The sequence below is a fragment of the Ursus arctos genome, unplaced genomic scaffold (assembly GCF_023065955.2).
Source record: "Ursus arctos isolate Adak ecotype North America unplaced genomic scaffold, UrsArc2.0 scaffold_8, whole genome shotgun sequence".
NCBI lineage: Eukaryota > Metazoa > Chordata > Mammalia > Carnivora > Ursidae > Ursus > Ursus arctos.
The window spans coordinates 972,488-1,094,383 of NW_026623100.1; the positions used below are offsets into that span (position 1 = coordinate 972,488).

Consider the following 121,896-nt stretch of genomic DNA (forward strand, 5'->3'; position numbering starts at 1 on the left):
GTACAATTTGTTCCTCGTGAGGGGAAGGGTTAGCAGTTCTGAAACTATTTTAGATGTATAGTAGGGTTGAACAAATAAGGAAATATTTTGTAGATAATGACAGCCAGGTTTCTCGCTGTTGAAGAAAGACGTTACAAATGAGGCTACAATGAACTTAACATGTGTGATTAACATCAGAGGTGTTAATGTGAACTCATGGTGTTTTAAATATACGTATATATATACACACACACAAATAGTTACAGAAGTAAATATAGATGTGTGTATGTGCAAGGGTCATTGTACATACATATATTTCCTAGTTCTGTCGACTGAGAAGGTCTAGAAGCAGTAACACCCTAGCAATACTGAGCACACCCAGCTCCCAGATACTATTCTCCAAGAAAAGGAATGAGAGTTCCTTGGAGATGAGATTGGTTGCAGGACTTTTTGCTGCCAAAAAGTAAGGATGTGCTCCAAAAATCGAATGGGGACATATTAAAGGACACAGAGGTCAACTGGAAGGAATTCCTGATTGCTAATGCTGGGACAATGTGAACAGCAAAATAAATAATGATAATACTGGATTATAATCCCCAAGATAAAACAAAGATTCTTGAGTCCATACTGATACATAAATAAATAGCTGAAAAAGTAACATAATTTAATGCACTGAGCCTAGTTAGTGCCTGGCAAGGCACTCAGTCTATACGTGCAAACCAATACGTGTGAGTGCATGATAGCTGTACAAATAAAACACTTCTGAGTGAAAAGAAATCACATGTTCCCTACATAGGAAAAGGGACTGCATTTAAGGGATAAATGTATTTTGTAAAACATTTATAAGATTATGAGTAATTTTTTATTTACAAAAGCATATTTAAGATATAAACCCTTTCCTATTGAAAGCAGCAAGTTTGGGATTAGAAATCTAAACAACTTGGAGCACCTGGGTGGCTCAGTGGGTTAAGCATCTGACTTCAGCTTTGGTCATGATCCCTGGGATCGAGCCCTGCATTGCACTCCCCACTCAGTGGGGAGCCTGCTTCTCCCTCTCCCTCTCCCTGTCAACCTGCTTATATTCTCCCTCTCTCTCTCTCTCTCTCTCTCTCTCCCCCAAATAAATAAAATCTTTAAAAGAAAAAAAAAGAAATGTAAACAACTTTATGTGTACATATCATGTCTATAGTGGCTTCAAAGTCAAGTAATGAAACCAGTTTGCTTAAGTAATAGTTGAGCTCGATGCCTCAGATTCACCCAAAAAAACAATCAGCCTCCTCTCAAGATTTCAGAGGTCACTAGTTCAGGGCTTTGACTTGCATTAACAAAAATACCTGAAGCCGTCTCAAACCCTTCTTGCACTCAAACCACCCAGCACTGCAAGTGGTCCCCAAGACACCGATACCAGTTACCACTTGCTGAGCAAAAATGGTAAAACCATAAATAGTAATAATAATAATAAATAATAAAGACATTAAGGTGTGAAGGCCAAAGGCTGGGAGAAGAAGAAATGCCAAAGTTTATAAAACGAACAACAAACCTCCTCTAAAAAATTACTTTCTTGTGAAATTTTTTAGGAACTTTTAAGCCCCAAATTTCCCTTCATTATTTTTCTTTTTCCTTTTTGAAGATTTTATTTATTTATTTGACAGAGAGACTGTGAGAGAGGGAACATAAGTAGGCAGAGTGGTAGAGGGAGAAGCAGGCTTCCCGCTGAGCAGGGAGTCCAATGAGGGGCTCGATGCCTCGATGTGGGGCTCGATCCCAGGACCCTGGGATCATGACCTGAGCGGGAGGCAGACGCTTAATGACCAAGCCACCCAGGCGCCCCTACCTTTGTTTTTCTTTTCCCTAAACTTGGTCTGTTCTCTGTTCATTCCTTGCTCCTCCTCAACCCTCAGTACCTGGTGACTCCAAAGTTCTCCACCATTCTCCCATTCTCCCACTGTTCTCATTCTATCACTGTCTCTTCCTCACCCTGGGAACCCTCTCCTCCTCTGCTTTGTCTCTGTGATATAAGCCTTCCCACAAACTGTTGGCCATTAAAAAAAATAAAACAAAACAAAACCAAAAACAAGGATTAACCAATCTTAGATGTTAAATTGCACAGAAAATTAAAATTATTTAAAACTAAAAAAAGGGAACACCTGGGTGGCTCAGATGGTTAACCGTCTGCCTTCAGCTCAGGCCGTGATCTCAGGGTTCTGGGATCAAGTCCCACATCTGGCTCCTTGCTCAGTGGGGAGCCTGCTTCTCCCTCTGCCTACAGCTCCCCCTGCTTGTGCTCTTTCTCTCTCTCTCTCAGTCAAATAAATAAATACAATCTTTTAAAATAAACAAATAGAAAGTAAATAAAAAATTTAGTTTAATTTAAAACAAAAAACAAAAAAAACCCAGAACCGCAGCCATGCAACAACCCCAGATCAACAAGCCCTCTACAAGCCTGGGTTATGTATGTTGTTGCTGCTCTCATGGGGCTGTTCTGTCCAGGCGGCAAGGTCCATGGCAGCTACCCACTGAAGCAGGGCTGCTCCTTATCTCCCAGCTTCGTACACATTCACAGCACCAAGTAGGGCACCACACACAGAATAAGGGCTCAGTAAGTATTTTTTGCCTCAACATTTAAAATCATGGTAGGTTTCTGAGGATGCAGGAAACATATCTCATATATTGGTTGAGGGTGTGGAACTGGGAGGACTCTATAAAGGCACTTTGGCAGTAACTGTCAAAATTTGAAAGACGTACACCCTAAGATCCAGAAATTCTACTCTTTGGTAATTATCCTACAGTTATACTGGTACAAGCACAAGATGATGTGTTCATAAGCATATTCATTGTTGTTTGTCCTACATGGTCATCAGTGGTGGTTAAATAAATCATGTGTACATTCACACAATGGAATAGTATGCAGCTATTGAAAAAGAAAGAGGCCGAACTATTTATACAATATAGGAAATGCTCTAGATATAATAGTAAGTGATGAAACCAACACGCAGAGCAGTGAGTGTAGTTTATCGCCATTTCTGTGAAAAAGTATGAGATATATATTCATAGCCATATGAATATTTCTCAAAACATTCTTAAGAAGTCTATGAGTGTCTGCCTTGGAGGCAATTCAATGGAATGAAGGGCAGAGGGGAGAGGAAATTTGGTTTTCCCTCTTGCACATTTATAATTTTGTTCAAGTGTACATTTACCTACCCTAAAATATGAAATATTAAAAATAGATGTAGTTTTGTCTTTAATAACCTTGGCGGAAGTGAAAGTGTTATTGAATTTTAACCCACTGTCAGTCTGGCGATATGCTTATTACCTAAGAGGCACAAAAGAACATGAAACAGTGTCTACTCAGAGTGAGAACGAATGAATGAGTGTTGGCAAACAATAGAAGATACAGTGAAATGTCCAAATGTGATCACTCAGCCACAGTGCCCCAAGGGATCAGGAAGGAGGCCTTGGAGGACAAGCTGAATGTGCTGGTCATGGAGCAGGAGGGCCTTAGGAGTGCTCTGGGCAAATGCCAGCAGAATGCCAGCCCGCCAGGGAATTCTGTCTAAGAAACTACGCATTTATTTGCTCAATATAACCAGCATTTTTTGTGAGGTTGGTCATTGACTGAAGGCTTCAAGGCCAACACAAGAACTGACTTGGTCTGTATTCTGGAAGTAATATTATTCTGTGTAGGTTGTACTGTGCCTCTGTTAGTTTGGGACACAGTGGCTGTAGCTGGGTGGAGGGAGGGAGTTCCCATAGCAACAGCATGAGTTATGGAAGCCTGCTGTGTGACTCAGAGTGCATGAGTCAAGGTTTGAATGACCCTATTGCTCCCTAGACCTTCAAGGTTTTACAGGTCCTAGCCACAAAGCCCCTCCCACCTAGCCAAATCCTGTACTCCACTGGGCCCCACCTTCTTCACAAAGTGTCTTTCTCCAGCTCTTCCAGCTCCACTTTGGGGGTTTTATCAGTAGTATTACACAAGTCAACTTTAATTATTTCTAATATCATTATGTCGTATAGTTTCCTTTTCCTTAACAAGTTGTAAAGTCTTTAAGGGCTGGGATGAAGTGTTTTTCTGCTTTGCATCCTCTCCAGCACTTATGTGATCCTCGCTCAATGCTTTCTGAATGATTGAATGATTTAATCTCCCCTTCCTAATCATCAACATCCAAAAGACAGGGCCAGCTATCCCACTGAGGCCATTTGGTGAGGATTTTTAGACATGTGAGTCCTGGGTAACCCTTGAAGGGGTATTTAAAGGAGTTGTTTGCTTCTTACTGAAGCAGGGAAAATAAAGGTGCAGTTCCATTTCTAGTCACAATCCTTAAAGGCAAGTCTGCGAAGGAAAATGGGTTATCACTGGTTCTCCTGATGAGGAGTGGTACCCAGGACCTCACAGAGCAGCTCCACAGGGTAACATCCCACCAACAAGAATTGCTCATATTTAAGCTGACAGTGAAAGTTCTACTCCCACAGCACAGGGACCAGGGTCCGCCACCAAGAGCTGTGTTTCCGTGACCTTGGTTTTACCTGTCCTTGTGATGCCATCATGTGTCCCTGTCCCCGCCCCATATCTTCCATCCAGCCTTCAAGAGTGTAAGAGTCAGGGAGCAGAGCCCATCTCACCGCTGTGTAGGGAAACCTCAGGACACACCACACACAATCACAAACCAAGCTAACTGGGGATTAGGATGGTACAGGCTCACACCATGGTCAGGGCCTCAATCCCTTCTGGTTCTTCCTTCTGGAAAGCCTGTGCTTCCACCCATTTCCAAATCACAGTGCAAACCCTTCCATTTCCCCATCACCACACACACACACACACACACACACACACACGTGTAGCATACAGCAGCTTTTCTGATTGATGAGGAACTGAGATCACTTTTGCATAAGGAAATGATGTCTTTGTCATCCAGATGCGAGGTCCACCTCTAGCCCTAGAAAAGGAGCCGCTTGTGACTCTTACAGCTCCCTGTGAGATGCCCGCTGTATTCGCATGAGCTGGTCTTGCCCTGACAACAGCCCCGGCAAGAGGCACTGTGCTCACCTGCTGTTTTATGTCTACTACTTCCACTCAGCTTTTGGCTTGCAAGGGCTCTGAAGCAGCTCCTATATAATCTTTTCATAGTAATTTCCTTAACATTAGAGCCATGGCGCTCAACCCCAGCCCAGTTTTAAAGTTTCCCAGTGTCTTCCCTTCACCCTAGACCAATTATATCAAGATCTTTGGATGCGGAACCCAGAAATCAGTGGGATTGCTTTGTTGTGTTGTGTTTTTTTAAGCTACCCAAGTAGGTGTAATTTAGAGCCACTGTAATTGAAAACCACTGCCTTAGAGTAACAAGGTATATCAGTTTAGGATGATTTCACTGCAAGAAACAGAAAATCATAGGTCAACAGTTTAAACAGGAAGAAATTTTCTTATCTCCTCTAACAAAAAGTCCTCTAACAAAAGTCCTCCTCTAACAAAAAGATGGAGTAGTTTGAGGAGTTGGTTTGACTCCGAGATGTGATGGCATCAGCAAGAACCCAGGCTCTTCCCATCTATGTCCTGTCAGTGGGCTAGGCCGCCTGGCTCCTGGCATCCCATTCTTACACAGACAGGTCCGCAGGCAGAAGGGGCATCTGCTGATGAACAAATCAGGGCTCTGACCCTGTAGGACAAGGACAGGGGCACTCTGGCTGGGGTGTGGCCAGTGGTGCCTGCCATACCACCAGAGGCTCACTCACTCTCTTCACATTACCCAGTGTCTCTCAATGATATCATTAGCTTATCTGAAACACCTGAAGATTCTGAGCACTCTGGCCTTAGGGCACTTGATCTGGTTATTCTAAGATTAAGACCAAGGGGCACCTGGGTGGCACAGTCGTTAAGTGTCTGCCTTCGGCTCAGGGCGTGATCCCAGTGTTCTGGGACCGAGCTCCACATCAGGCTCCTCCACAGGAAGTCTGCTTCTTCCTCTCCCACTCCCCCTGCTTGTGTTCCCTCTCTTGCTGGCTGTCTCTCTCTCTCTCTGTCAAGTAAATAAATAAAATCTTTAATAAAAAAAAAAAAAGACCAAGACTCACTGAGCTCCTCAGAGACCAAATCCCAAACTGGGAGAAGAGGGAAACATGGAATCAAAGAGCTGCACATCAGGATCCTCCATGTTGAAAAAATACTTACATCCAAACCCCACCTTCAGAGGTTCTGATTTCATTGGCTTAAAATGGAGCTTGAACGTTGTTTGGGGCTGAATTAGGAAATATGTCAAAATCCATATGTTGCAGTCCTATCCCTCAGTACCTCAGAATGTGACTGTGTTTAAGATGGGGTCTTTAATGAGGTAATTCGGTTAAAGAGAGGTCATTAGGGTGGACTCTAATGCGGAGTAACTGGTGTCTTTACGAGGAGGTTAGGACACAGACACGTACAAAGGGAAGATCATTCAAAGACCCAGGGAGAAGACAGCCATCTCCAAGCCAAAGAGAGAGGCCCCAGGAGAAACAAAATCTGCTGACACCCTGACCTTGGACTTCCTGCCTCCAGAATTATGAGGAAATAAATTTGTCTTATGCTACCCAGTTTGTGGTATGTCGTATGGCATCCTCCACAGACTAACGCAGATGTCAATATTTTTTTACTCCCCAAGTGTTACCAATGTGTAGCCAGGTTGAGAATCCACTGCTCTAGACTCTTGGTTGAGAGTCAAGTGTTCAAAAATAATGATACCCGGGCCCCACCCCAGTGGTTTGGATTTACCTGATCAGGTGCGGTATTAAGTCTTCAGTATCTCTCCCCAGGTAATTGCACCACACAGCCAGGGCTGAGAACCACTCGTCGGGACCTTGCTCAGCTCCTGGCACAGCCACAGTGATACAAGCACTCAGAAAGGGGAAATATGGCCTCACATTCCTGAAATTCTTCCCTGGTCTTTGTGATTCAACACAGTTTATCCTGGCGAAGATGAATGTTGTTTTACAATGCAAACCCCCTGTGTGGGTGGGTACAGAGGAGCCAGAAGCAGGGGTTATTTACAATGCACTTTTTAGCTTGAATTCTTTGGATTCCTTTAATTAGAATTGCTTTCCTCTGAGTACTTAGCTGAGATCAATTACCCTGAAAATTAGGAATTTTGGTTGAGGGAGGAAGAAGAGAGTTCTGAAGTATAAAATAAGAAGTAAAATTCCTGCCTCTGTCTCATCCCATTAGCTCTCCCCAAAGATAATAATGGTTACTGCCATTAATAATTACTGATGGCTGCCAATTTTAGCAATTTCTTGTGTCCTTACAGAAGTTTTATGTACATACCAGCATATGAATAGACTTAAATTTTTACAAAATTGGGATTATACTGTATATATACACTCTATTATACTGTATATACCATATTATACTCTATATATTTGTGGCTATCGCTTTTAACTTAATAGCATAATGCACTTGAATTCTTCCCATTGGCTTTTACATATTCAAGTCTCTCCCACTTAAAAAGTGGATCTCACTTTCCTCTCACCCAATTCCATCCATCGCCTTATTTCTCTCTGTTTTCATGTGCACAGTTTTCAAGAGTTCTCTATACCATGGTCTACTTCCCTGCCTCTTGTTTCTTCTCTAACCCTCCAATCTGGTGTCTGTTCCCTTTGGCACAGCTGTTGCCAGAGTTCCGTATGCCTTCTAGGCACTAAATCCAAAGGGCAATGTTGTTCTAATGTGAAGCTGGCATCCTTTGATTATGGGGGCCACCCCCGTCCTCCTAAACTCAGTATTCCTTCTCTCTGGTTTCCCCACCTAACTCCCTGCCCCTCTGTCTCCCTAAGGCCACCCTACCCAATCATGGCCATCCTCTCTCCTCTGGCATTGTGACTGGCATGCAGAAATTATGGTGACTGTTGTGGATGAAAGCAGTAGATGAAGAAAAGGTGAAATGTATCCTGAGTAGCATATGAGTATATACAGACCTAGTTCATTCTTTCTCATGGTTGCACAGAATTCAATTTTACAAAGAAACTGCAATCTATGTAACCATTCACCCACTGATGGACATTTAGGTCTATCATTTCTGGTTTTTTAAGCTGTTACATCCTATGCAGTGAAATATCCTTCTATGAATATTTTGAGTTATGCTGTATGGTGAATTCTACAGGAATTTTGCTAGGTCAAAGGGGGTGTGTATTTTTAATTTCTGTAGATACTATCAAAATGCCCTCCAAAAAATTTGTTCCAATGTGCTCCCTCCCAACAGTGTATGAGAGCACCTGTCTTCCCATACCCCCCAACACCGCAGGCCATCATCTTTTAAGTTATTTGTCAGTCTGATAGATGAAAAATGACCTCACAGTTTTGCTTTGCATTTCCTTCATTGCGATTCTGGCAAAAATAATGTTTTAAGTGGTGAGCTAAAAACAAGAACAAGCAGCCTTAAATTGCTGCCTGGGGGACGTGGGGGCAAAGTGGGGTGGGGGATGAACCGTTTCCTGTAAAGACAGAGAGGAGCCCCAGGCTTCAAAGATGCTCTGCCATTACATTCTAATGGAACTGAGGAAAGATCATCACCAATGGCAAGACGTCTCGGGTTACCAGAAAAGGGGGGCAGTCTTCTAACTGGGTACCAGGTTCTCCCAGACATGCCCCAGTTTCCCCTCTGGCCTCTATCCTGGGCTGACGCCCACTTGGAGGTCCTCTGCAATGTTCCCAAACATGGCTCTGAAGACTCTGCTCAGGGAGCCATTGAGCTGTTGCCTTCTGTTCCTGGACAAAGTGCTGCCTGAGTTCTCAGGGCAGTGATAGGAACACAAGTGGGTAAAGCATATCGATAACAGACAGTAGCAGCCGCAGGCAGGAGGTAGCCAGCACTGGACAGGGCAGCGATAGATCTGAGAAAGATCCGGTGGGGGAGAAGAGCCAGACAGGTAGGTGGCTCCTGATTGTCCCTGAGGTTCAATTTCTGATATAAATTCTAGAGACAATCCCCCTCTCCTCCCACCATTATGAGTTCTAACAAAGCAAGGACTGGGTCTGTTCCATTCACCATCACATCCTTCAAGTCCTAGGCTAGTCTCCAGCAACAGTAGGCACACAGTAAACATTTGTTGAATACATTAATGGGTTGTGGAAGGGGGACCAGGGACCATCCACAGTGTTTAAGAACCCCTGTATTAGAGAAACCCTTGCCTCTTTTCTCTGGGGCAGCCAGGTTGGTGGCTTGCACAAAAGCACAGGACCACACTACCTGGGAGGAATCTGCTGTTCTGGTTCCTCCCTACTGTGGCTTTGGGCAAGTTATCCCTATCTGCCTCAGTTTCCAAGTCTGTAAAATAAGGATAAGGATAATGCCTACATCATATGTTAGTATAAGTAGTGAATATATTAATATAAAGAGCTTAAAATAGTGTCTGGCCCCTAGGAAAGTCAACAAATGTTCCTATCATCATCCTAACCTCCTGACTGCCACCTTTGATCCCAGCCAGCCTATTTCTGCTTTCAATCAGCCCAGCAAATGCCTTCTGTCTTCTCAACCCCCTGCTGGATGGCTGGTCAAATTTGGAAATTAAAATACAGAGCACCCAGCTAAATCTGAATTTCAGATAAGTGACAACAAAAAGTTTAGCCTAAGTATATTTCATGCATACTTATACTAAATATTATTCATTATTTATCTGAAATTCAATTTTAACTGGGTGTCCCGTATATTTATCTAGCAACTTTACTGCTAGGCTCAATGTCAAGATCCCATTCTTTTCTCTTCATGAAATTATAATATTAATATAAATTTTGAATTATTTTCAAAGCATCATCTCACTATTTACAGTAACGTGTGTATTCTTCTCAGAAGAATGTCCCCTAGCACTAGATCACTGTTTCCTAAAGTTGTCTGATCGAAAGAAGAGCCTGGACTCCCAGATCCTGCCCCAGCCAATCAAACCAGAATCTCCAGCAGGTGGGCTTGGGAACCTATATTTTTGGCAAGCACTTCAGGTGATTCTGATGGACAGGCAGGTCTGGGAAACGTGGGAAAGAGGCCACCTCTGCTCCAGAGAACAGAGTAGATCAGTACCTCCAGGGGATGTTTTGTCTCCACTGGCCTTGAGGTAGATAGAAAAAGTGTAGGAGAGTTGCTTTGCACATAGTAAGTATTCAGTAAATCTCTGCTGCTAATGAACGTGGTGGTCTTGGGACAAGACACATTCCCACTAGCCAGCTGTGCCACAAACACACACACGGAGCCTCTGATGTTGTAACACAGTGGGGCCAGTCACCCTCTAAGGAAGACTGCTGGGGTCACTGCAAATGAGCTCCAGAGGTGACCCAGGGCTCTGCCTCCTGGTTATGATTCTCCAAGTTGGTGTTCTATGAATTTTCTTTGAATACTTGGGTTTCTGTACGTAGTCTTTCAAAATCATTACAAGTAAAAAGTTCTTGTAACTCCCTTTGACATATTCCTCCTCTTCTTTTTAATGCGACTCAACTGTTCTCGATCTTTGATCGATCCCTGACTCCAACCACAGACTTCTTCAAACTCCTGTCTTTCTTTTTTAATGTTAACTTTTACTAAAATCTAATATAAATTTAGTAAAGTGTATAAATAAGCACACAACTAAAGAAATTTTTCATAAGGTACAGACACATGTATTAGCAGCCCAGAATCAAACCTAAGTAGAAACCTGAAAATACTCATGTCTCTCCTCTCCAGTCATGAGTGCCCCCTCCAGAAAGCCCCCATCCTGATTTCTTTTTTTTTTTTTTTAAGATTTTATTTATTTATTAGACAGAGAGAGAGAGACAGCCAGCGAGAGAGGGAACACAAGCAGGGGGAGTGGGAGAGGAAGAAGCAGGCTCCCAGAGGAAGAGCCTGACGTGGGGCTCGATCCCACAACGCCGGGATCACGCCCTGAGCCGAAGGCAGACGCTTAACCGCTGTGCCACCCAGGCGCCCCCACCCTGACTTCTAACATCATACATTAGTTTTGCCTTCCTTATACTTTATATGAATGGAGATATACAATGTGCTTGCCTGACTTTCTGTTTGTGGGAATCACCCACATTGAGGATTCATTCTATTTGCTATATAGAATCCCATTGTATGACTATTCCAGTTTACTCACCCATTCTACTGTCTTTGGACATTTAGGTTTCTTCCGGTTTTTGATTATTACTAATTATATTCCTGCACTTGTCTTTTGGTGAATGTACTGAAGGGAATCAGAACATGCCACCCTGAAGTATGCTGCTTTGGCATTTTGAGTATTTTGAGTTGAAGGCACTTGAGAAATAGCAGATGCAGGAAAGCTCTCTGAATTCCCTCCTCTACCTAAAAACAAGTCATAAAATTTCCCATGAGAAAGATGACCTTCCTTTACCAGAAAGAGAAGAACATTCTCGCCAGAGATTGGAAGTACATGTCAAAGTGGGCCTGTGCAAACAGACCTACTGACATGATCCTTATCTTCCACTCATTCTGACACATATTTTCATCTTCCAGTACCTAAAAAAGAAGGGAAAAGAAGGGAGGGAAAGGACAAGTCACACCCCACAATTTACCATCACTAGAAGCTTAACTCTTTCCCTTTGTTGCTTTTCCAGAAATTTATTTTTCATCATTAAAAATGGTATACAATCTGTCAGGCCCATCAGTTGTTTGGGGTCTCATTTTTCCTATGAAGACTCCCATGTGAACATAACAATACTCAACAAAATTTGAATTCTTTTCTTCTGTTAATCTGTCTTATGTCAGTTTAATTCTTGGGCCCACACAGACCCTAAGAAGGTAGAAAAAAAGGGTTTTCCTCCCTTGCAGTACCTCCGCCTTTAGAAGTGGAATGGCTGGGTCATATTATATGAGCACGTTCAGCCTTACTAGGTAATGCCAACAAGTTTCTCTGCGTGATTTTACCAAGCTATACTCCCAAGAGCAAGTTTTGAAAATTTCACTTTGAAAGAAATGAAGAAAGCTAGAAAGCAAGGAAGCAAGAAAGCAAGTTTCACTTTCTCCATATCCTTACCAACACCAGGTGTTGTCGATCTTTTTCATTTTTAGACACCCAGATGGGTGTGTTGTCCTACTTTTCTTTCCAATACAATTTTTTTTTAAAAAAGTAACCATTTTAAACAGAAAAATCCAGAGAGGAACAAGGAAGGTTTGAAAAGGAGGTAAGATTCACGTGGCTAAAAAAGTGAGTATGAGGAAAGGGTGATGCCTGGCTTCGGGGAGCTGACTGAAGTCCAAGTGACAGGAGGTAATAATAATGATGATGATAAATGGTTGGTGAGTATTTCCACACACTGCTCTACATATTCTATGTGTAGGAATATATGTGATTCTAAGACGACCATAAGATACAACTACTATTATTACCCTTACTCTATAGACAAGGCACAGAGAAGTCAAGCAGCCTTCCCTTAGATCACCCGAACTTAAGTGGACCTGTCCACTGGCCTTCCGCAAGTTATTCCCGGAGGTGCAGTTTAGTCTGCTTTCATCCACGCACACATAGTGGGTGGGTGGAAGAAGAAGGCTCTGTGATTTGCCTCTTGCCCTGGGCTCAGACAAAATGCTTCCAGGGCTGATCTTTCTAACTAGCTGGGAACCTCTTCACTGTGATTCTCGAAGATGAGTTGTGAGCTTTGTAAAGCTATATAAAATACACACTCACATTGCTAAGCTCCTGCCCTCTCTTACCCAGATTTTGTTTCAGTCGGTCAGGAATGGGAGTAGGGACCATGAACACACAATTTTAACAAGGTCCCCTAAAATTTTTTTATATAAGCAAGGTTAGTCTGATTGAAAAAGTGTGGGATTGTTAGATTTAGAAATTTCTACTTAGAGTAGAAAGAGTAGAGTTTTGAAACCAAGGAACCAGAAGATTGTTCCAATCAGCTGAAGGAGGTAATATTTATGATGGGTGCCGTTAAGGTCATACCTTCTGTGCAGTGGGTGGATATAAGGAGTAAGTTTTGCTTTTCAAATGCATACATACATACGCATATGGGTGTCATGCGTATGCGTATGCGTACATTTGTGTACATGTGTATATATGTTCAACTTCAAGAGACATAAATAACGCCATATACATATGCACATAAATAGTTGTTCGTCATTATTCACAGATTCTGTATTTGTGAATTCACCCACTCTCTAATACCGTTTGTAACCCAAACTAACACTTGCAATGCTTTTGTGGTCATTGTGGATATGTGCAGAGTGGAGAAAAATTTCAAAATCTGAAAAACCAGAAAAATCTGGCAGGTTCCCAGCTGAGGCCAAACAAGTGAGGTTTTACTGCTTGTTTCCACTTGCCCTGCTGGAACAAGTATCTTTTTTGTGGTCTTTTTAGTGCCACAATTTTTACATTCTGTGCTTTTTGCAGGTGATTTCACTGTTGAAATGGTCCCCAGGCATCCCACTGAAGTGCTGTCTGGTATTCCTGAGCAAGGGAAGGCTGTGATGTGTGTTAGACGGAGAAAATACATGTTTGATGGGCTTCATTCAGGCCTGAGTTAGAGTGCGGTTGGCAAGAGTTCAATATTAATATTTATATTAAATATATTATTAAATAAGGTATCTTTAAGCAGAAATGTGCATAAAACAGAGTTATGCATTGATCAGTTGATAAAAGTACTGTGCTCATGGGACCTACTCCTGTATGATCCTTAAGGGCAATGACTGTGACTTTACAGAATATAAATACTGGGGAGCCCTGTGTGGCCAGGCCCAAGGCAGCTCACCTGCCTGTTCCCAGCCAGAGCTCTGAGGGTAGGGAGTACCTCCCTGTCTTTAGAGCTTTTGTATCAGCACAGGACAGGCTCTTAACAAGAATTTGTTGAATGCTGAGTGACGGAATGATTCTGGGTTGATTCATTGATTGTGCTCCTACAGTGCCTAGTCCTACCTGGAGATCACCATTCCCGGCCAGTTGCTGGCTTCACAGCTACAAGGTGGTGGGGCCTTCCCTGAACCCACAGAGACTTAACGATAGCCCTCTTCTGGCCCCAGTCTACAGTCTGGATTCAGATTCCTGCACCCCACCAGCTTCCCTTCATGGAAGCTACCTTAACACATAGGAAAGCAAGAGAAGGAAAAACAGTCACAAAGTATATGCTGTGTATTATTTGTCACAGAAGGAACTTTGGTCCATTGTTCATGATTATTTGACTCACGTGCAATCTTTTCAATGCAAGTATTTCAAGGAACTTAAGTTCATACAAAGGTTTTCTACATTTCAGATGGGCAATAAATCTGAATGTTCTTTATCCTGAGCTAAGCGAGTCAGCGAAGTATCAACTATATCCAGAAGGCATTTCTGTCCTTGGAGACCAGCTGACTCTGGTCCAGGCCAGGCCAAGTGAGTGAGTTCTAAGTCTGAGCCTGCAGGAGAGTCCTGGTTGCACTCCAGGCCAGCAACATTACTGGCCACAGCTAACTGAATTTTTCTTTTCAGGGAACAGAAGACAGGCTGTGGGTTCTTGGAAACCCTCCCAATATCCCTCTGAACCAGTTAACCTTCTGATGAGGTAGACGCTTGAGTGTGAATATCTCAGATTTTTTTGTCCTTGTGATCCTTGAAAAAATTATGTATTTTGTGCTTAGACAAAAGAAAAAAATCTTACCTATTTTTTAAGTGAGATAAGCCAAAAGACCTAGTCTTTCTATAAGAATCATTTGGCTCTGGACATTGTGAGTGACAGGAGAGTGAGGAAATGTTGCTAGGCAACACCGTACACCCCTCCACAGAGCCCCATCATCACCTAGCAACAGGCTGCAAGCCTTGACCCTCACGCTCCTGCTAGGTAGAACCACCACAAGCATGGTGCCTGCCAGGTCCTTGGGTCAGGTCAGTGGCTCACTCTTGCAACAGCTGGGTGTACTGAGTGCTTACGAGTCCCTTGCTAGGGAATGGGGATATATAGATCAAAAGAAGAGGCGCCTTCAGTGAGTTGTTCAGACTGGTTTCAGTGGGAGGCACAGAAATAGATGATTATACTACAGTGTGGTGGTTGCTATTTTAGGAAATAAAAACACTGCTTTATCTAAACAGTTGACACCAGAGTTCTTCACTAGGAAAGAACTGGCTTTATTGGAAGGATATCACCTGATAAACTTCTGGGTCAGGATTTGGCACATGAGGGAATGGGTGTTGTCCTAGGATTTAGGGGAGAGTTCCTGAAAAAAGGGGACAAGAAGTTACCCCAGCTAGAGAAATCATAGCTGGAGGTTTAAAAGGTGATTTCCATTTTAAGTGTTTTGCTCTTAAAAGCACTTCCCGTGACCCATAAACCTTCAATAAACATTTTGCTGCTCATAACAGAATCCAGTTTACTGTTACCGCGAAGGGAATGATCAAAGAGAAAAGGTCTCAACCCATATTGAGTTGATCTCAGGGCAGAAGTACCAAAGTAGCTGCAACATATAGAGAAAAGAACAGTTTGGGCAAGGCTGGAAATTGACACAGTTGTGACTTTGAGAACACCAATTCAGAGAAATCTTGGGCAGGGCACACACTTCCAGTCTGACGACCTGGGCAAGAGGACCTGAGTCAGTCCTATCCAGATCCTAAGGGGGCGGGGGTAGCCTGGCCCAGACAGGGCTGTCCTGTATCGCAGGTGAGGCAAGGAGCTTCTGATTGGCTTGGAGAGTCAGAAGAAAGTGTCCAGAGGAGGGGACTCCTGAGAGAACTGAAGGAGAAGAAGGTGAGGAGGTGCTGAGAAGAAGCAGCAGGAGCAAAGACAGAGGGAGCAAAGGGCCACCTGCAAATTGGGGTATCAAACCTCAGGAAATGGAGAACTTGTCATAAAGTAATGACACCTCACGTAGGAAGGAGTGGAGCAGAGATGGAAAACCTGAGATGATACCCCAGCTTCTGAAACTTTTTTTTTACTCAAATTTAAATCTCACAGCACGTATGGTACTGTTCACTTTCAAGAGTGTCATGGTGTCTAAGGATAGGTAGATAGGTGATGATAGATAGACCAAAGAATAACCTGTTGCTGTCTCTCTCCACATGTATCTGTAGGTCCCGAACCCCAAAACTGAAATCAGCCTCTGACTGTGGATGTGCCCATTGCTCAGGGAAGAATTCAGCTACTGTGTGAAATGAACACACTGTGCTATCTTGCTTTCCAAACTCAAAGTTTGCAAGTACTTGTGTTGTTGATGTCTTGCTTGGCTTCTTATGCTGGGGACAAAAAAAAAAAAAAAAAAAAAAAAAAAGCTTTCTTTTCTTTTCATCGATAGGCTTACAACCCCTCCTTTAGCTGGAATTTCCTGAGCCTGTCATGTCCTGTCAGCTCTATGGCTTCTGCTCTGACAAAGGTAATCCCAGTGCTTAGGGCAAAACCAGTGCTTTCTACCTGACGATGCTGAATAGATAGAAAATTTATTTGACATTATTGCATGGCCTAGACTCTGGGCAAAGGGTGTGTTTGATGTGTCTGCACATGTCTGTGGTGGGATTCCCTGCTTCTCTTTAAGAGCAACAATTAAATTGCATTCAGCAAAGTTACTTATTTAGTCAGTGGAAAGGACGGGCAGGAGGGAGCACGTATGGTGGTGGAGGATGATGCTGGCAAAGGCTATCCTATAAAGGGGCTACGAGGATCCTGAGGAAGAGTCTGGCCCTATTTTTACTCATACCTTCCGGGGCCATGGGGGTGGAAGTAGGAAAGCATAGAGTTCAAGGCTCAGGGTAATGAGGGCCTGGCTGAGTGACATCATGTTAGTTGGCACTGGTCCCTCCAGCTTGTTGGAAAAGACTTCTCTTGAGGACCTCACACACAAAGCAAGACTGTAGTGGATGTTACACTGGAGGGTCCTCCTTGTATGTAAATGTTTGTAGGAGAAATAAATGCATGAATAACTTGGATAAACAGATTCAGTCTTCCTCAATGGCCATTGTAATCTCACTGATCCACACATGTGCTGTGTTCCCATAGGAACCAAACAGTTCCCTTCACAGTGGAACATTTAACAAACTGCTCTGTAGAGTCCTCACAGATCATAGGGTTTGAAAGCTGTAGGACCAGCAGAGGTTGTCCCTTTGCACACTTTCAAGCAGATCCCACCCTAGGGAAAGAGAGACAGCTAGAGCAAGGGGGCAGGGGTTAATATGGCCACTTAGGTTGTCGGGGTTCCTTTCTCCATTCAGGTTCTGGCTTCTGCTGATAGATTCAGGAATTTGGGAACTTGTTCTCAGTGCACCAAGGAAGGTAGTGTCAGTGGGAAATTAGTTCACATTCCCTGGACTTATAAAGCAGAGTGCTGTGGGAGGTTTACAGATGATCTTATCCAAGGGCCCGCCTGACCACTTTCCACTTTGGCAAGTTTTCCTTCGAGTTTGAAGGTGACAGAAGCTCTCCAGTATCAGAGGAAATCAGCACTTGAGGGCTTTTATGAATGTAGTTGAAAATGAAGTGCAGCCAACCAAGAGATGAATCAAAATCAAAAATTAAGGGAGAGAGAAGGCATGATAAAAAGACTGGTAAAGAGGGATGACCCCACGTAAACAGAGTTAAGATTCTGCTATGGTAGAAATGGTGGTTTCAGAATAAAATGTTAAATCTCAACAGAATACAGCCGGCAAACTCAGGAGGGTGGGAGAGAGAAGAGGAAATCTACGAATGTTAATTTCCTCATTCATGACAAAGAGCAGATACTGCATAAAGCCAAACCACATTTAAAATAACAGTTTTTAAATAAAATACTTTCTATAAACTCTTTCCTTAATTTTAACAGGTCTATTTTAGAAACTAGTATTTTTTATGGTAAGAAAATATTTATTTGAAATTTAGCAATTCCTTCAATTTTTCCTCAGCTTTCTTTCTGCTAAATTCAAGTAGACTTACACTCGATGGTTATTGTTTAGAATAGGATGTGTTCACTAACTGTAAAAACTAACATGATGCAAAGCTGCCATCAATATAGTCATAAGAGTGAAAGGTATTCCGCTATTTCGCTCTTCACACAGGGCATGAGAAGGTATTTATAACATAATCCCAACAAATTAGTGAGAAAAAGGCAGACAGCCCAGTAAAAAAAAAAAAAAAAAAAAAAAAAAAAAAAAAAAAAGCAAAAGCAAAAGACTGGAACAGGCACTTTACTTTACAAAACAGATGTGTCAAATGGACAATAAATTCAGAGAATTTATTATTCAGAGAAATGCAAATTAAAACCAATTGAGCAATGTAGTGACATTACTCCCAGAATAGCTAAAATGAAGAAAAAAAGAAAAAAAACCTTGTAATTTCAATTGTAGACAAGGTTGGAGATCACCAGTATTCTCACACATTGTTTGTTAATGGCAGTTTCCCTGAGTAAGAAATACATTTCTATTGTGTTTCAGCCATTACCAATCATATATTTATTATCATATATTTATTACAGCAGATAAGCCAGCCCTAACTAACCTAATGAATCCTTACTAGTACACTGAGGTCCAAGAAAGAGGCCAAGGCTAAAGATGTAGTTGTAGGTGTAGACAAGGGAATCCAGGGAGAGAGTAGAAAATGAGAGAAGAGAGCTGAAGACAGACACTCGGCTAACATCTTCTCTAAACCCAAGGGCCCAGCTGAGTGACAAGGAGCCAGGGAAAGAGAACAAGATGTCAACCCAGACTGTTAGGAGAACCAGTGTCATTATCATTGTTTTTCAAAAGAGGAAAACGAGGTTCTGAGAGATTTGTCTAACATCATTGGATGGGAGAACCAGAACCAACACGCTGCTGGTCAGGCCCTCGACAGCCTGCCCGGGACAACACTGGGCAGCCTGGCCAGCTGACACCCTCTGGTTCCCCCCACTGCCTCCTGGCTATGGCGATTGGTTGATCTTTCCCTGTAGGCTCTGCTCTTCTGGTCTTAAATTTCCCTGGACTAATCCTGACTGAGACAAGAGCTAAGCTCCTGCTGTTGATTCTGTGCCTTCATCTTGTGCCCCAGGTTAGCCATCTGGGCATCCACTTGGGCCTGAGACTTAGCCCCACCTTGTGCCCCAATTCTCATAAAAGGGGCTGTGGTTTGGCCCTTGGCCCCAAGAGCCCTGTCCTCCTAACCCACTGAGAATGTCAGTACCCACCCACACTTTTCTTTTTGTTCTCCTCCTAGGTACCAAAGATCAGGCCCCTGCAGATAGGCCCTATATTCAGGTTTCCTGGTCCCTCTGTTTCCGCTTCCATTAGGGGACCTCCACCTCATCTGTAGCCTAACCCTCGGGCCTGGGCTTTCTTACTCTATCTGCCAGACAAAATCTTTGTACTCAGTCCCTGCTGAAGGAGCTGTGTCCCACCCATTACTGCCACCATCCACCCAGCAGCAAGCCACAGACTGCATTCACAGCCATCTAAGAATAAATCAGAAAGTTATTAGAAGACAGGGCTCTGATAGTCACCAACATTCACTTTTGAAATGGAGCCTAGCCCAATGAGGTGCTGTTAATTGAGCTTATTTGATTTTGTTATCTAGTTTCCTTCCTGGGATATCACTGATCTCATCTGTCAGTCTTTGAATAGCTTTAATAAGATCCTTTCACTACAACTCAATAGTGTTCTAAAAGGATCTTATCACTAGATATCGTGGTGGTCTGTTTAAATGAGAAGAGAATGTTGTAATTGTGATTTACATTTGTTAGAAATGAAGTTATTCTATTCGGCTGGGGATGGTGAGTGAGAATCGGCTTATCAATTCTAATTTGTCCTAATTTCAAAGTTATGAAGTTGGGGTAAGTCTTCGACATTAAGTAACTAATGACAAACTCAGCTAATTCATGCCTTTGGAGATTTCAGTCAATTTACATTCCTTTCTAAGAACATATTCTTCCTCTCCCTTCATAACGATACCAGTCTTAATTAGTAATAGTTACACATACTGACCAAGAATTTATAACCAATTTAAATATTTATTTTAAGTTGAACTTCACTCAGCACACTTTTATGATTTTCTTTCTATGGGAACATAGAGAAAGAACATGGTTGGGAGTGTCTGCTTAAGTAACAGCTATTTGGCACGTTAAAATGCAGGGCTGTCTGCATGTCCCCACAGAGCACGATCATTAACCATTTAGCAGTTAGGTAATGTCTAGGTTTAGACTATTCATGAAAGCAGAGTATCCAGGGGTTGTTTCTAAATTACCTGAAATGACCTCATCTTTCAAATCATATCACAGATTTTCTTGGACCCAATGTTGAAATAATTGGTTGAAAGATCATCTCCATCCTATAATTAATTTTTACCATTTGCCTTTTCTGTTCTTCACAGGAGATCTTGATTTTTCCTATGAATTTTTCTACATTTCTAAATTCTTTCCATTTTCCTAACAGAATCATAGTAGATCATTTTTTGTGTTTTTCCATTCCCTTGAGATCTTACTCTGCATTCACTAAATTTTAAGCTGAAGAAAACCCAGAATACTCACATGATGTTAATTAGTGCCAGTGGACCAATTAATTTATAATTTCTCTCTAATTATTGTATGAGATATATTTCAGAAATGACTGTACATGATAAGCACCTGAGCAAATGAAGTTGGGCCTGCTTTGGAATTTCATTTTTAAGAACAGGAGTTGAAAATTAAAAGAAAGAAAGAAAGTGGTTCTAATGGGCAGTAGATGCTTCTCTTACTCCAGAAACATTAATTACCTCCTCTCTGCTATGCCCCGTTGGGGATAGAAGGTGAATGGATATGGCCCCTAATTGCAGGATGCTCATAGCATGGTAGCAGAGATGAAGCAGGTATATAAAAAGGTAGTATGTGAGGCAGAGTAGGATCTATCTTCTGAGGCACAGAAGGAAGGTGACTCCCCTTAGGGACTTAGGAAGGACTTGTGGAGATATCGCTTGAGTTTGACTTTGAAGAATGGGTTCGCAAATGGAAATTGGTAGGTCTAAAAGGGCATTCCAAATGGAACTATTATCTTCATTTTACAATTGAGAAAATTGAGGTGCAGGGAGGGTAAGCCACCCAAGGTCATGCAAATAATAAGTGGTAGGCCCAGAATTGGAACTCTGAGCTATCTGATTCTGAAAACAAGTTTTTTTTTCCCCAGTACATCCAGGCGTTCACTCAAATTACCTCATTTAATACAATGATGCATTAGAGATGTTCTTTCTTCCTCAGACGAGGATATTTTGGTTTTAAGAAAGACAGACCATGCAAACAGTTCAAGTGAAAGGGAGGGTTTTGTTTTGTTGGATTTGCTTTTGCTCATTTATTTTAAGATAAAGATAAAGATATAGGGGCTTCTTGAGGAACCCACATGAGGAAATAAGCAGAACCTTGTGCACGCTGGCACTCAATGAAGGCCCGTCTCACTCTCTCTTTACAGTCTCCCTGTGTCTGCTTCTTCCCATTTGCTCTGTTTTTCCTCCATTCTTCTTTTCCTATGAAGGAGTCATCTTTGCTTCTTCATCAATTTATCCGTGGCCTTCAAACTTTCCCAAACCTGAGGAGCTTCTGCATCTTATTATCCATTTTACTTTTCAAATGAGAGACTTGATTGGAGCATTTCTTCTTTCTGGGCAGAGCCCTTCATTGCCAGTCATTTATAAGCTGCTGATTGGATGTCCTCCTAGTTCCAGACAACTGTGTCTGGAAGCAGTGGGAGTAGAGATATATGGTTCATGACCATTTGGCAGTGTGTGGTAGGACAAAGATGCATTCCCTGCCCTGACTGGTTCCTGACTGTTCCCAGAAGTAGTCCCAGAAATTTGGAGATTCAGGAATTCTGAGAATGCTTACCTATTTGATCCTGAAAGCGGTTATGGGCTCTGTCAGGTCTATGATATCACAGTGACTTATATTATCCTCTGTGCTGACTTGTGGTGAAGGACCATTGGAAAACAAGACTTTGAGACATAAAAGAGCTACTGTACTTGATAGCTATGGTAGTAATGATGGTTATGATAGTAATGAAGAAGGACCGGCTTCTTCATGTGGCACTGGAGAGCTTATGTAGAAGAAAGCTTTAAGCTCAGGGCTTTAAACTCTTGGCTCAAGTCAGGGCAGGGTCAAAGAAATGCAGAACTTCCATGATGGTGTTAATAGAACTTCCTATTTTTATATCACATACTGAAGACTAGACCAAAATCTAGTTGTACAGGCTTCCAAATTACAAGACAAGTGCAACTTTTGCAATGTCAAGACTCTTATGTTAAAATTAGGTTATGTTAGTATGGCATGTGGGACCTTGAAACTGAAGTGAAGACATTTGGATAGGTTTCAAAATCTAAGAACCTTGCACCCCAAATCCACTAAGCCTTTCTTACCAGTACAAACACCTCCTTCTATACCATCTGAAGCCACTCACCTGACATAATAGGCTTGCAAGGAAAAGCCTATTCTGAAGATTTGCTATCACTCTGCTCATTACCTCCAAACCCATACTTAGAGTAAGATCCATGAATCCTCAGTCTGTTCCTAGAGACAGATTATACACTAAAACAACAGTAAGATTTTGCTAAGTTTATATCCATAAGAACCTGAGATTGAAAAAAATATTTGAGTGGACTACACTTATTAATATGGGTACTATGATCCAAGATTCTGGACTCCCTGTGCTACTTTGAAGAGCTGGAATTAGCTCTACCAATTTGGTTGGTTGGTTAACTGTTGGTTGACGATTGGCCCAATCGCAGTCTATGTTTAACAAAGCAGAGAGGTTCAAACTTCCCTGGAATAATGTCAAAGACTTAGGAATATGAGAAAGCTGAAAGGAAATTATTTTGTGCAACCCACTTACCCACCACCTGACTGTCTCCCAGGAAGACCCAGAGACTGACCTTTATTAAGGCTTTGAGACATGCTCTGGTAAGGGGAAGACCAGAAGCCTTGAACAGCTTTGTGAAAATGACAATGGGAGAATTTCTGATGAAATGGGCTTTCTGGTTCAGTGGGAATGCTGGGGCCCTGGGACAATGAGTCCAACTGACAGTGCTCAACCAGCAGACAAGATGGGTACAGTTACTATAATGTGCAAAAGGGGTAAAGACAGCTTCAAGTTTGAACTGCTGGGATTACCTTTCAAAAGAAGCATGGGCACCCTACTAAAACATTCCTTTCATAAGCAGAAAAATTCTAGGTCAGCAGAAACATGATTTGAGTAACCGCAAAAGGAAGTTATTTCTCTTTCAATTTCCAGACCTTTGCCAGCTCACAGGAACCCCAATTCCTTTATGAAGAGAAGACTAGGTCTCCTTAGGAAGGGACCTTCAGCACTGTCAGAAATACAATAATATAGAAGTCTTTCTCCAAGCCATCCCCAAAGGGACCCAAGGTCATTTAACAGGGTGACTAAGCATTGAGGAAAAAGAAAAAATAAGAGTTTTGAGGGTTTACTAAGTACTAAATATATATTGATATTAATCGCTGGAAAGCCAAAATATCCCTGTGTTCTACCATTCAGAGCAAATCTGTAGCATATTCTACTGACAACTGTAGTTTATGCTTTTGAGAAACAGCTGCTGGTTTCCTACTGAGCTCTGTTAGAGACTGAAAGGTTGACCACAGTACCCCAGATTAGTAGGCAGCACAACTTGACATCATGAACTGCGTGTAATCTGACCCACCAAACGAGGAATTCATTATCAAGTGATAAATGCCTTCTTTTGATATGTAAGAGTCCCTTGGTCAGAGTAAGTTTTTACAAAATAGCATGATGGTAAATAGAGCATTCTTTGAGCCCATCAATAGTGGGAATAACAAAAGCATTGCAGGCAGAGAAAGCAAGTCCACAGTCAGAATAGTTGTCTGTTGTCTTGAGAACAAATTGCTTTCCCCTCCATGATGGAAAGGGGTTTAATGTAATCAACATACCTCCATGTTGTCCTGTCACCAGCCCCCTCTTGGAAATGGTGCCCTACAAAAAGAAGTGTTGACTTCTGCCATCAGCAGATTGGGAACACAGCAGTAGCAGTAGCTAGATCAACCTTGGTAAGGGATAGTCCATATTGTTGAACCATCATCCCTGTTACTATGGCCACTTTGTACATGGGCCACTGAGCAAGCTGAGGAGAAAGCTAATATTCACATATTAATATCATCAAATCCACCTGACTCTTGAAAGTCTCCTCTGCATTTGATGCCATAGGGAGGTTATCAGATGAGACACAAATATCATCATGTTCCATCCATTTTGAGAAATCAGACCTCTTCGCTAGATCTCCTTGTCATAAATCTTCCAATTTTGTTCTAAGTCCCCAATCAACCAGCCAAACCATTAGCCACTGTCTAATGATCCTTATCTCTGGCTATCTCTCCTGTTCAGCAAAGAGTTCGAAGTTCTGTCCATTGGGAAGATTTCTCTTTACCACTGTCCTTCAGGCCCACCTTGAAAGGGTCTGAATGCAACAGCAGTCTGTTTCTTGTTGGTGCCACATGTTGTGAGGATACATCTGTAAACCAGATCTAAGTTTTTATGTCCCTCTCATATGGTCATAAGGAGTTTCTATAAGGCTTAAGTTTGGAGGGAGAGAGGGGCAGCAATGCAGCAAGAGTGGGCATCATAAGACTCTGTGCTTTCTGGATCTGCATAAGCCCAATCTTATATATATTTAGTTATAGGACCAGCTGGGAAACAAGGTTGGCAGGGGGGAGCTAACCTATAGAATGCTTTCAGCTGGGGAGCAATATATGACGCCGTTTTTTCTACAGCAGGAATTTACAAGTCCAGGGATCAATGGGGTGGAGATGTTAAAGAACCCTCTCACCATTACCTGATAATCTATCACCATTCTTGAAGACTTGGTCTAGAGATTTAGAGTTTTTTGTTGTCAGGGGCTGGGGTGGAATGCTTTACCAAGGGATACACAACGTTCCCACTGACTCACATGCTGAAATGTGGCAATTTGGGCCCTCCTTATACCACTGCCTCATAGCAATAGGCAGATAGAGAAGGGGACTTAATGAGCAGTCTGGGTAATACTTCCTGAATTCCAAGGGGATATTAGGTTGGTTCTGTATAGTAGGGAATAAGAGAGGACCGGGTTTGGCACCCAGGGGATTTAGTGGGTTCTTCTTAGTACTTTCATGTTCAAAGTAAAAGCCAGTAGAAAACTACAGCTATCCATTAAAGCTAGGACCACTGAAGACTCATATGACTCAGAAATAAAGGTTTGTGTCATTCTACCAGGTAAAGAATGCCAACTACATTAGATGGCAAAGGGAATTTGGAAAGGGTGGTTTAAAAAAAAAAGGGATAATGTCAACCTAATGACAGTTACAGAAATGAGAACTATAGTAGTTTTAAATAATAAAATATAATGAAAATATAGTAAATAAATAAAAATAAAAACACAACATACATAAATAAGTTTTTAAATTATATATACACACACATCTACTTTATCTGTTGCCTATTATTTTAGACAAGGAGAATTGGTGCTACTTAACATGTATAGCTCACTGACCACATGTGAAGTCACATCTGAATCTGACACGTGAACTATGTATGCACTTTGAGGTGGATCCGAAGATTGCTGGGGCTTTGTGTCTCTCTCTGTGAGGAGAGAGGGTATCTTAAGGGGAGCTTATCCTGGTAGTTGGATTTAATGACATTATTGTATGGAAGTTAAATATGTCTAGATATATGAGAATAGATAGAGCCACAGAAGGAGTGATTGTGCCAGTTATTTTTCATCTGCTCTCATACCTTCTCAGCCCTCAGCCTGCTCTGTTCTATCAGACTTCATTTCCCAGACTACCTTGCCAGGCTCCAGTTAGAATTGGCCAATGGGAGGAACTGGCAAGAGATTGGCAGGAAGGAAAAGGAGACAAGCAGGGTACTCCCTCCCCATTCTCCCTGCTCTTGCAGTATCTCTGGCTGTGTCTCTTGTCCTTCAGTTCTGACTAGGTGGCTTCTCCCCCATTGCCCCAATTCCAGCACACATAGGTGGTCCTGCCTTTTGGATAACAGGCTTCACGTCCTTTCTTTGTCCCTTCTGCCCTAGGGAGGTAGTGCTTCCTGAAATTACTAATGTCTGGGATACCGTGCCCTCCACTGTGCTCTATCAGCTTCCTGACCCATTGCTCCTAATTCCCCAGATTAAATTCCCTTTCTTCATCTCTGTGATTTAGGCTGTGTTTCCCAAGCCTAACTACTGCTATGTGTGCTGTCACATCACTAGAATGTACTGTGTTAAGCCTTATGAATGTCTATCATCCGCTTGACTTGTTTCCCACAAAATCCACATGAGCACCTACATTTGTGAACCAGTTAAAAAATCAAATCCGCATGCGTCAGTGCCCTGCAAAGAACATCCAGACTGAGATGGCTCTGGGAAGCTTTAGGACTGCTGCAGCCTTGCCCAAAGAAAAGGTCACAACCATTTTGTAACAAATAGCTGCACCCTAGAATTGTCCTTTAATCATGTCTAGTATGACATGCTAATGAGGGAGGGGTCATGGCATCCGAGGAGCTAATTATCATTGTGATGGCTTTTCCAAGTTCATCTCTGCCTAACTAGCCACTTTTTGCCCTTAAACACGCAGGAAGGGGAATCTTTCTTAAAGGAAAATTGTGTTCTAGAAATCAACTCTTAAGAACACCCAGACTGAGTCAGGAATTCAAATTTCAGCATGGTTCCCAGTTGGTTCACATTCACCTTCAGGTTTGGAGAAGCATGGTTCTGTGGTGTAGAGGTTTTTACTAAAGTAATTTTAAAAAGTTAAAGTAGTCTTAGGTAAGCATGCACACACCTGCTACTAAAAGTAACGCACTCAGATGTCAGAGTGCCCAGGGGTCTACCAGGCCAGCTGAAAGGGACAGGTATGGGAAGCAGGGGAGCATGAGGGGAGGTCAGGGCCCCACCTTCCCCCAGCTGTGCACCCGTAGGGCCCACAGCCTCCCTGTCTGCTGCTTACTGGGGAGATGGGAGCCAGCACTTGGGGAGGCCGCCACCTCAGAGGTGGAACATTTCCTGCTAGACCTGAGTCCAGAGGAAGTGTTTGCATCATTCTGGTTGAATGAATGATAGTCCCCAAATCCACAGGACCAGAAACCAGCTACTCATCTTTCCTGGAGGCTTCAATGGGTGAGGATGGGGAGGGATATCAGAAATGTTTCTATTTCCTCTTTTCCAGTTTTGCCCTCCACCCCAAGGGCTATGAGCCAGCAGTTTGTTGGAGGCATTCCCAGGCACAGGTGCAGGAAGGCCAGGCTATGGAATCCCGTTTGCTTCCTCAAGCATACTGGAGAAGCACTTTTCCTTCTGTGCAATTATCTCTCATGGCCCCGGTAGGAAGAACAATGGGCAAAAAAACAGACCCAAACTTATGGGGCTCCCTGGGATGGCTGAAGAGCAGGCCCTCTGATTTGAGTAGCCAGCCTAAACAGAGAGGGGCCCAAGGGCACAACAGGCCTGCTTTACTCAGTGGTTGAGATCAGAAGCTATCCTTGCGTGCTTTCTCTTACCAGGGACTCAAGGTGACAATTAAATACATTATGTGTCAGCCCCCATAAAGGTCCCTTCCCAAACCAGGACTCACTGACCCACTTCTGGCTGAGACATGTGGGGGGCCAGAGGTGTGGGGGGACAGAGGTCTTTGAGAAAAATCCTCTCACTCTTGGAAGGAAGCTCCGGGGAGAAACTGGCTCTCCTACCACAGACAGTGTTAGTATCTGGCTGTGATGGGAGCCCACATGGGCAGCCCTGGAGGGGATTCACCTGAACATAGCAGTCTAAGGATGGCAGAGCATAACAATGGAATGAACCTGGGTCCCCGATGACATCACTGAATGACCATCACACCTCTGGAATGTCATGTGATAAGAGATAATAAATACTTGGGGTGCCTGGGTGGCACAGCGGTTAAGCGTCTGCCTACAGCTCAGGGCGTGATCCCGGCGTTAATGGGATCGAGCCCCACATCAGGCTCCTCCGCTATGAGCCTGCTTCTTCCTCTCCCACTCCCCCTGCTTGTGTTCCCTCTCTCGCTGGCTGTCTCTATCTCTATCGAATAAATAAATAAAATCTTAAAAAAAAAAGAGTTAAAAAAAAAAAGAGAGATAATAAATACTCTTCCTAAGACAACTTGGTTGGAATTTTTTTTGGAACTTAAAGATAATAAGAGTCTGAAGTCCTCCTAATAACAAACAGAGTAGCCTTACTACTCACACTGAAAAAGCAAAGGCTCTGCCCTGTTTATCAATATTACTTTGCATTTCTATGTTCCTTCATTATTTGTCAACACACATGGTCACAACCACTACTTACCTCTTAATGTGTTTGGGGGTTAGCTAGAGGGAGGGGAGCACTCATCCTTCCATCTTCTGATATTGGCTCAGAGATGAAGAGGGTGTTCTGGTTAACAGCAGCCACTCTACAGGAGTGGGACCACATACATCTCTGAGTTTTTGAGAGGCTTGCCTTTGTAATACATTCATCCTGACCCCAGGAAATGGTGACCCATGAGAACCTGACTGATCTAAGCATTTGTAGGTGACATGCAGTTACTGCCAGGGAGAACAAAGTTCATGCTTTCCTACCTGCACCACTACCCGCCTCCCCAGGTTACACCTGCCAGAGGGCTGGAGGGTGTGGTCTGACCTAATGACTGCACTCCAGACCAGGTGATCTCAGCCTGGCTTTCCACATCAACTATGAGCTCTCAGGCCTGACCCAGACCCTGCTCTAGGCTCCAATTTCCAACTGGCTGCCTTACCTTTCTACTTGGATAAGCATCTCAAACTTAACCCACCCTAAAATATAAACCCTGGTTTCCCCCTAAAACTTGTTCCTCCTACCAGTTCGCCATCTCAATAAAGCCACCAAGTGTTCAAGTAAGAAATTGGGGATCATTTGTTTTTTTAACATACTCCATGACACAAACCAGGCAAAATAAATTGGCAATGTTGGAAAGCAAGCCATTGGCTCCCTCTGAGGAGGTGGGTGGAGCAGGGACTGGGAAGGGCACGTAGGGGCTCTGGGAGCTGATGAGGTTTTCTTCCTTGGTCTGGGCAGTGGTCACCCAGTGTGTTTACATTGTGATGATTCATTGACTGAGCAGCAGTAGCTCACCCCCTACTCTCCTGTCAGAAGAGCAGACAGGCCCAAGGATATTATTGCTTTGCCTTATTTGAAATATATTGGTATTAATATTACCTTACACTTATATGTTACTTTTGGATTTTTGTATGTTGAACCTACTTGTATGTATGCTATTTTTATTTATTTTTTTAAGATTTCATTTATTTATTTTTGTGAGAGAAAAAGAGAGGGAGGGAGTGAGCATGGGCTGGGGGGAGGGGCAGAGGGAGACGCAGACTCCTAGCTGAGCAGGGAGCCCGATGTAGGATTCTATCCCAGGACCCTGAGATCATGACCTGAGCCGAAGGCAGACAATTGACTGAGCCACCCAGGCGCCCCTGTATGCTTTTAAAGTTTATTTTAATATTCTTTGGGGTTAATTAATATTAATTAGGTTAATTAATATTAATATTTCTGTGACTATCTCAAAAATATTAGAATGTCATGTGAAATGACTTGGAACCTAATTCTTTAGACTGGATAGAAACTGATGAAATGTGGTGGGTCTTTTGCCAGGTGGCCTGAGTTTGAACCCTAGTTCTGCCACTTAAGCTTTAAATTGTGTCTCAGCTTTCCCATCTGTAAAATGGTCATGGTGATGATAAATATGGCATTCAAATGCAGTAATGTACATTCAGAATGGTGTCTGGCAGGATCGAGCGTCATATAACATTAGCTCTTTCTTTTTCTAAAAAAAATGTTCAATGGAAAATTTCATTCATATACAAAAGAAGAAGGAATGGCATATTGAACCCCACACATCCAAAACCAGGCTTCAGTGATTATCAACACATGGCTGGCCGTTTTTCATTAAGACTTCTATCCACTTCCCCTTTCCAGCCAGACATAATACCATTTCACCCAAATATATTTTAGTATATATGTCTAAAAGATAGGAACTCTTTTTGAAAACATAACTGGGCTTCTTCCTTGAGTGTTCCCAAGCCTTCTCCATTCACTCCACCCATAAGTCCTGAGGATGCTAACTCCAAAACAGATCTCCAACCTGGACCTTGCTCTTGGCCTCTATCCCTTCTCCTGGTCGAGGACTCCATTGTTGCTGGGACCGTTACCTGGTGTCCCATCTCTACCTCTCATCCTCCAACCCACCGGTCCATTCTCCACAAAGCAGTCACCTTTATGCTTTTAAAAGATATAAATCATATGATGTCATTCTGCTACTTAAAATCTCCCAGAGGCTTCCCACTATATGGAGAATATGGTCACAGATTCCTGCCAGCCTTCCCTCAGAAGCCAACCCTGTCGGTCCCTGTATTATCTCATCCTTTCTGCTTCCTTCCTAAGATTTCTCTGGTGTGTGATTCCTGCTTATGTGCCCATTTACTTGCTTATTGTTTGCCTTCCCCAACAGACTGTAAGCAACTCCAGGGCAGGGATGGGGGTCACTTGTCACTGGCCACAGAGCTTTTCACGGGGGGGGGGGGGGGTGGAATGCAGTGAGGTGACCAAGGAAGGCTTGTGGAATGGTATGTATTCTCAAAGTCTGAGTCACACCTGTGCTCCAAAGGCTTTCGAGAAAGGGCATAAAAGCAAGTCTAGTTTTGTTCTTAGGCTTTAACATTGCAAATCTGGTGAGTTGTGCAAATGACTTCGATATTTCTATGCCTCCCTCCTCTAGGTGCTAAGGCCTATTAATCCTCTTCTGATCTCCCTGTTATATTTTCTCAGGTGTTCTATTCATAAGGTATGAGTTACTAATGACACTGAAATGGAATAATTTCTGTTTCAGCATTCATTCAATTCATTTATTCCATCAAAAAGGGTAGTCCAGGGGTGCCTGGGTAGCACAGTCGTTAAGCGTCTGCCTTCGCTCAGGGCGTGATCCCGGCGTTCTGGGATCGAGCCCCACATCAGGCTCCTCTGCTATGAGCCTGCTTCTTCCTCTCCCACTCCCCCTGCTTGTGTTCCCTCTCTCTCTGGCTGTCTCTGTCAAATAAATAAATAAAAATCTTAAAAAAAACAAACAGAAAAGGTAGTCCTGAGGCTGGGGGCTGATTCGAAGCCCAGCGCTCACCTGAACTGCCACTTAAAACTGCTGTCAGGATCAAAATGTTAACTCAGGTAAGTGCTAACAGCACTGGTATGGAACAAGTGCTACTTAAGCATTGGTTGCGAGTATCCATTCTAAGAACAAATATTTACTTGTGAGGAATGGGAGTCTCTTGTAACCAGGCATTTGCAAGTTTTAGGGTTGCTTTGGGGTCATGATATCACAGTGAGATACTATTTTACCCAATGCATGTGTTTGTTTACATTAACAAACTAGTACTAAGCGCCTGGCATTGTCACCCACTGTACTAGGTACTGGGGACCAAATGGCAACCAAACAGGTGTAAACCTCTGCCCCCAGGGAGTTTACATTCCAGCAGAGAAGACAGACAATAAAATATTCTTACAAATATTTGATTACATAATTTTGGAGGGACTCATCTTAGGCTAGAAGTCAGGGAAATATTCTCCGAAGAGGTGGTGGTTAGCCAGGGAGGCTTCCTGCAGGGGCTTGAAATAGCCAGTCCTGGAACTTCCCCGTATTACTTTCCACCTGCGAATTGATTTGTTAATATTATCTTCCCTCTCTGACCTTTCTCATATATTGTATTCAGGAATCTGTGGTCATCGCCCACGATAGCCGTACAAAGTGAAGCCATGTTCCTAGGGCTCCACTATCCTATTTGACTCACTAAATTTGCCTCAAGGAGTTTTTTTTTTTTTCTTTTTAATTCTAAGTAATGGAAATTCACCTACACTAGCTAAAGGGTTAAAAAAAGGACTGGATGATAAATATATGAATGCAGCTCATGAAACCCACTGCAGCTTCATGAGGAAATACCCAGGACCTAGAAAGTTGTTTCCAGGTCCTGCTCCCAGCCACATGGTCACTTGTCTCCATTTCCATCTGCACATGGCCCAATATTCTGTCTTTGCAGACTGTTGACATGTAACCCAACAACATGAGTTCACACATTGGTAAGTTACAGGTAGAGACTACACCAGATGGAGTTGTCACACAAAGGGAACTTTATTTGCAGCAAATAAGGAGATCACAGGAAATAACTTCCAAAGCTGTGACTTACCCTGTAGGCAGATTCTTTTTATTTAGGATTTAGGATGAATATTCAGAGGGGGAGCTTTGTCATCCCATGTAAAGGCAGGCATAAAGTTGCACAGGCATACTTAGAATACATGCCTACAGATGCCTGCATAGATATGCTGACGAAGCTTGTGCTCCTCAGAGGCTTTAACACTATATGAAGCAGAGGTAATGGGTTGGCAAGGGAAAGGGCTATGGGCGTGCTCACAGAGCTGGTATAAATTGGATGGGGTCTTGGGCTCCTTATCTCTGTAAGGAATGCAGGGCTTTGCTTACTTTTGAAACAGCACTGGGAGTTTCACTACTGATTTACCATCTCTGATATTCTTAAGCTATTTCCTGGCCTGGTCAAAACTGTTAGTTTTTGCACTCCCTTTGTTCCCTTAAAATCCTTAATTAACTACTGAATTTTTTGCATTTCTTTGTAATTCAGACACCTCCTAGGAAGTCCCCCAAGAAGTGTGCTAGGGCAAGTAGAGCAGGTAGGTAGGGCGGATGGATCATGGAAAATAGCCAGGGGCCTAAAAGGACTTCTCTACTGTCATGGAACCTAAGTCTCATCTCTCTTTTTCTGAGGACCCCTAACTCTTTCTGTATACACAGCCATAACTATCCCCTTGTCTCCAGGCTAGCATGTCCCCATGCACTGGCCAGCACAGACTGGCTTCTCTAGTCCCCAATTCCCAATTCTCAATCAAGATCTACTGTGTTTGGTGCAGTTCAGGTCATGCGTTCAGATGTGTGCTTGTGAGGGTCACCTGGGACAGATGTGACCTTCAGGGACCGCTGCTGGGGGTGGAGGAACAATGTTTAAGTAAGGAGAGCCATTGGTTGGGCTGATGCCTCTCCAGGCTCATACACATGTTCGAAGATCACTAGGCATGGAAGGCAAGCCTGGGGCCCTGCTGAGCAGCCATATTGGAGCTTGAGGCAACAGGTCAAAAAGGTCGGTGCCCCCTTCAGATTTTTATGTATTTTGTAAGGATTTTTTCCCCAGAACATTAAAGTAGTTCGAAAATTTTGAAATACAGGTTTATTAAAACTCCCAGCATTATTTTAAGTTTAAAATATTTTACTTACACTTAAAACAGAATTAATTATCATTTTATTTTCCAGGCTTTGATGGAAATGACCTTTTTAATAATATTTTATCAAAATCATTAGCCATTTAAAAATACATAAAAACATGAATATAGGGAAGTACATTATTCCCTTTACCTCAGACTCCAATAAGGCTTGGATCCTGTCTTCATTTAATTTTTAATATGTTATTCATCATGAATTTTTTGCATTCATGTGATTTTTTAAAAAATATTAAATCACACTATTACTTATCTGGATGACTGAGTTTTCTGGCACTGTACCCCTTGAAGTTTGTGCCCAAGGTAAATTCCTCACCCTGGTCCCTAACTGAAATATGAGGGTCAGTCACCTGAAAGGAGACCAGAAATATAACCAACTGACAGAAAGTAACCTACAGAGCATGCCCAGTGAGGTCTCCTTCAGGAGACCAAGGTGCCTGAGGAGGGAAGGTCAGAGGTCAAGAAGTAGGAAGTAGCCTGGATGGGGTGCCGATACCATCCCACCCTATCTCCTAGTGCCTTACGCAGCTGGTGTCAGGCTTCAGATTTCTTTTGACTTTAGATACTTTTGGTTCTAAAGGGATCTTTAGATCAATTAGTGTCTTAGTATCTTAGTGACTTTAGATCCCTTAGTGTCTTAGTGAAGTTTTTTCAAATGCTGCAGCCTTTCTGCAAGAAATAAGAGTTTTATCCACGCTGGGAGTAGAGAGTTTAAAATGGGAACAGTGAACCTCTGGGAACTAGCATGGGGTGACAGCCATAATTAAATAGTCATAACACTTACACTGGGCTTCCTATGTGTACACACAGGCTCCCAGCAAAGAACCACGACTCTCCCACCTGTCAGCGCACCAACCCCTGGAGCGTTAGCGTTCCATCCTCACCTGGAAAGTCTCCTTTCAGATGTAAACTTGGGAGGACCTGGATTTGTTTTAATAAAGTGTGGTCTCATTTACTAATGGCAGCAGCACTTGGGTTTACACAGAGAACAAAATCTTAGGGCAAAAGGGCAGCATTTTAGGCGTCTCCCATCAGGGATGGGCCAGAAGAGGCTGGGTGCCCACTCTTTTTGCTGCTGTAGGACAGGTAGTTGAAATTACTGACTGGACTGGTGAGGATCTGCAATGCCAGTCCCACCCCCAATGCCTTCTTCCTCCCTGTCTCTACACCTTGTGAGATTACCCCGGCACTCTCTTGGCAATGGAGGCTCAAAGACAGTCTGCAAGGAATTAAATTTGCTGGGCCCATGAAGGCGTGCATTACAAATAAAGTGCCAGTGGAAGAATTTTGCCAGTGGATTGAAGAGTAAGCTCACCACTAGCATTCACTCTGACATTTAAGATCCCACTGGCTCGTGAATCAAGACATTGTCCATTGGGGCCTCATAGTCCGGGAAGCAAACAAAAGCTGCTCAGAGTTAGCATTGCATTGCTATTCCTGGAAGTGGGGAAGAGCGGGAACAAACCAACCCGGGAAAAGTCCCTAAAAGTAGACAGTGTGAGCAGAGCGGTTTCTGCTGACTTCCTCTTCTGTTTGTTCTAAGTGACAGGCTCTGGACCTTGGCAGTGATTGGCGTCCTGTGATCTGGAAATCAAATATTGACAAGCCGCTGAGGAAACAGGGCAGGAAACAGAGTCCAGGTTTGGATAACAGTTCCATTTCTTTGGAAAGTGGAGTGCTAGCCTCAGCTTTAAATTCCAGTCCAAGGTTGCAACAAGGCAGCATTGCTGCAGCTTCCCCAGCAACCGTGTTCTAGATGCTCCGGGGATAAAGAGACACTGGAGCCAATTCATAACTCCTATGGTTCGAATATGGTCACTGCAAAAACCTGATTTTCTTTTTTTGCCTTAGAGAAACTTTGCACATGGTTTCTAAGTACTCATCTTAGATTCTGGAACATTCTAACTTAACACGGACTACTTTCCTTCAACCATGCTATCTCCCCTAGTGACCTTATTTGATCCTGTGGCCTTAAATGCCTTCAGTTGGCCCATGACTCCTAATGTGCACCCCCAGCTTCATCACCTCCTCTGAGCTGCACAGCTGGATGTCCAACCATGGACTGACACTTCTAATAGCCACCTCAAACTCAGTATGGCCAAATCTGAACGTCTTTTTTTTTTTTTTAAAGATTTTATTTATTTATTTGACAGAGAGAGAGACAGCCAGCGAGAGAGGGAACACAAGCAGGGGGAGTGGGAGAGGAAGAAGCAGGCTCATAGCGGAGGAGCCTGATGTGGGGCTCGATCCCACAACGCCGGGATCACGCCCTGAGCCGAAGGCAGACGCTTAACCGCTGTGCCACCCAGGCGCCCCCAAATCTGAACTTCTGAGTGCTGCCTCTCCCAGTTCTCCTCTCAACAAATTCATAGCCATCCTCCCAATTGTTCAAAGCCAAAAACCTAGGTATTATCTACTTCCCCAAAATATATCCTGAATCATTCAGTTCTCACCATCTCACTGACAGAACCAGAGTGCAAGGCACCTTCACCGCTCACCTAGGTTATTATATTGTGAAAGCTTCCCTCCCTCCTTCTCTCTCACTTATTTTTACTTTTTTATGTTTTAAAAACTCTTTATTATGGAAAATTTTGAACATATAAGAAGTAGAGAGAATAATACAATAAACCGCCATAAACCTATCACCCAGCTTCAAAATATCAGCATTTTGCTCATATTATTATTATTATTTTTAAAGATTTTATTTATTTATTCGACAGAGATAGAGACAGCCAGCGAGAGAGGGAACACAAGCAGGGGGAGTGGGAGAGGAAGAAACAGGCTCCTAGCGGAGGAGCCTGATGTGGGGCTCGATCCCAGAACGCTGGGATCACGCCCTGAGCCGAAGGCAAACGCTTAACGACTGCGCCACCCAGGCGCCCCTGCTCATATTATTTTTATCTTTTTTCACACAAATACTGGTATTTTGTTTTATTTCAGAACATTTAAAGCAAATCTCTCCTATCATGCCACTTTTTTTTCTGTAAATACTTCACTATGCATCTGTAAAACTTTTAAGAAACATATCACCATAGTATTATCGTATCTAACAACATTTGCAATACTTTCATACTGTACATATTGTCTTAAAAATCTATTTTTACAAGTGTTTTGGTGGAGTCAGGATCCAAACAAATTCCACATATTGTGTTTGGCCAATTTGTTCCTTAAATCTCTTTTATAATCATCCTTCCCCTCCTTTTTATGCCATTAATTTGGGGGAACCTCGTCATTTGTCCTGTGGATTTTTCCACATTCCGGATTGATTCATTGATGACATCCCCATGGTGTCATTTAATTGTCTCATTGTTCCCTGCTATTTCCTGTAAGAAAGTTGGTAGCTAGTTCTACAGGTTTGACTAAGTTTAGGTTACATTTTTTTACAGCAAGAATACTACGTAAGTGATGCTAAAAACTTCTTTCTGCATATACCAAGAGGCACAATGTATATAGTTCTGGTTTTAGTGTATTTATGATTGATTTGTGGGTTCAAGTGTCTAGCTTATTTTTATGTAGGCTACAATTCAGAATCCCTTCAAGTCAAAATTAATGGAATGGTGCTATAATTTTTAAAATTCTGTGAGAATTCTATTTGCTGATCCAAACCCAGAGTCTATACAGTAAGTGGGGAAAGTGAGACAACATGATTAGTTGTGACTGCTTGAAGATAAGGGATAGGGATAAGGACATGGCAATGAGGCATCCAAAAATCAAAGGCCACCTCTCTCATCACTGGGATCAGACACTGAATGGATGTCATCCTGAGATCGGCTCTGGACCTTGACTTGCATCCTTTTCTTCCTCCCAGGTGTGACCCTCACCTCCAGCCTACCAGCCCTCTGTCTTGTCTGGACTTCTGGAGCAGGGTGCTCTGCCAGAAAGGAGCCGTTGCTGGTGTTACATTGAATTTTACATTCTCTTTTAAAGAGGAAGTGCCAGCTACTTCACAGCATAGTCAGTGCTAAAAAAATCTTGGTCTCACCAAGAATGGGCCAGTCATCTCTTTAATGTTTTAGAAGAATGATGAAACAAGATATTTTGAGTTCCGAAAGTTTGAGAAAAATTGGTCAAGAGAACTTTAGTCAACAAGAAGTTGAGGATGGGGGGAGCTGACAGTTCTAGGCTTAAGACTTACTAGAGTAAGTCTTTTCAGCCTTAGTATCTTCTTAACTATCCAACCCATCCATCCACTGTGGGCTGTACCCCAAAAGAAGATAGGTCAAAAATATGTCCCCTAATGACCCCCATTATTATGAAGGATAGTCTGTGTGTATCAAGAGGAAGGGATAGTGTTTTGGAAGGGAATAGACTAGACCTTGAGGCTGCTACTTCTGAATAGTGTATAATGGTTTTAAGATTAAGCAGGTCTATGAATTGTATTTCAAGCTGTGTAGAAGGACATTGAGTTAAACTTAGCATATACCAGCTTGTTGAATTCCCATAACAAGCCTATGAGATAGTAGGTATTATTCATCTTTATTTTGCTGATGAGAAAGCTGAGGCTCAGAGAAGTGAATCAAACTGATTTAAGTCTCACAGCTAGTAATGTTTTATTTATTTTTTAACAGATTTTGTAACACTGTCCTCTGAAAGGCCTAGAAACAATGATAGACTCAAAAGCAATGTGCACCCTAGATGTCTCTATGGCATTTCTCACAAAAACTAAACAAAACAAAACAAAAACTAGCCTTCTTTAAAGAAGTCTCCAATTCCAGGTATGGGTGAGGAAATGTACAAAATGAACTTGGAACATATTGTTATATTAGAAAGAAAAGAACTAACAGCAACTACTAGAGTTGTGTCAAAATGAGTTATTAACCAACTTGAGAGCCAACCAAAGATCAGAAAGACCCTCTCAAGTTAGCTATGAAAATTAGAGCACCAAAAAATAATTATGGAGGGTTGAAAACATTAAATATGCTAAAGATCACAGTTCATAAAGGTATCTTTAAAATTCCATTCCTTGGGCACCTTTGGAAGTTTCTAGGAAACCATTTTATTATTTGGAAAACTGGCAAATAAAAGGGTAAAACCCATGCATTTATCCTTCTTTTCCCATATGAACTGAATAGTGTAACTGAATAGTTGATGAGAAGAAGTTTCTCTTTACAGAAGTATTCCAGTTAATAATTGAAGAGGGAATGATAGAATTAGGAGACAACCATTTGGCAACACTTAATTAAATAGTGGATCAGAGCACCCATCTTCAGTAACTGTAAACTTCACACTTACATGTACAAAAAACAGATGTTATGGGTTTCCTGATAAAAGTACAGAATGCTACTTACGAAGTGTTCCTGACAAAATGGAACCTGAATACAATTAAGTCTGTAGATATGAATACCAATTTCTAGGAAATGAGGAGATAGAAGAACATGCTAAATGACACCATCGGGATACAGTTGGCAAGATCTAGACTGTGGGAATTCTCCAGGAAAAAGGAACCAATTTTTTCAACAAATAAATGGAAGCTATAGGGTACCTGGGTGGCTCAGTCTGTCAAGTGTCTGCCTTCAACTCAGATCATGATCTCAGGGTCCTGGGATCAAGCCTGGCATCAGGTTCCCTGCTCAGCAGGGAATCCGCTTCTCCCTCTCCTTCTGCCCCTCCCCATCCCCCTCCCCTTCTGCTCATGCTCTGTCTCTAGCTTTCCCTCTCTCAAATAAATAAATAAAATCTTTTAAAAATGATAAATAAATAGAAGCTAATTTTTTTTTTTGATGGAGTAACTGGGGGAGAAACCTATCAGTTAAGAGACTTAACACATAACCAATTGAAATGCATGAACCTAACTTGGACTCTGTTTTGAAAAAACAAACTATTTAGAAATCTGAGAAAATGGGGGAAATTTGAACACTCCGAATATTTGATGATATTAAGTAATCATTGCTGATATTTTACGTGTGATAATGATATTGTGATTATATGATTGTGTGTATGTGTACACACTTTTTCCTTTTTAGGGACACCAACAAACTTTTCTTCAATTTTAATTTTTATTAAGAATTTAAAAATCTAAATATTTCAGGGTACCTGGGTGGCTCAGTTGGTTAAGTGGCCAACTCTTGGTTTTGGCTCAGGTCATGATTGCAGGGTCCTAGAACTGAGCCCCACATCCAGCTCTGCTCTCAGCAGGGAGTCAGCTCAAGGATTCTCTCTCTCCCTCTCCTTCTGCCCCTCCCCCTGTTCAAACTCTCTCTCTCTCTCTCTCAAATAAATAAATCTTTTTAAAAAATCTAAATATTTCATAGAGGACTGGGAAGCCTTGCTGGACACTACACCCTCCTGCATTAAGCGTCCACATACCTTACTGTGCACACACCCTGATGATGTGCAATTTGGCATCACAGGGAGTGTCTATATTTTTATGATTTGTAGAAAATAGGCATTTAGATTTCAAATATTATATTCCTAAATTACCAGCAGCAGTTTTAAGCATTTCGACAATGCTTATGAACTCCACTTTTTCTGATGTCTGGGATTTGCTTCAAAATAACATGAGACAAGGGGAGTGGGTAGGAGAATATATGAAAGAGGATTTGACAAAATGGCTAACTGTGGAGGCTGGTTTGTGGGTTCATTGGGGCTTACATATACTTTTCCGTATTTTTGACACGTTCCAAAATGAAAAGTTAGCAACAACGGCTAACCATTTCCCTCGAGATAATATCCCTGATTCTTAGGACCCACAATCTTTTGACAGCAATTTCTGTTTCCTATCTTAGCTTCTACTTCTCAGACGTACACTTTGTTCTAACCAAAGTGTGTTATTCATTGTCTCCCAATGTCAGGTGGAGAACGCAGACTTTGAGGACATGCATTATATTGTCTTATTTCCGGAATTAACCCATCCATCATTACTCCAGGTACATGGTTCCTTTGTCTGTCTCCTTTAATGCTTCCCATTTGACAATACACTTTTTCCTCTGGGAGCATCAGTAACACATTAGTATGTGCATCTCACCTTCAACACTGACATTGTTAGTTACTTTTCTGTATACATGTGACTTTCCTCCCTAAGATATAACACCCAAAACCTTGTCTTGTACTTATTGGTACACACAGAAGACTTAGCACTATAGTCTGTAGTAAGTGATTAAATAAATATGACTTAAATGGCTGTAATGACTCAGATGCTAGAGGTAGAGCCTTTGAAAAGAAAAAGGTGGTGATATCTGAAAGCCAAATTAGGAAAAAGAAAAGCTAGAAGTGAGGCAATCTGCCCAGAAGAGAAAAAAAAAATTACCTGGTGACAGCCTTCTGAATACTTTGGGTTTAGCGTGGGAAGATTTTGTCTTATGCCCTAAGCAGATAATATTAGCAGATTTCCCCCACGCTCTAAGTCAAGTGTCATTTTGTGCACACACAAGGGACTTTCATTTTCTACTTACAGCATAACACTTCTGTCTGTCCCAAATGTTCAGTTGCCAAAGTACCCAATCTGGCTGAAACACCCTGAACCACTCATTAAGTGGACACTACTCAGTTTCTTTTATTAATCCTAATTTCTTTCTAAAATATGTCTCAAATAGCCAAAGGAAAATAAAGAAAGATTATTTGAGAAACAGAAAATATGCCTCTGCTATTTACATGACTGGCTAGCATTCTATCCCTTTGTTCCCTAATCCTTTTTTTTTAAGGTGGCAAATACACATAACATAAAATTTACCATTTTAGCCATTTTTAGATCAGTTCAGTGGCATTAAGTACATTCCATTGTTGTGCAGCTATCAGCACCATTCATCTCCAGAACTTTTTCATCTTGCAAAACTGAAACTCTATACCCATTAAACATTAAGCCCCCTCTCTCTCTCCCCCAATCCCTTGGCAACCCCCATTCTACTTTCTGACTCTATGAATTTGACTACTCTAGGTACCTCATATAAATGGAATTATACAGTATTTCTCTGTTTGTGCCTGGCTTATTTCACTTATCAGTGTCTTCAAGATTAATCTAGGTTATAGCGTGTGTCAGAATTTTACTCCTTTTTAGGTTGAATAATAGTCCTTTCTATGAATATACCACATCTTGTTTATCTATTCATCTACCAATGTCATTTGAGGTGTTTCTACCTTTTAACTATTGTGAATAATGCCACTATAAACATTGGTGTAGAAATATCTGTTCAAGTCCCTATTTTTCAATTCTTTTGGATATATATCCAGCCCAACCCATGTTTGGAAGCCAATTATTTGCAGTTATACTTCTGAGGCATCCTGAATATTTCCCTTCTCCCTTCTCTTATTTTTTAAGTAATTCTAGAAGATTTATCTTCAATTTCTAACCTTTGGTAAGTCCCATATAAAAAGCGACAGCGTCTAAGTGTCAGGAGATTGTCAGTCAGAGTTGATTTGGAAACAGGAGCCAGGCGGGTATGGATGAGCGCCGAGCCATCTGATTCAGTCCTTCCTGCTACACCTGGGCCTGATTTAGAATAACAGATGCTTCAGTCTCCAGGCTTGAGGATTTGGAATGACTGTTCAGTAGACAGCAGTAGGACAGGGTAAAAACAGAGCCCAGGAATTTGAGCCTCCCATCGAAAAATGGCTGAGTGTGGCCGTGATTCATGGGAGCGGGAAGCTGGCAGCCTTCAGTTAAGGACTGCAGTGACATACTGTGCTAATGAAGCATTGCTGGGGCCCCCAGTGACTAATCAGCCCTGCCCTTCCCTGGCTTGAGTTTACCAGTTTTTAGAAAAGGGATCCTGTAAAACATGCTTACTGTTCAGAGCCATTGTGAGGAAAGATGAAATATTAAAAGAGATTTGGGCTTTGAAAAAAAAAAGAAATCATATAATTCCTGAGTGTTCCTGTGAATCCCCCACTATAATGCACTCTTCCAGAAAAAAGTAGAAGACCGAAGAAAGAGAGAAAATCCCCAGCCCTTTCTGAGCAGGAAGTTCTGTGGGTTCTTTTCTAATCTACTACTGTTAGAAAACAGGAGTGGCCTGTAGTAACCTTTTGTAAAAGGCGTGTCTAAGCCTCTAGATTACAACCAATTTCCTCACATGATTTCCAGAGTCAAGTAACTATTTAATTAAAACCTGCAGAAGATTCTGGAGAGATTCTCTTTACCACAACAATCCAGTGAGATGGAGAAACATCTGTTTTATTTTCTTAGCATAAATTTGGCCTAATGCTTAAATCCATCACTACTATTAACTCTTCAATTCAGAAAGTAGAGAATGAAAGCACTCAAAAAAAATCTCAGTGAATCTCTGCAAATGAGGAGGTGCCGCAGATCAAACTACTTTAACATGTGAAAGGTCTGACAACAAAATCCTTTCTAAGCATTAGGTAAACTAGCTCCTTCTTTCCAAGATGATTGGCTAACAGAGCCATGTGACACCTCTTTTAAATTGCTCCCATGTTTGCCATAAAGGGGTTTGGCCACTAGCAACATCTGCTGGATCCAGGCTCTGTTCTGGAGCATGGCCAGAACTCTACTGGAGGTAGAAAAAAGTCTCCAACTTCTATTTCAAGAAACATCAACTCAGGGTGTTGGCAGAAGAACTAGGGAGTCCTACAAAAGCATCATCTCAATAATGCAATTTCCTTGGCATTTGAAACTGCTTTTTAACAGTTTTAGTAGTTTCTAATGGTTTTTAGCAGTTTAGTGGTTTTTTTGGAGAGCCATTTCTAGTAGCTGAGATCAGGCCCTCATGAATGAGCTATTAAAAGCACTTAAAATACAACAATATTGTATTATAATCATTAATCTTGCTAAGAGACTAGAACTTAATGATTCCAATCACTAAAAAAGAGAAGATAATTATGCAATGTGATAGAGGTGCTAATTATTGCTACAATGGCAATCATATTACAATATATAAATGTATCAAATTATCATGTTGTACACCTTAACTTTATACAATGTATTTATCAAACATATTTTAATTAAAAATAATTAAAAGTTATTTTTAAAGAATTTCTAAAGAATTGAATAATGGGAGCACTGTGGCTGAGGCTCCATTTAAAAAACTTTTTTTTTTATTACTGTGCAAACCTACTCTTTGTATTACTGTGTATTACTACTATATTAGATGGGGTATCAGAAATTGATTTTCTTAACATATGTGTGAAAGCTAAGTCAAACTGGATTGATTTTTAAGCTGGTCGATGGAAAGAAGTCACACAGAAGACCTGCAATTAGATCACCATTATCTTTTTGTAGATGGCTCGGTCCCACTCTTCAAGGTCGTTTTCAAAACCAGGTTCGGGACAAACAAGAACAACACACATCAGTCCAAACATGTAACATGCATACCTGGTGGGGAATTTGGAACTTGGGTTTGCTTTTATGGAACATAAAAATGAAAGTTTCAGAAAAAAAGTTAAATCTGATATGGAAACTACTTTCGGAGAGCTAACCTAGTGTTTGCCCCATCTTTAAATGAACTTAATTTGGTTTCAGTGATTGCTACATCTTACCATTTAACTCTTGGCATGATAGTTTTGTTCTTTTACCTAATTCTTAATGTAAGTTGCATTAAGAGCACAAAGAATTCCCATGTCTTTTGTCTCGATTCCCCAAATGTTAACATTTTGCCACATTTGCTTTAACTTTCTCTCCCTCTTGCTATTTTGTTTTCTTGAAACATTTGAGAGTAACTTGCAGACACAATACTCCTTAGCCCAGATACTTAATGTGTATTTCCTGGGAGGAAAGACATTCTTTACACAACCACAATGACAAAATCAGAAAATTAGCATCAAAACAATGCCATTATAATCTACAGACCTTATTCAGATTTTGTCAATTATCTTAATAATGTCCTTTACAGCAAAAGAAAGTCTGGATCATGTGTTGCATGAGGTTGTCATATTTCTCTAGTCTTTTTTAGTCTGGAACAGTTCCTCTGACTCTTTTTGTCTTTTATGATATTGATGTTTTTGAAGACAACATGTCAATATATTATAGAAAGTCCCTCCATATGGGTTTGTCAGATGTTTCCTAATTATTCCATTCAGGTTACATACTTTTGGTAGAGATTTCATAGAAGTAATGTATTCTTTTCAGTGCCTCATATCAAGGGACATGTTAGGGTGGTGCATAATATTTTCTCATAGAAAAACTATTTCTTGGTATGCTCTTCTCAGCGGGAAACACATAAGAATTGTAAACCATCACCAGATTCTTAATAACTGTAGTACAATTCTGTATTTATTTATCACTTTCCAAGAGTAAGAAAAGTATAGAACTTATCTTATTCCTGTTTACAAATTAGCACCCAGAAAAGTGCATGACATCTAATTGCACTCAATAATACCTACTGAGTGAATTATTTTTCAAGAGGAGAGCACTCACTTCATCTTCACGAACCATCTTTACTTTTGGTTTCCACTCTGGATCTCCTCAATCTTGGCTTCTTTCTCAACTTAGGGTCACACAGTAGTCCAGTTTGGACACAGCTCCCTCTTAGGACATGACATGTGGCTCCCCTCTGAAGCTCAGAGTGGTAAAATGCCACTCACTTCAGTGCTTGAGAATGTTGGCTCACTAAATAAATACATGTTTAGAATATAATATGCCAAGTAATTCTCTCACTTCTGCTAAACACTGGAGTTTCATAAAGCAGATTGAAGAACTAACTCATTAATATGCAAAAACTTAATAAATTGCAAAAATTTATGGAAACATTAGGATCATCAATTTCAGGTTTCCCTATAAATTGGTGTTAACAGTCAGGATGTAGGGGCGCCTGGGTGGCACAGCAGTTGGGCGTCTGCCTTCGGCTCAGGGCGTGATCCCGGCGTTGTGGGATCGAGCCCCACATCAGGCTCCTCCGCTATGAGCCTGCGTCTTCCTCTCCCACTCCCCCTGCTTGTGTTCCCTCTCTCGCTGGCTGTCTCTATCTCTGTCGAATAAATAAATAAAATCTTAAAAAAAAAAACAGTCAGGATGTAGGTTTTGTCATAGCCTATGTGTTTGGGGTTGCTGGCAGATGACAAAACAATAAACATGACAGCAATGGAATATTTAATTAGAAGAAGATGGTCATAATTGTTTACCAGATTTTAATTTCTTTGTAGATACTCAGTTGTGGTTTGACTTTATATTATATGCAAATTAGTGTTATAGTGAACATTGATCTTTTTTTTGTATGCAGATCTAAATTCCTTCCTATGTTAGTTCTCTCAATTTTTAAATTACAAGTGATTGTTATTATTGTATTATGCAGTCAGTAGTCTTTTTTTGATTTGCCCACATATGCACATTAATGTACACATAACCACATATGTCTCAGAACTTCCATCTGGGATTACTTTGCCTTTTTCTCAATATAGTTCTTTAATGAACAACTTTATTAGCAGGAAATTCTTTCATTTTTTACTTATCTGAAAGCACCTTTATTGTGCCCTCAGTCTTGAAAGACCTCTTAGCTTCAACTTCAATTACAGCTGACTGTTATTTTTGTCAGTGTGTTGAAGCCCTCATCCCCTTGGCCTCGTGGCTCTTACTGCTCTTATTGCTATTAAGAGATTAGCACCCAGCCTACCTGTCCATTTTGGGGAGATGATGTACCTTTCTCTCTGGCTTATTTTAGTGTTCTGTCTTTGTACTTGGTGTTCTTCGGTTTAAGTATAATATACCAACTGTCAGTTTCTAGTCACTTATTCTGCTTGTGATTTGTTGGACTACCTGATCAATGACTGGTATTTTTCATCAGTTGGGGAAAATTTCATCGTTTCTTCATCTCCTACTGGAATCGTAAGTGCATGTATGTTAGGTCTCATAAAGACTCCTTTATGTGTATTACCTTCTTTTTTTACATTAAAAAAAATCTGTCTTTCTGAGCTGCATCTAGATAATTTCTTCAAATGTATCTTCCAGGTGATTTTTTTTTCTTCTTCTGAAATGTCCGATCTAGTATAAGGCAGGCTGTCCATTAAGTTTGTTCATTTTAAGTTTCATTTACTATATATCCTATTTATGAAAGTTTTGTTTAGGGGCACCTGGGTGGCTCAGTTGGTTAAGCATCTGCCTTTGGCTCAGGTAATGATCCTGGATGGGGTCCCTGCTCAGCGGGCGGGGAGACTGCTTCTCCCTCTGCCTGCTGCTTCCCCACCCCTGCTTGTGCTCTTTCTGGTTTGTCAAATGGGTAAATAAAATCTTTTATTTTTTTTTTAAAGATTTTATTTATTTGACAGAGAGAGAGCGAGAGAGAGCACAAGCAGGGGGAGTGGCAGGCAGAGGGAGAGGGAGAAGCAGGGAGCCCGATGAGGGGCTCGATCCCAGGACCCCAGGACCCCAGGACCATGACCCCAGCCAAAGGCAGTCGCTTAACCAACTAAACCTTCCAGGTGCCCTGGATAAATAAAATAGTTTTTAAAAAAGTTTTAATTCTTTTTAAAATAAGTTTATTCAACTTAGAGTCTCTCATTAGTTGCTCACATTTTTGTGCTGAGTGTTCAGAAAGGAGTATGAAAAAATCTGTGCCCAGAAAAAGCTCACCATGTAGTATGGAAAATAGTCAGAAAAACTAAATTACAACATCATAGGGGAAAATGCAACAGGGAACATATAACATATAAATGTAGCCAAATCTTCAAAGGCTTCCTGAAGAAAATGCCTAACTACAAACTGCATGTGAAGTTACCAGTTAATCCATATTTCTTTTGAGCAATAGCATTCATATGATACCAGCTGTTGAACAAACTAGATTTTTAACAGAATTAAATAGTATCAACTCCATGCTACAGGAGAAAACAAATACCCATTGACTTTTTGAAAATCAACCAATCTGTGATAGTCCTGGAATCTCCCATCTCTTATTTTGCGTAGGCGCACATTCTCTGTGCTAGACAGCATCCATTCATCCCCAGATTCATTCTCTACCTCGGGGACAGATCATCTGGGTTTAACTTTGCTTCAGTTCCATTCAACTGCTGAGAAGCACAGGGGAAGGGAGGCTGGCTTGCTCCTTGCCATTGGCTGTGGTCCTGCAGTGGCTGCATCCTTCTGGGATGACAGGACTTGCTAGACAGCCCCTTTCTCCAGCTCTCAACAGGTGCTGGTAACATCTCAGGCTTGAGGGTGGTAACAGCTTCTCTGGGTACCTCAGCCTTCCCTGATGGTTTCTTTCTTTCTTTTTTTTTTTTTTTTAAAGATTTTATTTATTTATTTGACAGAGATAGAGACAGCCAGTGAGAGAGGGAACACAAGCAGGGGGAGTGGGAGAGGAAGAAGTAGGCTCAGAGCGGAGGAGCCTGATGTGGGGCTCGATCCCATAACGCCAGGATCACGCCCTGAGCCGAAGGCAGACGCTTAACCGCTGTGCCACCCAGGCGCCCCTCCCTGCTGGTTTCTTAATCCTATCTGTTCTTTTTAAAATTGTTCTGAGAACCAGACACCCCAATAATTAGACAGCAACAATTAACAGACAAGGTGAGTCCCTTCGTGTCAAGGGAAAAAAAACGAAAATTATAATCAGGCTGAATGACCATGAGGAAAAAAACCAGTCAACACCAAGATGATAAGCTTGCACAAAATTCGTTAAAATTTGCAGGAAGATCCCTGCAACATATCTTATCATGCTCGTTAGAGGCTGCTGCCACATCCTGAAACTGCTACCAGAAATGGTGAGCTATGTCCTGCTAGTCACTCTGCTCCTGAAGTTTGCAGTGTGGCAAATTTTGACCAATTTTGGAGCATACTTTGGGTTTGCAGCAGAGGCTATGTCTCCCCAGTTTGTAAACTGCATGGCGATAAAGCTTTTTCTTCCCTCTCACCAAATCTTTGCATTCTGAGAATTTTTGTTGAGAGTTCCTTCATTCAAAAGTCTTTTCAAAAATTCCAGCTGAACATGCCTTCTATTTCCCATCAGGACCCTGCTTAACACAATTCCCCAAAATCCTTTTCCATAGAGCACGAGCACAGATTTTAGAGCCAAAAAGGAATTCAAAGGGAAAGAAATCTAACATGATAATTGTGTATTTCATCTTGGACATCAAGTATTGAACAGATAATATGATATTGTTTCCACCAAAACTAGTCTGACACCAATTTGGTACACTGTAATTCAGTTCCAACACTAGCCGCCTGAAGTTAGTTGCAGGCCCCACAGGTTGAGGGCAGGGTCCTCCACAGGCTGCCCTCACTTTAGACGACAGCCACAAGTCTCGGAGGGTCCTCTCTGGTTTGGTACTTCTCTAGAACAACTAACAGAACTCAGGAAAGAGCTATACTTATGAGTATAGGTTTATTGTAAAGGATACGCATGGGGCAAGATCTGGGAGGGTCCCAAATGCATAGTTTCTGTGCCCTCTCCCTGTGGAATCAGGGCGTGTCACTACTGGGGTTTCATTACATGGTCATGGTTGATTAAATCATCGACCACACAACTGAATTCAATTTCCAGGCCCATTTCCCCTCCCCAAAGGTGTGGCTCAAAGTCCCAACCCCCTAATTATATGGTTGGCTTTTTGTTGGTGACCAGCCCCCCCATCCTAAAGCTATCTAGGGACCTATCATGGATCACCTCATTAGCGTAACAAAACATTCCTATCATTTAGGAAATTCCAAGACATTTAAGAGACTCCATGACAGGAAGCCAAGACAAAGACGAGAAACATTCTTTATTACACAACAATGATCATGAGCTGTCTTGATGAACTGGTAGCTTCTCCCAGAGCACAGGATTTTCAAACTTCATATTAGTAGTGGGAAGGGACTTAGGATACAAATCAACATACAATTTAAATTTGAATGCTATTTGCAACTAGGGTTTCCCAAATTAAGGTTTTGGCAAGTTTTGACAGATTTGTCATTAAACTTATGAATTGATATCTATATACTTACCTCACTTTGCAAAAAGATTTGGGACTATGAACAAGACTTCTTTTCAAAATATCCTATTATAAGAAAGTATAATTCACCCAAACCACAGAAAATAGTCTAAGTGGAGGCAATAGTAGTGAGCTGAGACTCTGTGGGCTTAGACCCACACCTTAGCTCAGCCACAATGGTACCCTTGCCTGATCTCTGCTGCTCTGTGTGTAACACCAAGAGCTGGACAAGATGATAATCTGCCATCCTACGCCTGCCACAAGTCAACTGCCAGTTCATACAACGATGGCATCATGTGTATTTAAACTTCAAATAACTAGCACTCTTAGAATATTTATAATATATAATTTTCAAGCTTTTAATCTTAGAAACTTCCTATCATATGTGGTATTGAGATTTAAAAATCAATTCTCAATTTAGTAAATATATATATTATATAAATATAAATATATATATATTTAGTAAATATATATATATTTATATTTATATAATGGTATAGATTTATCATTTTTCAAATTTGTGGAAAAATCAGTACAATTAATTTTAAAAAACTACTTTAGGCCACGTAACACTTGTACTTCCTGGTGGCTATTCAATAGCATTTATCCATTCGGAAGTATTTTATGTTTAGTCAGACACTTACAATTAAATGATTGCCAGCTGGCTTGCCAAAAACATGAGATCCTTCAAGAAGAAAAGGGATAACAACCAGAACTACTTAAGTACTTTTGTAAGATTAACAAAATCTGCCATTTATAAGTAAACTAAATGTACTACCTGAGATGTGTTGCTTTGAAAAGGTAGCGTGTCATCCTATTGGTGAAATGCCTTGAAATAAAATGCAGATAGATTTTTAAAAATATAAACTAAGCAGACACCTTTGGAGGCAGAAAAATACACCCATGTAGAAAACATGAGAATATAAGTAAGCATATAAGGGAGAGGGGCTTACCCTGGTAAACTAAATGTGGTTATAATGGGAATAACAGTAAATACATTCTTTAAAGGCTCATGATCAGTTGTTTGTAACAGAAATCAGGAAAGGGGTATTTATTGCAGTCTCTCAGGTGTCTTGGAATTCTTTGTGTTAGAGAGAAGGCTGTAGGCTGAGCTTCTAAGACCCTCCCAGAATACCACCACAGAAGAGGACCACTGGAACTGCCACCTCTGTTTCTATCTGGAAGATGGAGAATCAAGAGGTCACTGTCCCAGATGGACCAGAGTTAAAAAGAAATGCATGCCCTGCCACCCAGCATCTGAGTTTCGTTAGGATATTCATAGCACACTCATTATAGCCCAAAATAGAAACTACTCAATTGACATAAAAAACATAAATTGTGTTACAGTCACACAACTATATAGCAAGGAGAATAAACAACCAATCTGCAAATGATAATACAGAAGAATCTTACAAACATCATTCAGGAAAAAAGTCAGACACAAGGAGTATATACTATACAATTCCATTTATATAACATACAAAGACAGTCAAAATTAATCTATGGAGTATTTTATAGACTCCCATAAAAAAATTTTAAGTCACTGCCTCAATTATGGATCTAGGCCCTCACTGTCCTAGCCCCAGTCCACACCAGCAAGTTGGATGTCTGTACACTGCTCAGACTTCGATGAATCTAAGGACCAAGCTAGGGCTCTACTCTCGGGAAAGATCTCCATCCCCAGCTTGCCTGTGGAATGACAGAGATAGAAGAGGCTGCATCTCACCTTGACCTTCCTAATCTGCAAAGCAGTAATTTGAAGGAAGCCAGCCTAAATAAATTTTTCAAATTTGAGGGTCTAAGAGGTATAGCTGCAAGTCTGAAATATGCCAGTTTCCAGAGCGAGGCACAGGACAGGGGGCTGGGATGGAGTTGTGGAATCAGTGTGCAAATCAGCCTCCCTTTATCATCCACTAGCTGATGTCCTTGGTGTTTGCCTCTTTAGTTTAATCCTGCCTCATCTGTTAACAGCTTGATGCTGTAGCCTCCCCAGGGACTATATTTTATCATTTAGATTTTATTGTGAATGAGTTCAAATAAACAGCAAGGCGAGGAAGAATGGAAAAGTCATGACAAGAGACCAAAGTATGCCTGTCTCTCTCTCTCTCTGTACTTTTTTTCCCCCTTGTGCAATATTTCAAACATATAAAAAAATGGTAAACAGATATATACCCGTCACCCAACTGTACCATATTTAAACATCTTGCTATGTTTGATTCTGATCTGTTTTTTAAAGAAACAGAACACCATGGATATAGTTATTTCTCCACTTCATTCTTCTTCCCCTGCAAAGGTAACAACCATATTACATTTGTTATATATCACCCCATGCCTTTTTTATGCTGCATATGTTTGTAACCCCAAATGAAACAGAATATTATTTTCAAATAATATAAACTGTATCATACTCTACATTTCAGTCTGCAATTTGCTTTCTTTTTTCACTTAACACTACAATTTTGAATTTAATCCATGTTGGTATGTATGGTTTTATTTCATTTATTTTTAACTGCTATATAGTATGTCACTGTATGGTAGTACTACAATGTATCTTCTCCTTGTGTTGGAAATTTGGGTTGTTCCCTTTTTGGTTGTTATTAGAAACAATGCTGCAACAAACATGCACTTGCCTTGCTTGAATTCCCTAGAGCCAAAGCTAGCCAATTCCTGGGATCTTGTTGAAATGCAAATTCTGATTCAGGAAGTCTGGGTGGGGCCTGAGATTCTGGACTTCTAATAAGCTCCCAAGTGATGCTGATGCTTTAGGTATAAAGACTATCCACTGGGATGCCTGGTGGTGCAGTTGGTTAAACTTCCAACTCTTAGTTTTGGCTCAGGTCCTGATCTTGGGATCATGGGATCAAGCCCCGCTCCATGCTTAAGACTCTCTCTCCTTGGGGCGCCTGGGTGGCACAGCAGTTAAGCTTCTGCCTTCGACTCAGGGCGTGATCCCAGCGCTCTGGGATCGAGCCCCACATCAGGCTCCTCCGCTATGAGCCTGCTTCTTTCTCTCCCACTCCCCCTGCTTGTGTTCCCTCTCTCGCTGGCTGTCTCTATCTCTGTCGAATAAATAAATAAAATCTTTAAAAATAAAAAGACTCTCTCCTTCTCCCCTCCCTGTGCTTGCGCTCTCCCCCTACTCTCTCAAATAAATAAATAAATCTAAAAAAAAAAAATAGAGGGTACCTTCTGAGTAGGGTATGTATTGAGAAGTGGAATGGTTGGCTTAAAGGTAGAGGTATCTTCAAATTCATTCCATTTTTCCAAATTCCTCTCCATAGTGGTTCTACCTTCACACCCCTTCTGCGTATGACAGTTCCCTTTGCTCTACATTTTCCCTAACACTTGGTATTGTAAGAATATAAGTTGTTTAGATGATTAAATAGTTTTTCTACATACTGGATTGTAGTATATTATAGCAAACAGATTTTCTGATTTTGAAACAGCCTTTCACTGCTGAGGGGAGTACCTTACTTGAATTTGCTGAATTTGATAAGTTATTATTAAGGATTTTTAACTCTAGGTTAACAAGTGAAATCAGCCTATAATTTTGTTTTCTTGTACTCTACCAGTCTGATTTTGGTATCAAGATTACATTAAGCTCATAAAGTGAGTGTTTCCTTTTACATTCTCTCAAACAGTGTATGTTAGAAAGTATCTGTGTTACTTTGTTTGTTTTGAGAGATTACAGTGTTTTGGGGGAAAGAATGACTTTTAATTAGCAACTCAATTTCTTAAAAAGCTTTTTTTTAAAGATTTTATTTATTTATTTGACAGAGAGAGCGAGAGAGCACAAGCAGAGGGAGCAGCAGAGGGAGAGGGAGAAGCAGGCTCCCTGCTAAGCAGGGAGCCCAACATGGGGCTTGATCCCAGGACCCCGGGATCATGACCTGAGCTGAAGGCAGATGCTTAACTAACCGATCCACCCAGGTGCCCCAACAACTCAATTTCTTGAATGGTTATTTGATTTTAAAAGATTTTCTATTTTGGGGGGCACAATAAGTACAATTCATTTCTATTTATAAACTCAAACCAGGCTGACAAATTTCTGCTTCAACATAGGTCCCAGTGTTAGTGAATGGCTGCAGCTAGGCTGGGGCATGAGAATAAGCATCTGTATCACAGAATTTTCTGGTTAAAATGACCTCAAAGTTCATCCTGTCCAACTTTCCACTCAGTTCAGGAATACTCTCATCAATATCCTACACTAATGGTAGTATTAGCCTTGAATGAAAGGCACATGGTGGTGGTTACAGTCTTCACCTACAAATGTTTCCCTTAAATACTCCTTTATTCTGTTCATTTGCTTACCAAAATATCACTTCATAATTAGTTGAGAGCTTAATTACAGTGCAGTGCAAATCGGAATAGATTTTCTGTAGAGAAAGAGATAGAGATGTATGCAAGGACACAAGGAGAGAGTGAATCTGACCAGTCAGCATAAGAATTACACATGTCTAGACTATACTCATTAACTACCCCCCCTCAAACACACACACAGGGAAGGAAAAGAAGAGCAGACCTCAAGTAACATTCCCCAGGCAGCTTGCAGATGGCTTCAGGAAACCTAAAGGAAACCCTAGGAGAGTGAAAAAATGTTTATGAAATGTGCAAGGTGGGTTGAAAGCATATATCATGGTGTGGTGGGAGGCAGGGAGGGGAGTGGCAGGAGATGAGGCCAGAAAGAAGAAAGTGGACCTCGGGAGATTGTAAAAACTGTGTCAGTCTAAAGCCGGGGAGTGGCATGGTCAGATGTTCATTTGCAAATCTCCCTCCGGAAAGGGTGCCACAGACTGGCAGTGGGCACATGGAGATTGAACAAGCATCTTAGTGAAGCTTCCTGCAGTGCCCAAACTGTCCTACTCTCATCACCGAAGCCTTAGACTTAAGGTGTCTTTAGGCGAGAATCTAAATACTAGCTTTTTTCATTTTTTCAATATCTGTATTAGGTTTAACCCCGTAAAAACTGAATGAATTATTTTAGACCAAGGAGAGAGGATAGCCTAAATTAAAGAAAAGTCAGATGCCCAAAAATATAGAAGGACCTATTAAGTTGGAGTTACGCTGGGGAATGTAAATGGGGCGAAATGAGTAGTTTTTACTTTTCCCCCTATCTGGTTCTATCCCGTCATTTGTTTAAATCCATGAGCATATATTACATTTTTTATATAAAAATAGTTAATAAATTAAAGCAAGGCATTTTTATTCATTTGAAGTACATATATAATTAACTGGGTGTCCAAGTTGTGGAAGGTGACTCATTTTTAAGAGCAGTTTGCAAACAAGGGGCAAATATCCTTAAAGATTCTGTTCTTTAAAACATACAAATATCACCCTTTGTAATACAGCAAAGGCAAGTTTATGACTATTCCAAAATGAGTTATCAAAATTCAGATTCATTGGGTTAAAAATTGGTAAATTTATGGCAAGAAAAATGGATGATGTATTGCTGGTTTTCTTCTAGGTTGTTCTTTAATCTTATGATTGTGTGGAAGTGGTGAGGCTTCCATTAAAGGTTAGTGCTCAAAGTGCGAGGAGAGGCTGGGGAGAGGGGAGGTGAGCCTGAAAAAAGAAACATTACCATACCCTATACATTTTAGCGACTCTATCATTCTGAGCAAAGAAAATGATCTTTCTCAACCCAAATGAATTTTATCCTAGGCAAGATAGAAAAAAACTAAACACCTAAAAATCTAGTTTTAATCTTATTCCTGTGCAGCAATATCAGGTATTAAAAGCAGTATTTGCCTCAATCATCAGTGCTTGCTTGTGGTTTTTGTTTGATTTCTTATCCAGGGACTGTGAATTTTCTACATCATTTCTACATCACTAGGTGGTAGCCTTGTAAGCTTAGGGCCAGTTGACTAGAATTTATGTTCCCAGAGAAGTGGCACAGTCTAGTGCTTACCACAAACCCAAGAACCAAGCTGCCTGAGGTTAAGGCCAGGCTTTACTACTAACTAGCTTTGTGAACTTGGACAAATAGCCACTTTCTGCATCTCAATTTCCCATCAATGAAATGGAGACACTAGAATCTAATGGGGAGGGAGCTGGGAGAATTAAACAGCTTACTTTTTATAAAGTGCTTAAAACCTTGCCTGGCATGCACAGTAAACTTCCTGGAAGCATTAACTGTTTTCATACAGCCAAAGAAAACCCTTCGCCAGATTTAGAATCTCCTTAGTGCAGAGTCAGCATGCAGCCACAGAACTGAACTGATGGCTACAACCAAACCATTGTCTCTTGAATACATACTTGTTATGGACTGAATGTTTGTGTCTTCTCAAAATTCATACGTTGAAATGTAATCCGCAGTGTGAGGCTTTTCGGAGGTAAGGCCTTTGGGAAGTGGTTAAGTCATGAAGATAGAGCTCTCATGAATGGGATTAGTGCCCTTGTGAAAGAGACCGCAGATAGCTCCTGTGCTCTTCTGTCCTGTGAGGACACAGGGAATAGACTACTGTCTATGAAGCAGGAAGCAGATTCCTAACCAAAAAAGGATTCTGCCAGAATCTTGGTCTTGAACTTTCCAGCCTCCATAACTATGAAACATAAATTTCTGTTGTTTATAAGCCACCCAGTCTATGGTATTCTCTTATAGCAGCCCGGATGGCCTGAGACAAAACTCAAGGATCACATTTACCAATATTGGAAACCTCTAGACAAATCTCAGGAATTCAAAACTTCTGAGAGATCCATGAGTATTCTAACACATGCTTCCATGTTCTTTCATCAGAACAGCCTAAATTTGGGTTAAAAAATATATAATGCTACTTCACTGGATAACTTATTTCATTCAGTCAGGCCACCCTTAGCTAAACCTCTGGTCAGAATGGCTATGGCCTAGAGCAGTGACAGAATCAGTCACAAAGGTGCCTTTGATCTATTTTAACTTCTCGGGGGCTCCTGAAACCTCAGATCAATTGTTTCCAAGGACTGTGTTGTGCTTCCTGAGATACTCCACAGCATGTTTAAAATGATTATTAGTAAGTTCCCTAAGCTAAACTAAACTTCACCGCTCTATTCTTTTGCTTTTTGGGATTACACAAAGTAGTCATTTGTATACATGATAATACTTAGAATATTTAAAGTCAGTTAAAGCAGATTCTCCTAGGGATTACGTACTTGAATCAACTTATAAGGAGAAACTTTCTTATAATCAAATTTACTCATGAAAATCTTTTAAGTTGCTCACAAAGTAAAATCCTCTTAAAGCTGATTTACCTCCTGTGTAAAAATCATTCTTTTGGCTGGTCTGTAAATGAAATGGTTGGCTAGCAGTTAGGAGCCAGATCCTATGAAAAATACTTACCCTTATTCATTTGGCATAAATGCATATCATTGAAATTATCCATGTGATGTAACACTATGAAATATTTTAGTGTTTTCCACTAAAAAAAAAAACAACCCAAAACACCCACTTATCTTTATCACACCAGGCATTGTGCGAGGGTGGGGACTTGTCCCATATTCCTCACCAATAAATACGGAAAAAGACAATTTTTTAACTGAATGGGGAAGCCAGTCCTAAGACAAAACTGAGTTTTAAGCAGAAGATTAAGGAGAATAAAGTATAACATGAAATGATATTCTTCAGAGGAAAATAATCAGATAATGGCACAAACAACTCTACTGCTGAATCTTGAAAAATGAGTTCACAAAGTGTCATTTTCCAACTAACTTCTAATGTTATTCATGAAAATTTGACTCATCACTGAAGGAACAATGGTTTGCAGTAAATTCCCAGAGCGTTTATTTTTTAGGATTAATTTCCAGGAAACTCCAAATAATTGCCATTTGTTTAGCAAAATACAGTTTTTCACTAGGACTAATTACAAAGCTCTTCAAATGGACTGTTCAATGAACCCTTCTAAGATACGTACTTCTAAGGAAATAAGTCATTCTAGAAACAGAAACTAGACTTATTTAATCCTTCAGTTGTATATAAAAATATTTTATAATTGTCATAAAGCAAGAGTGACAACAAATATCTCCAGCAGCAATGATAATTGGATCTTTCCAGGAGAGCAATGGCAGGCAAGTATATCAAGGCTTCCCACATATCCCTTTGCCATCTGAATAGAGGTGAATTTTGTTAAAGTAAAGATCAAAGTATTTATTTGGTGAGGAAATGAGCTCATTAAAGATCAAAGCTTAACGGATATTGAAGAAAATAGAAAAAGGCATTCCCATACCTTCCAGATCTGGTCTGGGTAGGAAGGGTTCAAGTTTGCTGGTGTGTGCATGAACTATATTTTTTTTGTTTTTGTTTTTTTAAAGGTAGTCGTGAAGGTACTACCTTCTGTCCAAGTTGATTCCTCCAACACTGAAGCCAAACTACAGTAGTTTTGCCCAAATTTGGCAATTTGAAGTGCAGAAAATATTGTAGGAAAGCACTGAATCTTCAAATCTTAACTAGCTGCCATTTACTTCCTGACCCTGAACAACCATCAAACTTCATTCCCTTATCAATTTTAAGGGACAGGAGAGGGATCAAATCACTGGAAACTTCGAAAAGCACTGTGTGAACTATAAAACACTACATAGGTAAGAAGTATAAAGGACTACAATGATTTAGACAATTCAGAGAAAAAATGTAGTGAGAATCTTTTATTTTGACAAAACAAACTTTTACAAATTATACACTCTATAAACTCCCAAGATTTCACTCATTTAAAAAATAAGAGACAAGGCATCCTGGACTCCCAAGATTTCAGTCATGAATAAAATAGTACCAGATTTTCAAGTTATATAAACTAGCTGCATTTTACATACCATAAAAGTGAAGCGAATTGTGACCAAACATTCACTAGTTTCAAGTGTACCTATAAGAAACGCATGGACATACTTGGGTTGTCTACCCCACACAGTTTCATATCAACAAACATCTAAGTAATTGACATATATATTTCCATTAATGGCAGACACAACTCCACAAAATCGAATTACGCATATCATTTGCTTTTAATAATCTCAATTTGGAAACTCTACATCCCTCTTTATTTTTTAGTTTAAGTAGCTGAAAATGCTATACTTATTGCACACAAGCACATCATGACAAGGAATGCTAGAAGTAGTTTCCCTCAGGAATGATTTGATTTTGAAAATTTAAAGTTAGATTTTATTGGAAAAGTTAAAATCTTTAGTGTGAAAAGCAGGTTAAATGAAGTATTGACTCAATCTTGAAGATACAGTAAATTATAGATTTTGTGCAATTAGTTACTAATATGTGTATTAGTGCACTGTGTATTAGTTACTAATATACACGTTTTGAGATTAATATTGACTTCAGTAGAACATTTAGATGGTTCTGAAGTATCTACTTTTTATAGTTCACTTTAGCTTTATATGTCAATGAGATATAAGATTCCTCGGCGGGAAGTTATATAGCTTGTTCTGCACTAGATATAGGCAATGTGCACATGATTCCAAACAAATGACTGCTTTTCACCTTCAAGGAACCTCTATTTATACAAAATGAGACTATTTTTACCCATATGTATGGATAAAAGTGCTTCTCATATATACATAATCCTAAAACAAAAAGGCACACAACAGATAATAGTTTATATATTTTATGTGAATATTTCTGATATGTCTTTAAACAAATTCAATTGCTATCTAGAAAGGTGTGACAAACGTGGTACAAATTTCTCCGACTTGGGAAAGTAAAGATCTAAGAACTCTCTAAAACTCTGCAGTTCTGTGCCATTTATATACTGGTTCATTCACTCTGTAACCTGTTAACTCACTCCTTAGCCTCTGTGGGCTGCAGGAACTTATGTTTCAGCAGTTAGGAGACCAAAAAGACTAAGGGAGAGGGACTTGTTAGAATTAATCTCCCACAAAGTTGTTCTGAATCTTGTTACAAATTGATTTAATATGCTTGTGAGTTAAATTCTATAATAATTATATAGATGTTTACCCTAACATATTTGAATGAAATGTAATTAAGAACTACACTTAACTCTGTAATCTTAATGAAAGGTATTTTTCACTTATATACAAAAGAATTCAATAGCCAGCAGCATTTAAATAAAGAAATAGTCCATCTCTTCTCTTTTCCCTTTTATAAAGTGCTATTTTTTACTGGGTAGATTTACTCTCCAGCTTTTCAATAACTTCACTGTACGTCTCTAACAAATTCAAGGAAACTGGAAAATTGAAAGTCTTTAGTATTATAAACATTTGCAAACATTGCTACAAAGCACAGACTATGAGTGTACATTATTACTAAAATAAAAAGTGTACCTTATGTGAGAATCATTGATTTAATAATTACTTCACAGAAGCATAGGCTCACTAACATTTATGCCAATTTTTGCTAGTCTTCTAAATCAGAAACAGCTTCTGTAGGCAATTCACATCTAAGTACCACTAAATAGGGTCATGTCAAATAGAACCAATGGTTATATGATCCCTGGAATTAAAATTCTGGCAAATTTAGACGTTTAGAATAGCAAAACAAATGAGTGAGAATTGGAACCAAAGGTAACGTTTTACTTAAAAGTACCATAGGTTAAGTGTTCTCTTTAAATAAAAATTTGTGTAGTTATTAATAATGTACCTTAACACTGAGTGCAGTGATACTAGAGATAGTTAAGAGGAAACCACACTATAGATTACCTCAAAAATGAATGTTGCCTACTTCTTTAGTTCAGTGATTAAAGTTGAAATTGCTTTTTAAAAAAATAGTTGAGCACTACTTACAATACAAACAGGATACCATTTTTATTCACATTATTCTCTAAATAGTATTTTCACTTTTCAACTTTGAACTGACCTTCAGTAGTATTTTAAAAGGTAAATGCAGTTAGTAAAAAACAAAAAACCAGGGCAGTGTGTAGTTTTGTTCACACTTAACAATTTCATTACAACTTGCATTTCTTGTTGCTCTTGGAAGAGTAAACACTTTTAAAAACAAACATAAAAGTGCAATATTCCTTATTTTGCATGGCATCCAGTAATGGTAAAATCAAAGGAACCCTCAATCATCAATTCTGTACACCCAATTTAAACACATTTCCAGTCCTCAGAAACAGGGACTCCAGGGCAGAGGGGTGGCATAGGGAAAAGAGGCCTAGGGGGAAGGTTTGATGAAATCAATTGGAAACCTACTTCACCCAGAATGCAGGAGGAATTCCTCCCACCCATTCCAACTTCCCAAGCAAGAATGCAGAATTTAGCCTCTTTTCTGGTCTCGCTTGCTTGCCTGCACTGTGTATTCTATTCCTGAAGACCAATAAACTTAGAATTTTCTAAAAGAAATTATTTTTACCCAAATACATTGGACTTCGGCCTCAATTTGAATGAGGATGAGTGGCCTTTAAGAGCCCGATCCTCCTCTTCCTCCTCCCCTTCCTCCAGTGGCTGCTCCGGGTCTCTGAAAGAGGGTGTAGTGTGGATGATCTGGGTCCGGAAGCGGATTTTGTTGAGTCTGGGTTTTATTCGTCCACTAGAGCTGCCAGGGGCCTTGCGACCTGGATCCTTTGCTTTGCCTCCAGCCCACCCCTCAGTCAAGTGGTGGTGGTGGTGGTGATGGTGATGGTGATGATCCCCTCCATCCTCCAGGACATGCGAGAGTTTGTAGGTGATGAGGTGTGAAGGGAGCACCTTTGAAAGCCTCCAGCGCCCACCCCCGCTGCCAGTGGCACTCTCTCCATCATCCTCATCCAGAGCTCCCACCAGGTTCTTGATTTCCTCCGCGATGCTCTGACTCAGGTACTGAGAGGCCTTTTTCCCACTGTAGTCCCTGATATCCACGTCTGCGTCGTAAGCCCCCACTAGCAACTTCACCACCTCCACGTGCCCGTGCATGGCAGCTAAGTGCAGGGCAGTGTAGCCTCCGCTTGTCCTGGCGTTGATGTTCACTGGCAGCTGGTGTTTGTTAGCGAAGTTGACCAGCATGGCCAGGAGCTCCTGCCTGCCGTGCTTGGCGGCCCAGTGCAGGCAGGTGAAGCCGGTGATGAAGTCTCGCTTGGCGACCAGGCCCGGCTCGCAGGTGAGCAACCCTTCCAGGCTGTCCCACTTGCCGTCAGAGGCTGAGAGCATCCAGGCGTGTTCCAGAGGGTCCAGCGTCACCGAACCCCCACCGCTGCTCTCCTCCTCCGCCGACGACGAAGCCACTGATGCACTGTCTGAGTCGCCCCCGCCTTTGCCGCGTACTCCCCCACAGGAGCTTCCCGGGCTGCTCCCCACGGGACAGACGCTTCTCTTCAGCTGCGGGGAGCTGCCCATCACAAGGTCCCGGAGGTTCTGGCGGGTAGACCTTGGGGTGGTCACTGCCCCGGGGTAGCTGCCCGAGTCCACCTCCCCGCAGCCGTGGGTTGGGGGCGCTAGGTCCTCGCTGGGCCCGGGGACCTGTCCCCGGGGGGGAGGCTGCACGTCTCGCCGCGAGTTTTTCCTCCGGGCCCCGCCGTTCAGGGGCGGCCCGTTCCGGCTTTCGCCGGCCGGGCTTAGCTGCCCAAGCGCTGCGGCCGGGCGCTCCCCATCGCTAGGCTCGCAACCCGGACTCGGGGACGCCTCGGGCGACGCCGCCTCTGGGCACAGGCCGCTGTCCCAGGTCTCCAGCAGGCCGTCGGGCGCCCCCGGGGCGCAGCTGCTGGACTCGGGCTCTGCAGTCACCGAGATGCTGGGCGGGTCCCGCGGGGGCACGGCTTCGGTCGGCGGGGCCCCCTCCAAGAACCTCTTCCTAAGGTGCACATACTTAGAACCGTCGGCAGGGTCGGTGCGCACCGTGGCCACGGCATTGACCAGCTCCTTGAAAAGGGCGCGGGCGCGGGTGCGCTGCTCGGGCTCGCCGCCCAGGGCACCCCTGAAGTGCTGCACCAGCTCGGCGTGCCGGGCCCGACCCCCGCGCTCCGAGAGGAAGCGCAGCACGGCTTCGGGGCTGAGCTCCGCCGGCCCCTCCATCCTTAGCCACGCTGCTGGCCTGGCGGCGGGCGGCTCAACCGGGCCCCATCTCGGCCGGCTTCAAAACGCTGGCTTCTGACCGACGTAGAGTTGAATCGGATGGCTCCTCAGGACCCGCGCCTGGGCGTCCACAGCAGAAGACGCCGCCACCGCCTTACTGGGGCCGCGCCCCGGGCGAACACGCCCCCGCCGGCCCCGCCCCCGCCGGCTGCATCCCGCCCTCGAGCCCGCCCACTTCCGGTCCCCGCGCTGGCCGCCAGCTCGGCTCCCGCCGGCCGCCGGCGGGCACGCCCCCTCCCCGCCCCATGGCCCGCCCACTTCCGGCCTTCGCGCGGGTCCACAATCACTGCACCCGCCCGCTGCTGTTCGCTGGCCGACATGTTTCCTCGCATCTTCTTCCTCAGGTCCCGAATCTCCTCCAGTCACCCTCCCCCTGCATGGATTTGTCGTTCTCTGAGACGTCGAGGGGCAGTCCTGTGAGAGGCTCGCTTCGCGCGCGCACTCAACGATTTGGCGCGGTTAATGGCGCGCGCCCCGCCTGGTGGGGCCTCCGCCCTCCGGCTCTGCGCCCTCGCGTCACTGAGGCTACTAGGCTTGGCTCCTCCCCTTTCCCCGGACAACCCCCCCAACGCTACCACCCTCCCCCACGCCCCGGCGGAGGCCGGCCCCGCCCGTTACACCCGCCTCCGGCCCTCGCCCAGCGCGTTCCACCCCTCCCGGCCCCCCTTCGCTCCGTTAGTGGTCGGGACGCTCGGCTCGGGGGCCGGGGCTGAGATCCCCGCTTCACTGGGACCGCCGCCTTCGCTCAGCACTGCTCGGAACCATGACCTCTGAGGTGGCGCGGCACCTGGTGAGTCCCGGTCCGCCCCTCACGCCCCCTCCGCTGCCCAGCGCTTCCCCCTCCCCCGGGACCCGACTCCCAGGACCCCCGCCCCGCCTTTCCCGGGGTCCCAGCGTAATTTCCTCCGCCTGGGGCTCGGGGCCCGCAGCCCAGTCCCGGCCGCGTCCAGTCCAGGCGGGGATTGTGAGCCGCGCCCCTCTTCGGCCCCTACTGCCCACTTGCCTGGTGCTCCCGGGCTCCCGCGGCCGGCTGGTCCCACCCGGGTGGGGAGGAGGGGTGCTCTTTCTCCTGCTGCAGCGCGGGAGACGCCTGGCGGGGCCGTCGCTCGCCCCCAGAAGCGGGGCCCAGGGCGGACCCCCACAGCTCGCTGAGAGTGCGGTGCTGGAGTGGCTGGAAGTTTTTGCCGTGCTTCCTTGTCTCGCCAGAAGTTAAATCTGAAACAGCGATTGTGGGTCCATCATTTTTATAACGGTTTTGGACGCACAGAGCAGATTAATAAAATAGTGGTGTAGTATTTTACGGTTGTACTCGCTTCTCTTACTGTACTCACTGGAGCCCAGCTTCCTTGGACTTTAAGAAGCTCCCTCTTTTTACCAATTGTGCGCTTGTCCAAGTTGTCCTCCATGAGGATTTGAGTTTTTTGTTTTTTTTTTGCCTTGGCACCCTTGAACGTTAAAAGAATGTATGTTTTGTTCAATGATTTGTTCAATGTTTTATACTTTTAAAATCACTTAAATATTTACCTCATTTGATAGTAAGCCAGTGTTTCTTAAAGTGTGGTCACAATTATTTTCATAACAATACCAAGCAATTATTTGCCCTTTTCACCCTCTTTCTGAGTATACATTGAGTTTTCCAGAGACTACATGAGGTGGAATGACCTCATCATTCTGAGGGCTAATATGTGTACTTGTCTTTTTTAAAAAAATTCTCTTTTAATTACTGATACTGTAAATATTAATGGTTTTAATCGAGGTAGGTGAAAGCTCTTTGGGGGCCTGAGACCAAAACGTTTTGGAACTACTGGTCTAAGCAATCTCCTAAATTAGTTTAGATAGTAGGAACAGAGTTTGAATTGTAGCCATAGAGGTAAGGAGATGTGTGGAAGTTATACAGCCAATTTCTTTGATAGAGCCTGGATAAGGATTTTTCGACATACCTGATACAGCCCAGGTCTCTTTCGACTTTCATCACGTGTTTAGAGAAATCTCAGTTTTTGTCTGAATTGTGTTACAGTTGCTTGGTGTGCATGTGTAGGTGAGGATAATGTGTTTTATAAACTGTGATTCAGAGTAATCTTCAGAATCAAACGGGCTAAAGAGAGCACTTCCTTTAACTGGTGTTGGATTTCTTGTCAATTGCTGTACTTTTTTCAATAATACTACCTTTCTAATTAAACTTTTTATTTTGAGGTAATTGAGGATTCAGATGTAGTCGTGCAGTTGGTAAATAACAGAGATCCCCTGTACCCTTTATCCAGTTTTCTTCAATAATTACATCTTATAAAACCATAGTACAAGACTACAACCAGGACATTGCCATTGATACTGTGAAGATAGAGAACTTTCCATTATCCCAGGACCCTCAGGTTGTCCATTTATATTCATTTTTCCCACTTCCTCCTTAGCCCCTGACAACCACTAATCTGTTTTTCAGTTCTATAATTTTCTCATTTCAAGACTGTTATATAACAGAATCACATAGTATGGAACTTTTTGGGATTCAGAGCATAATTCTCTGGAAATTTCATCCAGCTGGTTGCATGTATCATTAGTTTGCTCCTTTTAATTGCTGAGTAGTATCCATGGTATGGATGTACTACACTTTGTTTGAAGACCTAGTTGTTTCCAATGTGGGCTACTAGGAATAATGTTGCTATAAACATTCCAGTACAGTAACATGTCATGTAACAGAAATCTTCATTTCTCTGGAATAAATGCCCAGGAGTATAGTTGCTGGTTCACATGGCAGTTGCATGTTTAGGTTTATTGTTTTTGTTTTGTTTTTAAAGATTTTATTTATTTATTTGTCAGAGAGACAGAGAGAGAGAGCAGGGGGAGCAGCAGACAGAGGGGGAAGCAGGCTCCCCACTGAGCAAGGAGCCCAGTGCGGGACTCCCATCAGATCATGACCTGAGCTGAAGGCAGACGCCTAACCGATTGAGCCACCCAGGTGTCCCGCATGTTTAGTTTTGATGAGAAACTGTTAAAATTGTTTTCCAGAGTTTCTGCACTATTTTACATTCCCACTAGCAATGTATGTGGGGTCAGTCTCCCCATATCCTCATCAGCACTTAGTGTTTCTATTTTTTATTTAGACATTTTGATAGATATATGTGTATATATGAGAGGTATGTGATTTTAATCTGCATTTCCCTAATGGTTAATGTTGTTTACCATCTTTTCATGGGCTTATTTGTCATCTGCATATTCTCTTCAGTGAAATGTCTCTTCATTTCTTTTTTTTTTCTTATGTTCAGTTGGCCAACATATCATTAGTTTTTGATGTAGAGTCCAACAGTTCATTAGTTGTATATAACACCTAGTGCTCCTCACAACACGTGTCTCTTCATTTCTTTAGCATTTGCTAATTGGATTTTTTTACTGTTGATTTTAGAGGGTTTTTTTTCTTCTTTAAAAATACGTCTGATACTGGTCCTTTCTTGATATGTAGTTTGCAGCTGTTTTTCTCTCAGTCTGTTGTTTTTTTTTCTTGTCCTCTTAAAAGGCTCTTTGCAGAACAAAAGTTTTGAATTTTGATAAAATCTGTTTTAACAATTTTTCCTCCAATGGATTATACTTCTGGTGTGAAGCCTTAGAACTCTTTGCCTAACCCTAGATCCCAAACATTTTCTCATTTTTTTTCCTAGAAGTTTTATAGTTTACTATTTTACATTTAAGCCCATGACCCATTTTTCAAAAAAGATTTTATTTAATTATTTTAGAGAGAGTGTGAACAGAGGGAGGGGCAGAGGGAAAGGAAAGAGAGAATCTCAAGCAGACTTGAGGGTGGAGCCCCCTCTAGGGCTCCATCTCCTAACCCTAAGATCATGATGTGAGCTGAAATCAAGAGTTGGACTCTTAACTGACTGAGCCACCCAGGAGCCCCAAGCCCATGGCATGTTTTGAGTTAATTTGTGTATAAGGTGTAAGACTTAGATCAAGTGTCATTTTTTGGCTTATGGATGCTCCAACACCATTTGTTAAAAATGTTATCTGTCCTCTATTGAATTGCTTTTGCACTTTGTCAAAAAACAAGTTGAGTATACTTGTGTGGATCTATTTCTGGGTCCCAATTAGCACATAGTCTTGATTCTTGTAGCTGTATAAGTCTTGAAATAGAGTGGACTGATACCTCTCACTTTATTCTTATTTTTTCTTTTCTTTCTTTCTTTTTTTTTTTTTTTTAAGATTATTTATTTATTTATTTGAAAGAGAGAGACACAGAGATAGCGAGAGAGAGCACAGGCAGGGAAAAGAAGGAGAAGCAGGCTCCCTGCTGAGCAGGGAGCCCAACACGGGGCTTGATCCCAGGACCCTGGGATCATGACCTGAGCTGAAGGCAGATGCTTAACCGACTGAGCCACCCAGGCATCCCTATTCTTCTTTTTTCAAAAATTATTTTGGTTATTATAGTACCTTTGCCTTTCATTATAAATTTTGGAGTAGTCTTGTCTATATCTACAAAGAATTTTGCTAGGATTTTGATAGGGATTACATTAAATCTGTATATCAATTTAGGGAGAATTAAAATCTCTAGTATGTTGAGTCTTCCAATTTACAGACATGATATCTCTCCCCATTTCTTTACATTTTCTTTCATGTCTTTCATCAGCATTATGTAGTTTTCAGCATACAAGTCTTGCATGTTGGATTTACACCCATTTCATTTTTTTAAGCAATTGTAAATTGTATTTTTAATTTTATCATGCACATATTCATTGTTAACATATAGAAATACAGTTGATTTTTGTGTTTATCTTGTGTCCTTTGACCTTGCTGAATTAATTTATTCTTGGAGTTGGGATTCCTAGTAGATTCCTTGGGATGGTCTTCATAGAATATCGTGTCACTTACGCATAAAGACCGTTTTATTTCTTTCTTTCTGTTTGCCGTTTCTTGCTGCCTTATTTGTGATGCTTAGGACTTGAAGCATCATTTGAATAAGAACGGTACGAATAGATGCCCTTGCTTTGTTTTGATGTTGAGGGGAAAGCAGTCTTTCATCACAGATGTAGATTTTTTGTAGATGTTCTTTCAATTCATGAGGGATATTGGTCTGTAGGTTTTTATATTGTCTTGGTCTGGTGTCAGAGTAATAATCGCTTCATAAAATTAATTGGGAAGTGTTCCCTCCGTTTCTTTTTCTAGAAGAGATTGTGTAGAATTGGTGGTGTTAATTCCTCTTTAAATGTTTGGTAGCCTTCTTCAGTGAAACCATCCGGGCCTGGAGGTTTCTTTTTTACAGTTTTAGAATTACAGACTTAATTAATCCTTAGTAGTTATGTGGCTATTAATATTATTTCTTATTGGGGGAATTGTGGTAATGGGTGATTTGATGACCCACTCCTTCCAAGTTGTCAAATTTATGTGTATAGAGTTGTTCATAATATTCCCTTTATTATCATTTTGATGTCTTCAGGGTCTGTAATGATGTTCCCTGTAACATTTCTAATAGGGTTAATTTGTGTCTTCTGTCTTTCTTGGTCCATCTTGCTTAGAAGTTTGTCAATTTCATCTGTCTTTTCAAAGAACCAGCTTTATAGTTAATTGATTTTTTTCTCTATTGTTTTCCTATTTTAAATATAACTTATTTCTGATCTTACCTTTATTTCCTTTTTTTTTTTTTTTTTTTGCTTGTTCTCGGTTTATTTTGCTCTTCTTTTTCTAAGTTTTTGAGGGTAGACCTTAGATCACTGATTTGAGACTTTTCCTCCTTTCTAATATATATGGACTTGGTGGTGTGAATTTCCCTCACAGCATGGCTTTAGCTATGTCCCACAAATTTAGGTATGTTGTATTTTCATTTTCATTCTGCCTTTATTTTTTAAAGAGCTATGTTAATCTCACTTGATACTCAGGTTTTCAGACTTCTTTTTTTTTTTTTTTTTAAGAGAGGAGAACATCAAGACTCAGGGAAGTTTCATATTTTGCTCAAGGAATTACAGCTGGTGATGGTGAGATTTGCTCTTGGCCATATTGTTTCTGCTACTGTCTCCTGCATGTCCCTTATTAGTAATTGCATAAGTGTTATGATTCAAGAGATCTTAACTGTATAGTTATTTATTGCTGACTGCAATAGTAGATCTTGAAATAATGTTGACTATCTTTTCTGTCTCCTGAGAAAAGCACTTAGAATTTCCTGCTTTTCCAGATTATCCTTCCCAAAACTTCTAAATGGTGTCTGAATTTTCTCCAACTCTTATCTGCATTTTGAATTTCTCTTTCAGTTGTAATGTTTCTGAACTCTTTTATGTTTCTTTTTTAGTTATCCTTCAGTGAAGATAATATTTGTATCTTATAGGCTTTCCTCTTTTTTTTAGTTTCTATTTCAAAGTTGTGATTCTTAATTCTTTACTTCCATGTCCTGGAATTAATTACCACCTCAGTGCCTTGTTGTGTTTCCATTTCTCCACCTGGAGAGACGTCCTTCTTTCCCACTGATCCAGATCCTATAATCATTATAGGATAATGAAAGACCAGGTTCCTGTCCCACCTTCTCTGAAGCTTTCCCAGAGAATCCTAATCCTTGACAATCTGTTGTACTGCTCATTTGCCGCTTAGTCATATGGTACCTTGTAATACCTCCTAACTTATGTTTTGTATTGCTACTTAACTTTTTGCATCAATTAAGTTTTAATGAGCCTTGCATTTTTCTCCTCTATTAAATGATCTGTCTTCAGGAAGAGCAACCTGTAATATTCTTTGTATCCTTCATAGCCGTGATTATATATTGTTGAGGACAGATGCTGCTTATTCTTTATGTGGAAAATAAGTTCACCTTGAATTGTTTTATTCTTGTTGAATGTTAAATGCATAAATTATAAATTCTTACAGGCAGCCAGGAGCTATTTCTTGGTCTGCATTTATGCTTTTATGAAGCTCCGCCTTCCACCAGGCTGGACACAGATAATGTCATACCTTTTAGGCATTCCCAGACTGGTTTTGATCCTGACATAGTCCCAGACTACCTATTTGTATTGGTATGTATGTATGTATTTTAGTGTGTGGGAGAGCAGTGCTTTAAAAATTTTACATTTTACTACAGAATAGATTTCCTCTTTCAGGAATATGTATCAACCCCCATTTTTAACCATATTAAATCTAATTTTCTCTGCTTAAGATTTTAAGTACTCCTAATACAACATACCTGATTTTCAGAGCTCTCTCAGTAAGAACTTTGATTTTTACACTTTCTTCTCATATCTGGAAGGAAGTTTGATTTAAATGATGCTTTATTTCAAAAATTTATTGGGCGCCTGGGTGGCTCAGTCGTTAAGCGTCTGCCTTCGGCTCAAGTCATGATCCCAGGGTCCTGAGATCGAGCTCCACATCGGGCTTCCTGCTCAGCAGGAAGCCTGCTTCTCCCTCTCCCACTTCCCCTGCTTGTGTTCCCTCTCTCGCTGTGTCTCTCTGTCAAATAAATAAAAAATCTTAAAAAAAAATTTATTTAACGCCTTGTAAGATTTGTATCTGCTACTGATTTGAAGATCACAGAAATAGGAATCACATTTCTTATAGTCTCAACAACATAAATAAAAGATTAAAAACTAATTTTAAATACCTTTTAAATAAATATGATTTTGTAGATTGGGATATAGCACTTAGACTTTTAGTAAATATGCATATTTTGCTCCAATATTCTTCCCATCTTTGAAATTTTGTCTTTGGCAGTTACAATTTGAAATTAACTGCTTTCTCTGTATTTCTCAGCAAGTCTTGAGATTTTTCACTGAGGAGTTTGCTGAAACAGCTTGTTCCAGGACATGACATTTTGAAGGTGAATTTTGTTTGCCAGTCTTAAAGTTGTTCAGACTTACATTTTGGTACCCCCCTTTTTCTTGTTCGTTTTGCTTAAATAATGTCACATCAAATGTGCAGGTTTCCCTTTGGCTACCTACAAACCTTGTTATCATAGACAAATGAAGGTGTGTGATTTACAATTTTACCTAGTTAGAAAAGTCTTGAGTCCTGGATATTCTGCAGCAGTGCCAGTGATCTTTCTAAATACCATGATCCCTTTAGACCTTGTGTTTGGAGAAACAGGGTTACCATATTCTCTCAGTAACTGCGAATTGACTACATTGGGAGTTTTAGAATTTTCAGATTTCTTTCAGTCTGTTTTTTCAGACACTAGACAGTTTTAAATTGTGGAATAAATAAGTTGTCGGGGAAAATTTTAAAAAGTGAACTGGGTATTGATACTAGAAAGGAAGGTAAAGTCAAACAGCATGGGAAAGATTTGAAATTCACCCTTGGGGAGATATAAACTGAGGAGAATGACCGCAGGCTTTAGAATTTCAGTCCTTCTTTCTGTTATAAGGGAAGATGCTGGGAGACTCAAGTGACAGAAAGTAGTTTCTCTGATAAGAATAGGAGAGACCTAAGGCTATAGAGCCTCTGTTAGGGGAGAGGAATAAATATATATCTTCTCAGCCATACTCTATTGAAGGCTGTCCCAAATCCTTTTCCATATAGAGAACCCTACATACTCTGATATTTAGGCCTGAGATAACTGACAGAAAAGTATACAGCGGTATAGTAGAGATTGCGTGGTAATCATTTAGTTAACAAAAGTTGTGTTCCAAAATCCTTATGATCAGAAGTAGAAATTGTATAGGAGGCCTAGGGTTATTTGCTGGGATGTCAGACCAGAGTAATAAATTGAAATATAAACTAAAATGATACTGTATGTTGAACAAAGTAATATATACATAGGAAGAAGAAGGGGCTGTGGTTAGGGGAAAGGAGAAGAGACAGTTGTGTTTGAGATTTGGATGTGGGGTGAGACCAGGAGGATGACCCAGCCCTGCAGGTCCTTGCCAGGTATGATGGGAGTCTCAGCCCCTTCAAGCTAGTTTTAGGCAGCCTGCTGTCACATTACCAAGGGGTTTACCAAGGAGAAGATGGGAGAATTGTCAGACATCTCTGATCTCCTTTCCCCTCTCCTCTTTAGACCCAGTTCAAGTTTATCCTACTCTCTGTGTGGGCTATACTTATAGAGACAGCAAGGAGTCCTATTGTTCTGGTTAGCCTATATGTGTAGAAAGATATTTTGTGAGTCATCTGTATGCTGTTTTATTCATAGACAAATATAAGTTGTGCACAGCAATATTTTGCCTAGTTGTATGTATACTGTTTAGCTGGAACATTACTTTGAGCTGTGGATTAAGCCAGAATCGCTCGAATGATTTTTGAAAATAAAAAGATGTCTGTTATAAAGGAGCTTTGTTTTTAACAGGAGTTGCTAACTAGGGTAGTCCTATATACGTGAATGAAAAATTGTCCTCTTTGACAAATCCGTAGCTTTTACTGCTTAGTCTGCAGAGCAATGAGTCAGGGCTTCAAAAACAAAGACATTGAATTATCCCCCACCTCCAGTATGATCTTCAGCATTTTCCCATTTATACTGCATGAAGTCCACTCATTAAAAAGTCTTTTCTTCTCTTGTGAAAGTATAGCTAGCTCTAGAAAGTAGTGGGTCGCTTTCCGAACCCCTAGTGAGGTCTCGGGAATCCAGAAAGGGAATCCATTAGGAGTGAATACAGGTGGGCAGTTTCAATTTAGGGCCAGACTGGGGGAAGAGACTGGAGTGGGCGGGACAGCATGGGAGAGCGCTGCAAAAGCACGGTGGGAAAAGACAAAACAGCGAACATGGCCTGTCTCAAGGTTTACCTAGAGTAGTATTTCTCAACCTTTTATTTTCATTTTTGCCCCTTAAGGAGAAAAATTAAATTTAAATCAAGTTTAGTTAATAAGAGATTTAATTAATCTTTTAAAATTAATTAACGTAATTAATTGAATAACTTTTAAGTTCTCCCCGATAAGAGGAATTCAATACCAAAGAATAATTCTTTCAAGTAGGTTGAGCCTAGGAGGGCTACAAACCATTGATTTTGTGGTTTTTCATGTCCCCTGGACTGATTTCCACTACCTTTCTGTGGGTTAGGTAATATCTCCATTACAAATGCATGATCTAGAGTTGGTCTTTCTAGGAAGAGGGCAACGAATATGCTTTCTTCTTAGTTAGCTGCCGGATTTGAAAACTGTCTCAGACTGTAAATTGTTTGTATATCATAGGTAGATAAATAAGGCATTTGTGAACCTACTCAGGACCTGAATTCCATTTATAATATTGTTTCTATGGAAACTTTATTCTAAATTTAAGAAGCTTATTACTAAAATGAACTTTTGGAAAATACAACCTATTTGTGAGATTATGATTTATGCTAGTTTTAATGTATATATGGAAGACTTTGCAAAAGTTCAATATTGAATAAGTATTAAAGGAAGAGATGGCCATAGATTAGAAGAACTGGCTGGATATTTTAGGTAGGAAGAAGATTCAGTATCTCAGACTCAGTCCGTATACCCAATCTTAAAATAACATGAGATGCCTTTTAATTGTATTTACTAATCACGAAAAACTTCCCTTTAAATTTTTTTAGGTATGGTTTTAAAAAACTAAAGGGAACTTTAGCTATTACTTTCAACTTCTTTGGACATACTTTTACTTCCTTTAGCGGTCCAGTAATCTCTAAAGATCTTCGCAAACATTAAAATATTCAAGATACATTTTAAAATTTTTTTCCTAAAGATTTATTTATTTATTAGAGAGAGAGAGAGAGCATGAGCAAGAGGGGCAGAGGGAGAGAGAATCTCAAGCAGACTCCGTGCTGAGCGCAGAGCCCGATTGGGCTTGGGCCTGGATCCCATGACCCTGAGATCCTGACCTGAGCGGAGACCAAGAGTCAGATGCTTAACCAACTGCGCCACCCAGGTGCCTCTTGAGATACGTTTTTATATGGATTTCTCCTTTGCTGCTTTGAGTATATCCACTGGGATAATTGAATGCTACCGAATGCTAAAGTGCCTTCACTGTGACAAGTACATTGGTTGTATTATCACATTTATCATCCTAACCCTAGGAGCTCAGTACTGTTATTCCATTTTGGGGGGATGAGGGTTACCTTTCTCAAATTTTGTTGAGATATCCTGTTTTGTTTTTTGAAGATTTTATTTATTCACTTGAGAGAGAGAGGCAGAGAGAGAGAGAGAGAGCGAGAGAGAGAACAGAGCCGGGGGGGGGGGCAGAGGGAGAAGCAGACTCCCTGCTGAGCAGGGAGCCTGATGCAGGGCTAGATCCCAGGACTCCAGGATCATGACCTGAGCCAAAGGCAGATGCCCAACTGACTGACCCACCCAGGCGCCCCCAGAGAAATCTTGTTTTGTTCATGTTGTCATGTATCTCCTCATCCCAGGCCCTCATATGGGGCTTTGGCAGTTACTTTGTGCTCCAGCAGTTTGCATCTGTTGCCACCATAAGCAGTTAATTCTAACAGCCTTCTTAAGCCATATGTTTATACTGATGTCATGTTAACTCTTCTCTACTGTGACATGGACCGTTGAGAGCATTTCTAGGGCTGTCTGTTTTGGGAGAAGATAGGCCGCTTGTCATATAGTAACAGAGATTCTGTTGCATAGCAAAGAAATATAATTTACAATTTTGACATAACTCTGAGAGCCAAAAGAACCTACTGCTCAATTGTAATTTGAACAGTTGGAGAAAATATTTTAATCTCCTTTTGCATTTGCTTATTTTGGTGTATATTTACTTTTTTTATTGCTGCTTACAGATATGTTAGTCTTAATTACTTAGTTTATCCTCAGATGTTCTAAGTTTTTGTTAGCTACTGCTTCGCCTGTATTGATTACGTATGTTTAGTTAGAAAATTTTGTTATATTTTCATGAATTAAGTTTTTTGTTGAGGTATAATATGTGTGTAGTGATATTTACCCTTTTTTAGTATAAAGCTCCATGAGTTTTGATGAACACATACAGTTGTGTAACCACAACCACAATCAAAGATATAGAACTGTTCTATCACTGTCCAACCCCCTGTTCCTTTGTGCTTCTTTGTAGTCTTCCTCCTGATCTCTCACAATCACTGATCAGTTTTCTGCCCCTATTTAGTTTTGCCTTTAACAGTGTTCTATGTATGGAATTACCATAGCTTTTGAGCTGGCTTCTTTCACTGAATGTAATACTTTTGAGATTTGTCCCTGTTGTTGCATGTTCCTTTTTATTGCTGAGCGTTATTCTATTGTATGGATGTGTCACAATTGAGTTTGTTCATTCTTTCTCCATTTGAGGAACATTTGGGCTGTTTCCAGTTTTGAATGAAGTTACTGGTTACATTCACATACAGGTTTTTATGTGAATATAACTTTTCCTTTCACCTGGGTTATCTCAGAGTAAGATTGCTGAGTGGAATGGTAAGTGTTTATTTAATTTAAGAAACTGTCAAATGTTTTCCAAAATTTTTGTACCAATTTGTATTCCCACCAATGACTGAGAGCCCTTGTGGCTCTGCATCTTTACTGTGTCAGTTTTTTAAAAAGTCATTTTGATAGGTGTGTAGTGATAATCTCGTGATTTATTTGACTTTACTTAATGACTGATGATGTTGAGCATCTTGTCATGTGCTTATTTGCCATCCCTCTATTCTTGGTGAAGTGTGTGTTCAAAACTTTTCCCATATTTTAAATTAATTTGTTGTGTAATTATTTAGTTGTACAAGTTTTCAATATATATGTATTTCTCATATAAGTCCTTTTTGAGATAAATGACTTACAAATGTATCATCAAAGTATGTGTCTTGTGTTTTCATTCTCTTAACAGTTTGTTTTGAAGAGCAAAAGTTTTTAGTTTATTAGGTTCAATTTATCATTTTTTCTTTATGGATCACACTTTTGGTGTTGTAGCTAAGAAATTTTTGTCTAACCTAAGGCCACAGAGTTTTAGGTCTACAATCTGTTTTGAGTTAATTTCTGTATATGGTACAAGTTTCCTTTTTTTTTTCTTTTTTGCATATGGGAGTCTAATTGTTCCAGCACCATTTTTTAAAAAGACTCTCCTTTCTCCATTGAATTGTATTTGCACCTTGTTGGAAATATGCCCCTCCCCCCATTAGCCCTTTGACTGCCCTGGATCACATCACTCTCTCTCATAACATTGACCACACTCAGCTTTCTTCTTTAACTGCCTCCTCTTCACTAAGCTCCATGAAAGGAGGAACTTTTGTATGGGACCGGGGATGGAAAGGGTATCCAGGCAGAGGGAATGACAGTTGCAAAGGGCCTGCCTGTGGTCGGGTGGAGCTTTGGCATGTCTGAAAACATGCCCAAAGTGGGGGCATCAAGAACAAGATGAAGCTGGAGAGATAGATAGATGGTGGTCAAATCCTGTAGGGCCTTAAAGAGGCCATGGTACCAAAGGAGAGTATGGCCTGCGGCAAAAGGATTGCCCTACAGAGGGCACAGGGCATCATCACAGGGTGATATTCCTCTTTGTCAATGTAGATGAAAGAGGAATAATAAAATTTTTCACTTATTTATTGCTTGTGTCTTGTTCCACAGTTCCCTAGAGAGTTCTGCCCGCTGCTTTTCTTAGGTTCAATGGATTAAGCCTTCCTTATGTATTTGTTAATTTAGTCAGAATATAGTAATATTTTACCAATTTTACATGTGACCAAACTTTTCCCAGAGGGGATTTGTGGGAGCTTTGTTTCAAGGCTTACTGTTATTAATGGATGCCCCTTGTAGTACGGAACCTATTATCACAGCATATGTTTTATGCCTGTCTTCCCCTAACTAATGGAAGCTTCCTGATGGCCAGGACTTTTTTTCTGTTTTGTTAAGTTATACATCTGCTGTACCTAGGACAGTTCCTGGAACATAGTAGTCACTCAATACATACTTGTTGAATAAATTCATTTTTATAGATATTTGAAAAATACTTCTTTTTTCTTTTAGTCTTTGTTAAATTCACATAAGTGATAATATTAATGGATATCAAGAAAAAAGGTAATATTTATTCTCTTTCCTCCAAGAATCAGACTCTGTATATGCTTGTTCATATGCGTAAATAACTTGTAACCATGGTGTCATTGTCAGTCTTAAATTCTTATTTTGCCACTTAATATCACATCATATTATTTCTCTTAATTTTCATAATTATTGCTTCCAATTTTTGTAATAATATTCCCCATAGTCATTATTTCAATGTAGATATTCAACTTTTTTCTTTTTTTTTTTTTAAACATTTCTTTTTCTGACTTACAAAAATGTAAAACTACCTTCTAAACTGCAGCCTATTAGTAGTAATATAGCATTAACTATCTTTAGTCTGGAAAGTAAGCCCGACTGGCTAAGTAAGTTAGGCTGAGTTTTCAGTGCTCTAAAATGTAGAAGAATTACCAATATGGATGAATTCCAGTCTTAGAGAATCAGTGGAAACTTCAAGAGAAATGGGAATTACCACTGTATTTTTAATAATCATGTAAAAATTACCCTAGATTAATTATATACTTGACTAAAGATTTGGGTGATTAGACTCCATGAGGGATCCAGAGTGCCCATGGGAACCTTCAATTCAGTATTTCCAAAATTGCATCACACCTGTGCTGATTTATCTCGTCTTCTTTCCTGCCTCACAGTAATATATACCAAATTACCTTAGGTCAAGACACTTGAAGGTGGGCAGGGCTTCACTCTAAGGCACAGTGGACGTCCAGCCCCCTATTGCCTTGTCCAGGCTCACCTTTTCTGTCCTCCTTGCACTTAACCTTAAGCCTCCTTAGGCTTAAATGATGAGCTTACTGCTTTTTTCCAGCCATTCCAAGTATACTTGCATGTTTTGCACACATCACTTCCTCTACTTTCTTTTCCCATTTGCTAGGAATATTTGTATTTCTCCTTCAAGTCTTTGCTCAAGCCTTTTCTTGGCAGTGTCTTCTCTGACCATGCAGGATTCATATACCCTGAGCTACTGTTGTGTCCTGTCCATAAGTTGAAAGACTGTTTTCTCACTGTACTAAAATTTAAATTGCAGGGATATTTGACTTACTTTTGGTCCTCAGTGCATGGGGTTTGTTATTCTTCCCTGAAAATGGAAGGCCTTTTAGTAGGTATTGTGTATGTTTGTGGAACAAATAAAAAGCAGTTGTGTATTGATAGTCTTCATACTGATTCCTCAGTATTCTTCTTTCCTCAGATATTCCTTGTCAATTTTAAGTCTTTTTAGTGAGTTTCTTCTGCCTTCCCCCTTCTTTAGCTCCTTTTCTCATATGCTTTTCCTGGGTAAATAAATGACTTTTAAAATTTGATTGGGTTTTTTATTACCCAGTCTGCATGGAACATACTCCCTCTCCCAGGAATTCAAGCTGTTTACTTTTCATTTAAGTAAGCTTTGAGAAGTCTTTTCACATCAACTAGCAGTTTTGTTGTGCCTTTCCTTACTTCCCCTTGTCTGAGCGTGTAGTTTCCATGACTCATTCTTCATTCTCCAACACATCACATACTTTTTTTCCTCATTGCTTGCTCATAGGTATACAGTCATAAAATTGAGTTGAAAGAGACCCTAGAAGATGATTAGTTTTTCTTCCCACTCAGTGCAGGAATTGCCTATACTGTTGGCCCAGTTGATGACTGTGTCACTGTTTGAACCAGCTCCCCCCCCTAGTCCTTCAGTAATTTCTCCTCACTGTGTCAGATTGGCCTTGCTAGGCCATTCATGCATTCTAATTTTTCCCTTAGGGATTCGTTTCCCTAAAACAGACTATGGATGTTTGAATATACTTTGCTGTTCCTTGATGGAGCAGTAGGCTAAGGATGTTGGGAAAAAGTCAGATTGCCTTGACTCACACAGTGCTAGAAAGTAATTTTTAGAAGGCTTAAAAACTTATGTGTAAGACATGAAACCCTAAAAGAACTTGGAAAAAATTTAGGTGCATTTTTTTTTAAACCTTAGGGTGTGAAAAGATTTTTTAATCTTTACATTTAAGGAAGAAACCACAAAGGAAATGACTGATAGATTAGGCTTTATGAAAATTGAAAAAGTCAGTGACAGATCAGGAAAAGATATTTGTAATAGACATGACAAGCACAGAGTTATATCCAACAACTTTTGTTAATAAGAGGAGCAAAAAAGCCATACCCCGATGGGCAGTGGGGGAAAACATGAACTAATGATTTATGAAAATATGCTGAAAAAAATGTTCAAGATACTGGACATCAAATTAAGATGTCAATGTTTCCTATCAAATTGACAAACACTTAAAAAGTGTTAGTACCCTGTATTAATGACTACATAAAGAAATGAACACACAAATTTTATTTTTTGGTTTTTCGGGTTTTTTTTTTGAACATACTCACTTTGGAAAATGTGAGTCAGTATAGCCTTTCTGAGGGGCAGTTTGGCAATATGTTTGTACCTTTGACCAGTAATTATATTCTAGGAATTTATCATGAGGAAATTATCAAATGTACGAAGTGATTGATGGTAATACAGTATGTCCCTTTGGATCCTCCAGAAAGCAGATGCTGAAGTTAGGAGTGTTAGAGGTAGACTTGGGGTAGGAGGTAGGGAGGGGAGGTAATGCCTGTGAAAGAGAAAGTGGGAGGACACAGGACTGCAAAGGAAAAGCCTTTATGCTCTGATGCAGTTGCAGACGGCTGTGAAAGGAAAGAAGCTGGGAAACTAGAACCTGGTGGAGAGAGCCTCAGAGGCCATGCAGGTCTGGCAGAGTCTGGGCCAACCCGGTAGAGAGCTCTCTGACTTACAGAGCTGCCCACCTAGCATTGTGCTCGGTCCTGGGCTAGGGGCTGCCAGGGAGAAACGGTCTCTGGTAGAATTTTCCACAGCTGGAGGCTGTCAGCCAGCTGCATTCTTTGTAATCAAAGGGCAAATTCTTGCTAGAAGAGAGATCCAAGTAGTGTACCACAAGAGGGATGTTGGTTGCAGTGTTATTAAAAAAAATAACACAATTAGAAATGGTATTTTTTCCTATAATAAACATAAAATACTCCCATTTCTTTTTTTTTTTTTTTAAAGATTTTATTTTTTATTTATTTATTCGACAGAGATAGAGACAGCCAGTGAGAGAGGAAACACAAGCAGGGGGAGTGGGAGAGGAAGAAGCAGGCTCACAGTGGAGGAGCCTGATGTGGAGCTCGATCCCAGATCACCGGGATCACGCCCTGAGCCGAAGGCAGACGCTCAACCGCTGTGCCACCCAGGTGCCCCAAAATACTCCCATTTCTAATTAAAGGGAGGGAAGTAATTTCAAAATAAATTGCATTTATTATTTTAAGCAGCCTTCCATTACTGTAAGCTTTTGTTAAGCTCGATACCCCTAACTCTTTATTACATGAACCACTGTCAAGATGTCTTGATCTTCTGCGGCCGAATATTAGACTTTGTAGTTATCCTCTAATTTTTATATTTATTGGAGATGATGGTAACATTGAGGTGGTATTTTGATGGAACTTTGACTACCCCAGGCTGCTCTAAACTGAGACTGCCCTGAGGGAGATCCAGGCAGGACATGCACACAGGAGACTGCTGTGTTGCTCTGCCTTACGCTATCCAGTCTTACTGGTTTCAGTTGAATTCTTTCTTTTTTTCCCTGGGTTGTAATTAGCATCCACTTCTAGAATCAGGTAATGTTATTACTTGTTTTTATGAAAAGTTTAGAACAGCACTCTTAACGTTTATTTTAAAAGTTTCCTTAATCTGAAGAGTTAATAACTCATTTAAATAATGAGTTTGTGAAATCTTTCAAAGTATTATTTTAAGCCCAAGAACTCTGTCCTCTTGAAACCCATAAAATAGGCCCAGGTAATTATTTTGACCGCTTTCTGCTTTCCATTCTCTCTTACTTTTTTTTTCTTTCTCCTAAAGAGCTCCAGGAAACACCAGGGAACAATTTGAAAACTTTGGTTCTATTTCTTGGATTAATTTTATAAAGAAAAAAATTGTGGGACAGTAAAGTTAAAATGAAACTATGGGAAAGCCAAGTCACATTTCTGTTCCTCTAAGGCTCTGTTACACCTAGAGAGAGGGCTAGTTTCAAGAATGTTTACAAATAAGGAAATTTGTTATCTGAGGTCCTGTTGTGAAGGAATCACCAAATGTTTCCCCATAATTGGCTGATAGGAAAAAAGTCATCTATATGTCTCCCAGAGGACCCCAGAGCAAATTGTGTGCCACCTCTGTTGTATTGCCCATACTCCCCAAACTGAAATTTTGAAGAAAGTAGAGTGCCCATCTCCTCCTCCAGCTACCCCAAAATGTTATGGCACTTTTTTCTATGATTCATTACATTTCTATGATTCATATATTACAACTTTAAAAAAGTGTGTTAGGGGGCGCCTGGGTGGCACAGCGGTTAAGCGTCTGCCTTCGGCTCAGGGCGTGATCCCGGCGATCTGGGATCGAGCCCCACATCAGGCTCTTCCGCTACGAGCCTGCTTCTTCCTCTCCCACTCCCCCTGCTTGTGTTCCGTCTCTTGCTGGCTGTCTCTATCTCTGTCAAATAAATAAATAAAATCTTTAAAAAAAAAAATTAAAAAAAAAAAAGTGTGTTAGACTTTGCCAGGAGTTAAAGGTACTGTATGTTGTTTTCCCCTCTAGGTAGTGTGTGTGTAGATTTAAATATATATGTGTTTGTGTATGATGTGTATATATATTTAAAATAAAGTAAAAACTATAGAGAAAGCAAACTGAATAATCAAGTGTAGGCGGTGATTTTGTTAGTCTTCTTTGGAATGAGATTGATCAAGGACATTGTATTTCTCTGAGGTAAGTTCTTAAGATCAAGGGCTCTGTCTTACTCCTCCTGAGACCCCAGTACCCAGCACAATGATTTACACATAGTAAGTGATCATTGATATTGCAGACTGAAATTCCACTTGCATTTTTTTTTTTTAATTTAGGGTTTGCCACTAGAGGGACTTGGTCAGCTCTTGTCCCCTTGTTATTTTACCTTCCATAATGTCTTGTTAATTTGTTAAAAACTTTATTCTAAAACTTGTTTTGGAAATTCAACTAGTCATGTAGTGGCAGTGGAAAAATTAAAAACAACTATTTTTAATACTTCTGTGTGACTCATTCATACTTCCTGATCAAAACATTTATCCACAGAGATATTAAATAGACTTTTTTTGGCAGGTATTCAGAAACACAGGAAATGAACAATCAAAAGCAGATCTTTGAAATTAACTTACATAAATGACAGAAATATAACCTAGGTTTTATTAGTAAAAATTTAATGATGAACTAATACAAAACCTATCCTGTTTTTTTAAGCAAATTTTACTTATCAACCAAATGGCTTACTAAGCAAGTATTTAACAAAAATATGCTAGTCATTATATTAAAACTGCAAAGCTATTTTTCTTACCATAATTTTTTGACAATCAGGAGGTAGCACTGGGCATGGAATGTTCTGCTGTCTTACTCAGTTTATCTAAGGCAAGTCTCTGAACAGGGCCCCCAAACAGTTATTTTCTGTGGTACTTCTTTGCCTTTACCAACAGTCAGACTCTTGAGATGAACACTTTAAAATTCCTCAATCAGCTACTCATCTGTTGTCCCTAATCGGTTTCTCAACCTCATTTATAACCTTATTCATTCAGCAAGAGACCAATGAACTCCCCCCCCCCCCCAAATTCTTATATTCACTATTTTCTTTCTCCAGATACTAAATTCTACCTCCCTCTGGTACTCAGGGATTTTTTTTCTACCATAAATGCCACCTTCTCTCTCACTATATATGCCACTTTTCCTGACTCACTGAAATATCGTTGTCATCTCTGAAAACTGCTCTGGCCTTTAATGATCCCTTTCTCCACATCTCCCTAACTACCACTGCTCTTTTTCCTTTGCTTTCACTTTTCTGTTCTGGCATAGGAGAGGGACATGAGCTTCTGCCTACATGTCACACAATGGTGGGGGGCAAGGGAGCTTGATGAAGTATATATGCTTAAAAACAAAAAACAAAACCTTAAGCCAATTTGATGTGCCTATGTATTTTTCACTTTTTTAGATTGTGAAAATACAGCCAGTACCTAAGTGTTCATCACAGAACTTTTGCTGTGTGCTTTATATAAGGACATCATCCAACCGACAAGAGTCATTTCATGTTGAAACAATGTGTTCAGTTAGGTACTCAGGATTTGGAAACACTGTATATATAGTGATTAAGTCACAAGGCCAGCTTCAATAGCTTGTATTACCCAGAATGTACAGAGGGAGATTGTTGTTAGCATTCTATAAAATCCAGTCATGATACATATATGTGTATCTGTGAGATTGTATTCACAATCCCTGTGTGTGCATGTGTGTGTGTGTGTGTATGTGTATGGTGGGGGGGGGCACTTTAAGATGCCAGAAACACTATTCTCTTGCTGCAGTGGTAAGGTTCTCCCTTTCATCATACATGTGGTCAAAGCATAGTTTATTGTAATTAAAGACTGGGGACTGCTTAAGTAAAGACAGAGATCCACATATATTGTGGATCCATTATATATTGTTATATATAAAACAGAATACTGTACTACTGAAGGAATGAAGTAGATCTGCAGAGCAGTGGAACATCTCCAAGAGAGATTAAGGGGAAACACCACAATGCAGAGCAATAGGCCACTACCATTTTTATAAATAAAGACACCTGCATTTTCACATATGCTCATACATGCATGGTCTGTCTCTGGAAGGATACATAGGTCTGCTGAGGTACTAGCACTCAAAAGTAGGATAGCAGTTTTTGAGGTAGCATCACTTTGAAATTCCCTCTTCTCTTGTACTTCTCTTCCCCTGTTCCTCACTGTTGCAAACAGCGAATATTTGTTTGGTTTATAGCTTGGGACAGTAGTGGATGGAACATCAGCTTTGCAGACATATCAGACCCGTGTCTACAGGTTACTAGCTTTTATGATTTGGGTACATTATTTAACCTTTCAGAATCCTAATTTTCTCATGTAGGCTATGGGAATGAGAATATGTATAGCTCAGAGAATAAGAAATGTGCTTAAGAAAATGTACTTAATGAGCTATATAATGATTGGCATATAACAGGAATCCCTAACTATACCGAAATTGGATCATTAACATTTGTATTTACCCTGGCATGCTACTGTGGAATATATCAATTTTGAGTATCTTATTGGCTCCTAGAATATTTTTTTAGTGAAATAGCTTATTTTCCTTTTTTTTTTTTTTTTAAGATTTTATTTATTTATTTGACAGAGAGACAGCCAGAGAGAGAGGGAACACAAGCAGGGGGAGTGGGAGAGGAAGAAGCAGGCTCCCAGCATAGGAGCCTGGTGTGGGGCTCAATCCCACAACGCCAGGATCACGCCCTGAGCTGAAGGCAGACGCTTAGTGACTGAGCCACCCAGGCGCCCCAACTTATTTTCCTTTTTTAATCCTGTAAAGTCTTTCATTAAAAAAATTTTTATTTAAATTCAGTTCGGTTAACATACAGTTTATTACTGGTTTCACAGGTAGAATTTAGTGATTCATCAGTTGCCTGTAACACCCAATGCTCATTCCATCAAGTGGTTCTCCTTAAAGACCATCATGCAGTTACCCCATCCTCCCCTCCATCAACCTTCAGTTTGTTTCCTATGGTTAAGAGTCTCTTATGGTTTGTCACCCTCTCTGATTATGTCTTGTTTTATTTTTCCCTCCCTCCTCCATGCTCCTCTGTTTTGTTTCTTAAATTCCACGTATGAAAGAAATCATATAACTGTCTTTCTCTGATTGACTTATTTCACTTAACATAATACCCTCTAGTTCCATCCATCTCCTTACACACACACACACACACATACACACAAACACACACACACGTATATATATTCTTTATCCATTCATCTGTTGATGGACATCTGGGCTCTTTCCATAGTTTGACTACTGTGGACATTGCTGCCATAAACATTGGGTCCTTCAAATGTGCCGCTTCGAATCACTACGTTTGTATCCTTTGGATAAGTACTTAGTAATGTAATTGCTGGGTTGTAGGGTAGCTCTATTTGTAGCTTTTTGAGGAATCTCCATACTCTTTTCCATAGTGGCTATACAAGTTTGCATTCCCAGCAGCTGTGTAAGAGGGTTCGCCTTTCTCTTCATCTCACCAACATCTGGTTCATTTTAGCCATTCTGTCAGTTGTGAGGTGGTATTTCACACCTGTCAGGTGGTTTTGATTTATATTTTCCCGATGCTGAGTGATGTGGAGCATTTTTTCATGTGTCTGTTGGCCATTTGTATGTCTTCTTTGGAGAAATGTCTTGACTGGATTTTTTGTATTTTGGGTGTTGAGTTTGGTAAGTTCTTTATGGATTTTGCATACTAGCCCTTCCCTTTATCTTATAAGACATTTGCAAATATCTTCTCCCATTCCATAGGTTGCCTTTTAGTTTTGTCAGCTGTTTCCTTTGCTGTGCAAAAGCTTTTTATCTTGATGAAGTCCCAATAGTTCATTTTGCTTTAGTTTCCCTTGCCTTTGAAGACATGTCTAATAAGAAGTTGCTGTGGCTAAGGTCAAAGAGGTTGCTGCCTGTGTTCTCCTCTAGGATTTTGATGGATTCATGTCTCACATTTAGGTTTTTCATCCATTTTGAGTTTATTTTTGTGTAAGAAAGTGGTCCATTTTCATTCTTTTGCGTGTCATGGTCCAATTTTCCCAATACCATTCGTTGAAGAGACTGCCTTTTATCCATTGGATATTCTTTCCTGCCTTCTCAAAGATTAGTTGACCACAGAGTTGAGGGTCCATTTCTGGGTTCTCTGTTGTGTTCTATTGATGTATGTGTCTGTTTTTATGCCAGTACCATACTGTCTTGATGATTACAGCTTTGTAATACAGCTTGAAGTCTGGAACTGTGATGCCTCGAGCTTCGGTTTTCTTTTTCAACATTCGTTTGGCTGTCCAGGGTCTTTTCTGGTTCCACTGTAAAGTCTTATAAATAAAAGTAATGTTTTTTGTCTTCCTGGATGTAAATGGGAATTTACTGTTTTACAGTATTTTTACATATTTGGGTAAATATGTTGATGTATATTATATGTTGAATATTACATATTATTTACTTTTGCATATATTTAACTAGCAAGAAAACCATGGTTTTAAGCATGAGTCAGCTGTATAGATGGTAAGTCAAAACTTGGTGATAATGATAATATCAGAATTCCTTTTTAACATAGGTAGATATGAGGTGTTTTGGAGTAATACCTGTTTTGATTTTTTTTCTTTTTCAGCTCTTTCAGACTCACATGCCAACAAAAACAACTTGTCTGTCCTCACAAATATCTGATGATGAACAGAACGTGAGTATATCTTTTAAATAGATCCATATTGTACTCTGCACGCCTCTAGGGTTTCAAAATAACTACTCAGAGACCTGACAGACTTTTGTTTGTACCTTGAATATAAATTAACTTTTATGTTGATTGAAATTAAAAAGTCAATAATGGATTAAATAGTTGTTGAGTGTTTTCAGTGTCTCTTTCTTTTGGGACGTGAAGGAAATTAAAACTCTAACTGCTTCCACAGCATTCAGTAGGAAGGCTAACACTGCTTTTGCCGAGCATACTTGCAGAACTTGGTGGATGGAGAGAACTCCTTTAATGACAAAAGTGTAGGAAGTTGCTGGATGGCCCTGTCAGATGCCTTCCTGAGTACGAGATCAGCCCTTAAAGGTTCTTCTAAGTGTGCCTGCATAGAAGGGATGTGTTTTGGTAATTCGTATTAAAATTTGTATTTAAAAAGAGGGGTAAATTTAACTTGGTGAAAGGTGAATTGATGATTCGTTAAATAGAAAAGCGCAAATACAGGTTAAGCATCTGCCTTTGGCTCGGGTCATGATCCCGGGGTCCTGAGATTGGGCCCTGCATTGGGCTCCCTGCGCAGCAGAGAGCCTGTTTCTCTCTCTCCCTCTGCTTCTCCCCCTGCTTGTGTTCTCTCTCTCTCTGTCGAAAAAATAAATAAAATCTTTAAAAAAACCCAAAAACGAAAATCACCAATACAAGCATGGGTAATTCAGTAAGGTTAAATGATTTTCTTAGTTCTGTACCCATTAAGCCTCTTCTTGTTTTCCCTTCTTCCTTCACATATGCTAAAGGCCCCATGGTTTTGACAAATTGTAGTTTGACCACCAAACTACCGTCCTTTTTATCTTTTTTTTCTCTTTTTGGTACGAAGAGTCTGCCCTATCTTTATTTTATCACCTTGCAGACATTTGGAATTACTTTTTATCTGCTTTCTAACACATTGCTCTGCTGAAACTACTGTCACAGCCACTAGTAATACTTATTCACTGAGTGGTCATTGCTTAATCCTCATTTTCTCTGGCCCCTCTTCTTCATTAAATTATGGTGACCACTACCACATTTTTGAAAAGCTTCTTTTAACATGACCCTAAAATCTTATAGCTTTAGAACTAGAAGGGATTCTATAGGTCATATAGTTCCACTTTTATCTGATGAGCATGTGCTTATCAGGTAGAAACTCTAACACATATTACTCTAATGTTCTTGAATACTTTCATGACTGGGAAGCATAGTGTTTCTTCTTTCTCTTTCTTAATAATAAAGACAACATACTTACGTGACTAAAAGAGATTCAAAGGGTAGAAAAGAGAACAAACTGTTGCCCCATAACAAATTGCCATGAATTTAGCTTCTTAAAATAACACCTATTTATTAGCTCATTGTAGGTTAGAAAGCCAGGCCAGCACAGCTGGCTTCTCTGCTCAGGGTCTCACTCGGGATGTTGGCTGGCTGGGTTCTTATCTGAGGCTCCTCTTCCAAATTCTTTCAGGCTGTTGGCAGGATTCAGTTTCTTGCTGGCTGGTTGCTATCAGTTCGTAGAGAACATTCTTATGTCCTTGCCATATAGCTCTCTGTCATCCATACAAGAAGGGCGAACCCAAATATCAAATCCCCTTCAGGTTTCAAATCTCTTTCACCTGGAAGCTCACAGTCTTTTTAAGGGCTCGCCTGATTAGGTCAGGCCCACCCAGGATAATCTCCCTTTCTCAGATTAATTGATTTCTGACCTTAATTACATCTACAAAATCCCTTCATAGTAGCACCTAGATGAGTGTTTGATCAAAAAAAAAAAAAAAAAAATAGAAGGTGTGGGTACACCAGGGGCCATGAATCTTGGGGTCCATGTTAGAATTTTACCCACCATATACAGTAAAAAGTGAATCTTCTCACCTCTGCCTCCCAGACCACTCCCTCAACCTCCACGTCCATTCCCTAGTAATAACCACTCTCGATACTCTATCACTACCCTTTGAAAGATTTTTATCCATATTCATATATGTGAGAATATATGAAAAAATAAGCTTTTATTTTTTTAGTCAAATCACAGTAAATAAATCACTTAGTTTTTGAGACTTATCCATACGGTGGCATATATCAGTAGTTTAGTATTCCATTGTAGGGATGCACTACATTTTATTTCTCCATTGACCAATTGTTGGATATTTGTGTTGTTTCTAGTTTTTGATTATTTGGACTAAAGCTGCCAAGAACATTCATGCGTATTTTTATTTATATTGGGTACCTACAGGTAGAGTTTTTTGGTTGTATAGTAACGTGTATTTAACTTTATAAGAAACTTCCCACCTGTTACCCAAAGTGTCTCTGTCATCTTGCTTTCACACCAGCAAATTTATCAGAGTTCCACTTTATAATCTCTAATACTTGACATTATCAGCCTTTTAAATTTTAGCCATTTTGTTGGTGTTCAGTGATATCTTACTACAGTTTTAATTCACATTTCCCTGATAACTGTTGAGCGCACTTTCTTTTGCTCATTGGCTATTTTCTTACCTGTGAAGTTCTATCCGAGTCTTTACCCATTTGTTTAAAAAATGAATTGTTATTAAATCATTTGAATTCATGTATTCCGAATATAAGTGCTTTGTCATGTATATATGTCAAATATATAGTATTTTCTTTCAGTCTGTGATTTACATATTCCTTGATCACAAGTTTTTAATTTTGATGAAGTAGACAGATAGATAAATAATTAGATTGTCACAACACCGCACTTCTGGTGATTTGTAGCTTTATGATTAGGTAGTTTAAGTCCTTCAACTTTGTTCTTTTGCATAATTGTTGTAGTTGTTCTTTATTGCCTACATTTCCATATAGATTTTACAACCAGATTGTCAGTTACTATATTGACAGCATAGAGTTGAGTCTTGCTCTTTTATCCAATCTGACGATTTCCTTCTTTTAAATGAAATGTTTAGACATTCATTGTCCAGTATGGTAGCCCCTAGCCACATGTGGCTATTTAAATTTAAATCAGTTAAATAAAATTTAAAAATCGATTCCTCAGTTGCATTAGTCACATTTGAAGTGCTCAGTATCTGCATGTAGCTGGCTAGTGGGTTCCTGTTGCACAGCTCAGATATAGAACACTTCCACCATCGTAGGAAGTTATGTTGGATATCACTGGTTTAGACCATTTTACATATAATTTCATTATAGATCTGGCTAGGTTTAAGTCTGCCAGATTTGCTGCTATTTACTTTGTCCCATTTGTTCTTTCGTTTTTCTTTTTTTGTGCCTTTTGGATTAATATTTTTATGATTGCATTTCATCTTTACTGTTGACTTATTGACTATACCTCTTTGGTCTTTTATTTTTTTAAAATAGTAATTGGTGTAGGCGTTAATTTATCACACATATTTTCAAACAATATTATAATACTTCATGTATAATATAGAAACCTTACAACAGTAGCTCTCCGTTCCCGCTCCCATCTGTTGTGCTGTCACTATCATACATTCTACTTCTCCGTGATTACCAATTCTGCGATACATTGTTGTTGTTGCTTTAAACAGTCATATTTTCAAGAAATTAAAAGTAACAAAGAAATTCTCTTAACAATTATCCACATTTCTACACCCTTTGGCAACTTTCATTTCTTTTTGTAGATCTGATGTCATTTTCCTTTCTCTTTTAATATTTATAATAATATAATATTTATAATTATATAAATTTATAATTATATAAATATTTTTATATATAATATATATTATATATAATTATATTTAATTATATAAAATTTATAATTAAATATTATATTATTTATAATAATAATCTTTAATATTTCTTATAGTGTAGGTCTGCTCTTAGTGAATTTTCTCAGTTTTTTTTTCTTTTGTCTGAAGATGTCTTCCTTTGGCTTTCATTTGTAAATGATATTTTCATTGGCTATAGAATTCTAGGTTGTCATTTTTTTTTCTTTTGGCATTTTATTAATGTTGTTTTGTTGTCTTATGCTTTGCCTTGCATTATTGTTTATGAGAAACCTGTAGTCATTTTATATGTTTCACTTGTGTGTAATATGCCTCCCCACGTTTGGTTGGTTGTAAAGTTTTTCTTTATCTTTGTTTTGAAACATTTTGCTCTAATGTGCCTAGTTGTGTGTTTCTCTGGATTTTTCCTGTTTGTAGTTTGCTAAAATTCTTGGATCTCTTAGTTCATGTTTAGAAAATTGGAGAATTTTCGGTTACTGTCACTTGGATATTTCGTTCCCTCTCCCAATCTCTCCCCATCTTTTCTTTATGGCATTCCAATTACAGGTATGTAAGACCATCTGATATTGTCCCACAGTTTTTTTAGACTCTATTACAGTTTTATCTTTTCTATAAAGAGATTTTTTAGCTTGGATTGATAAAGATATTTAACTTGGATGCAACTATTGAACAAATCTTTCCTTCCATTGTTTGATCTGCCGTTAATTCTCTTCAATATGTTTTTTATTTCAGATGTTGCATTTTTCCTTCTAGGAATTCCATTTGTTCTCTTTTGTTGTTGAGAGCTTTCATATCTCTCTTATAATTTGCCACCTATTATACCTATCTCCTTTTCCTGTAGAAAAAGTGTATTTTTTTCTTCTTCAGCATATTTATCATAGGTATTTTAAAGTTCTTATCGGCAGATTCAATATGTGGTTCATTTGTGGATCTCTTTCTGTTGACTTTTCCCCTCACCGTGAATCACATTTTTCTGCTTCTTTCTCTGTAGTAATTTTTTATTGTATAGTAGATGTTGTGGATAATACATTGTAGGGTGCTAGATTCTGATTTCTTCTTCTGAAGAGTGTTGACCTTGGTTCTAGCAGGCAGTAAATTACTAGCCTGTTGCATTGTTCATGTTGAGCCTTGGTTATACACTTTGCTAGGGCAGGTCTATTTTAGTTGTGTACTAGGGAACATTTCTGATTCCTGGGGTGTGATCCTTACTCCTAAAATGTGGTCCATATAGGTTTTTAGTGGAAAGCCTGAAATGTTTATTGAGCCCCTTGAACTTAACAGAGTTAAAATTCAAGCTCCCCAGGGTGGCATTCTTGAAAACTCTACATAGCTCCTTCCAATTTCCATTCCCCCCTTGCAAGGCTCTTTGTGTTCCCCCTATACTTACACAGTTCAGCAGTCAGCCAGAGATTTGAGGGGAGTGCACTTGCAGATTTTGGGCTTCCTCCTTTCTGTAATTTTCTTCTTCAATTTTCAGCTGATCGACCTGCCCTTATTTCCAACTTCTCAACCCAGTGAGACTACCACTTCCATCCTGAGGTCTGTCTTCTTTGTGCAGCAGTTACTGGGGTATGCCCTCGGAAAGACCCAGAAAATGTGCATCTCACTTTACATGGTTTCCTACTCCCAAGAGTCTCATTCCCTCCAGTGTCTGTTGGCCTTTGGTTGCACTCCTTTGACTTGGAAGAATAGATTATAATTGTTATTAGCAGGTGGCAGGTGTTATTAGCCATTACTGGGAGCTGAAACTGTAATTTTGTATTGTACTTTCTTCATGTGAAGTTTTTTTTTTTTTTTTAAGATTTTATTTATTTGACAGAGAGAGAGGCAGCGAGAGAGGGAACAGAAACAGGGGGAGTGGGAGAGGGAGAAGCAGGCTTCTCGCTGAGCAGGAGCCCAATGCGGGGCTTGATGCCAGAACGCTGGGACTGTGACCTGAGCCGAAGGCAGACGCTTAATGACTAAGCCCCCCAGGCGCCCCTTCATGTGAATTTTTAATGTAAAATTTAAGTTACTAAATACTTACCATAAACATATGTAATAACTTTAAACATTCTATTTCGTGAATGACTCTGCCATAGTTTACATGAGTTTTTTCCTATTTCTTGGAAATCAAGTATTTGTTATAAATAATGCTGGACTCTCATTGTGTGAAGAGAATAAGAAATGTGCATGTGTTTTCAGGGTTTGGAAACAGGTCTCTCACAGATTTGCTTAATATAGTTGTATCTTGGTGAAGATCTAATGATCATAAAATCTTGTTTCTTTGGTAAATTATATTTATCCTTTCAAATGTGCCTACATCCTATTTTAGTAAAAGTTTTTTGTTTTTAATTAATTTTAATTAACAATTTTAATTAATTTAATTTAAAAACAATTTTAATTAATTGTTAATTAAAATTGTTTTAAATTATTGCCATTGTCTTTGTTTTCCTTCAGCAAAAAAAAGAAAATATTCGTTCTTTAACTATGTCTGGCCATGTTGGTTTTGAGAGTTTGCCTGATCAGCTGGTCAATAGATCCATTCAGCAAGGCTTCTGTTTTAATATTCTCTGTGTGGGTAAGTGCCAAACTCTTCCTTGTGTTCTCTTCACTCTTGGAAGCAGTATGGTGCTCATGTGATTAATTTGAGATCATGATGGCAGATTTTTTCAGTTACTTAAATTCTATCAGTTTTGTTTTTCTTCGCTGTACTGCTTTAAACTTTTTTGTTCTTTAAACATTTCAGTGCTTTCTCCGGAGTTCTGAGTAACTTAGCATATATACTCACTTTTATGTTCTGTTAATGACTCAGTGGACCAGCCTTAACTTGTTATGTCTTTCATAGACAACTCAGCCTTTGGAATGTTTGAAACATTTGGGCTCCTTGAAACCAGTCTAAGAGTTCTCTTTTTCTCATTTGTCCTCTGCACCTGTGAAGATATACCTTTGATTCTTTCAGGGGAGACTGGAATTGGAAAATCAACGCTGATTGACACATTGTTTAATACTAATTTTGAAGACCATGGATCCTCACATTTTTACCCACATGTTAGACTTGAAGCTCAGACATATGAACTCCACGAAAGTAATGTTCGATTGAAATTGACCATTGTGAATACAGTAGGATTTGGTGACCAAATAAACAAAGAAGAGAGGTACATGTTTTCTTGTTGTAATTGTTTTATTTCAAGACGCTTGTCTTGTCCCATGAGCCGTGATTTGGTTTTTTACAATGGAAATTCATACCTTTTCCTCTCAGAATTTAATTTTTTAAAATAAATCAGCAATTTGTTTTATTCTTAACAAATTGATATTTTTTTCTATCCAGTTGTCTTAATTTTTTTAGCATAATTTGACTCACATTATTGAAATGTGTACTTTGGCAAAAATTGTTTTAATTATTTCCTCATAGGCCAGTTTGGTGTATAATAAGTGATTTGTACTAATTTTGAGGCAGGACTTATTGAGGGGAAAAACGTAAGACATTCAGTGGCAAATATATAATGGCCAAATCCATGGTGCATGAATTTTTCTGTGTGTGCAATTCTAAGCAAATCAGCCAGGTCCATTATTAAGCATTGCAGGAAAAGTTTGATAGTGAAATTGTTATTTATATTTTACATTATGTCATTCTTTCTCCTATGGTATTATAAAGGATGATTATAGATTATGTGTGAAATTTAAAATATGAAACAGGGAAATAGGTTGGGGTTAAGCAATAACTTGTTCTTTTTCCTTTTTGAAGTGCGTATATTTTCATTGTTGGAGGTAATTTTCTAATTTCCTAAAGTTTGCATAATTGAGTCCCTTTGTGTGACTTAGTGTTAGCCTTTCAGCACATTTACGTGGACTTTCTGGAAGAAGCAGATTAGTGGTAGAGTCAAAGGCCTGTGACATGTTGCTTTAAATCTTCATAATTTCTTTATAGTTTTCTATGTAGAGATCTTATACAGCTTTACTTAAGTTTATTCTTAGCTATTTGGCATATTTGATGCTGTCATAGATGATATCTTTTAGAAATATTTCATTTTCTATTTGGTGTATAGAAATATAATTGATTTTGCATACAGTGACTTTTGTAAATTCTCTGATTAATTCCAACAATTCATCTCTAAATTTGTGTAGATTTTCTATGTGTGTATAATAGTATAATCTATGAATAATAACATTAATATTTTTTTCAGTTCTTTTGTTTCTTTTTGAATAAGTTTTATTGATGTATAATTTACACAGAATAAATAAATGCAGTGTTTTTTTCAGTGTACGATTCAGTTAATTTTGACAAATACGTAGTCTTGTAACTACCACCATGATTATAACATAGGAAATAGGTATATGCAGATTAGTGCTTCACCATGGACTGGAGGGAACTGCTGTCTGTCTAGATCATTAGCACTTCCATTGGTGCTGCTGCCTTCTATTCAGTGTTCTTGCCTCCAGATTCTAGTTGCCTTGGCCTCCCTGAACTCCTTTTTCTGTCTCCTCAACTCGGTGAGTCCGCCAGGCTCTGTGCTGTCTTGTGCTGTGTCCTGGAAACTTGTCTTCAGGCAGTAAGCTGGGAGAATCATAAAGCTTTTCTTTTTTATTTCCCTTCTGAGAAGGGAAATACTGCCTGTTGTCCAGTGTCTGAAAGCCTTTTTCGTGTATTTTTCCAAGTTTCTAGCTGTTCAGAGTGGGAGAGTAAATCCATTCCTGGTTACTTCATCATGGCTGAAGACAGTTTTAATTTTTCTTTCTTCCATTTTTAAAACCTGACTGCACTGGGTAGGACTTTTTACAGTATTATGTTGGATAGTCAGTGGTATTAGTGGGCTATCTTTGCCATCCTAATGCAAAGGGAAAGCTTTATTTTTACCATTTATTATGCTTACTTGCTTTTTTTTTTAAAGCTGGAATAAGGGAGTTCCATTGTATTACCAGTGAGAGGTTTTTTTTTAATCATGAATAAATATTATCAGATATTTTTATTTTTGCATTCTGTAGAGAAGATTGTACATTTTCTTTAATCTTTAACAAGGTGAATTTCAGTAACTGATTTTTCATCGGTAAATTAGCCTTGAAATCTTGAATACCATTTTGTATTCTTTTTATATTATGTATAAAATTAGAGTTATTTTTCCCTGAAGTGATTGGTGGAACTCACTAATAAAACCATCTCGGTCTGGAGTTTTCTGAGATTTTTAATTACGAACTAATTTTCTTTAATGATTATAGGCCAAGTTAGAGTAGTTTCTTGAGACAGTTGTAATATATCAGTGTTCCAGAATCTGTCCATTTCATCCAAATTTTCAAAGATATTTACTTAAAATATTTGGTAACATATTCCTGATATCTTTTTATTGTTTACAGCATTTGTGATGATATTTGCATTTCCTTTTCTGAATCTGGTTATTTGTGTTTATTTTCTTTTCCCTTTGATCAATCTCAACAAAGCTTTGTTGGTCTATTTGTTTTTTTCAGATTTTGGCTTTATTATTGGTCCTCTCAATTTTATATTGTTTTTTTCCTACTTATTTCTGCTCTTACACCTATCATTACCTTTCTTTGAGTTTTGATCTAATTTGCTCTAATTTCTCATTGATTCTCAGCCTTATGCACTTAAGATTATAAATTATTTACTGGTACTTGTTTTTTTTTTCCTTTGGTTCTCTTGGTTCTCATTCACTGCCCTTTTTTTTCTTATATGCTTGGTTATTTTTTTATTGTAGTTCTCATGGTCTTTGAAAAAGTTTTTGCAGAGATAACTTTGAAGTCCAAGATGAACTTGTCTTCCTTTGAACAGATTTGGATATGCTTATGTTAGGGCCCTGTTGGCTTTAATCCTCTGAGGATCCTTAAACTCATTTCATGGCTCCGGGTTCTCAGCATCAAAGAGGCACTGTGAACCTGGGCTGTGGATATATGTGAGAGCAGACCCTGTGGCTTCAAGTTTCAAGGACTTTTTTTCCCCTTTCCTTTTATTTTCCCTGCTTCATTTAGTGCCAGGGCAACCTTTCCTCCAGAAACTTGGGGAAAGGGGAGGAATTGTAGGTTAATTTTTAGTTCATTCTCACCCTGAAGGTGTGGCTTTTAGGATCTCAAGTCAATGTGGGGAGGCAGTCTCTTAATAGATTCCTACCTGTGCGGACCCTGAGCTTTCATTCCTTCCTTCTTGTCCGGTAAGCCCTACAGAAGTGAAGCTCAAGAACTAGATTGACAAGTGGCCTCAGGACAAAACTAGTGCTGATGCTTTTAGTGCAGGGTTAGTAAACTCTGTAAAGTGACAGATAGTAAATATTTCAGACTTTGCGGGACTTAATGGTCTCTGTCCGAACTACTCAACTCAGCCATTGTAGCACAAAGTGAGAGCCAATACGTACACCAGTAAACAGGGCTGTGTGATACAGGCATCATCTGGACTTGGCCCATTTACTGACCCCTCCTCTAGTCCTCTGCTCACCTCTCTCAGGCTTTACTCTCTCTTCAGTGACCTGGTTAATTCCTCAGCACTTTATGAATATTTGGAGGTTTTTAAGGAGGTGATTTTTATATTTTAAGCCATTGTCTTTTGTTTCATTGGAAGACTGAGTATGCTGTGTATTAGAAATGGAAACCTAGGGCAAATTACTTTGGAAAAACTCCTAATGGTATGCTGTTTATTTAGCAGAAAATGTTTTGGTCTTCATTTATGACAAGTGTAATGCAGCACAGTCAGGTAGGGGACCGTTTATGGCTGTTAGGTCATAAAATGGGTCATGTTACTGATCTCTTTCAGGTCATTAATAAATGCTTGTTTAGATTTTTTAATGTTAAAAAGGTACTTAACAGATAAAGTTTTACTGTTTTATTATTTTGCGGAGGGAATTATGTTGGATCACATTTAGACGAGTATCCCAAGGATAGTGTTCCTAATAGTGAACACTCATGTTCCTAATACTCTCTCTGAGAATGTTCAAAGTATATGCTAGGTGTTGTGGAGAACATAGAAGTATAAGATACTGTCTCTGTCCTCACATTGTTTACCATCTGCTTGGGAAGAACAAGGTATTCTATGAGATTAAAAGAGGTGATGATCCTTAACGACTAGAAGGATCAGGCAACTTTATGGAAGAATCAGTTCTATGCACATATACTGAGTACCTCAGCTGCACAAAGTACTGCTCCATTTGGGCTACAAAGATAATTATAAAGGTGTCCAGGGAATTTGACAGAGGAATTATTTGCTATTATTTTCACTTGGAAAGCCAGATTTATTTAATAAGAATAGTTAAGAGTAGAAAGTTGAATTGTGTAGATAATTTTTAGTATATCAGAATGAAGTAGAACATTCAAAACCTAAGATGAATGCCCCTGCACATGCAGTGTGATATGATTTGCGTCTTGAAGGATGAATAGAATGAAATAGCTAGAGGGAAAAAGGCATGCCAGGAGGAGAAGTGATCTAAGCAAGGACTTAGTGCATAGGGTGTGTGTGCCTTTCCTTTGTTTATAATTAAACAAAGATAAAATCATGCCTGTACCGCTAGTTACTTTCATTTGATGTACGCCTTTCTTCCTTTGTTGCTGTTTTTCATGCTTTATGAATCCAATTTAAGAAGCAAGAAGTCATAGAATTTGATTTAAACATCTTTTAAGTTATTAATACTCACGCCTTTTCTCAGTTAAATAATATGTCCAGTTTGGTTATGGTTAAGTGCCTGGCCTCATTCAGCAGTCTGGCAAATATGGGAACCCTTATCAGAAAGGGGTGCAGTGTATGAATGAACGTGAGAATGGGTCCATGTACATTCATTCAGTTTCTATAAAGCAGTTTAAAGCACAGGTGGTACGGATGGTTTTAAAGTACTACCTTTATATGTGCATATTCTGTGCAGTTTGTTTTATTATAAAGTTCTCTGTTTAGCAAAGATAGTAGCTATTCATTAATTGGTAAAAATATAGATCTCACACCTTAGAATTACTTACTAAGTATCTTACTAAGGTAGCATGAATATGTTGTATTAAGTACCTTAATATTTATTTTTTCAGCTACCAACCGATAGTTGACTACATAGATGCGCAGTTTGAGGCCTATCTGCAAGAGGAGCTGAAGATCAAGCGCGCGCTCTCTAACTACCACGATTCTCGCATCCACGTGTGCCTCTACTTCATCTCCCCTACAGGTCACTCTCTGAGGACACTGGATCTCTTAGCAATGAAGAGCCTTGACAGCAAGGTGGGCTTGGAAAAGGACTCAATTTATCATGCATTAATATTTAGTTCGAACTATTAAGTTACCTTTATAATATGTATGTGTATTTTAACTTTTATTCTTTGCATTTTCAAAATATTTGATAAGTTTCAATCTTAGGTTATTTTCCAGAGAAATTCAGTTTGGAAGATGAGTTGCAAAGAAAATAAATTAACATAAAATTTTAGTCCTTTTTTGAGTGATTAAATTGCATGCCAGAATTTATTTAACATTATTTTACTTTATGATGCTATTAAGTGAGAAGAAGTTCATTGACAAAGATTAAGGTCTAATGTTTCATCATGTGTTATAATAAATTATGTTTTAATTTGAGCCATACCAAGAAAACCTGTTTTTGAATTTCTGAGCCAAGGAGTGATATATAAATTCAGGGAGCTATAAAAAATAATATCTATAAATTAACTTACTTTTTTTTTTTTAATTTGTGTAAAAGGTGGTTGAAGACTACTGTCTTGTACTAAAAAAACTAGCTTTCCCGTAACCTCTGATGGTGTGAGAAATGCAGCTTTCATTATCCTGGCTAACGATTTTATGAGATAGGATTCAAAAAAAGTACATTCTGGCCAGTACTACTTTCTATATAGAAATCAGAATGGAAAGCATAAAGCTGCCACTGAAGTTGTGATTGATTGACTTTTGGCTAGTTGCACAGTCCCCTGGCTTTAGCAATAATGTGATGACGTTTACATCTGATCAGATGTTATAACCATTTATTCAGTATTTTCATAGTTGAGTGTGATTATATGGAAACTCATAAAATTGACATAAAACCAAGCATGTGTGAGTTTGTCTTAGCTAGACAGAAGCAACATGATGTAATCTGTATAAACAGCATGGAATTTGGTGTCAGTGGAGGCTGGTTTTAAATACTGGCTCTGTCACTCAATAGCTTTGTGTTCTTTGGCAAGTTTGTATGGCCTCCTGAGCCTCAGTTTCCTCACATCTCAAATAAAAAAGTAAGGAAAATAATACCCTATCTCAGGGGGCAGATGTGAGTGTTAATTAAATTAATAGCTTGTCTTTTGTTCCTAAAAGCAGAATACTCCACTGTTTGACGTGAAAGTTACCTTATGCAAACAGTGACAGGTTACCATCAGTGTGAAACATCTTTTTCTCTCCCCCCAATATACAAATAAACATATGTATAGCTTTCAGCGTAGCTTTCAGTCTGTGATATACCCTCCCAGCCTAATTATAGTGATATTCTTGGCTAGGAATGCCTGAGGTACTTCCCCAACTGTGTTATTCATAGCAGACCCCACAGACATCCTCCCCAGGCCCAGTGTCATGGCTGGGCCAGCCCTTGTGGCTCTTAACTATGATCTCAGGATGCACTTCAGCCAGATACCATCAGGGAACTTTGAAGAACAAGATCTATTGCTTATAGGTCCTGGAGGGTAGATAGCATGCTGGAGGGCCACACAGTGAGCTCGAGTGTGAACCTACGCTCTGCCTTTATTAGGGTTGAGGGTTGGGTGTCTAGGGTTTCATAAGTTCACTCGTTATTTATTGAATTTAAAACATAAGAGGGGGATTAGGGCATGCTCAACTGGTCAGTTATCTGGGTCACCCAGGTTTTTTACAAGGGGAATGTTATGGGTGGGGGTGGCTTTGTGCCTTATTCAGTTTTGCTAGTAGCTGTGTCATACAGCTGTCAATATGTTTATTCGACATGGATATCTTTGAAATGATTACCTTGACAATCAAAAGCTTAATGTCAGACACACTACAGCGTGCTTTTGCTATTACTGTGGTTGCAATTATAAGTTATTAACTTGGCATAGTTTACTGACAATCTAAGTATATAATATTGAAACCAAGAACTTGGCATCAACTTTTTATGTACTTTAACTAATTTAGCATGAAAGCTGTTTACCCACTATTGCTGATAAGTTTTCATGGGTAGATGAAAAATCTTTTATCTCCTGTGGAGCATATTTATAAGACTAATAAATTGAATATACACAGTAAGTCAGTGTGAAATTGGAGAAGGGCAAGAAGTTTAAGAATAGAATTGATTTTTACTTTTCATTCTGAAAATTACATTGTTATCTCACTCTCTTGATACTAGTTAGCCTGAAATTTTTCACTAAAACCGACTAAATAACCAAAAAACAAACAATCTGCAAACCCCTAGATTTGTGGAGACGTCAATCTTTTGTGGGACTAAGGTTACAAAGTTAGTTTTTATGACCCCAGATTTTTTCCTCTCTGGCCAGTGATAGGATTTGAGGCTGAGAATGTCATGAACACTTTCAGTTGGTATTCATAAAATTGCCTTCCTTCAACATCTAGGTAGGAGTCTCTCACAACAGGGTGTAAATTGGATGGATTCATTGGGGAGGGGATCTGCCGAAATGAGAGGCAGAAGGAGAAACTTGCCTGCTTCATAGTTTTGCCGAGGGATCAATTAAATCCCTGATTATTTAGTGCTTAGATGATTAAGAAGTAAAAAGTACCTAGTGAATTAAGCAGGCGATCTCAGCTTCCTGCTTACATATTGTGTGTGATAGAATTATAAGAGACTTGGAGAAAGAGAAGAAAATGTAAGATTTATAACCCTAAATTCAGATATAAGATTAATCTTATAAGAACTCTGCTTTTTAAAAGCAGTTACTATTAAGGTCAGCATCTGTAGGAATGATTGTGTAGGGGAATATGGTGACAGTGACAGCCAGCGATTATCTAGGTTAGGAGTTGGCAAGCTTTTTCTGTGAAGAACCAGGTAGTAAACACTTTAGGCTTTACAGGCCATATGGCCTCTGAGGTAACTACTTATTTCTGCTATTGGAGAGTGAAAGTGGCTATGGATAATATGTAAAAGAGTGGGCCTGGCTGTGTTCTAGTAAATCTTTATTTATATCAACAGACAATGAGCTGGACCATAGTTTGTTCATCCCCTGATCTAGGTTAAGGAGGTTTGTGAGAGACTGAGTGGTTTTGAATACAGAAACTACAGAATTAAAAAATAAATCCTCAGTTACGAGATTTTGTTTTTCTTTATTGTTCATAGGTGAACATTATACCAGTGATTGCCAAAGCAGATGCAATTTCTAAAGCTGAATTACAGAAGTTTAAGATCAAGCTCATGAGTGAATTGGTTAGCAATGGTGTCCAGATATATCAGTTTCCAACAGACGATGAAACTATTGCTAAAATCAATGCTTCAATGAATGTAAGCTCCTAGTTGAATGTTAATTCTGTTTACATGTGAAAAGAGTAATTTATAAGTGACATTCCTACTAATGCACTTTTACTTGTGTCTTCCAAAAAGACTTCACACAAGGTGAATTTTCAGAAAGTTCAGGATAGGAAAATGTTTTATTTTCTAGAGTTGGCAAAAATATATGAGAATATATTTTTGAGCATATTTTCTTTCCTCTACTTTCACCTAAATAAAATGATACATTGTCGAGGCTGGGATACTCCTTTTGTAGCACCATACTTAACTAATTGCTTAGAACGATGCCTTTTACCCTGTTTTTAAAAAACATGTGAAGTCTTTATACTCTTCCTTGGAATGCTTTGGAATCTTAAAATCTTTAAAGACATCTTCTAATCTGACATTTAAGCTCATTCTCCCTTACAGTGTCAAATGTACATTTTAAACATTCACATAACTTTTCATTTAATATGACTAAAGATGTTTAAGTTCTTTGTGATACTTTCTTCAGGCTACTAAATTTCTTTAATATCTGGTTATATTTTGAAGGGTCATTGGTTTTGACTTAACCATATGTTCTTGTGGGAGATATTAACCTCCCTGAGACTGTTAACTTACCTACAAAATTGGATTAATACCTACAGTTGGGTTGTTGTGAGGATATAGTCTTTGTTCACTGCCTAACACAGTGACATGCAGTAAGTGTTCATGCCATTTTTCCTTTTCCTTTTCTGATTTTTCGTTAAGATACTTTAAATATGTAAAAAGCTGACTAATATAAATGAAATGATCTCAATTCCTATGTGTTATATTGTCTTTAGATCTAATTTTATTTTTTGTGCCCACTTGGAATAATTTTTCAGAAAGGTACAATTAAGACATGTGAGTGTCAATTATTAAATATTAAACACAATACTTAATACTTTTACATTAGACTTTTCTGCTGTATTAATTCTCAGCTTCAGACAGACCAGTCTACTCACTGTTCTCTAAGTCTGGCTATTATGTATTTGTTCAAAATCTTCTCCTTACCTAAGTTAGTTCTTACTCTCCTTGATCCATCTCTGGTTTGGGTTGTATCTTCCTGCTCACAGTGATCCCTCACTCTCTAAGTTTATGTAACGTTTACTATCTTTAGCACTAGTTTGGGACTTAAATATTACTTTGTATTAGTATCATACATCTGCGCATACACTAAATATGGCTATATATTTTAGTTATTTATTTTGTGTGTCGGTGTGTGTGTGTGTGTGTGTTTGTGTGTAATTTCCTCAACATTGTCTTTTAGGGCAAGGATAATATTGAGGGAAATGATAACCGATACTAGAATTTTTTTTTTTTTATTCCTATGCATGATACCCTGCATGTGGGGGATGCTCAATGAATAATTTTCTTTACAGGGCCTGAGATGTACTCTTATAAAATATATTCACTGCCAAGTTTTAAAATTGGAGGTACAGGGATGCCTGGGTGGCTCAGTCGGTTAAGCATCTGCCTTTGGCTCAGGTCATGATCCCAGGATCCTGAGAACAAGTCCTGGGTCAGGCTCCTTGCTCAGCAGGGAGCCTGCTTCTTCCTCTGCCTGCAGCTGCCCCTGCTTGTGCTCTCTCTCTCTGACAGATAAATAAGTAAAATCTTAAAAAAATAAAATAATTTTAAAATAAATAAAATCAGAGGCAAAGCAGATCATTTGATTTTAATAACTTTGTTATTTAGTAAATTTTCTTTAATCTGTTACTTTCATAAAACTTTTAGTTAGTCATTTATCACAATAGCGTGAGATATGATTTGATATCATGGTTCCTTTCCAGGGACATTTGCCGTTTGCAGTTGTAGGAAGTATGGATGAGGTAAAAGTTGGAAATAAGATGGTCAAAGCTCGCCAGTACCCTTGGGGTGTTGTACAAGGTAAACGAGATGAATGATGACTAGGAATATGTGTAACCCCTAACAGTCTGAAAGTTGCATTCAGTGCATTCTCTGAGGTGATGCTTATATTGGGTTATGATTTGGTATTCAGAAGAGTGGAATGTGTTCTGTTTAGGCCAAGTGTGTGGAGGCTGGGCAGAGCTTCCCCATTTTCTCCATTATACCACAAACATTTTGTGCCTGGTGTGCCAAGACATTTAGAAAGTGGGAAGCACTAGTCAGAACAGAATTTGAATATAAATACTAGTGTTTAAGCATACATAAACTAATTACTAGGTAATTCTAGGCACAGTAAACCATCTTGTACATTTATGTATTTGCAATCGTCAAAGTATTGCCAACTATTTCCAAAACAAACTAGTCAGCCAATTAAAAAACTTTAGGATTTATCTAGCATTATAATGAATAAGTAATTAGTACTGTCTGGTTCATTCATTTACTGGTGGTGCTATTAATGGGGAATGAATTACCCCTGCTAGTACTGGTTTCCCAGTACTGCTGCTTTTTTAAATTGACAGATTTGTAGTTAGTAAAAAGTATTGACAAAACTTAACATTTTTAATAAATAAAAAATACAAAAACAGTAATTGTACTTAAAACTATTGGGTACAGTTACACAGTTATTTGTAGTCTTCTGGTCACCATAACCCTAGAAGAAGGACCATGTAAGGAGAACTAAGTGTATTTATTCACTAATTTTGAGTGGGTCAAACACAGCATCATAATGTAGCATTGTATAAAAAGAATTTGATAATTATAGCATGTACAGATGGTATCTTGAGTACACAGAATTACTACTTTGAAGTTTTAGTAAAATAATGTTACAGACTCTTTTTAAGCGCTTTATAAAATGTCCTAAGGATGGTTTGTACGCTGCTAACAAATTATTAGTGAAATAACTGGAGCATATGGTAACGTATTTCTTTCCTGTTTATTCATTGCGTACTAAATTTAAAGCAATTTCCCAATCTGTTCATTTACATTGCCTATAATTCAGTGTGTATAATGCAAGAGTTTCTTCCTTGGTTCCTTATATAAAACAGTCACAGGTGTTAGACTGATCATTTCACTGTTATTTCAGATGTGTTTTTATAGATTCTTTCATTTGACAAATGCTGTGTGCCAGGAATTAAAAATTGGTGTTGCTGTTTTCTTGTTTTTCTGGTTAGTGGAAAATGAAAACCACTGTGACTTTGTAAAGCTCCGGGAAATGCTCATTTGTACAAACATGGAAGATCTTCGAGAACAGACCCACACTAGGCATTATGAACTTTACAGGCGTTGCAAACTGGAGGAAATGGGCTTTACAGATGTGGGCCCAGAGAATAAGCCACTCAGGTAACAGGGGGTTTCTGTGAGAAGCCAACCAAAGTTAGAGAGGGTTGTACCTTGTTACATATCCAGGATGTTGGAGAATGTGGTTTGCAGAAATCTGGCAAACAATGAAGTAGAATCATTTGCTTATGATTAATTATTGTGCTTTTCAGACCACTTGAGGCCTTCTTGCTTTTGAAGGGTCTCTAATACCTCACCTGACTCAGAGAGTTTAAGAAAGAACATAATAGCAGAAGCCCATTATCTTCGTACATGCTAAAATGAATAACTAAAGGAAAGAACTCTCATTACTTGGTGTGTTTGTATTTTTCTGAAACAGATGAAAGTATATTTATCTGTTCTTCTAAAAAAAAGCTGGAATGTGAATCAGATTAAACCAAAAAAACCTTGGTTTTTATCTTGATGAAAGTTTGTAATGACTTAAACTTAGGAAAATGTCTTACAAAGGAAGAATGAAAGTGCTTGTAGGGAGTCAGGGATTAGACTGTTTCTTAAAATATTACAGGGTAGTTATAAGAATTTTAGAGCCTGATGACCTTCTTGTTCAGTAATTACAGCATTCAGTGTTATAAACTTGCTGGGTAATTATGTGCTGCCACATTCCTGACTTTTTTTTTTTTATTAAGATATGTAAACATGAAACTCTAATCCTTAACCTACTACATCAAATTTGATTTGATGTAGCTTTCCAGAACAGTTTTTGCATGGAGGAAAGCATGAGATCTTTAGGAAAAACATTCTTTAAAAAACTCTGTTGTGGAACTAAGGATTTCTTTTCCATTTCATTATTTGCCTTTCGGTCATTTCCCTGTTAGTATTTGTACTAGTAACTAGTAAACACAAAAAGAAGGAGAAGGAGAACATTAAATCAGTGCTGCCATTGCATATGACCTTTGGGAAGATTTAATAGTAGCTGAGGTTAAATTTTTAAATTTTTTAATCTACGGATTTAATTCGTGTTTTAGCTCTAGTAGTGTGATAAATTAAGAATTATATATACTTAACCCCTCCTCACCAATTTCAGGCATGCTGTGCTTTTGATTACAGACCAATTCTGATAAAATTATTTTCTCTGTTGAAGATTTGGCTTCACTAGTGTTTCCCAGAGGAGGCTTCACTTCTTGTTTCTTTCAAGTCTGAGGGTCAGTTCAGAGGTCTCAGTGTGTATTACTAAGCCACGAATCCTGAGTGAGAGCAAATGGGACAGCTTTGAAGTACTCTAAGAAAAAGGATTCAGGTTGCTTGGAGGGTCAGTCATAGGCATCTATGGAAGATTAAGAAATGAGGGTTCAGAATTTCCAGGGATGGTGCCTGAGAATCTGCATTTAAGTTAAAATTTCCACTCAGTCATTTAGCAGATATTTGCTGTTTATCTCCCATATGCTTTCACACACTGCTAGTCAGTGGGTATGTAAGCACTGTGGGATTAAACAGAAACCCTGCCTTACAGAATTTCTGGTGTGGAGGTGGGAGGAGGACACTCTGGCCCTTTGTGGAAAAGAGTCAGGGATGCTGCTACAGTAGTCCTGTGAGGACCATAAAGGCTTAGATCAGGGTGGGTAGTGTAGAGGTGGTCAGAAGCACATTTAGGACATCTGATTGGAAGATAAAGTTCATAGGACTCATTGATGGTTTGGATATAGGATGTAAAGGACAGTGGAAATCAAGGACAACTCCAGTCACTGAAAAATGACCTGAATTTGGCTGAATGGTGGTAATGTTTACTGATATGAGCAGACTAGGAAAGGGATAGATTTTAGGGGTTATGGTTGATAATTGAGAGGTTTTGGACATGTTAAATTTAAGTTGCTTATTAAATATTCCAGTGAAGGGGTGTCTGGCTGGCTCAGTGGGTTAAACATTCAACTCTTGGTTTCAGCTCAGGTCATGATCTCATGGGTTGTGGGATCGAGCCCTGCATTGGGCTCCACGCTCAGTAGGGATTCTGTTTGAAGATTCTATCCCTCTGCCCCTCTGCCCACTCATGCACACCATGTGTTCTCTGTCTCTCTCTAAAATAAATAAATAAATTTTTTAAATAAATGAATATGCCAGTGAATAGTTTCAGTAGGTTATTACATAAATGAATCTGGCACTTAGGGAGAACTCAATGCTGGGATAATTTGGGAGTCAGCAGTGCATAATATTATGAAAAATCATAAACATTTTATTTAATTTATTTTTTAAAAGATCTTATTTACTTATTTGACAGAGATAGAGCCAGAGAACACAAACAGGGGGAATGGCAGAGGGAGAGGGAGAAGCAGGCTCCCCACTGAGCAGGGAGCCTGATGTGGCGCTCCATCCCAGGCCCCTGGGATCATGACCTGAGCCACCCAGGTGCCCCCAAATCATAAACATTTTAAAAGTGTCTACTATTTGCAAGGCTCTGGGCTAAGTGCTGGGGATATAATACTGAATAAGATCCTATAGACCTGGCTCTCATGAAGTTTACATTCTTATAGGGGAGGCCAAAATCGAATTGCAGTTAATCACAGTTGTGAAATGTGCACTAAAGGAGAGATGGTATATAATGGGGCAGGGTTTCTTGACTTAATCTGGAAAATTAGAGAAGATTTTCTTGAGGCTGTTACTGTTTTGAGCTAATAATTTGGGGAAATCAGAGCAAGACATGAGAAGAGTGCAGGCAGAGAGAGAATAACGTCTTCAGAGCTCTGTAAGAAGGTCAGTGCAGCTGGAGAGCAGACAAGTTGAGGGCATAAGATTGAAAGAACAGGTAGGCAGGAGTCAAACTGTCGAGGACCTGGTTGGGATTTGGGCTTTGTTCCAAGGGAAAGGCAGAACCATTCAAGGAGTTATCGTACCATATTTGCATTTGAAAAATTACTTTTAGCTGTAATGCAAAGAAAGTATTGAAGGTGTGTGCAGGGGCGCCTGGGTGGCACAGCGGTTAAGCGTCTGCCTTCGGCTCAGGGCGTGATCCTGGCGTTGTGGGATCGAGCCCCACATCAGGCTCCTCTGCTATGAGCCTGCTTCTTCCTCTCCCACTCCCCCTACTTGTGTTCCCTCTCTCGCTGGCTGTCTCTATCTCTGTGGAATAAATAAATAAAATCTTAAAAAAAAAAATAAAAGTGTGTGCAAAGGTGCTTAGGAGAGACCAGTGGGAGAGTATTGCTTGGACTAAGGTGAAAGTGGTGAAAATAGAACTGGATGTGTTTGAGACATATTTAGAAGATGAAATTGCAAGAACTTAGTGACTGTTTGGATATAATGAGGTGAAGAAGCAGGAAATGCCAGAAGGTGCTGCTAAAAAAAAAAAGACTTCTAGTTTTCTGGTATTATGGTTTCATTGGCTGTGTACATGGTTGTACCTTTCCCCGAGATAGGAATCTCTGGAAGGACTGGCTTTTTTGTGGAGCAGCAATGATGGGCCTGATGTAGCATGAGCTTGGTTTGGGACCTGCTGACTTGAGTTTCCTCCGGAACATACAAGTGAACAATGTTGCATAGGCACTTTGGATATTTTTCTGGAGCTCAGAGGAGAGGACTGGGCTGAAGGAATAAACTTGAATTGTCAGCATTTAGATGGCTAACTGAATGTGAATATGGATGAGATTGCCTGGAGAGAGAAGTACATCTGAAAAGAAAGGTACTACCTTGGAAACAGACTTGAGTCACTCTAGTATTTGTCAGCTGCAGAAGCAGACAGAAGAGATTGAGAAGCCTTGCGTAGAGGAAGGAGGAAAGCCAGCAGTGTCATGTCTTGGAAGCCAAGTGAAGGAGGGTTTCAGGAAAGGAGAGATCAGCTGTGTTGAAGCTGAGGATCAAGTTCTGGTTATAGAAGTACAGCAGTGTAATACAATCCAGTTGCTTCCTTTACACCTCCTTGAAAATAATGAAGACCACTCCATCTAAAACAGAAAGGGCAGTAGTGTTATGGAAGACTACATCAGCCAAGAATTACAGATTCAAAGCGAATACTTAGAACAGGTAGAAACCAGTTTCATTCTATGCTGGGAGTGGAGTGAATGACCTGAAACCATTTCCAGCCTTTTTATTCCCTGCTTGACAATTTATATTCTAGTCCAGTAGGCCTAATTAGGACGTATACCCTTGTCTTGGCCGGAGTGGGCATGAATCTAATTAATTGTTCTACCAGACTATATCCCCAGGGGGAAGAGGTAGCTCTCCAAAAGGTAATCAGGTTAATACCAACAGGAGGTATAGGTAGATGGTGGGCATTCAGAATCAAAGATTGCTTAGAAAGTCCATTCTTCAGTTTGGGAAGCATCTGCTCACTGATCAAATGAAGAATGGAAAATTGGAAAAAGGAAGTTCTTCAGTTTACAGAAGGTAACAGATTGGGTAGCGAACAAGCAAGAAAGGATGGGGAACCTAGATCTCAGTGTAAGAGAGGACTCTGCCTGCCTAGGCTGCTCTCCTTTAGAGAGAAGACATTTCTCACTGGATTTCTTGAGTCAGGCATGGCAGAGTGTTTCTTCTCTTGGTGTTTTCTTATTTGTGAATAAATTATTTGGTAAAGCATCTATGGTTCATTATAGTTTAATGTCTTAGGAAGTCTTTTACAGTTTCAAGAATTTATAATCTATTTTCTGGGCAATATTTTCCATTTAATTTGGGGTATACCTAACAGTAGTCACTATGATTTGGTTGACATGTAAAATCCATCCCTCAATATTGTATCTATCAATTAAAAAACAGCTATATGAACCTGTTAGGATGACTTCTGTTTCTCTTTACTGCCAGACCTTCAGCTTGTTTTCCACTTATATTTTATTGTGAATGGTTATGCTGAGTCATAGTTAGTGTCCTAATCTCTCAACACTATTCATGTGTTTATCATTAGTTCCCAGTAAATGGCATTATATGCTCCTCTGGTTAACTGATCTTAATTATCTAAGCTAGATCAGAAATGCTTATAAACCTCAAATCCCTAAGTTATTTTAGATTAACATAACCATTCTCGTTCCCACAGTTAATCATCTTTAACATTTGAGTACAGAATCACTGCCATTTGAAGTGTTGAGGGACCTATAGTTTTGAAAGGAAGATTTTTGTAGTATTTTAGAGTTGCTTAAGTGTTTGACAGAATTTTTTTGTGTTGTAAAATTTGTGTCTTTGGAACTCTCAGGAAATAAAAAACTTTTTGCATTTAGTCTACAGCAGAAATGGAAGGCTTTTTAGAACTGTATATGAAACACGAAGAAGTCCTAAGTGAAGGGACTGCAGTGATTTTCTTGAGGAATATGAGCATTTGTGAATTTTTTTTCTTCCTCTTTGGTTTTAAACTTTGCTTTAAATCAGTGATATTTGCGAGTATAGTAATATGTTTCATTGAATATTTGGGACAAGCTACTTTTAGACTAGAAAAAGCAAGAATTTTATACTGAAATAGCAAGAAAACTTTTTCATTTTCGTTTAATGAATAAATCCATGATAGTAAACAGTAGTTGCATTAGTTTTACAACACTAAGTATGTAAATTGTTCTCTTACAAATCTTCCAGGAGTTTCTTTACCACCTTTTGAAAGGTAGTGCAGGTTTCTTTACAATTCGTTTTACTTAAAATTGGCTTCTGGTTGTCAAAGTTGAAAAACCATGTGACTTGATGGAAAATATGCAGGAGCAGTACATGACTTTTTACTCTTTTGATAAAACAAAAATCTGACCTGGTTCAAATTCCAGCTTTTTATTTACAACTATATTGCTTTGATTACTTTACCACTCTGAGCTTTAGTTTTCTTTTGTGTAAAACAGAGTATTAATGCTTGTTCTTCATGGATGCTATGGGAATTAGGTAGATAAAAGATTCCAGAAAAGTACCTTCTTGGTAGCAGCTATTCAACAAATGTTACGTCTTTTCTCTTTGCCAGGTAGATTTACTTTCCTCTTAAGCAACTCAAGTGCTTATAATAAACAGATAATGAGAACGTTTTAAAATTTACATTTGGTGTGAATTCAAAGCATTATTTAAACCAAGTTTGTCCTTTAAAGGGTATCAGTCCAGTGTAGGATCAGTGAAATGTCGTGAGGTTTCTGAAAATGATGAAAGCAGCCTGATAGATAGAGAGGCTGCTTTAAAATAAGACCAAAACAAACACAGAAAGACAAAAAGCCTGCTAAAAAGTGAAATGTTTCCTTGACATTTGGGGCATTTATGCAGTTATCTAGGGCAGTTTGTACGTTTTGCTCTTAAAGACAATATCTAGGATTTGTTCCTTCTCAGAACACCTGCTTGTGCACACCCTGCACAACCAGCCGTAATCGCTGTTGTGCAGCATTTCTTACTCTGATTCTCCTTGAACTTCTGGAGTTCTATACTTACAAGATTTATTTCTCCAGTTATAAGAATAATGGATAGGTTGGTGTGGCTGGAACCTTAGGAGGATTAGATTTGTTTGGTAAGAGATGAATCTGGAAAGGTAGAATTAGGCCAGATCGTGAAGTTTCTTAAGTGCTATTTAAAGGAGGCGGGACTTTATTTAAAATTGTAAAATTCCTTAATTCATCACATTTATATCTACTTAGATATAAAATACTTTCGTAAGCAGTAGAAATTTCTCACTGCAACACAGCTGGAAGGTATATTTGTACTCCCTGTTAGATCTTTGGGATAGTCTCATAGTGAGCCGAAATGGAAGGTCTTGGTGTTTGTGACGTATAAGAAGGTCTGTTATACCTCTGAAATGCTATAAGAAAGGGCAGCTGGGCATAGTGTTTCAGGACAATCCTTGTTCTGCTTGGTTAAATCTGGCTCTACTTTCTGGCAATTTCTGTCATTAAATGAACATTTATGAAGAGCCTGAAATGTCTAGAGAGCTTTGCTGGATAGTTGGGTTACAAAGATAATGATCTGTTAGAAGAGGGAGACAAGTAGGATATAAATGCCAAAGAAGAGGTACAAACAAAGTGCCATGAGAGTGCTTAGAAAGCATAGTTAGTTCCAACTGGGGAGGCCAGAGAAGCCCCCCCCCCTTTTTTTTTAAGATTTTATTTATTTATTTGACAGAGAGAGAGAAGCAAGCACAAGCAGGGGGAGCTGCAGAGGGAGAGGGAGAAGCAGACTACTCCCTGCTAAGCAGGGAGCCGGATACAGGGCTCAATCCCAGGACCCTGGAATCATGCCCTGAGCCAAAGGCAGATGCTTACTGACCAAGCCACCCAGACACTCCCAGAGAAGGCTTTATAGAGAAAGTTGCATTTGAATTTGGCCTTGAGGAGTAGAGGATTAGCTGGTTAGAGTGGGGGTTGGCAGGTGGGCAGTAGCCTTGGAGCACAGGAGTTCCACAAGCTTAAAGCATGAAATGTATGGTTTGAGGAACAATGAATAGTTAGTATGGCTGGAACCTTAGGAGGATTGGATTAGTTTGGTAAGAGATGAATCTGGAAAGGTAGAATTACATTAGATTGTGAAGTTTCTTTTCTTTTTTTTAATGTTTTTTTATTATGTTAGTCACCATACAGTACATCCCTGGTTTTTGATGTAAAGTTCGATGATTCATTAGTTGCGTGTAACACCCACTGCACCATGCAATACGTGCCCTCCTTACTACCCATCACGAGCCTATCCCATTCCGCCACCCCCTCAACTCTGAAGACCTCAGTTTGTTTCTCAGAGTCCATAGTCTCTCATGGTTCATTCCCCCTTCTGATCACCCCCCCTTTCTTTATCCCTTTCTTCCCCTACCGATCTTCCTAGTACTTATGTTCCATAGATGAGAGAAATCATATGATAATTCTCTTTCTCTGCTTGACTTATTTAACTTAGCATTATCTCCTCCAGTGCCGTCCTTGTTGCAGCAAATGTTGAGAAATCATTCTTTCTGATAGCTGAGTAATATTCCATTGTATATATGGACCACAACTTCTTAATCCAGTCATCTGTTGAAGGGCATCTCGGCTCCTTCCACGATTTAGCTGTTGTGGACAATGCTGCTATGAACATTGGGGTGCATATGGCCCTTCTCTTCACTACGTCTGTATCTTTGGGGTAAACACCCAGTAGTGCAATGGCTAGATCATAGGGTAGCTCAATTTTTAACTTTTTAAGGGAGCTCCACACTGTTTTCCAGAGTGGCTGTACCAACTTGCATTCCCACCCACAATGTAGGAGGATCCCCTTTCTCCACATCCTCTGCAGCAATTGTTGTTTCTTGCCTTGTCAATTTTTGCCATTCTAACTGGCGTAAGGTGGTATCTTAGTGTGGTTTTGATTTGAATTTCCCTGATGGCTAATGATTTTGAACATTTTTTCATGTGTCTGTTAGCCATTTGTATGTCATCATTGGAAAAGTGTCTGTTCATATCTTCTGTCCATTTTATGATTTGTTTATTTGTTTCTCGCGTATTGAGTTTCAGAAGTTCTTTGTAGATCTTGGATACCAGTCTTTTATCTGTAGCATCATTTGCAAATATATTCTCCCATTCCGTGGGCTGCTTCTTAGTTTTTTTGACTGTTTCCTTGGCTGTGCAGAAGCTTTTTATCTTGATGAAGTCCCACAAGTTCATTTTATCTTTTGTTTCTCTTGCCTTTGGAGATGTGTCATGAAAAAGTTTGCTTTGGCTGATGTCGTAGAGGTTGCTGCCTATGTTCTCCTCTAGGATTTTGATGGATTCCTGTCTCACATCGAGGTCTTTCATCCATTTGGAGTTTATCTTTGTGTATGGTGTGAGAGAGTGGCCAAGTTTCATTCTTTTGCATGTAGCTGTCTGATTTTCCCAGCACCATATATTGAAGAGACTGTCTTTTTTCCACTGGATGTTTTTTCCTGCTTTATCAAAGATTAGTTGCCCAAAGAGCTGAGGGTCCATTTCTGGGTTCTCTATTCTGTTCCATTGGTCTGTGTGTCTGTTTTTGTGCCAGTACCATGCTGTCTTTGTGATCACAGCTTTGTAGTACAGCTCGAAATCTGGCAATGTGATGCCCCCAGCTTTGTTTTTCCTTTTCAACAATTCCTTGGCGATTTGTGGCCTTTTCTGGTTCCACACAAATTTAAGGGCTGTTTGTTCCAGTTCTTTGAAAAATGTCCTCGGTATTTTGATCGGGATAGCATTGAAAGTGTAGATTGCTCTGGGTAGCATGGACATTTTAACTATGTTAATTCTTCCAATCCATGAGCATGGAATATTTTTCCATCTTTTTGTGTCTTCTTCAATGTCTTTCAAGAGTGATTTATAGTTTCTAGAATATAGATCCTTTATGTCTCTGGTTAAGTTAATTCCAAGGTAACGTATGCTTTTTGGTGCTATTGTAAATGGGATGGATTCCCTAATTTCTCTTTCTTCGGTCTCATTATTTGTGTATAGAAATGCAACTGATTTCTGAGCATTGATTTTGTATCCCGCCACATTACTGAATTGCTCTATAACTTCTAATAGTTTGGGAGTGGATTCTTTTGGGTTTTCCAAATAGAGTATCATGTCATCTGCGAAGAGAGACAGTTTGACTTCTTCTTTGCCGATTTGGATACCTTTTATCCCTTTTTGTTGTCCGATTGCTGTTGCAAGGACTTCTAGTTCTATGTTGAATAATAGTGGTGAGAGTGGGCATCCTTGTCGTGTTCCTGATCTTAAGGGAAAGACATCCAGCTTTTCCCCATTGAGAATGATATTTGCTGTAGGCTTTTCATAGATGGTTTTTATGAGATTGAGGAATGTACCCTCTATTCCGACACTCTGAAGGGTTTTAATCAGGAAAGGATGCTGTATTTTGTCAAATGCTTTTTCTGCATCTATTGAGAGAATCATATGATTTTTGAATTTTTCCTTCTGGATAAAATGTATGACACCGATAGATTTGCGAATGTTGAACCACCCTTGCATCCCAGGGATGAATCCCACTTGGTCGTGATGGATAATCCTTTTAATGTACTGTTGGATTCTATTAGCCAGGATCTTGTTGAGGATTTTGGAGTCCATATTCATTAGGGGAATCGGTCTGTAATTGTGAAATTTCTTAAGTGCTATTTAAAGGAGGTGGGACCTTATTTTGTAGATAACTAATGCAGGGGAAAAAAAGATAATGAGATCTGTGGGGTTTTTTGGAAAATCTTAGGAGTGGCAAGAAGTTAGAAAGAGGAACTAAAAGCCCAGAGATCAGTTAAGACATTAGTTTGTAATAGTGAAGGCAGAAAATCACTGAGATTGAGTTGGGCTGTAGCAGAATATCTGTAGAAATCAGAGACTGGATCAACATGATGTTAAGGTCACAGACTGAACCCCCAGACCTTGGTGATCAGATACAGAGATAAGGTGAAGGGAAAAGTCAAGGATGACTTCAAAGTTTCCAGGTACAGTGATGCTAATTAACAAAGACTGAAAGAGGAATTCATCTGGGGTGAAGTGAGAATACTTCTTGTGAAGGACTTGATAAATCAGAGATTTCAGAAATCTCGTACCCTCTATTAGCTGTAGCACTGGTGGCTTTTTATGTCTCATGCTGTAGGAAATGTCATGTTTCGGGTTGCTCTGTGTAAGAGGGTATTTGTACGTGTTGTTATAGTTATAAGGCTTAACCCGAGAAGTTTGAGTGTTTGCAAGTTTCGTACATCATTTTTTAACATGAGAGCACCACAAATAACTTTTTAGTCTTCAAGAGACCTATGAAGCCAAAAGACATGAATTTTATGGTGAACGTCAGAGGAAGGAAGAAGAAATGAAGCAGATGTTTGTGCAGCGAGTAAAGGAGAAAGAAGCCATATTGAAAGAAGCTGAAAGAGAGGCAAGTATGCTGGTTTGATGTTATCTGTATTTGTTTTTTAGGTGTCCTGTTAGGAGATTCATCTCAAGGATTTAGCTGAGATGCTCTTGGAGACTACTTGTTGTTCATTAAAAAGTAGATATCTTAACACATAGTCTTTGCGTACAGACTTTAAAAAATCTGAATTCAAATAGAAATTTTGGCCTTTTTGCATAAATAGTCTTCCATTAGAAGTGGTTCACCAGGGGCGCCTGGGTAGTGCAGTCGTTAAGCGTCTGCCTTCGGCTCAGGGCGTGATCCCGGTGTTCTGGGATCGAGCCCCCCATCAGACTCCTCTGCTGGGAACCTGCTTCTTCCTCTCCCACTCCCCCTGCTTGTGTTCCCCTTCTCACTGGCTGTCTCTCTGTCAAATAAATAAATAAAATCTTAAAAAAAAAAAAAAGTGGTTCACCAAGGACTTGTATTGGACTAGATTAGTAAGAAGTGTTTTAAATGCCTTAAGTTTGAACCAGAAATGTTTCAGCTGTGGCTTGATAAAGCTTTCTTGAGAGTTCTTGAGAGTTGTTGGGATTGATGCTTGCTATGAAATGGGTAACTATGATAGCAGTTAAGTAGCTCTTTGAGTTTGAAGTCAGGCTTTCTAGATGAGTCAAGTGGTCAGATGACCTTGGTGCACATATGCATGTGAGTACACATAAACATCGCAGGTAATTTCCGTAGTACTATTTACTTCTAGTTCTTCAAGCAATAATTTTACTTTTATTTGAGTTAAGCTCTTTTCTGTAGACCTAACCACAATGGCTACTTTTAAGTGAAATGGCCATATTTAAGACGATGGTCAAAAAGGATGAGCTCAGAAGGGAATTTGCCATCTGTATTTTATATATGCGTGTGTATGCATCTGAGGGGAGGATGTATGTTTTTCCCTGGTCATCTGAAAGCTGGTTGACACTTCATCCCGACGCCCTTCAGTATGCATCTCTGAAGCTTAGGCACATTTTCCGCCATAACCATTGTACCAGTATTACACCTAAGAAAATTAATAGGAATGTCATAATCTCACCTGGATCTTCAGTCGAACATTCACACTTCCCTAGTTGTCCCAAGATGACCTTTTATTGTTGTGGTTCTTTTTGTTTTGTTTGGTGATTTTTTTACTTTTGTTTTTGAACTGGAATTCAGTCATAGGTCTCATGTCACATTTGGGTATTCTCTTTAGTCTCTTGTATTAGAGAATAGTCCCCTAGTTTTGAGTTATTTTTAAATATAAATATTGAGGGGAGAGTTGTGATGAGTAGGAAATAAGTATGCTGATTTTTTTTCATTAGTAGATTCATCTTTAAGATGGTAGTAGAGTAAAACTCTTTTATTTAAGAGTTTATCTCTCATGTATCATGATTCTTAGTTTCTCCAGTGAGGAGAAAAGATGTAGAAGTGGTTTCTAGTTTTTAATTTTTAAAATCCCACATAAGAATATTTTGCTTAAACGTGTATTATTTAAAAGGAAATTAAAAATTCAGGGTAACCACATGGTTGAAAGAAAAAGAGAAAGACTATTTGTCAGCAGATCCTTTGCAGACTTTTATTTTTATGGCTCAGGTGCTTTTTTTTAAGCACAAAAATGAAGGTAGTGTAAACCTAAGGCATCAACAACCAAAGTTCTCATAAGAGTTCTAAACTTTTAATTTATATACCATTAGAGGCAGTAGATTCCAGGCCTCTTTTATTAATACTACAAGGTACTTCGTGACCAGTGTTTATACTGTAAAGTCAGTATCATTAGATATTTTAGAGTCAAGGTCAGAAAAACAGGAGACCTCTGTGCTGTTGATATGCCCTTAAGACAGCATCACCAGTGTGGTACATTGTTATAACTTTTGTAAACACTACTTCTGAGTATTGGAAAATATGTTTGAATTAAATCCCTATTGTAGTGAATAGTGGAACCGTGAGTGAGTCTTGTATATGGTATAGACTGTTGATGTCAAAAGTTGTGAACTCCACATGATGCGAATAATAGTCACACCTACCTCGCCTCCCCTTTTATTTTTTAAAATATTTTATTTTTAAAGATTTTATTTATTCATTTGAGGGAGAGAGAGAGAGAAGCACACTCCCCCCCTGAGCAGGGAGCCCGATGTGGGTCTCAATCCCAGGACCTGAGATTGTGACCTGAGCTGAAGGCAGACACTTAACCATCTGAGCCACCCAGGCGTCCCCCGCTTCTCCTTTTAAAACACTTTTCTCTTCATAGTATTTCTGCAATTTTTAGTAATCCTCACGAATGATATATGAAGTACCCTATAACCTTTCAAGATATTTAACAATGCATATAGAGTATGCAGCCTCCATTTAAGTAATCAGAGATGTCTTTATTAACATAATAGAAATCCACTCCTCTATCCTGTCTTTCCAGGCTTTACTCAGCTCCTTTCCCACATTTATAGGAGATGCACACATACTCAGAGAGTTGTGACTCTCTTATTTATACCACTGATTTGAATGACAACTAGATGTACCCCACCCTTTAAACACACACACACACACACACACACACACACACACACACACACACAGCTTTTTGCAAAAGCAGGAACTATTTAAATAAGCAAATACTAAGGAACTGATGCTTCTCTGAAATGCCATCCTCAGGAATAAAAGAATCTTAGGGTAGTCTTACTTAATCTGTTTCAGTTCTTTTCTCTCTCCATTTAAATATATCTCCTATCAGGCTTTACTGGTGTACAGCACAACCTCTTCCATATTTGGAACAGTTTTTATTAGGATGGAGTTTAGCTCTTCACTTTCCACTCTCAACCTCTGATTTTTAGTAAAACATTTCTTCAGTTATTATATGCCATCTTTTCTAGAAACCAAGTCCTACTTCTTCTTTTTTTTTTTTTAAGATTTTATTTATTTATTTGAGAGAGAGAGGGCAGAAGTGCCTGCGTGCACATGCACAAGGTGGGGAGAAGCAGAGGGAGGAGCAGACTCCCGCTGAGCAGGGAGCCTGATATGGGACTCGATCCTGGGACTCCGGGATCATGACCTGAGTTGAAGTTAGATGTTTAACTGCCTGAGCCACCCAGGTGCCCTAGGTCCTACTTTTTGTATGAATGCTGCCCAGAACTGAAAATACTAAAGTTAGGGGCGCCTGGGTGGCACAGCGGTTAAGCGCCTGCCTTCGGCTCAGGGCGTGATCGTGGCGTTGTGGGATCGAGCCCCACATCAGGCTCTTCCGCTATGAGCCTGCTTCTTCCTCTCCCACTCCCCCTGCTTGTGTTCCCTCTCTCGCTGGCTGTCTCTATCTCTGTCGAATAAATAAATAAAATCTTAAAAAAAAAAAAAAAAGAAAATACTAAAGTTAATCTAACTAGATTAGAGAATTTTAAAAGTTACCTTTGTGATCTAGATTCTAGATGCTGTACTTGTGTTCTTGGCAGGCAAGGCACACAGCTGATTCATGTGGAATCTCCTCGTCCCTAGATTTTTTTTTTCCACATAAACACCAAACTATGGGAAATTTCACCTTGTAATGTTACAACCTTTTACAAACTGCATTGAGTGTACTTAGCATAAATTTATTTTTTGACTTCATAAGACAGGCTATTTTTTCCTGTTATGGTGTAAATTCTACAGTGAGTATTTTTATGAATAAAACTTACTCAGTTTAGGATTTCTTGATTTACTTTAGATAATGTAGAGACTTATAATAGGTTTTTAAGGTTCTTGATTTAAATTGATAATTGTCACTTTCCAAGCAGGTTTACCAGTGTAACTTTTTACTGTTTCACTGTACTTGGTAACTATTTGGAAACTAAGGTGTTTTTTTGATAACTCGATTTTGTGATTTGTGTCCCTCACTTTTATTGAACATGGATTTTAGAAAGTTTATTTGAAGACAAGGCTTTGTGGGGAAAATACAGAGCAAGAAAATAAAAACTCTAAGAAATGGTCAGATGTTTTAAAAACAGGTTTTTACATGAGGCTTTTTATTTATTTTTTTGTTCATGCATTTTTTGCATGGGAACTCATTTAGAATTAAAGTTACTGGGGCGCCTGGGTGGCTCAGTCAGGTGTCTACCTTTGGCTCAGGTCATGATCCTAGGGCCCTGGGATTGAGCCCGCATTGGTCTCCCTGCTCAGTGGGGAGTCTGCTTCCCCCCTTCCTCTGCTGCTCACCCTGCTTGTGCTTTCTCACTCTCTGTCAAATGAATAAAATCTTTTTAAAAAATAAAGTTACCAAGGCAGTTTCATATGTACATTTTTACTTCAAGCATGAACTTTTGAGACATCGGGAAAATTTGTAGATTACTGTGTTAGGTTGGTGTTAGCAAGTGTTGTGAAGGTGGAGAATATTCCTGTGCGTGTGCTGCCACAGTGTGTTGTTGATGGGAATTGCACCTATGTTTCACAGCTACAGGCCAAATTTGAGCACCTTAAAAGAGTTCACCAAGAAGAGAGAATGAAGCTTGAAGAGAAGAGAAGACTCTTGGAAGAAGAAATAATCGCTTTCTCAAAAAAGAAAGCTACCTCAGAGATATATCAGAACCAGCCCTACATGGCATCGGGCAGCAACCTGAAGAAGGAGAAGGACCGTAAGAAGTAAGCTATCCCCAAAACTCCCGCTCTGGTGGTTCCCTACTTCATTACTTTCTGTTTCATTGCCCTATTTGATCTTAGGCTTATCACAGTCTGTTTCCTTATTTATTATCAGCCTCTGGCAACTAAAATGTCAGCTCCTTGAGAGCAGAGACCTGTCCCTCTTGTTCACTGCTATTTCCCCAGGATCTAGAATGGCATCTGGCACATATTAAGTACTCAGTAAATATTTGCCAAAATGAGCAAATGAATGAATGACAAAATACGTCATATTGTAAAAAGGCTCAGTTACCTGAGGGGAAGAAATGGCTGCTGTTATTTCATTGTCCAGCCTGTGTTTCTAGCACACATCTAATAACTGCTGACCTACTGTTATTATGTTAAATTTCATGTCTATATGGAAGCTATATACTTTGCTGAGGAATCATAGAAGTAAAATAATATTGGATAAAAAAAATTAGTTCATTTTTTTTAACAAATTCTACTGATGATGATTTTGTGAGAATTTTTATTTTAATAAGGGAACCAGGCTATCGATTCGAACTCCTGTGCTTTGATGTCAGAGCTTGTGAAACCAATGGTGGACGTAAAGATGCAGAGGAAGGTAGAGAGGGCCCCTGTACAATGGGGCGGCCATGAGTAGCATTTGGATGATAATCTCAAGTCTTATAGGTTTGGGGTATGTGTTAAAATCATAGTTATAAGGTTTTAGAAAATAAGTTGTTTTTTTTTTCCTTTTCTGTACTTTATGTCTTTTATTTCTCCCACTTAAAGTGTCCTTGTCATTTTGCCTATTTGTTCCTGAAATTCATCGTTGACTTGTTCTGTTGAGAGTGCTTCTTGATGACTCTTTTCCTTAGTTTACTCCACCTACCTCTGCTTTGGCAGCGTCCAGCTCTCCTTTGTTCCTCACAGAGCAACATTTCTGGTTTAATTTTATCATCACATCTCATTTCAAACCCAGCATTTTCAGAATACTCTAATTTAACGTCAAAATAATTAGGAAAACATAATGTTGGCCCATGGCAGCTTTCCATTTTTGAATTATGGAGAAGTGAATCCACAGAGTTTTGGTGGGTTTAACTGACCTGTGGATTTTATGGTTTGTGGGGAAAAGAATGAATTCTCACGTTTGATCTTTGAATATAAGTTCTACATGGGCGTGGATCTTTGTTTTGTTCATTGATACATCCATCCCTGGAGCCTAGAACAGTGCCTGCTATGTAGTGGGCATGCAATTATTTGTCAAAAGAACAAATATGACTTTTAATATCTACATTTTACTCAATCATTGAACTTCAAAAGACAAACTATAATTTATTACTGCTTTAAGATATGCTTTGAATTGTAAAGCTAAGGGACCTTTTACCTGTTCTTATCCTTTCACCTTAATCCAGTGTTACTAAAATTGAATTCCCCAAGTTTATTCCATACATGAAAGACAGTTTACATTTGCTTTGTAAAAATTGTTGCCCTGCTCCACTTAAAGACCATTATTAGCATGTGCTCTTGTTTATAAAGTCAGGGCCAAGCCCATAGCTTTTTTGAGAACTCAAAAGAATTCATATTCAAGAAAACAGAGTTTGATGTCTTATTATTTTTTCTTTTCCAAAGATACCCTATAGTATATTAGGTGTATATTTCCTCCCTCTGTAAAAGCTTTGTAAAACTAATGATTCTAGTAATTTTTATTTCCTATATAGTTTTTTTTTATTGTACCAATCAAAAGGTTTTTTCTTTTCTTTCCAGCTCCAATTTTATGTAAAACAAAGGTTCCAGATCACAGAAGGTCATCACAAGCAAAAGTTATTAAAATGTTAGAAGTATGCTTTGATTTTCTTGCTGTTTTTATTTGCTGTATCACTTATTCTATATCTGGCAAATGGCTGCAGTTACTGCCATTTATGGAAAAATATTTTCAAGTATAAGGTTAATACATAAGCCACGGTGGATATCACTTTTATGTTCACTGCTGTTAGACGTTTTCATGTGGCTGGTTTGTGATGAAGCTAAATCATTTCTCCTGCTGCCCAGTTATTGTCACTTACATGCATTGTACCACAGAGCAAAGTGTCAGTGCTGTTGAAAATACAGAAGTTATTCATTATATGGCTATCTGATTGCATTTATATTCCAAGATGAACTCCTTTTTTGTACATACTAAAGGTAAAATTTGGGAAATATGTTATAAAATGTATTATGTACCTGAAGTTCTAACTTCTTAATAGTTTTTTAGAACTTTTTAAGTTTTGATACCATTATCCAATTGGTAACACGATCCTAAGCTTTTGTATCAAATTATGTAGCATGGCCTTCCATGCTTCAGTGTGCCTTATTGTGGTTGACGTATTCTTGTGATGAAACAAGATGTGTTTAAAAGTAAAAACATCTAGGTATAAATCCCTTTTCTAGTGATGAGTACCTTCGAACCTGGGGTATTGCCACCCTATTTCGTTAGGATGTTTTACATACTTGTTGTTTAAAGCTCTGTCCTCCAGGGGAAAAAACGTAAGGTAGAATCATCTTATTAAAAATATTTCTTAAGAAAATAACTGTGAACAACTGAATATTAAAGATATGAAAATTCAGATAATTCATATATTAGGAGATATGTGAATTCAGTGCCTTTGTAGTATTCTTAGAACAATTTAATGCCTTTTAACTTTTTCTTAACAGTGATTGGTATATAATTTTTCATTTTTTGTACTTGAATATCTTAAATAAAATTGACATTTACTCTTGACAAATAAAATATATAGCTACATATTTACTAAAATGTGGTTAAATGACTTTAACTTTTATTTTGCAAACTGTCCTCTTAAACATTTTTTCAAAATTCGTTCATTTAATCATGTGTTTGAATTATTTTAAGACAGAGGTATATATTATCAGTATCTTTCAGAAAACAAAATGTTTTACTTAGCCTATGTCAGATTCTGAGCCATGTATTTTTTCATGCAAATAAACCCTTTCATTTCATAGTACAGTTTATCTGGACAAACAGTTTAAATTCCAGTTTTACATTTGGAATTCACAAATGTCTCTTAGCCTTTTAAAACTTGAGTAAAGTAAGTCATACGTATCACAGAAAAAGCTCTGAACTTTCTTCTCAGGATCAGTAATGCCCAGGTTCTGGATGGTGGGAGCAGGAG

The 121,896-nt window shown here is 39.5% G+C and overlaps 2 protein-coding genes across 5 annotated transcripts; one reads left to right on the forward strand and one right to left on the reverse strand.

The window, feature by feature from the left end:
- Positions 1-57,541: 57,541 nt before the first annotated feature.
- SOWAHC (sosondowah ankyrin repeat domain family member C) lies at positions 57,542-62,038 on the reverse strand. The gene has a single exon (XM_026516241.4). The coding sequence runs from the start codon at positions 61,856-61,858 to the stop codon at positions 60,221-60,223; it is 1,638 nt and encodes a 545-aa protein (XP_026372026.2). The 5' UTR covers positions 61,859-62,038; the 3' UTR covers positions 57,542-60,220.
- A 127-nt stretch (positions 62,039-62,165) lies between these two features.
- Positions 62,166-121,520, forward strand: SEPTIN10 (septin 10). Of its 4 annotated transcripts, XM_026516213.4 has the most exons (12): positions 62,186-62,708; positions 67,813-67,875; positions 85,021-85,089; positions 91,263-91,383; positions 91,765-91,960; positions 96,813-96,999; positions 100,049-100,210; positions 102,010-102,106; positions 103,297-103,465; positions 114,031-114,163; positions 118,560-118,747; positions 120,494-121,520. In XM_026516213.4, the coding sequence occupies exons 1-12, from the start codon at positions 62,682-62,684 to the stop codon at positions 120,507-120,509; spliced, it is 1,428 nt and encodes a 475-aa protein (XP_026371998.2). In that variant the 5' UTR covers positions 62,186-62,681; the 3' UTR covers positions 120,510-121,520. The 4 variants fall into 4 exon arrangements, with proteins under 4 accessions (XP_048078609.1, XP_026371998.2, XP_044235104.2 ...); XM_048222652.2 differs by lacking the exon at positions 67,813-67,875 and having other exon boundaries at positions 62,166-62,708; XM_044379169.3 differs by lacking the exons at positions 67,813-67,875; positions 91,263-91,383; positions 91,765-91,960 and having other exon boundaries at positions 62,692-62,708.
- The last annotated feature ends 376 nt before the right edge of the window (positions 121,521-121,896 follow it).

Coding starts and splice junctions, on each gene's coding strand:
- SOWAHC (XM_026516241.4), bottom strand. CDS start 61,858: ATGGAGGGGCCGGCGGAGCTCAGCCCCGAAGCCGTGCTGCGCTTCCTC.
- SEPTIN10 (XM_026516213.4), top strand. CDS start 62,682: ATGACCTCTGAGGTGGCGCGGCACCTG. Junction 67,876..85,020: donor AGGAATTACAGCTGGTGATG/GTGAGATTTGCT, acceptor TTTCTTTTTCAG/CTCTTTCAGACTCACATGCC. Junction 91,961..96,812: donor CAAATAAACAAAGAAGAGAG/GTACATGTTTTC, acceptor TTATTTTTTCAG/CTACCAACCGATAGTTGACT.